At 42.6% G+C, this 108,223-nt stretch overlaps 4 protein-coding genes and 1 pseudogene across 6 annotated transcripts; all 5 read right to left on the bottom strand.

Annotated features, from left to right (window-relative positions):
• Window positions 1–15,096: 15,096 nt before the first annotated feature.
• Window positions 15,097–21,505, bottom strand: LOC138651093 (chemerin-like receptor 1). Its single transcript, XM_069741079.1, has 2 exons — window positions 21,451–21,505; window positions 15,097–19,021 (listed from the first exon to the last, which is right to left on the bottom strand). Exon 2 carries the CDS (start codon window positions 18,991–18,993, stop codon window positions 17,932–17,934), a length of 1,062 nt encoding a protein of 353 aa, XP_069597180.1. The 5' UTR covers window positions 18,994–19,021; window positions 21,451–21,505; the 3' UTR covers window positions 15,097–17,931.
• A 16,367-nt stretch (window positions 21,506–37,872) lies between these two features.
• Window positions 37,873–55,067, bottom strand: LOC138651899 (chemerin-like receptor 1). Of its 3 annotated transcripts, none has more exons than XM_069742493.1 (2): window positions 53,534–55,067; window positions 37,873–40,793 (listed from the first exon to the last, which is right to left on the bottom strand). In XM_069742493.1, exon 2 carries the CDS (start codon window positions 40,755–40,757, stop codon window positions 39,702–39,704), a length of 1,056 nt encoding a protein of 351 aa, XP_069598594.1. In that variant the 5' UTR covers window positions 40,758–40,793; window positions 53,534–55,067; the 3' UTR covers window positions 37,873–39,701. The 3 variants fall into 3 exon arrangements, with proteins under 3 accessions (XP_069598594.1, XP_069598593.1, XP_069598595.1); XM_069742492.1 differs by lacking the exon at window positions 53,534–55,067 and adding an exon at window positions 44,566–44,652; XM_069742494.1 differs by lacking the exon at window positions 53,534–55,067 and adding an exon at window positions 44,373–44,422.
• Window positions 54,439–61,009, bottom strand: LOC138651898 (chemerin-like receptor 1). Its single transcript, XM_069742491.1, has 2 exons — window positions 60,819–61,009; window positions 54,439–58,316 (listed from the first exon to the last, which is right to left on the bottom strand). The coding sequence occupies exon 2, from the start codon at window positions 58,303–58,305 to the stop codon at window positions 57,208–57,210; it is 1,098 nt and encodes a 365-aa protein (XP_069598592.1). The 5' UTR covers window positions 58,306–58,316; window positions 60,819–61,009; the 3' UTR covers window positions 54,439–57,207.
• Window positions 61,010–76,799: 15,790 nt separating this feature from the next.
• Window positions 76,800–82,138, bottom strand: LOC138652081 (chemerin-like receptor 1). Its single transcript, XM_069742807.1, has 2 exons — window positions 81,972–82,138; window positions 76,800–78,933 (listed from the first exon to the last, which is right to left on the bottom strand). Exon 2 carries the CDS (start codon window positions 78,893–78,895, stop codon window positions 77,894–77,896), a length of 1,002 nt encoding a protein of 333 aa, XP_069598908.1. The 5' UTR covers window positions 78,896–78,933; window positions 81,972–82,138; the 3' UTR covers window positions 76,800–77,893.
• Window positions 82,139–96,020: 13,882 nt separating this feature from the next.
• Window positions 96,021–97,079, bottom strand: LOC138652167 (chemerin-like receptor 1; annotated as a pseudogene).
• Window positions 97,080–108,223: the final 11,144 nt, after the last annotated feature.

The following is a 108,223-nucleotide window of genomic DNA, read 5'->3' as shown; positions in this document are numbered from 1 at the left end:
GTTCTTCTTCGTGCAGAAGAAGAGTGGGGAATTGCGTCCATGCATAGACTACAGGGGTCTTAACGCCATCACCGTTAAGAATAAATACCCTTTGCCTTTGATATCTGAACTGTTTGATAGGCTTCGGGGAGCAAGGGTATTTACTAAATTAGATCTGCGGGGTGCTTACAACCTGATTCGCATCCGTGAGTGGGACGAATGGAAGACGGCTTTTAATACCAGGGATGGGCACTATGAATATCTGGTGATGCCCTTTGGGCTCTGTAATGCCCCAGCCGTTTTCCAAGACTTTGTGAACGATATCTTCCGGGATATGCTTTCCACCTCGGTCGTAGTCTATCTGGATGATATTCTCATCTACTCTCCAGATATTGACTCCCACCGGAGAGATGTTTGCAAAGTCTTCGACCTCCTACGGGCAAACTCCCTCTATGCCAAGTTGGAGAAGTGTATGTTTGAGCAGGAGTCCTTACCTTTCCTAGGCTACATCATCTCAGCCCAGGGATTGGCTATGGATCCTGCCAAACTACAGGCTGTGATGGACTGGCAGGAACCCCATTCTCTTAAAGCGGTGCAGCGCTTTATGGGGTTCATCAATTATTATCGCCAGTTCATCCCGCATTTCTCAACTTTGGTAGCTCCCTTGGTTGCCCTCACCAAGAAGGGGGCGAATCCCAAATTGTGGTCTGAGGAGGTCTCCAAGGCTTTTATCTCTATAAAGTCACACTTCGCTAGCGCTCCCATTCTTCATCGCCCCGATGTTGATAAGCCATTTATCATGGAGGTGGATGCCTCTTCTGTTGGTGCTGGAGCAGTCCTCTTCCAAAAGGATGCTCAAGGTCGGAAGCATCCTTGCTTCTTTTTCTCCAAGACCTTCGCACCAGCAGAGAGGAATTATTCCATCGGGGACAGGGAGTTGCTAGCCATGAAGTTGGCTTTCTCGGAGTGGAGACATCTCTTGGAGGGAGCACGTTTTCCCTTCCAAGTCTTCACAGATCACAAAAATTTGGTGTATCTGCAGACAGCTCAGCGGTTGAATTCTCGCCAGGCCAGATGGTCCTTGTTCTTCTCCTGGTTTCATTTCACCCTCCATTTCCTTTCTGGGGAGAAGAACATTCGGGCCGACGCTCTCTCTCGCTCCGTTGTGTCATCTGCGGAGGAGGAGGAGGAGCCTCGGCTTATTGTCCCCACCGAGAGTTTGAGAACCGTGGCCCCGGTTTCGCTGGAGTCTGTGCCCCCGGGCAAGACTTTTGTTCCATCTAGTTTGCGACTGGAGGTTCTCTCTTGGGCGCACTCGTCCAGGGTGGGTGGACATTTTGGTACTAAAAGGACATCAGAGTTACTGGCGAGGACATACTGGTGGCCGCATATGGCTCGTGATGTCGCGGAGTACGTTCGGGCGCGTGTCTCTTGCGCCAGGAACAAGACTCCTCGGCAACGGCCAGCTGGTTTGCTATATCCTCTGCCCGTGGCTGACAGGCCCTGGGAGATGGTCGGGATGGACTTTGTGGTTGGCTTACCCAAGTCTCGTAATTGCACCATTATCAGGGTGATCACCGATCATTTTTCCAAAATGGTGCATTTGGTGCCTCTTCCACGGCTACCATCTGCACGGGCGTTGGCTGTCTTGTTTATCAAGCATATCTTTCGCTTACACGGTATGCCAGACAAAATTATTAGTGACCGGGGTCCCCAGTTTGCGTCTCGATTCTGGAGGGAGCTATGTCGTCTACTCAGTATTGAGTTAAATCTCTCATCGGCATATCATCCCGAGACGAATGGGTTGGTAGAAAGGGCCAACCAGACCTTGGTCACATATCTGCGACATTTTGTTTCTGCCAGACAGGATGACTGGGCATCCTTGCTACCGTGGGCAGAGTTTGCACTTAACAATGCCGTAGCCGACTCCACCGGTCAGACTCCATTCCTCTTAAATTACGGCCAGCATCCGCGTGTTCCTGTGCCCATGCCTGTGTCTTCCGCTGATCCCAGGGTGGCAGACTGGGCTGTGGAGGCACGGGACATTTGGGATCGCACGCAGGATGCCATTCGGGCCTCCAAGGAGAGAATGAGGTCCTCCGCCGATGTTCATCGGCGCCCCGCTCCGACTTTTGCCCCTGGTGACTTGGTGTTGGTCTCCGCCCGTAACATCAGGCTGCGAGTTGAGTCCACTAAGTTTGCTCCTCGCTACTTGGGTCCCTTCAAGGTTCTCGAACAGGTTAATCCTGTGGTCTACCGCCTGGCTCTTCCTCCACGCTTGGGTATCACCGACACCTTTCATGTGTCCCTCTTGAAACCCGTATACATGTCCCGGTTTTCCGAGTCATCTGCCGGGACATCGGGTTCGTCTACGGACGATTACGAGGTGAACGCTATTTTGGGGTGCAAGGTGGTACGCGGCAAAAAGTTTTATTTGGTGGATTGGAAGGGTTATGGCCCAGAGGACAGGTCTTGGGAGCCTGCTGAAAACATTCGGGCCCCACAGCTCATTGCTGCCTTCGAGCGTAGCGAGGCCCAAGGAGGGGGGGTAATGTTAGGAGTCGAGTTTCCTCTGCTGCACAGGGGGAATCTCGATCCGTCTCCACTGCGGTCTCCCATTCTCCTCCAGCCGCAGTGGAGTCTGCTCAGCAGGGACGTCGCTCCCAGTGTCTTGCTCGCTCTCGCTCTGTGCAGAGAGTTACTGCTGCTTCTTCAGCTCCTGCCATTAAAATCAGTGCTGGTCAGCGGCGAGCGGACTTCCCTGGGACTAAGTCCTTGTTTGCGCACACTGAGCATGCCCAGAGCAAGATCTCCCATTGGAGATCGAGGGTCATGTGCTCTGGCTCTGCAGCGCATTCCATTGGTCCTCTTGGCAGGCCCTGGAAGGGCAAAGTTTCTGTGGCCACTTCCTGTCCTGCAATTATATAAACTGCGCATGACCGCACGGCCATGCGCTAGTGTACAATTGAATACGTGTGTTTGTTGTGAGTGCAAGTCGTTCATTAAATACCCCTACCCTATTGTATGACTGTTCGCGTATGGAGTATGGCTGCTATCTAGCGCCCGACAAATCACTCAACGTGTCACACACGTATCAGCGTCTATTGCTGTGACCGCCAGTGCGGCGCCACGCGCCAGTAGTGCGCTTCCTGACCCACGTCTGGGTGCTTAGTGGCGCCTGCCAGCACGGCACAGTTCACACTTCGGTGCTCTAATTATAAGAGTTGCCTAACACACCCTGTTGCGGTGTTGTGTCAGCAAGTGGTCTAATCGGACTTCAATCCTAGTTGGGGTTAAGTTCGCTGACTGCTTGCTCGCCTTCTATGTGCGGTACCGCGATCCTGTGACGCAACAGGATCGCTTCCTTCACGTTGGGTGAAGTTTAACCCACGCGAGTATACTTATGAGTACCGCCATATAGTCCGTCATTACTCAGCAGCAGGTTCCATCTCTGCACGGTGGACCCCAGGCTACGAACGCACCGTACACTATCAGTCTTATTATTTGGTGCGTTCCGCTAGCCCTAACACAGGAACTACAATTGACCAGACCCAAAACGTAAATTAGCGTATGGACCATGTTGACCCAAAAGCAACACATTTCCTTCTCGGCTGAAGGTCTTCATCAGGCTCTAATCTTATGTTAAAAAATGTTTAAACAATCTTGTGTTGGGCATGGTACCCCTATGAGTTAGCATTTTTTTTTACCTGCCTTGCCTTTGCACTTTACTCTACCAGAGACCTGTGAGACTTGCCTGTTTCCAGCACTCACATGGACTTATGCTCAGTGCACTTGTCTATGTTCTACTTGTCTTTTTATTTCCAGTAATGCATTCAGTGTGTTTGTGTGTGAGTTATGTTGAGTCATGTTGATGTTGCAGAAGTTTAGGAGTAAAAAGTTTGCTGTCCAGGCGAATGGTAGTGACTGGGCAGATAGTGTGAGTGACAGACAGAGGTTTTTCAGGAGCTTGTTTCCCTCTTTTCTGTGTCATTTGCAGTGATCAAGACCAATGTTACTGGATAGTGGCTAATTTACATAAAAGGAGACATCTTGAACTGTGTACTGCACTAGGTGAGAGAGGTGAAATTGCCTCTGTGACTATTCCAAGGCGTAAGCAACCATCTGCCCGTAAAGGAGAAGAGGAAGAGACCACCCTGGTAGACAGTGTCCTCATGAGAGCAGATAGTACCGTCAGAAGGCAGGCAAACATATGTTGCCAGAAATATCTGTAGAAACCAAAGTCAAGAACAAATATTGCAGTTGTATCTGAAGTAGAAAGTGGGAAAAAGTCAGGTGGAGAAGTCTACTGATCGAAGAGGGTGTTATCTGGTTACGCAAGTGGCACTGTAATGATCAAGGTCTGAAGTGCACGATCAGGAAGGGATCATAAAGTTAAGCAAATTCAGAGGATGGAGGCTGATGTAAGGAAAAGCTTCATGATATAAAAACATATTACAAAAGATAGCCACAAGGTTTTCTGAATGTGTAAAATAGGAAAACCAATATTGACCATTCATGTTGATGACTTGAAACGTAAGCACACCAACCTTCACCTCAGTCCTCAATGCACATTTCCACCCAACTTCAACCAGGGACCATCACTGTTATACTGTTAGTACTCATTCAGATGTCTGTGTTTCACATAATATTCTCTATATGTTTTGTGGAGTTTTGAGATTTAAGGTGGACTGCTTCCCGAATATTGCACCGAGACCTTTTATCCTGGCATCATTTGAAGCTAACATTCAGGAGTTTATGTTTTAGCTACAACAATAATTTAAACTCATGATGTACTATATTATGATGTGTCCTTTTCCACCTTTCCTTTTCCTTGACTTCACACATCCTAACATGTATAACCCCAGGCAAAAATGATGGAATCGCCGGCCTTGGAGGATGTTCATTCAGTTGTTTCATTTTGTAGAAAAAAATCAGATCACAGACATGGCACAAAACTAAAGTCATTTCAAATGACAACTTTCTGGCTTTAAGAAATCAAGAACAAAAAAATGTGGTAGTCAGTAATGGTTACTTTTTTTTAACCAAGCATAGGGAAAAATTATGGAGTCACTCAATTATGTGGGAAAAAATTATGGAATCATGAAAAACAAACAAAAAACCCTCCAATACATCACTAGTATTTTGTTGGACCACATCTGGCTTTTCTTACAGCTTGCAGTCTCTGAGGCCTGGACTTAATGAGAGTCACACAGGACTCTTCATCAATCTGGCTCCAACTTACTCTGATTGCTGTCCCCAGATCAGCTTTGCAGGTTGGAGCCTTGTCATCGACCATTTTCTTCAACTTCCACCAAAGATTATCAATTGGATTGACATCCGGACTATATCAATTTATCTATCTATTATCTATCTATCAATCTATTATCTATCATCCATCTCTTAGGCTAGCTTCATACTAGCGTTTGGCAGGGCTTCGGAATGCTGCAGACTTCCTCCGTGAAGCCCCATCCACTGCCGCCTATGGCTGCATGCGTCCTGCGTACCCTATCTTTAACATTGGGTACGCAGGCCATGTGGATGTATGCGGATGCCTCCGCATTCGTTGTTTTCACACTGCACCAACCGCAACAAAATGTAACATGTTGCTTTCGGCGCAGGTTGGCGCAGCGTGAAAACGATGCATGTGGAGGCATCTGCATACATCCGCATAGCCTGTGCACCCAATGTTAAAGATAGGTACGCAGGACGCATGCAGCCATAGGTGGAGCTGAATGAAGAGGCGCAGCAGTGGGCATGGCTTCACGGAAGACGTCCGCAGCCCTACGCAGCCCTGCTGGACGCTAGTGGGAAACCAGCCTTATAAATCTTTCTATTATTTATCATCTATTTATCTATCAACAAAAAGAAACAAAAACTGACCTGCAAGTGTGAACCAGCACCAGCTGCTGTGACTGTAATATTTAGAAATCAAACCAACCTTGCAACACTGGAGTCCTGGGTTTAAATTCCACCAAGGACAACATCTGCAAGGAGTTTGTATGTTCTCCCCGTGTTTGTGTGGGTTTCCTCCAGGTACTCCGGTTTCCTCCCACATTCCAAAGACATACTGATAGAGAATTTAGATTGTGAGCCCAATCGGGGACAGTGATGATAATGTGTGCAAAACTGTAAAGCGCTGTGGAATATGTTAGCGCTATATAAAAATAAAGATTATTATATATATTTCAGTCACAGCAGCTGGCACCTGTTCACACTTGCAGGTCAGTTTTTGTTTCTCGTTAGTACACAGTTTTAGGAGGTGACTGCCTCCATAGTTGGCTGAGCTTTTCTCTCATCAGTCTATGACAAAACATTAAATCTTCTTGTAACCAAACTATCGATCTTTGTTGTATAATCTGTTAAGAAAAAAACACCAAAATATCTACTATTCTGTGACGGCATCAAATCAATTTATCTGCTCCACATACCAGGAACTTTCTCTTGTGAATGTCTTGATGTCTCCTGTGTCTTCTTCAATCCTCTGGCCAGCTTCTTCTATGTATAGAGATGGGGGACTTTAGTGGGTGTCTAGGAGTCCAGATTCCACCAGTTACTGGAATTAGAGGGATTACATCACGTTACAGAGTGCCATATGTATAGTCATCTACTATATAATTGTCTAAGGGTCACTTCTGTCTTTCTGTCTTTCTATAGACACAGATATTCATTGGTCGCGGCCTCTGTCTGTCATGGAATCCAAGTCGCTGATTGGTCTTGCCAGCTGCCTGTCATGGCTGCCGCGACCAATCAGTGATGGCCACAGTCCGATTAGTCCCTCCCTACTCCCCTGCAGTCAGTGCCCGCTCCATACTCCCCGCAGTCACCACTCATACAGGGTTAATGCAAGTGGTAACGGACCGCGTTATGCCGCGGGTAACTCACTCCGTTATCTTTTGCTGTATACTATGTGGCTGGGCAATATACTACATCGCTGGGCAATATACTACGTAACTGGGCAATATACTACGCCACTGGGCAATATACTACGTAACTGGGCAATATACTACGTGGCTGGGCAATATACTACGTGGCTGGGCAATATACTATGTGGCTGGGCAATATGCTCTGTGCTGTATACTACGTCGCTGAGCAATATACTACATGACTGGGCAATATACTACGTCGCTGGGCAATATACTACGTGACTGGGCAATATACTACATGACTGGGCAATATACTACGTCGCTGGGCAATATACTACGTGACTGGGCAATATACTACGTCGCTGGTCAATATACTACGTGGCTGGGCAATATACTACGTGGCTGGGCAATATACTACGTCGCTGGGCAATATACTACGTGACTGGGCAATATACTACGTGACTGGGCAATGTACTACGTGACTGGGCAATATGCTCTGTGCTGTATACTACGTCGCTGGGCAATATACTACGTGGCTGGGCAATATACTACGTGGCTGGGCAATATACTACGTCGCTGGGCAATATACTACGTGACTGGGCAATATACTACGTGACTGGGCAATGTACTACGTGACTGGGCAATATACTACGTAGCTGGGCAATATACTACGTGGCTGGGCAATATACTACGTGGCTGGGCAATATACTACGTGGCTGGGCAATATACTACGTCGCTGGGCAATATACTACGTGACTGGGCAATATACTACGTGACTGGGCAATATACTACGTCGCTGGGCAATATACTACGTGGCTGGGCAATATACTACGTGGCTGGGCAATATACTACGTCGCTGGGCAATATACTACGTGACTGGGCAATATACTACGTGACTGGGCAATGTACTACGTGACTGGGCAATATGCTCTGTGCTGTATACTACGTCGCTGGGCAATATACTACGTGGCTGGGCAATATACTACGTGGCTGGGCAATATACTACGTCGCTGGGCAATATACTACGTGACTGGGCAATATACTACGTGACTGGGCAATGTACTACGTGACTGGGCAATATACTACGTAGCTGGGAAATATACTACGTAGCTGGGCAATATGCTCTGTGCTGTATACTACGTCGCTGGGCAATATATTACGTGGCTGGGCAATATACTACGTGACTGGGCAATATACTACGTGACTGGGCAATATACTACGTGACTGGGCAATATACTACGTGACTGGGCAATATACTACGTAGCTGGGCAATATAGTACGTGGCTGTGCAATATACTACGTAGCTGGGCAATATACTACGTGACTGGGCAATATACTACGTGGCTGGGCAATATGCTCTGTGCTGTATACTACGTCGCCGGGCAATATACTACGTGGCTGGGCAATATACTACGTGACTGGGCAATATACTACGTGACTGGGCAATATACTACGTGACTGGGCAATATACTACGTAGCTGGGCAATATAGTACGTGGCTGTGCAATATACTACGTAGCTGGGCAATATACTACGTGACTGGGCAATATACTACGTGGCTGGGCAATATGCTCTGTGCTGTATACTACGTCGCCGGGCAATATACTACATGGCTGGGCAATATACTACGTGACTGGGCAATATACTACGTGACTGGGCAATATACTACGTGACTGGGCAATATACTACGTAGCTGGGCAATATAGTACGTGGCTGTGCAATATACTACGTAGCTGGGCAATATACTACGTGACTGGGCAATATACTACGTGGCTGGGCAATATGCTCTGTGCTGTATACTACGTCGCCGGGCAATATACTACGTGGCTGGGCAATATACTACGTGACTGGGCAATATACTACGTGGCTGGGCAATATACTACGTGACTGGGCAATATACTACATGGCTGGGCAATATACTACGAGGACATGCATATTCTAGAATACCCGATGCGTTAGAATCGGGACACCATCTAGTAGCCCAATAAACCTGTATATCATGGCTCTGTGAAGCCTCTCTTACCTGATTGTCTTCTCGCTCTAGATGTTTCTCGCTGAATATATGATTACTTTTAACTCTTTCTCTTCCTCACCTGCTTATCTAGTTATCTGAGGCTTCTATCAGTCCTTACTAAAAACCACTGATTTCTTGGACAAGTTCTGATGACATCTTGGTCTGCAAAGTTTCTCTTCACACGACATCTTTTTTCTAAAATGTAAGCTGCTATAAAAAAAATACACGTTTATATAAACATAATGTGACCATTACATGTCCAATTAAACTATGCTAATAAATATCATGCTCCAGTCACCTGAGAATGTCCATACCTTGTGTTCTGCTCTATTCTGCTGCCAACAGCATTGAAGCTTCTGGGACCAAAGTCCTGCTGTCCTCCACCATGCTCCCATCCGGAGTATCCAGGCCTGCCTGATGAAGTCTCTGAAGTGCATGTTAGTTGACCCACAGGTTTCTAAAGGTCTAGCGTCCACCAAAGCATTGTCCAAAGGTCCATTAGGTTCTTTTCACTACTAGAGTTTTGTTCTGGTCTGTACTTTAGCATTTGACATGCCTTGTCTACGAATCAAGTCTACCTGTCTGCAGCCCACCCTGACCTTCCACTTGTCTTTCACTTCTTCAGAACTTGCCTTGGGGTATTTCAAGCAACAAAATTCAGATTCATATTTAAAGGTTAACAAGTGAAAAACTAGAAATCACTTATACATCGGTCTTGAGTTTAACCCAAAGTCAAAACCAAAGCAAGTAGAGATGAGTAGATAGATCCACAGAGGATTGAGCTAGAGTCGAATTTCCTGAAATTTGCAGTTTCATGTGTATTCAAACATTTTGAGATTCAATTTGTGGTTTACAAAACAAAAACTTGCCCAACACCATTTTCCACATTTCTGAAACATCAGATATCAGATGAATGTCTTTTTGCATGGCCAAGAAGGGCCTTCCCTAGCCCTACAGCTAAGAAATCTAGTGAATTCATCATAACTTGTACAGTGGTGGTAAGTACCGGGAAAATCACAGATCAGCAGTTCCCATTGGAGCACAGTTTGTACGTGTGAGTCATTTTCCATTTCCAGAGTCACTGAGTAAGTCTCTCTTTCCTGTTGAGTGTAAGTGCAGCGTTCCCTGTTATGAATAGGTAATTCAGAACCACAATGGACCTTGAAGTTCAGAGTACACAAGTAACCTGACAAAAACCACAAAACATAGGACGAGCTCTGAGACGTGGAAACTCTGCTGACCGCAATCCCTAAACCTATCAAACCACACTAGAGGTAGCCGTGGATTGCGCCTAACGCTCCCTATGCAACTTGGCACAGCCTGAGAAACTAGCTAGACCTGAAGATAGAAAAATAAGCCTACCTTGCCTCAGAGAAATTCCCCAAAGGAAAAGGCAGCCCCCCACATATAATGACTGTGAGTAAGATGAAAATACAAACACAGAGATGAAATAGATTTAGCAAAGTGAGGCCCGACTTACTGAATAGACCGAGGATAGGAAAGATAGCTTTGCGGTCAACACAAAAACCTACAAACAACCACGCAGAGGGGCAAAAAGACCCTCCGCACCGACTAACGGTACGGAGGTGCTCCCTCTGCGTCTCAGAGCTTCCAGCAAGCAAGAAAAACCAAAAAAGCAAGCTGGACCGAAAATATAGCAAAAAGTAACACAAGCAGAACTTAGCTTATGCTGAGCAGACAGGCCACAGGAACGATCCAGGAGGAAACAAGACCAATACTAGAACATTGACTGGAGGCCAGGATCAAAGCACTAGGTGGAGTTAAATAGAGCAGCACCTAACGACTTAACCTCATCACCTGAGGAAGGAAACTCAGAAGCCGCAGTACCACTCGTGACCACAGGAGGGAGCTTGATCACAGAATTCACAACAGTTCCCCCAGGGAAGGGCAATGGGGCACTCGGTACCGGGTCCTTCAGTTCCCTCAGCTGGGATGTCACGGTGGCCCGACCCGGACCGTGGCCCTATGAGGGGCGCCCAATAAAAGGGGGTAGAGTTTGTAGAAAACGGTAGTGTTCGTGATGCCACCTGTGGTATTCGGTCAGGATGACCTACGCTGCTTAGGGGTCCGCTGGGGTGATGGAATGGAAGCTAGATGGTATACCTTCCCACAGGTGAAGTATATCCCCAGGGCTTCTCAGAAGTGTAGATGGTGATGGTGGATGGTGCAAGGTGCGGTGAATAACGAGGACACAATGGGTGCAGTCTCTTTACCTTTACTGAAGGCTTCAGCATCCACAGTCCAGGGTGCCGGATGACAGGGTAGGCAGAGTCCGGCCGGTCTGATGGCAATTCCAGAGTCCCCTTATCCAGGTGGAAATTAGTAGCCTTCCCCTGCGCACAGTAACGTAGTAGGTCCCTACATGCATTAGCTCCCATAGGGTCCTCACTCTTGTTACTCTTCTCTCTGTTCCCCAGATGGATAGGACAAACCCGTATGATGGTGGTGGCCTGAGGCTATTTTACAGGGACCCTAGCGTCGCCCCTCCTCCACGTTGCCACCTTGTCTGCTTAGGTTCTTAGGTCGGGCAGCCAACTTGGAATCGACTGTCCTGCCAATCTCTGAAGTAAAGCGTAGAGTCTATTACTCCCTCGGTGTTCCGGCTACCGGATCTGCGCTCAGTGGGAGGCAGTCTGCTTCTAGCTGGTCTCCCACTGGTGTTTTACTCCAGTTGCTACGACTTCGGTGCTCACTCACTACGGCACACTTCCTTTCTTGTCCTTTCTTAGGAGACTGCCGCATGGGTTGCAGGCGCAGCTCCATGTCCTTCTTTCCTTCCCTGGGCCGAGCCCAGTCTGCTCCTCACCTCTCCTCCTGACTATCTCCTTCTCCCACCAGTCAGCTTTTCTCCTCTTCCTATCCAAACACCCAGTTTTACCCAAGTGTGAGGAGTGGCCTAATAGATAGAACCTTTTGCTCCCCCAAGTGGCCAGCGTGTGAAGTGTGTGTGTGGCTGTGATACCTGGCAGGGTGAATTGCTTTGGTGCCATCAGACGTAACATCGCTCTCCCTGGTGGAAGGAGGACATCACTGCAGTTTCTTGGGCGCTGCATAAGCTCTTATGGTCAGTGGGGTCCTCTCCCTCTCCTGTAGAGTGTAAGCTCTTATGGTCAGTGGGGTCCTCTCCCTCTCCTGTAGAGTGTAAGCTCTTATGGTCAGTGGGGTCCTCTCCCTACTGTAGAGTGTAAGCTCTTATGGTCAGTGGGGTCCTCTCCCTACTGTAGAGTGTAAGCTCTTATGGTCAGTGGAGTCCTCTCTCTCCTGTAGAGTGTAAACTCTTATGGTCGGTGGGGACCTCTCTCTTACTCCTGTAGAGTGTAAACTCTTATGGTTATTGGGGACCTGTAGAGTGTAAGCTCTTATGGTCAGTTGGGTCCTCTCTCTCCTGTAGAGTGTAAGATCTTATGGTCAGTGGGGTCCTCTCTCCTGTAGAGTGTAAGCTCTTATGGTCAGTGGGATCCTCTCTCCTGTAGAGTGTAAGCTCTTATGGTCAGTGGGGTCCTCTCTCTCCTGTAGAGTGTAAGCTCTTATGGTCGGTGGGGTCCTCTCTCTCCTGTAGAGTGTAAGCTCTTATGGTCAGTGGGGTCCTCTCTCTCCAGTATAGTGTAAGCTCTTATGGTCAGTGGAGTCCTCTCTCTCCTGTAGAGTGTAAGCTCTTATGGTCAGTGGGGTCCTCTCTCTCTCCTGTAGAGTGTAAGCTCTTATGGTCTGTGGGGTCCTCTCTCTCTCCTGTAGAGTGTAAGCTCTTATGGTCAGCGGGGTCCTCTCTCTCCTGTAGAGTGTAAGCTCTTATGGTCAGTGGGGTCCTCTCCCTACTGTAGAGTGTAAGCTCTTATGGTCAGTGGGGTCCTCTCCCTACTGTAGAGTGTAAGCTCTTATGGTCAGTGGAGTCCTCTCTCTCCTGTAGAGTGTAAACTCTTATGGTCGGTGGGGACCTCTCTCTTACTCCTGTAGAGTGTAAACTCTTATGGTTATTGGGGACCTGTAGCGTGTAAGCTCTGGTGGTCAATGGCGTCCTCTCTCTCTCTACGTCACTCCTGTAGAGTGCAAACTCTTATGGTCAGCATAATCCTATCACTCTCTGCATCTTCTGCAGAGTGTTAGCTCCTATGGTCAGTGGCATTCTGTCTCCTGTCTCCCACATGTATTTTCAGAGAAATTACAAGCTTTCCAGTATGGAGATTCACGTATATGTATTTGCCGTGAATAAAATTTTGGGGGAAAATTCAGCAAAGCCAGGAAATTTAAATTTCATTTGAATTTCAAAAGTTCCGCTCATCTCTTGTAGAATCCCAAAAGATCTGCGTCATCATAATTAGGGGTGTGACAATATTTTCAAATTCCTGTAGATTTTTAGGTTACATCCACACTGGACAAAATCGCAGTATATTTTGCCAGGCAGCAGTAGATTCCAATATGGGGCCGATGAAGGAGATCACAAATCTTTTCTATGCATCAGACATTTTCCTTGCAGAAATTAACATGTGCATATTTCAAAATCAAAGGAATTTCCACTTTTGTCGATAGTCAATGTTTTTTTGCCTTAGATGAAGTATAATAAAAAAGGGGATTGACCTAATGGGGCACCGTTGACGTAGACGTAGCCTAGACAAGGGCGCAGGGTTTCAGGGCTTCATCCTCAGCCTTGTTGCAGAGAGAATTTCCCCCAGGCAGAAAATAAGATTTTGAAGGGCGGTATTCATTATAAATAGGCACAGGGCAAGGTAGGGATATAGCAAAGACAAAGTGTAGCGAGGATTAATCGGCAACAAGTAAACAGGAAATGATTTAGAGTACAAATATGAGGTCAACATCCTAAACCTAGAATGAATGGGGGAAGTGGAGAGGTCCCTTGTCAACACGAGACTTCAGTCTACTATCTTTTTAAGATTTGCGGATAACCCATGCGTACCTTCACCTAGAGTAGCATAAAGAAAGTCATAAGGCTAATATAGTGAATAAACTCCGGAGCAGATGATGACCATTGTGCAAGGACAGGTTGTATTACCAATTGTAAGAGATGAGGGTATTTTTTCAGTTGATCTTCAATTTGCGAAACATCAGCAAATATGAGAACTTTCTGGGCTATGGATAGGTTTGTCATAGCTGAACCATCAAGAAGAGTTATAGTATTGATGTTGGTAAAGACATTTGACTAGTCACCAAATCCAGATCCAAAGCAGGATCTTGGCATGGCAAACATTCAAATGTGAGTTAACGGAGCATTTTAGCCAAAATAAATGTGAAGACACGAGGGTGAGTGGGTGCTCACGTAAGCTTGCCTGACTGTCTTTAGAAACACCGCATGGACAAGGGCTCATCCCGCACTCCTTCTCCATGGGCAGAATGCTACTCAGAAGACACAGGGTGAGAGTAACAAACTATGGTGGTAATGTATTGGATCACCAACAGTCAGCACCCAAAGCTTTGTTAAAGAATGAAGACAACAGCAGGAGTTAATGGAATGAGACTCTGAGGACAGATGACAGAGACAAGGTGTTTTTCAACCACTTTTGGACCAATATTTTATTATGAGTTGGATTCAGAAGACATCAGAGCATAATAAAAATCGTTTATTATTTTCAATTAAAGGGAACCGCCCCCCTCCCCCCCCCCCCCCTGGGCGTTTTTAAGTAAAAGAGCCACCTTCAGCAGCACTAAGGCTGCATTCACACTGCGGGGCTGAAAATCTGGCACCTACGCAGTGGAGCGTGTCACCGTGCTCCATTGAAGTAAGTGCTCATGTCTCGTGAGATTTGTGAGGTCTCGCGAGAGTTCGGCACTCTCTTCAATGGAGCACAATGACCCGCTCCACTGCGCAGGCGCCAGATTCCCAGCCCCGCAGTGTGAATACATCATAACACACTGCGGGGCGGGATCTGTGGCCTACGCTCTACGCAGGCGCTGGGCATGTAACAGGATCAGGAGGCGGCGCACAGAAGCAAGAGGAGGATGATTGACGTCTCGAAGGCGGTTGACACCGGGGGAGAAGACATACCTCTGGGACACAATAGAGATATGGAGGGCAATTTATAACAATGATTATTTCTGCGTTCCTAGGGATTCTAAGCATAAGAGCCGCCTTCACAAAATGCAGCCTTAGTGCTGCTGAAGGTGGCTCTTTTACTTAAAAACGCCCTGGGGGGGGTGACAGGTTCCCTTTAAGGCAAATTCAATTTGCATGAAGTAAATTAGACGCAAATCAAATAACGTTAGCCACAATTTGAGCAAATCTGCTAAAGTCTAATTTCAGCAGATTTGCACATCTCTAGTTTCCGGATACAGACCGTTCATTTTCTGTCTTAGTATCCCAATCAGATCAGCCTTGACCGGAGGTGTGATGGTGTAAAACTGTTTTGTTTTATTCTGATCTCTGTTTCCTTTTTATCATTGCGTTCAGGATAAAAAAACAAAAATCAAATTAAAAAGTTTATTACCTAAGTTAGTAACAATATCTCATAACAAATTTTACTATATTAGTTTGAAGTAATGACCCTTCCATGAACGCTTTTTGTTTTTTTTTCTAAAATATCACCAAACTTCTATGCTGGTAAAAAAAAACGTATTTTCGATAAATTTCTACCTGCCTGAAGCCACCACTAGAGGGAGCTAAGGAGCTTCCCGTTCACTTCCTATTTACAAGTTAAAAACAATAATAACAAAGTATACACTAGGCTCTTGGGCTCCTCCTAGTGGTGGCAGCTGGCACCCAGAATTTTTTTTTTTCCACTTGAATCTATGTCTTAAATATTGATTTACAGGCATATTTCCAAAATATAGATCTTTAGTTACTATTAAAATATATAATGAATTTAACTGGCTTGAAAGTTTAGACTGAAAAGTGAGTTGATTTAAAAGGTGTCAAAATTTAGGACACAATAAGTGAATTTTCACATGTAATATTTGAATAAACATTTCTTCCAAAGAAGAAAGTGATCTAAAAAAGAAAACATTCTGTGTAATAAAAAAAATAAATAAAAAATCACTCCCAGGATCCTTTAAATGACTACTTATAATTCTTGATAATATTAATGCAGGGAATTCACAAGGTAATTTGCATAACTCTTGGTGCTGTAAAATATCGCAATATTTGGCTAGACCCATATTTTACATAAAAATGTACAATTTTTCTTCCTTATTGGCACTTTTGAGAAGTTGCAAAAAAGTTTATGGGCATAAACGAGAGCAGAAGAGTCACATACCGTAAAACCAAAAATAAACCTCCCTTTGTTTTCTCGATCATGACATCAAGTAAGCACTTCATAATAGTTGTACAAACAGGGGGAGTGTGACTGATATTAATTCATCCTTAAGTTCTTATTTGGAACCTTTATCGAATAGTCAGAGCAAAGAAGATCACTAACTCGGGAGGAGCCAGGACATCCATCCATGCATTGATTTTTAATGGACATTGTGTAATACTTAATTTGTCCTGCGGTGGCGCTATAGGGGAATTGAACATTTGATGCAAGGTTCTTTTACCAATTACAGCTGTTTAATTGAAATTTTTGCAGCAGGTTTCCCTTTTATGAGCTTACCATCAGACGAATATATGGTCGAAAATGCAGACTTTTTCATCCCTTTCCGACATTAGGAGCAATAGTAGTAGTATTAATAATAGATGCTGGACTCCCCCTGTTTGGTGCGGGCTCCGGCACTGAACTCACACCATTCCGGGTGCATGACAGCTGATCTATACAGCTGACACATGCCCAACAACAGCCCTGGGGGGAATCGCAATCCACCCGCGGCTGTTAATTAGTTAAATGCCGCTGTCAATCTCTGACAGCGACAATTAACTCGCGCTGACCGGAAGCACGTCACTAATCCCACCCATCGGTGACCCCGTCACATGATCGCTGGTCACTGATGGGTCGGCATGACTACCAGGGGACTCCAGCAGACCTCTATGGTTGTCACCGCCAAATTGCTATGAGCGCCACCCCAAGGTCGGCGCTCAAAGCAAGTGAGCATTTCTGCTACACATAGTAGATCTGATCATCACTTGTGTATAGCAGAAGTGATCAAAGTACTGCAGCTTCTAGCCTCCCATGTAGACTGTTGAAGCATGCAAAAAGTAAAAAAATATCCAAAAGTTCAAATCACCCCCTTTCGCCCCATTCAAAATAAAAGAATAATTAAAAATAATCAAACATACACATATTTGGTATTTCCGCATTCATAATCGCCCGATCTATCAATATAAAAAATGAATTAACCTGATGGCTAAACGGCATAACGAGAAAAAAATTAAAAACATCCCAAATGTGTTTTTTTGGTCGCTGCTATATTGCAATAAAATGCAATAAAGGGGAATCAAAAGAATGTATCTGCACCAAAATTGTATAAGTAAAAACATCAGCTCGGTGCGCAAGAAATAAGACCTCATCCAACCCCAGATCATGAAAAATGGAGATACTACAGGTCTCGGAAAATGAAGCCATTTTTTTTTACCAAATTGGGGAATTTGTTTTTCACCACTTAAATAAAAAAGAACCTAGACATTTTTGGTGTCTATGAAAATCATAATAGAAGGTCAGTTTTAGCATTTAGTGAACATGGTGAAAAAAAAACAACAACTGTGGAATTACACTGTTTTTTGCAATTTAACCACACTTGGAATTTTTTCCCGTTTTCCAGTACGTGATATGTTAAAACCAATGGCGTCGTTCAAAAGTACAACTTGTTCCACAAAAAAATATCCATCACATGGCCATATTGACTAAAAAATAAAAATGCTATGGCTTTGGGAAAAAGGGGAGCAAAAAATAAAATGTAAAAACGGAAATACCTCTGGTCGCGAGTGGGTTAAAACTAGCCAATTATTGGGACAGCTTGTTTGATCTATTGAGTTAGGACATGAAAGAGGCATACGTTATCATTGGAGTTGAGCTTGAAAGTCAAACTCTTCAATTTAGTAGGATAAAACATCAAAGTTTCAGTACTTTAAATAAAAGACCTCTAATGATCCTTGTTACCGATCATTCGGTCTATTACATGTACGGGAACATTTATAGCCAAACAAAAAGTTCAAATGTGAAGGTGTCTCTATGAATCAGAGGATTTGGGATGCAGATGTAGACTTGGTCTTGCTTTTCAGGTCTTTATGCACTGAGTCTTCATTGAAAGCTTTTTCAAATATGGATTGGATGGACTTCCCAAATTTATCTTTGAAGTCCCGACCAATAAAAACATAGAGGAAAGGATTGACGCAGCTGTTCATGAACGCAAGGCTAGTGGTTAGAGGAAACCCAATATGAACTTCTTCAGATAGATAATCATCATCCCGATAAGCTGAATGGAATTCCAGTATTGAGAAAATATGGTAAGGAAGCCAACAAAGAAAGAAGGTAATTATCACCGCAATGATTACTTTGAAGGGCTTGGAAGAGGTGGTCATGTGATTTCTTTGGATGCGGAAGGCAATCACAGAGTAAGACGTGACAATGATCGAAAAAGGAATAATAAATGCTGCAAAAAATCGAAATATGACTGTTGCCTTGTGCCGGGATATACCAATGTCTTCAGACTCTCCACGTTTAAAGTTGTTATAGCAAAGAAGGATTTCATAATGCTTGGGCTTTAAGGTGTCTCGAAAAATAAAGTATGGTAAGCTTAATATAAAAGCCAGGATCCAAACAGCCATGACAACACGTAAAGCCATCCTCGGAGTTCGGTGGTTTTGGCACCAAACCGGGAAGATGACAGAGGCACAACGGTCAACACTGATGGCGGTAAGCAGGAAGACGCTTGCATACAGGTTGAGGAAAGCCACCATGCTGTTCAACTTGCACATGAAGTTTCCAAAGATCCAGTAGAAATTGTTTGCCAGGTAGATTATGCTCAAGGGGAGAAATAATGTGAACACAAAATCAGCAATTGCCAAATTAAGGAACCAAATAACGTTGACCGTTTTCTTCATCCTGAAGATTGTGAACCAGATGACCAGTCCATTCCCGATGGTCCCCATTAGAAAAGCCAAAGAGTAGATCACCAAAGAGAAATAATCCACAATGTGCAATACGATCTCTTCGTCGTAGGAATCGGTGGTATTGACGGTAGTATCATCCAGTAGTGTAATATCGAAGAATGGAAATGCTGTTGTGATGTTCTCCATAGCTTTGCTGGAGGACAGTAGAACAGTTCTTAAAGATGCACATGTAAAAATTAAAAATTATTGCAAACGGTAATTAAAAATCCCATTTTTAAAATTCATTTTAACGTAAATTTTCCCTTTTATCTTTCCAGTATTTATAAAGAAGGACACACAGACATTAAAGGGGCTGTCCAATGAAAACAAATTATCATGTATCTCCAAGAGAGGATCTAGTGATCTACAGGCTCTGACCTCTGGGACATGCACCAATCATTGTAATGGGAATTTTCATTCTTTACAGGGCACATTTTTCACCATGAGAACATGGATACGAAGGATTGATGTCCGACTGGTGCTCTATTCCTTCCCTATAGGACACCCTGGAAAAAACCACAGCCCCATAGGTAATCAATGCAGTGTCGGTTGAGTATCAGCACTGACCTTCCAACCTAAGGTTGGTGAAAGTGCACCACCCTGATGATCTTTGCGGGTCACAGCTATCAGACCCCACCGACTACTGTATTAAGTTATCATCTGTCGTTTGGATAACCGATAGCTTGCTTTCAGAGGACAACCCTTCAACAAAACCTTATTGTGCCAGCCATCGTTTTTTTGTGAAAGTTGCATCCAGAATCTCATTCTACCAACCAAAGAACAATTCCCGCAAACTGAAGAATGATCGCTCAGGAAATGTAATGGAGCAAGGTGTCTTCTACTGAAATATTTTCTTCACCATGTTACCCAACACCTCCATGGCGACATTATCAGACAAGGCGGAAATTGAGGTGATGGTTTTAGTAGAGGTTAAGGCAACATGCTTAAATGATAAACCTCAGATAATAAAATATCATAAAATGGTTTTTTTTTCGTTACATCTTAGATCTATAAAAATAACAGAATATAGAATATGAATATAGAATATAGAATATGCACTTAAAAAAAAGACAAATTCTGGCATCACAAATTTTACAAAAAAAAATTATGGCCAGCAAATTGAGCTGCAGTATTTAATGTCAGGTCAACTATGATCATGTCATGCAGCAAAATATAAAAATCACTAGTCAGACCGATCATGGAGGAACATTATGTATAATTTTAGGCTCCAGTCTAAAGAAAAAGTAAAGCAGAAAAAAACAGAAAAAGAAAATCAGTTTTGAAATAATAAATCAAAGAAGTTCCAGGCTAGAGTGCAAGAGACAGCAAAGAAATGTTTCAGATTCTTCATATGCCCATGACTGCAATCACAGGTAGATCTAAAGGAAGAAAGCATTTACCATCTTCATATACGTAGATGTTGTGCAGATTACTTTTAATTTTTACAGATTTTTATATTATTTTTTTAAATGTTTCTATAAGCTACTAGTCTGCAGTCACCGTATGTGACTGCAGACTTTGGCCCCCATTAAATACCGTATTTTACGGCATATAAGACGACTTTTTGACCCCTAAAAATTGTACCAAAACTCGGAAGGTCGTCTTATATGCCGGGTACGGTGTGTGCAGGAAGCGATCCTGGATGTCGGCGTGTGGTTCCCAGGGTCTGGAGGAGAGGAGACTCTCCTTCAGGCCCTGGGATCCATATTCATGTAAAAAATAAAGAATAAAAATAAAAAATATGGATATACTCACCCCTCCGACGGACCCTGGCTCTCAGCGCTGCTAGCGTCTCCCTTCGTTCCTGACAATGCAGAGAGTGAAGGACCTTCGATGACATCGCGGTCACATGACCGGTCACTGAAGGTCCTTCACTCACCGCATTCTAAGGAACGGAAGGAGACGCTAGCAGCGCTGTGAGCCAGGGCCCGTCCGAGGGTGAGTATATCCATGTTTTTTATTTTTATTCTTTATTTTTTACATGAATATGGATCCCAGGGCCTGAAAGAGAGTCTCCTCTCCTCCAGACCCTGGGAACCACACGCCGTATAAGATGACTGGGCGTATAAGATGACCCCCGTCTTATACGGCGGGTATATCCCAAATTCCATATTTTATATGGAAAAGTTGGGGGTCGTCTTATACGCCAGAAAATACGGTAAATCTCATTATGTGTGATGGCTGTGTGGCCCATAATGAGTTTTTGACAATAAAAACACAGGTATTAAAAAACACTCACAAAAGCGATGAAGAAACACGAGTCACCTAATTGACTTGATCCATGAAGAAATGGTGCAGAAAATTTGCAACATCAAGAACTCACGAAAAACTAAATTTGGGAACGTAACTGCCGGACTGGTATGGGACTGAGTGATTGTGATCGCACGTAACACACTCTGTACCGAATCGATACATTAGTCATCATCATACGGACCCATGATGATCTGTTAACAATAAAACTTATCATTAACAATTTATTGAAGGACAGTATGCTACAAGAAAAATCAAAAGTCATCTGCAGGTTCTTAGCCATAAACTATTTGTGGACTGAAGAATTTTTAAAGTCCCAACAATCAATACATGGTTGACACGCTGGTTACTTACTTATCTCCAGGATCGACTTCTTCCTTTTACTTTTGAGCTTCTTAACTATCAAAACGTATTCTCCAGTTAGGTGTGAAATTTATAGGAGTTCTACGGTGACATCAGTTATTACATCAGATTCAGAGTCAGCGAAAAACTTACTGTCAAGAGGAAATCCTCTTTTCCCCTTAACCCTTTAAGCACTAAGACAGTGTTAGCCTGCAGGAATTATTTTTTGGGTTTCGGCTTGATTTTAGCAATTATAGCTGTTGTTTTATTTGTTTGTTTTTTTTTAAACCGATGACCTGAAAATGTTTTCGAAACTATTTGGGGGTACATGTAAGGTAGCGTTTTAATTCGGTGAATCTTTTCTAATTGCGGAATATGTAAAAATTCAACTCCATCATATTTTTTGTTTCGTTTTCTCCTACGCTTGATTTTCTATTTTAACAATTATAGCTGTTGTATTTTTTGTTCTTGTTTTTTTTTTTTTTTTAACCAGTTTTATGTTTGCCGTAATTGACAATATAACTTTACCGTGTGTGTCACAACTAAAAAGGTTAAAATCCCTACATGATTGGAATTTGTCAAATTCGCCTAAATTCAGGGCGGAATATTGATTTGCATCGTGACATGTCAAATCAGCTACATTCCAACGATGAGTTTTTGGTGAGGTTTTTACGTTACATATTTTTCGTAAAACTGCAAGTAATCTCTTTTGCTTATTGGGTGCAAAAATTGTTCAGAAAATCTGCGACACTGAAAATTCACCAAAAGCTCAAAGTAGCCTAAAAAAACAATGTGAAGACAAAAGAGAACCAGAGGGTCCTAGAAGAGGACCAGGGGAGGAGGAAATATATCTAAGGCTATGTGCACACATTCAGGATTTCTCGCAGAAAATTCCTGAGGAAAAACGGACATCTTCTGCAAGAAATCCGCAAGAAATCTGTATGCGGTTTTGCCACGTTTTTGCCGCGGTTTTGATGCGTTTTTGCCGTGCTTTTTTCCGGACACTTCCCAATGCATTTTGTAGTGGGAAATCCGCAAAAAAAAACCCGCAAAATTAATGAACATGCTGCGGTTTTTACCGCGATGCATTTTTTTCACGGAAAAAAAACGCATCATGTGCACAAAACATGCAGAATTCATTCTAAATGATGGGATGCTTATCGTATGCTTTTTTTTGTGGTTTTATAGCGTTTTTATCGGGAAAACCACGAAAAAAAACGCAACGTGTGCACACAGCCTTAGCTATGTTCCCACTATGAGTTTCAGTGGGCTTTTTAATCTGTGTATTTTCAGAAAAAATCAAGTAACCTATTTTACTTAATGGATGCTGAAATGTTGTAAAAAATCTGCAACATCGAAAACTCACCAAAAGCTCATTGTGGGAAAGTAGTGTTAAAAAACCAATGTGAAGACAAAAGAGGACCAGAGGAACCTAGAAGAGAACCAGAGGACTAGGTGTGGAAAGACATCTAAGGTTATGTTCCCACTGTAAGTTTTTGGTGAGTTTCTTACACTGCATATTTTCAAAAAACTGCAAGTAACCTATTTTCCTTAACAGGTGCAGAAAATCCGCAACATCAAAAACTCACTAAAAGCTAATCATGGGAATATAGCCTAAAAAAACAATGTGAAGACAAAAGAGGACATGAGGAACCTAGAAGAGAACCAGAGAACTAGGTGTGGAAAGACATCTAAGGTTATGTTCCTACAGTTTTTGGTGACTTTTTACGCTGTGTATTTTTTTTAAAAAAGGCAAGCAACCTATTTTACTTAACGGGTGCAGAAATGGTGCAGAAAATCTGCAATATCAAAAAATCACCTAAAGTTCAATGTGGGAATATAGCTTTAAAAACCAATGAGAAAACAAAAGAGGACCAGAGGCACCTACAGCAAAAGAGGACCAGAGGATTAGGTGTGGAAAGACATGTAAAGGCCAGGGAGAGGTTATCGTTATATTTTTAATATTTTTATTAGTCCCTTCTCAGCCCTTTATTGATCACAAGATCACATCTGGGTGATTCCGGACTTTTTTTTGTAAAATTCTAACCAAATTCAATTCACCTAGATTTGATTTGCACATTTCTTGTCATGACCAATTTGAGGATACATTTAATGTGTATATTTTTTTTACTATAAAAAAATTTTTAATCAAACTATATTTATTTTGGACTCACATTTATTATACTTTTTTCTTTACTATTTTATATTTGAAGTAATTTTTATATTTAAAGGGAACCTGTCACCCCGAAAATCGCGGGTGAGGTAATCCCACCGGCATCAGGGGCTTATCTGCAGCATTCTGTAATGCTGTAGATAAGCCCCCGATGTTACCGAAAAAAGGAGAAAAAGACGTTATATTATACTCACCCAGGGGCGGTCCCGCTGTTGGTCAGGTCGGATGGGCGTCTCCGGTCCGCTGCGGCGCCTCCTATCTTCTTTCCATGACGTCCTCTTCTGATCTTCAGCCACGGCTCCGGCGCAGGCGTACTTTGCTCTGCCCTGTTGAGGGCAGACAAAGTACTGCAGTGCGCAGGCGCCGGGCCTCTGACCTTTCTGGCGCACTGCAGTACTATCTACTACCATTTTCCTGAAGCCCCGGGCAGCAGAGGAGTCCATATGCGCACGCGCGGCCTCAGGAAGATGGCCGCCCCCACAGATCACCAGGGAAATAGCGCCGATCGTGCGTTTTTTCTTCTCCTGCCCAGTGGATTCAGAAGATGGGCATGCACAAACCACTACGCCACCAACGGAAATATATGCAAGATCTGGGGGAAGAACCAGCGATGTCGCCATGGCCATCTGACCTGACCAGCCTGATTGACAGGCGAAAACGGCGACTTTGGTAACTTATTTCGGCAGCTTAGGGGTGGAATCAGGGTACACAAAATACACTATAGTAACGCACAGCTCAGGCCCTATTTAACAGTATTTTTATCTCGTACTGAAAAACTGGGGTGACAGGTTCCCTTTAACTTATTTTTTTCTAGTTCCATTAGCAGCCAAGTTTTTTTTTTAATGATGTATGGTCAGAGGTCTAATGACATTACACGTCAACTTGTGAATGAAAAAGATGCAGTATCTCTTAATTATATAGTAACATAGTAACATAGTTATTAAAGTTGAAGGAAGACTTTAAGTCCATCTAGTTCACCCCATAGCCTAACCTAACATGCCCTAACATGTTGATCCAGAGGAAGGCAAAAAAAAAAAAACGTGGCAAAGAGTAAGCTCCACATTGGGGAAAAATATTCCTTCCTGACTCCACATACGGCAATCAGACTAGTTCCCTGGATCAACGCCCTATCAAGGAATCTAGTGTATATACCCTGTAACATTATACTTTTCCAGAAATGTATCCAGTCCCCTCTTAAATATAAGTAATGAATCACTCATTACATCATACGGCAGAGAGTTCCATAGTCTCACTGCTCTTACAGTAAAGAATCTGCGTCTGTTATTATGCTTAAACCTTTTTTCCTCCAAACGCAGAGGATGCCCCCTTGTCCCTGTCTCAGGTCTATGATTAAAAAGATCATCAGAAAGGTCTTTGTACTGTCCCCTCATATATTTATACATTAAAATAAGATCACCCCTTAGTCTTCGTTTTTCCAAACTAAATAGCCCCAAGTGTAATAACCTATCTTGGTATTGCAGACCCCCCAGTCCTCTAATAACCTTGGTCGCTCTTCTCTGCACCCGCTCCAGTTCAGCTATGTCTTTCTTATACACCGGAGACCAGAACTGTGCACAGTATTCTAAGTGTGGTCGAACTAGTGACTTGTATAGAGGTAAAATTATGTTCTCCTCATGAGCATCTATGCCTCTTTTAATGCATCCCATTATTTTATTTGCCTTTGTAGCAGCTGCCTGACACTGGCCACTGAATATGAGTTTGTCATCCACCCATACACCCAGGTCTTTTTCATTGACGGTTTTGCCCAGAGATTTAGAATTAAGCACATAATTATACATCTTATTACTTCTACCCAAGTGCATGACCGTACATTTATCCCCATTAAAGCTCATTTGCCATTTATCAGCCCAAGCTTCTAGTTTACATAAATCATCCTGTAATATAAAATTGTCCTCCTCTGTATTGATTACCCTGCAGAGTTTAGTGTCATCTGCAAATATTGAAATTCTACTCTGAATGCCCCCTACAAGGTCATTAATAAATATGTTAAAAAGAAGAGAGCCCAATACTGACCCCTGTGGTACCCCACTTCTAACCGCGACCCAGTCGAGTGTTCTCCATTAATAACCACCCTTTGTTTCCTATCCCTGAGCCAGCTCTTAACCCACTTACATATATTTTCCCCTATCCCCATTATTCTCATTTTATGTATCAACCTTTTGTGTGGCACCGTATCAAAAGCTTTTGAAAAGTCCATATACACTACGTCCACTGGGTTCCCTTGGTCCAGTCCGGAACTTACCTCTTCATAGCAGCTGATCAGATTAGTCTGACATGAACGGTCCCTAGTAAACCCGTGCTGATACTGGGTCATGAGGTTATTCCTCTTCAGATACTCCAGTATAGCGTCCCTTAGAATGCCCTCCAGGATTTTACCCACAGTAGAGGTTAAGCTTACTGGCCTATAATTTCCGAGTTCAGTTTTTGTCCCCTTTTTGAATTTTGGCACCACATTTGCTATACGCCAGTCCTGTGGTACAGACCCTGTTATTATGGAGTCTTTAAAGATTAAAAATAATGGTCTATCAATGACTGTACTTAATTCCTGCAGTACTTGGGGGTGAATCCCATACGGGCCCGGAGATTTGGCAATTTTGGCAATTTTTAGACGCCGCCGCACTTCCTGCTGGGTTAAGCAGGTGACATTTAATGGGTAGTTTTAGTTATCACTGATCATATTGTCTGCCATATTGTTATTTGGGTATCATTTTCATTTTTTTACCTAAATGCATATACTTGGGGCTAAAAATCACGAGTTTCCTGAAAAAAAGTTTCACCGTTTATCCATATTTTGCCTTCTGACACTCTGATGGTGACTTTTTAACTCGTTTTTTTAGCTCCTCTCATCTGATTTATGACAACAGGACTCATTAATGCTGAATATGGGGTGAAACAAAGAATCCGTAAAAGCCAAACAGTGGAACATTTTTAATGGAACCCAATTGCAAAATGATTTTTAGCCTCAAACACATGACTAAGATAAAATAATGGTCAGCCCCTACCTAAGATGTGCCTTAATATTGGGTTTATTCGGAACAGTTCTGTAAACCTCTTGTAGACCTCTGATGGTGACATTACGAAGGGTGTTTGCTACCATTGTCAAGCCGCAACCTGCACTAATCATGGGCCAAAAAGAGCCCTTTATCAGGATCGTTACTGCTGGAGGATGACTATATTCTATCAATTCTGTATTGGTTTTACTTAACAATGGATTATCGATGACAACTTCACAGTCCAGTCTTCTATCTACATTTATTAAGCCATGGGACTGGAGTGGACCAAGATTGGACTTCATCTGTTGAGTGCTGAGACTGTTGCCCAAGAAAACTTAGTTTCCTACACTCAGGAAATGTTCTAACAGCTTGTTGACAGTTCAACAATTGTTGTGTCCCAATCTGATTTCTTCACTTGTTGAGAAATAGCGCGCACAGTGAGACATTGGTACATTTCCTGATGTGACAGTGATATAAGATTTGTCAAAAACCTTAACTGAGACTCTTCTGCCCAATAATTATACCGTTTGCTGAGGGAATGCTGATTATATCCCCAGTTTTGGCACATTGTAATATTGCAAAGAACTTGGTGGGACTTGCATCCCTCTCAGGAATTGTTAGAGACATGGGTGCTCATGAGCTCTGAAAATTGGTGACTTGTCATGTATTTTCATAAAACTGACCATAACATTGGTAGCCACTATAGGGTGGTATTATTTTGGCAAAGCAATGCAATATTTTTTAGGGAAAATCATGCGAAGAAAATGCAAGAGGGGGTACCACATGTGTTTTGCAACACAGGGTCAGCAGCTTGATGGATGGTACTGTACCTTCTGTGGAATTCAGCATTGGACTTAGTCGTCGGGACATCGGAGGATTTTCCGATGGGCCTCAGGTCTCAGTGGGTCCCCGAGTAACTCAACTTGTGTTCTTGGACACATTCAATTCAAACATATTACGTGTCAGAAAGCCTGCAACTGGCGTCAGCATGCCCGTCGCGTTTTGCGCATGTCAATGACGCTAACTATACATGCTGACATCAGCCCCTAGCCTCTGATAGTACAGTGGCCATTTTACTGACGCACATTCAGTTGGATGGTATCAGAGGCCAGCAGCTGACGTCAGTGTGCAATGACGTAATTCGCCCCCCCCATGATGTGCAGTCACTGGCTTTTAATATGGAAGGAGCAATTTTATCAACTAAGTGGGATGTGAAGCAGCAACAGGATGGGGGAACATAAGGGCCGTAGACGAAGAACAAAGAACATAACATAGTAACATAGTTAGTAAGGCCGAAAAAAGACATTTGTCCATCCAGTTCAGCCTATATTCCATCATAATAAATCCCCAGATCTACGTCCTTCTACAGAACCTAATTGTATGATACAATATTGTTCTGCTCCAGGAAGACATCCAGGCCTCTCTTGAACCCCTCGACTGAGTTCGCCATCACCACCTCCTCAGGCAAGCAATTCCAGATTCTCACTGCCCTAACAGTAAAGAATCCTCTTCTATGTTGGTGGAAAAACCTTCTCTCCTCCAGACGCAAAGAATGCCCCCTTGTGCCCGTCACCTTCCTTGGTATAAACAGATCCTCAGCGAGATATTTGTATTGTCCCCTTATATACTTATACATGGTTATTAGATCGCCCCTCAGTCGTCTTTTTTCTAGACTAAATAATCCTAATTTCGCTAATCTATCTGGGTATTGTAGTTCTCCCATCCCCTTTATTAATTTTGTTGCCCTCCTTTGTACTCTCTCTAGTTCCATTATATCCTTCCTGAGCACCGGTGCCCAAAACTGGACACAGTACTCTATGTGCGGTCTAACTAGGGATTTGTACAGAGGCAGTATAATGCTCTCATCATGTGTATCCAGACCTCTTTTAATGCACCCCATGATCCTGTTTGCCTTGGCAGCTGCTGCCTGGCACTGGCTGCTCCAGGTAAGTTTATCATTAACTAGGATCCCCAAGTCCTTCTCCCTGTCAGATTTACCCAGTGGTTTCCCATTCAGTGTGTAATGGTGACATTGATTCCTTCTTCCCATGTGTATAACCTTACATTTATCATTGTTAAACCTCATCTGTCACCTTTCAGCCCAAGTTTCCAACTTATCCAGATCCATCTGTAGCAGAATACTATCTTCTCTTGTATTAACTGCTTTACATAGTTTTGTATCATCTGCAAATATCGATATTTTACTGTGTAAACCTTCTACCAGATCATTAATGAATATGTTGAAGAGAACAGGTCCCAATACTGACCCCTGCGGTACCCCACTGGTCACAGCGACCCAGTTAGAGACTATACCATTTATAACCACCCTCTGCTTTCTATCACTTAGCCAGTTACTAACCCATTTACACACAATTTCCCCCAGACCAAGCATTCTCATTTTGTGCACCAACCTCTTGTGCGGCACGGTATCAAACGCTTTGGAAAAATCGAGATATACCACGTCCAATGACTCACCGTGGTCCAGCCTATAGCTTACCTCTTCATAAAAACTGATTAGATTGGTTTGACAGGAGCGATTTCTCATAAACCCATGCTGATATGGAGTTAAACAGTTATTCTCATTGAAAGAAGACCAGAGCAAAGGAAAATTGGGGCCCATAATGAAGGAATATAAGGGCCCAGGACAAGGAACATAGGGGCTCGGGACAGCAGAACATAGTGGCTCAGGATGGGGGAACATAGGGGCCCAAGATGGGGGAACATAGGAGCCCAAGAAGGGGGAACATGGTTGCCCAGGATGAGGGAACATAGGAGCCAAGGACAAAGAAACATAGGTAGAAAAAAGATCGGGCTGACAGCACTCACACAAACGGGCGCTCGTTCCTTGTCCAGGGAACCAACCTGGATATGTACAATAGTCCAAAGGAAGATGAACAGCGCTCCAGCCGGGTGTCGTGGTATCAAAAAAGGAAACTTTATTGGTCCATGTAAAAGCAACGTTTCGACCAGTATCCTGGTCTTTTTCAAGCATGTAGCACAGTACAAAGTGTCGGCTTAAATGGTGTGGATACCACACAGGGCACCAATCACCAACCAGCCACTAATTACATATACAAATACAAAAAGTAACATCAATCAAACTATATATAATACATTAAAATAGATACATACAATATCTGCAGCGTTAGAAACAAAGAAAATCAAATCTCAAAAGCATATAACATAATATTGCTGCAATGTTTATATTCCGTCCAGCCAATTAGGTTCCGGCATATCCGTAGTCACGGCTACAAATTTCCAATGAAACAGTCCTTGCAGCGATCCTCCTGTCCAATCCGGATCAATTCTGCGGTGGGCGCCAAAATTCAACCAGCCTATCAAACCCCATCATGCTTCCAAGCCAGTCCCAGGTAACCAATCAGGCAAACACTTATATCATATACCATGACTACATCACAACCCTGCGACTCACTACGGCAAGCCACCTGGCCGCAGAGGACTCAGAAGCACCCTGATAGGTGTAGCTGTGCGTCATGACAACAGCCCGCCCACCTCACGTGATCACACAACCGGGTCCGCCCCACAGTGACGCAACCAACCATCCCCCATGCACAGGGGAAGCCGCGGATGCGCGCAGACTCAGTACCGCTGGAAACCGCCGCATCGTAAACCACGATACAGGCAGATCCAGCGGCACAGTGAGATGCCACGCCCCCCGCCAACCCACATGCAAAGAGGACGCCGGCGCGTCACAAACAGGACGTCCCAGATGCGACGTCACAGAGTCAGCTAGCCAGATGCCAATACACAGGCGCCTATAACCATTGGATCTGTGCAGCCACGGCCACAACGGGTTGCCAAGGGAACCTAAATAAATATAAATAGATATAATTAGCCATCTATAAGGTGTAACTCAAGATAAAACATGGAAAAAGCCATTTTGATCAAATAGATCAATAGAGTGACACTACCTAGGGACGGAAAAGGACATTGTATAATCAATCGCTAAAAACAATAAAAAACGACAAAAACACTATAAAAACAATATACCGATGAATAATGCCATAACCAAGAGGAGAGAGAACAATGAACCAGGGGAGAGAAAATATTACCTAGGAATGCAGACCTGTAAATTAAAGTCTAAATTAAGGCCTCCAGGTTGTAAGGTCCCTAATGAGTAAATCCATCTCATTTCTTTCTTCCTAAGCAACGATAATCTATCCCCACCTCTCCTCAAAACCGGAACACTATCTATTACCCTAAAGCGTAATTGGTTGACAGAATGTTTATTGTCCAGAAAATGTTTGAGGATTGGCAAATCTGTAAGTCCTGTACGTATCGTGCTTTTATGCTTACTGATTCGCGCCCGCACCTCCATCGTGGTCTCCCCCACATAAGCTAACCCGCACGGGCACGTAATCATGTAAACAACAAAGCTCGAAGAACAAGTGTAACGTTCCTTCAGATAAATCTTCTTCCCCGTATGAGGGTGATAGAAAAATTCCCCTTTAAGCATGTTGTTACAGCTGGCACACCCCAGACATGGAAAATTTCCAAGTCTGGGTGTGCTTAGAGTCGATTGGACTAGGGAGCTCTTAAATGATCCAATATCCGATCTCACCAAACTATCACCCAGATTGCGACCCCTTCTGTATGACATCATTGGATAGTTTTTAAACGCTGGTATAGATGGTAAACCGCGCTGCAAACCCATCCAATGTTTTTTCAAAATCCTGTCAATTTGACCACTAGCTGAAGTGTATGTAGATACAAAAGGGATACGTTCCCCGGGCTGCTTCAAGGACCCTGATTTACGAGTGGACTCCCGTGATACATTCCGAGCCTTATGACTAAATCTGCAAAGCTCCTTCTTGGGATAACCCCTGTTGGAGAACTTCAGACACATTTCATCCAGCCTCCGATCAACCACAGTGTCATCCGACACTATTCTCCGCACCCTCAAGAGTTGGCTCCATGGTAAGGAGTTAACCATTCTCCGAGGATGGTTGCTATCAAATAGCAACAGGCCATTTCTATCGGTCTCCTTCACAAAAATGTCTGTCTTCAATTTATCTCCTTCTTTATAAACAAGGGTATCCAAAAACTGGAGCTGAGAAGTAGAAGAGGTCAAAGTAAACTGTAATTCCACGTATACTCCATTAAGATAATGGTGAAACTCATTAAGTTCTGTCACATTACCATCCCAAATCAAAAAAATATCATCAATGTAACGCCACCAGGCTCTGACGTGGCGCCAGAGGCTGGAACAGTACACAAACCTGTCCTCGAATACCGCCATATAGATGTTTGCATAAGTGGGGGCCACATTGGACCCCATGGCGGTACCCCTCAACTGTAAAAAGAACTCATCCCCAAAGAGAAAATAATTCCTCCTGAGGATGAGCTCTAACAGTGTGAGGACAAGTCGTGCACTCTCCGGGGCCACGTCAGAGCCTGATAGCGCACAAGAAACTGCGTCGAGCCCCTTGTCATGCTCGATCGACGTGTATAAAGATACAACGTCAAACGATGCAAGCAAGGTGGTCTCAGACACAGTGATGCCTTCAAGTTTGTCAAGGAAATCATTCGTGTCACGAATGTAAGATCTAGCTGATATAGCATAGGTACGCAATACTTTATCTAAGAAAATCGCTGTCTTATTAAATAGAGAGCCCCTCCCCGACACGATAGGCCTTCCGGGGGGGTTTTCCAAATCCTTATGAATTTTCGGTAGTATATATATCACCGGTATCACTGGTGCATCAACGATCAAAAATTCTGACAACTTGTGGTCAATGAGTCCCATGGCTAGGGAGTCACTGACCACAAGTTGTAATTCCTTCTGAAAACGAGTAGTAGGATTACTTGGTAGTTTCTCATAGACACATCGATCTCCCAGTTGCCGTAAGATTTCTGCTTTGTATTTTACGCTGTCCATAACGACAACCGCCCCGCCTTTATCGGCCTGTTTAATGGTCAACAAAGAATTATCTGCCAAGGCCCTCAAAACTTTCAATAGGGATCATTTTGTAGAATCCTATATTGTATTGGTTCAGAGGGATATCGATAGATTAAAAAAGACATTTAAACCTCCGAGCAATTGTAATATGACAGTGGCTGATAAGAAAGTTTTGAGGGCCTTGGCAGATAATTCTTTGTTGACCATTAAACAGGCCGATAAAGGCGGGGCGGTTGTCGTTATGGACAGCGTAAAATACAAAGCAGAAATCTTACGGCAACTGGGAGATCGATGTGTCTATGAGAAACTACCAAGTAATCCTACTACTCGTTTTCAGAAGGAATTACAACTTGTGGTCAGTGACTCCCTAGCCATGGGACTCATTGACCACAAGTTGTCAGAATTTTTGATCGTTGATGCACCAGTGATACCGGTGATATATATACTACCGAAAATTCATAAGGATTTGGAAAAACCCCCCGGAAGGCCTATCGTGTCGGGGAGGGGCTCTCTATTTAATAAGACAGCGATTTTCTTAGATAAAGTATTGCGTACCTATGCTATATCAGCTAGATCTTACATTCGTGACACGAATGATTTCCTTGACAAACTTGAAGGCATCACTGTGTCTGAGACCACCTTGCTTGCATCGTTTGACGTTGTATCTTTATACACGTCGATCGAGCATGACAAGGGGCTCGACGCAGTTTCTTGTGCGCTATCAGGCTCTGACGTGGCCCCGGAGAGTGCACGACTTGTCCTCACACTGTTAGAGCTCATCCTCAGGAGGAATTATTTTCTCTTTGGGGATGAGTTCTTTTTACAGTTGAGGGGTACCGCCATGGGGTCCAATGTGGCCCCCACTTATGCAAACATCTATATGGCGGTATTCGAGGACAGGTTTGTGTACTGTTCCAGCCTCTGGCGCCACGTCAGAGCCTGGTGGCGTTACATTGATGATATTTTTTTGATTTGGGATGGTAATGTGACAGAACTTAATGAGTTTCACCATTATCTTAATGGAGTATACGTGGAATTACAGTTTACTTTGACCTCTTCTACTTCTCAGCTCCAGTTTTTGGATACCCTTGTTTATAAAGAAGGAGATAAATTGAAGACAGACATTTTTGTGAAGGAGACCGATAGAAATGGCCTGTTGCTATTTGATAGCAACCATCCTCGGAGAATGGTTAACTCCTTACCATGGAGCCAACTCTTGAGGGTGCGGAGAATAGTGTCGGATGACACTGTGGTTGATCGGAGGCTGGATGAAATGTGTCTGAAGTTCTCCAACAGGGGTTATCCCAAGAAGGAGCTTTGCAGATTTAGTCATAAGGCTCGGAATGTATCACGGGAGTCCACTCGTAAATCAGGGTCCTTGAAGCAGCCCGGGGAACGTATCCCTTTTGTATCTACATACACTTCAGCTAGTGGTCAAATTGACAGGATTTTGAAAAAACATTGGATGGGTTTGCAGCGCGGTTTACCATCTATACCAGCGTTTAAAAACTATCCAATGATGTCATACAGAAGGGGTCGCAATCTGGGTGATAGTTTGGTGAGATCGGATATTGGATCATTTAAGAGCTCCCTAGTCCAATCGACTCTAAGCACACCCAGACTTGGAAATTTTCCATGTCTGGGGTGTGCCAGCTGTAACAACATGCTTAAAGGGGAATTTTTCTATCACCCTCATACGGGGAAGAAGATTTATCTGAAGGAACGTTACACTTGTTCTTCGAGCTTTGTTGTTTACATGATTACGTGCCCGTGCGGGTTAGCTTATGTGGGGGAGACCACGATGGAGGTGCGGGCGCGAATCAGTAAGCATAAAAGCACGATACGTACAGGACTTACAGATTTGCCAATCCCCAAACATTTTCTGGACAATAAACATTCTGTCAACCAATTACGCTTTAGGGTAATAGATAGTGTTCCGGTTTTGAGGAGAGGTGGGGATAGATTATCGTTGCTTAGGAAGAAAGAAATTAGATGGATTTACTCATTAGGGACCTTACAACCTGGAGGCCTTAATTTAGACTTTAATTTACAGGTCTGCATTCCTAGGTAATATTTTCTCTCCCCTGGTTCATTGTTCTCTCTCCTCTTGGTTATGGCATTATTCATCGGTATATTGTTTTTATAGTGTTTTTGTCGTTTTTTATTGTTTTTAGCGATTGATTATACAATGTCCTTTTCCGTCCCTAGGTAGTGTCACTCTATTGATCTATTTGATCAAAATGGCTTTTTCCATGTTTTATCTTGAGTTACACCTTATAGATGGCTAATTATATCTATTTATATTTATTTAGGTTCCCTTGGCAACCCGTTGTGGCCGTGGCTGCACAGATCCAATGGTTATAGGCGCCTGTGTATTGGCATCTGGCTAGCTGACTCTGTGACGTCGCATCTGGGACGTCCTGTTTGTGACGCGCCGGCGTCCTCTTTGCATGTGGGTTGGCGGGGGGCGTGGCATCTCACTGTGCCGCTGGATCTGCCTGTATCGTGGTTTACGATGCGGCGGTTTCCAGCGGTACTGAGTCTGCGCGCATCCGCGGCTTCCCCTGTGCATGGGGGATGGTTGGTTGCGTCACTGTGGGGCGGACCCGGTTGTGTGATCACGTGAGGTGGGCGGGCTGTTGTCATGACGCACAGCTACACCTATCAGGGTGCTTCTGAGTCCTCTGCGGCCAGGTGGCTTGCCGTAGTGAGTCGCAGGGTTGTGATGTAGTCATGGTATATGATATAAGTGTTTGCCTGATTGGTTACCTGGGACTGGCTTGGAAGCATGATGGGGTTTGATAGGCTGGTTGAATTTTGGCGCCCACCGCAGAATTGATCCGGATTGGACAGGAGGATCGCTGCAAGGACTGTTTCATTGGAAATTTGTAGCCGTGACTACGGATATACCGGAACCTAATTGGCTGGACGGAATATAAACATTGCAGCAATATTATGTTATATGCTTTTGAGATTTGATTTTCTTTGTTTCTAACGCTGCAGATATTGTATGTATCTATTTTAATTTATTATATATAGTTTGATTGATGTTACTTTTTGTATTTGTATATGTAATTAGTGGCTGGTTGGTGATTGGTGCCCTGTGTGGTATCCACACCATTTAAGCCGACACTTTGTACTGTGCTACATGCTTGAAAAAGACCAGGATACTGGTCGAAACGTTGCTTTTACATGGACCAATAAAGTTTCCTTTTTTGATACCACGACACCCGGCTGGAGCGCTGTTCATCTTCCTTTGGACTAAAGAAACATAGGTGTCAAAGATGGGGGATCATAGGGAAACAGTATAAGGTACATAGGGGCCATGGATGGAGGAGCATAGCGAACCAGAATGGAGGATCATAGGGGCCCTAGATAAAGGAACATAGGGGCCCAGAATGGAGGAACATAGTGGCCCTAGATGGCGGAGCATAGTGGCCCAGAATGGCGGAATAAAGGAAATAGTTGTAATCAGTTACTATGAGGTGATAATATGTTGTCTGGTCATGCAGGCTTGTATGTAGGTGAACCCCTTTAATGCAAACTAACCTATTTATATATCCCAGTTATATTGTTCACACAGTAGATACACAGGAGCCACCTTTATTTTGCAGTCGACGCTCCACTATAATGTTGATTACGGCTAACAGCTGATTGCATGTAGTTGTAGTGTGGGCCCCTAAAGTCAATTCCTCCTGCGTACCTCAGACACCCTAGTCCAACCCTGGTGGTATCTTCTGTTGGTGGTGATCCTTTCATTTGATGCATTGTGATATGATGTCAAAGTAGCAAGATGACTTAGGAATATGCCTAAATCTAGATCACATTATGGGGGTAATTGGTATATAAGACCACCTCATCAGGAGTGGATCCAAACAGGATAGGGACCCTCTGCAAAAACAATATATGGGCTCAATAATGTGTCTGTACCATAATCTGCTTAGGCTAGATTCACATTGCGTTAGGGCAGTCCATCTAGCGCATAGCGCTACGGACTGCGCTAACGCAATGTCCCAAAAGGGATCGCGTTAGCCGATCCTGCTAGCGTAAATGCCCGATCTGCACTAGCGAGGAACGGACCGGCGAATGCTGCAAGCAGCATTCGAGGTCCGTCACTCAAATGACAGCACATCGCTAGTGCACGCCCATTGTGGGCGTGCGCTAGCGATGCGTTCGCCATTACAAGCAATGGCGGCGTTAACGGACTACGTTACACCACGTTATGCCGTGGTGTAACGTAGTCCATTTAACGGGTTCACATAACGTAATGTGAACCTAGCCTAATCTATTTAGAGGCGGAAATTGGCCCCCTTACACCTTGGACCCCTGTGCGCCTGCTCGTCTTTCTCTAATGGTATGTTTGACCGTGGCAATTTGCAGTCCAGGCGCTCACCAAAATGCACAATTCCAACTGCTTTGGAGGTGTAATTATCTCCTTTAAAATTTTGGCCGCTTTGTGGCTGCACGGGTTCAACCATAAACCAAAACACGTGTATAGCCAGCTCTTTCTAGGAAACAGGTGCACAGATATGATGCGGCATCACTGACAGTAGGAAAAAACTGGAGAAATCCAGCACTCTTACAAATTCAGTAGATGGTTAAAATCGCGTCTTCATTTTCACAGATTTGCTTTTTTAAATCCAGCAAATGGACCAGGGAAGATAATTTTGCTCTTTTTGAGCACACAGTGTGCTCTCACTAAGTTACTGAGATGGTTTTTTGTCAAATGGATTTTGGGTCCAGGATTTAGGAGCGACCAAAAGAGCTTGGGTGGGAAAGGTCGCTCCCATACTCCAGCCCGGGTATTACAGGCCTAACAACAGGCAGCTGGGGGGAAAGACCATTAATTGTTGACAATCTATGCTAGAGGCTGAGAATATCAAATTGGTGAGGAAAATGGGGATATGTTTCATACTCCGAATGTAGCTTACCGAGGGGGGGAGTGACAGTGGTCGAGCAAAGTCATAGAAGGCAGGGTCACGGCTGCAGGAAGTCAGCGGCAGGAGGAATAGGGGATGGGAGGTGGGGCTGTCCTGGCGGTGCGAAGGAGGAGTCATTGATCTCTTGGCTGCCCACTTCAGGAAAATGGCTCTGGCGCAAGCAAGAATTAAGAACATCAATCGACAGGTGAGACCTTGCTCATGCTTCCTGTGACCCCACTCCATCATCATCGTACCCCCTGGTAAGCTAAATTTGGACTACATGGAGGACCCCATTTTCATGTTAAAAATTTTTTTCCTATATTCCTCCTCTAATTTTGGGGTGCATCTTATAGTCCGAATAATACGGCACTTTTTATCATTGCATTCATTATTAAAAAGAAAAAGTACAATAAAAATAAGTTTATTTACTTTTAGAAGCTGATAACAATATCATAACAACACATTTCACAATATTTCCTTGAAGTTATGATCCTTCCACGAACGTTTTTTCTTTTTTTTATTCTATGCTTATAAAAAATTCATAATATTTCCAATTAGGGCATAAGAATAAAGTTCTAGCTACCTTTAGCCACCACTAGAGGGAGCTCAGGAGCTTCCCGCACAATGTTGACAAATCGAAAACAATAATAACACAGTCTACACTAAGCTCTTAGGCTCCCCCTAGTGGTGGCAGCAGGCAGCCAGAATTGTATTATTTGAATATATGTTTATTAGAGGGATTTACAGCAATGTATCAGAAATATAGAACCTCAATTACTGCTAAGCTACAGTATATCATGAAAATAATCATTGTAAGCTTAACAGTGAATTGATGTTGAAAGGTGTAAAAATTTAGGACACAATAAATTAATTTTCATATGTAATATTTGAATAAACAATTATTTAAATGAAGACGCCATCATTGTCATTATGGTCTAACGAAGAAAATTGTTTCTTCAGAGAGGAAGAGGACTAGAACTCTAGTGCCACCTATTGGAAGTAGCAATCCTAACAGTCAATGTCGACTCTTTAACGAGCCTTGTCGCATGTCTTGGATCCCGGTCAGACACCTCTCACCCAGCCAAACCAGATCTCACACTTTGCACTGACGAGGGGCAGTACCCCAAAACACAGTGTCTGCAAATTGAGATTCTGGTTTGGCTTTTATCCTAAGTCATGTCACAAGGCTCGTTAAAGGGTCGACATTGACTGTTAGGATTGCTACCACCAATAGGAGGCACTAGAGTTCTAGTCCTCTTCCTCTCTGAAGAGACAATTTGCATATTTCCCAGAGGAGCATTGCGGCTTTAAGTCTCCTCATCTCGACATGCTTAACATGTCACTTTCCGCAAGGAGAAACGGTACTTCTTGGATCCTGGTCTAAAGAAGAAAACATTCTATATAATCATTTACAAAACAAACAAACATTCATTTAGATGACATATTATAATTCAAGCATGATAATATTTATGCAGGGAATTCACAAAGTGAATGTCACAACATTTGACTTGACCAATATTTATGTTAAAGTTTGCAACTTCCCTCTCCTATTGGCACTTGAGAAGTTCCAAGAAAGTTTATGGGTTTAAAACGAGAGGGGAAAAGTCACATACTGGAAAACAAAAATAATGCTCACTTTGTTTTCTCGATCATGATATCTTGCAAGAGTTTAATAATTGTTCTACAAACAGGGAAGTGTAACTGGTATGAATTCATTCTTAGGTTCTTATTTGGGACCTTTATCAATTAGCCAGCACTAAAAGGCACAACCAGGAGGACCCAGCACATCCACACATGCACTGACTTTTTTCAAGACACTGTGTAATACTTCAATTGTCCTGCGGGGGCGCTGTAGGTGAAATGAGCAGTTGATGCTAGGTTCTTTCAAAAATAACAGCTCATTACTCTGGTTTTTAGCAGTGGGATACCCTTTTCGAAGAATGGATGATCCACTTTTTGAAAATAACCAACTATTTGGACAGCTTGCCTTGATCCATTGACTATGGTTTTTAAATGGGTGTACTGAACAAGATGTCCTTGAGGTTGAGTTCAATTTTTCCTTTGAAAAGTCTCTCCAACTCTTTTGTCCTCAAAGCGTTAGGACCAAACAACAAAGTTTTAATACTTTGAACATTAGTTCTACAACACTCCACGTTACTGTTCGTTCAGTCAAGAACATGTACAGGAACCTTTAGCCAAACCCAAAAGTTCAAATGTGAAGGTTTCTGTATGGATCAGAGGATTTGGGATTCAGATGTAGACTTGGTTTTGCTCTTCAGGTCTTTATGCATTGAGTCTTCATTGAAAGCTTTTTCAAATATGGAATGGATGGACTTACCAAATTTATTTTTAAAGTCCCGACCAATAAAAACATAGAGGAAAGGATTGACGCAGCTGTTCAGGAACGCGAGGCTGGTGGTTAGAGGAGTCCCAACACGAACTTCGTTCTGCAGATAGCCATCTTTCCGATATGTTGAGTGCAATTCCAGGAACGAGAAAATATGGTAAGGAAGCCAACAAAGAAAGAAGGTAATGATCACCGCGATGATTACTTTGAAGGGCTTGGAAGAGGTGGTCATGTGGTTTCTTTGGATCCGGAGGGCAATCACAGAGTAACATGTAACAACGATGGTGAAAGGAATAATAAATCCTACAACAAATCGCAATATGACTGTCGCTTTGTGTCGAGATATGCCAATGTCTTTAGATGCTCCAAGTTCAAAGTTGTTATAACAAAATATGAAGCCATCATCCTCGAAGGTGTCTCGAATTATAAAGTATGGCAAGCTTAATATAAAAGCCAGTAACCAAACAGCCATGACAACAAATAAAGCCAGCCTTGGAGTTCGGTGGTTTTGACACCAAACCGGGAAGATGACAGAGGCACAACGGTCTATACTGATGGAGGTAAGAAGGAAGACGCTTGCATACAGGTTGATGAAAGCCACCATGCTGTTCAACTTGCACATGAAGCTTCCGAAGAGCCAGTTGAAATTGTTTGCCAGGTAGATTATGCTCAAAGGGAGAAATAGTGTGAACACAAAGTCAGCAATCGCCAAATTAAGGAACCAAATAACGTTGACCGTTTTCTTCATCTTGAAGACTGTGAACCAGATGACCAGCCCATTCCCGAAGGTCCCCAGTAGAAAAGCCAAAGAGTAGACCACCAAAGAGAAATAATGCACAATATGCAATCCAGGCTCTTCGTCGGAGGAATCGGTGGCATCGACAGAAGTTTCATCCAGTGCTGTAATATCGAAGAATGGAAATGCTGTTGTGTTGCTTTCCATTATTTCATTGGTGAAGAGTGGAACAGTTCAAAGAACCTGCAAATGTAAAAAAAAATATTACCAATGGTAAAAATTACAATTTGTTCATTCATTTTAATGTAATTACAAGGAAGTGATTTGCTTTGTTTTCCATTTTAACTTTCCAATGTTTATAGAGGCGGAATTAGAAACATTCACATTGGAATGTGAATTTTCATTCTTAACAGGGCACATGGAGTGGCAAGTCAGAGGCTCAACAAGTATCATAGCTGGAGTAAGGCAAGTGACCAGATGCCACCGCACGCGACGCGCGTTTCCCCGGAAATACTTTTCCAAGTGTGAAAATGTGTGTCTGGTGTTGGATCTAGTCACTTGCCTTAATTCTGCTTTGACATTTGTTATATTGAGTATCCATTATTCTATTGCTTATATTTTTTTATGTCTCATTGCTCATTTGCACATATGGGCGCCTGGGTGTCCCCTTAGGTGGCTTAATTATTCAAGTTTTCTATTTGTTTATGCCTTACTTCCTGATTGAGTCATTTACTCTTCTATATATGATAATCATGTAATTGTTGTTATTGCTGAATTTGAATATATTTTATATTCCACTCTTTTTTTCGGTGTTACATATTAATTATTTGTGAATTATTGAGTAAGAAACCACTTAGATTTTTTATTAAATAGATATCAGGTTCTACTGCTTCTTCCTAACTTACCTCTCAAGTCTCATTCTACTGTGCGTTACTTTTTGTCTGCTGTTACTCACTTAATAAAATTATCTTGTTTTATTGTATATTGACTTGCATTTCTATCATTGGTGTTTCTTATGAGAAATGTCAACAAAAAAAAAGCCGAGGTAAAAACAGGAAAACACAAATGCTAAACAGGAGCAGAAAACACAGTCCTAAACCGGGAAGCACAAAGCTATACCTGGCAGCTTCCAGCAGAAGCTGGAAGGTTAAGTAGGGTGTGGTGCTTTCCAATTAGCTGAAGCAAGGAGCTGATAACATCAGCTGGAGAGCACACACCAATGCTGTCAGACAGGACAGCACTGCAGGTCTAACCTCAGTGTTGGACAGAGCCTGTGCCATCCATAGCTTCTTATCCCGGTATGTCTTCCATCACCAGCACCGCCTATGTAGTGAATATAGCAACTCCGGGAAATAGACGGAGAAGTCGCAGGAGCAGGTTCTTGTGGAGATACGACATGTGTCTCCTATTGAAATATTTTGCTAATCATGATCTTACCCAACAACAGCAAGGTGACATTATCAGATAAGGCGGAAGTTGGGCTAATGGTTTTAGTAGAGGTTAAGGCAACATGCTTATTTCATAAACCTCAGATAACAAAATGTTTTTTTTTCTTTACATCTCAGCTCTATGAAAACTACAGATGAACGTCAGATTCAGAAAAAGGTATTTATCCTCTTCAAAGAAAAGGATTCTTTACTGTAAAAGCATTGAGACTATTTGGAAGTTCTAAAGGTTACTTTTAATTGTTGATACTTTAAATATTTTATTTTAACAGTGGCTTAGATGTCTTTCTCAGTACGTTGAACTCGGACAGAAACATTACGTGCTCTCTTTTCAGGCTACTTATGATACACTGTTACACGATTTTTTTTGCGGTACAATGGAGCAGCCACTAGGTGGCAGTGTTTAATACGCTTTTCCTAACCGAGATCAATATTTATCAAAGTCTTAAATGGAAATAAAATGTTGACATTAAAAAAAAAAACTGTTTTTCTGGGTTCGGAGGAAATGTGTCAGTTTCCTTTTTTGAGAACCTGTTGTAACAAATCAGCAATTCATTTGTTTTTGTGTTCTGTAGGAATATTTTCTTCCGAGATCAGTCACTGCCCTGCAATGTGTTGTAATATTGTTACACAATGTTGGCTTTGCTCTGGTGCATGAGGCTGAGTCCCTGCTTAAAAGTGGACTTTTTATATGTAAATCCAAGAAACTGGACTTTTACAGTCCGACCGATGCTCAGTAGATAATGAAGTAGAAGTAAAGTAGTCATCTATTTAATTGTAACTTCTTCCTGACATGAACCTGCCCTATATACAATGAGTATCGGCTGCGTTATACAGCTGTTATTGGACTGAAACTGTCAGAATCAGAGAAACCAGCAGTTTACCCCATAGATGCCACGGTCAATAGTCACAGTAGCATCTAAGCGGATGGAAAGAGGTGCAGAAAGAACAGTCACAACTTCCACTAAATACAATTGTAGGTTTTTATATAGATAAGATGCTGGGAAAGATATATAGTACAGATCATTGGATGTCTTGAATATCTCCAATTTTTTCACCCCAAACACTTAATTTTGTCCAAATCTACTCAGTACGAATAGAAAGTGCTCCAAAGCTTCCAATTGAATTGTAAAGATGTGTGCAACACTCGGAGGTCTACTAGGACTGCATCCAGCACTTTTCAGGATTTTTAGAGCAAAATCAGCCTTAGCAATGTCACAGTGATCTCAATCGATGCAGATTGAAGAAAACACAAGATTGGAGTTGGCGCAATTCGATTTGGTTGTCCCGATAGATAGATAAATAGATAGATAGATAGATAGATAGATAGATAGATAGATAGATAATAGATAGATAGATAGATAGATAGATAATAGATAGATAGATAGATAGATAATAGATAGATAGATAGACAGACAGACAGACAGATAGATAGATAGATAGATAGATAGATAATAGATGGATAGATGATAGATAGATAGATAGATAGATAGATAGATAATATATAATAGATAGATAATAGATAATAGATAGATAGATAATATATAATAGATAGATAGATAATAGATAGATAATAGATAGGTAGATAGATAGATAGATGATAGATAGATAATAGATAGATAATAGATAGATAATAGATAGATAGATAATAGATAGATAGATAGATAGATAATAGATAGGTAGATAGATAGATAGATAATATATAATAGATAGATAATAGATAGATAGATAGATAATAGATAGATAATAGATATATGATAGATAGATAGATAGATAGATAGATAGATAATATATAATAGATATATAGATAGATAATAGATAATAGATAGATAGATAGATAGATAATAGATAGATAGATAGATAATAGATAGATAGATAGATAATAGATATATAGATAATAGATAGATAGATAGATAGATAGATAATAGATAAATAGATAGATAGATAGATAATAGATAGATAATAGATAGATAATAGATAGATACATAATAGTTAGATAATATATAGATCATAGATAATAGATAGATAGATAGATAGAAAATAGATAGAAAATAGATATTAGATAATACATAAATCATAGATAGATACTAAATAGATTTTTTTGTTACAAGCCATAATGCCATAACGTGTTTTCAGTTTATAATTATTATTCTGGACACTTCCGAAAAAGTTTCTACAACTTTCCGAAACTTTGTTCTTCAATTCCTCTCCATTTTCAAGATCTACGTTTGCTGTCAATGAACGAAGCACTGCTTTATATAAAGTTTCAGAACTTTTACCACCATTATACTTCATGATAACATCAAACCATTGGTCACAAATAATAAATTGCGTAGGAGATCCCTGGGTCTGTCCTTATCACAGCTCTACGTGTTACCTGCTAGCGGCGACGTTGTGTTATTCGTAAACAGTTTAGTGACAGATTCCATAATTAGCACTAAACCTGCTCCGGGATCTCGGGTCACAACGTCGCCCTCTGTTTTGCTGGTGAGGCTGTAATAATCGTACATTATAAAGCTTCTTCTCCCCACTCTACAGCCTGATACATGGCTTCCACGCTGGTTACTTACTTGCTTATCTCCAGGATCGACTCCTTCCTTTTTACTTTTGAGGTTCTTCGCTGTCTAAAAATATTCTCCAGTTAGGTGTGAAATTTATAGACCTTCGTCCCGTGACATCAGTTATTACATCAGATCCACAGTCAGCGAAAAACTTACCGTCAGGAGGAAATCCTCTTTTCCCCTTAACCCTTTCAGCGCTGAGACAGAGTCAGCCTGCAGGAACGTTTCTTTTGCTTGATGTTAGCAATCGTACCTGCTGTTTGCTTGTTTTTAAAGAGATGAACTGGAAACATTTAAAAAATTTATTTGGGGGTAAATGTAAGATAACGTTTTCATTACATACATTTTCCAGAATAGTGGAATATATCAAAACTAGATGCTATCGCATCGGGAGGGCGGTAATGTCACGATGGGGGCAGGCTTTGAAGCATTGAGAATCTCCCCGCATGTGCTCCCCACCTATCCACTCTGTCTTTCCCCATGTGCTGACTTCTCCCGTCTGTGCTCTCTTCTTTCACCTGTCTGCCCCATGTGCTATCCCCCTTGTCTGCTGTCTCTCTCCCTCCTGTCCTTTGTTCTTTTGCATCAGGGGACTCATGTGCTTGACACCTGCGCTTATATGCCTTGTTTCTGTCCCATCGATGCTGTTGCTCTTCAAGAGTCTCATTTGCCCGTTGTTGTCTTCGACGTTGTGCCTTTGCTGCTTACCTTTCATCGTCATTGGCGCACTTTTTAGGAGGAGCCATGTTGGCGCTGATATTTGCTTTTTAAAGGGGTTTTCCCAAGAACGAAAGTTAATTTTAAAAATTGTCTGTGTCTGACCGTGTACAGAACATATCACAGCTCCTGGGCAGGGGAGGAAGCAAAAGACAATACTGACATTACAGCAGGAGATCGCAGAGGATACATTTTATGAGGTAAAATATTGTTTAACAACAGTCAGTGAAATATTTTACCTCACAAAATGAATCCTCTGTGCTCCCCTGCTGTAATGTCAGTATTGACTTTTGCTCCCTCCCCTGCCCAGGAGCTGTGTTATGCTCCGTACTCGGTCAGACACAGACAATTTTTAAAATGAACTTTCGTTTGTGGGAAAACCCCTTTAATGTGACCGGTTTCCTCTGCGTGTAGACACGTCGCGCATCTGCCGCCAGGATCAGCCGAATAATTCACTGCAACTGCATGGAATTCGTGCAGGTGCAGTAAATCAGACCGATAGCGGCGGTCACATTAAAACTTTGCATGCGCTCCTCCTGTACAAAGATGGCGGCAGTCAGTGAATCATTTGGCTGATCCCGGTGGCAGCGTGTTCTCGATGGTGTTCCGCTGGTGGTACTGCGCAATAGGCTGCATACAGCGTATACAGTGTGTGTGTGTGGTGCGTAGGGTGTATACAGTGTGCATGTGTGGTGTGTCCAGCGAATACAGTGTGTATGTGTGGTGCATACGGTGTATACAGTGTGTGTGTGGTGCGTACAGCGAATACAGTGTGTGTGTGTGGTGCGTAGAGTGTATACAGTGTGTGTGTGGTGTGTACAGCGAATACAGTGTGTATGTGTGGTGCATACGGTGTATACAGTGTGTGTGTGGTGCGTACTGCGAATACAGTGTGTGTGTGGTGCGTAGGGTGTATACAGTGTGCATGTGTGGTGTGTACAGCGAATACAGTGTGTATGTGTGGTGCATACGGTGTATACAGTGTGTGTGTGGTGCGTACTGCGAATACAGTGTGTGTGTGTGGTGCGTAGGGTGTATACAGTGTGCATGTGTGGTGTGTACAGCGAATACAGTGTGTATGTGTGGTGCATACGGTGTATACAGTGTGTGTGTGTGGTGCATACGGCGTATACAGTGTGTGTGTGTGGTGCGTACTGTAAATACAGTGTGTGTGTGGTGCGTACGGCATATACAGTGTGTGTGTGTGTGGTGTGTACAGCATTTACAGTGTGTGTGGATTCCTAGGGTGTATACAGTGTGCGTGTGTGGTGTGTACAGCGAATACAGTGTGTGTGTGGTGCATACGGCGTATACAGTGTGTGTGTGTGGTGCGTACGGTGTATACAGTGTTTGTGTGTGTGGTGCGTACGGTGTATACAGTGTGTGTGTGTGGTGTGTACAGCGAATACAGTGTGTGTGTGGTGCGTACGGCGTATACAGTGTGTGTGTGGTGCGTATGGTGTATACAGTGTGTGTGTGGTGTGTACAGCGAATACAGTGTGTGTGTGGTGCATATGGCGTATACAGTGTGTGTGTGGTGCGTACAGCTTATACAGTGTGTGTGTGTTTGATGCATACAGCGTATACAGTGTGTGTGTGGTGCGTATGGCATATACAGTGTGTGTTTGTGTGTGTGGTGCATACGGCATATACAGTGTGTGTGTGTGTGTGTGTGTGGTGCGTACGGCGTATAGAGTGTGTGTGTGTGGTGCAAAAGTGTTCTGCTGGTGGTACCATGCAAGAGGCTGGCACCACCAGCAGTTTCCATATTGAGACACCCATCACTTGGGTGTCCCAATATGGAGGTCGGTGAACTTCCGCCGCTTGGAATTCTGGGATCCGGACACATCTGGACGGAACAGGATGTGAAGACATTACAGGGTAAATATATATTAAGATGCTACTACTTTTTAATTTTTAAAATTTTTTATTAGTTTTATGTTTATCATCAGTCGCAGAGGGAGTGACCGCAACACTTCCCATGTACGAGTGGAATCCACTGATGACAACGCTTACTCAGCTGGATGTGCGTCCCGCATTTTCATATGAAATGTATTGTAGTGCAGAGACCCTCTGGGAGGGGCAGCTGACATCGGCGTGACAGTCACAGGCGGCACATAGCAGTATGTCGTGTATGGCCCATAAAAAACACGCTAAAGTCAATTGCTGGCCTCTGCACCGGCTCTCGAAGAAGAGAATGCCATGTGTCATGGGAGCAGATGAAGGAGAGTAGAATTTTTTTTTTTTTTAATGTGTTTGAAAATAGCAGTAAAACACAGAGTATTATTACAGGATGGGCTGAAGAGGTGGGACATTATATCAGGAAGGGGCCAAGGATGGCGTACATATATTACTGAAATGGGTACAGATGTGGACATCACATGAGGATGGGGGATATTATTACTAGAAGGGGCCAAGGATGAGGGACACAAATTTCTGAAAGGGTCAAATCTCAGATATTATACCAAGAAGAGGATCAGGATGGGTGACGTTAACACAGGGCAGGGGACATTATTACAGTATGAGGGGGCAGGCTTAAATTTTGCATCGGAGCCCATCAGAGTCTAGATATGCCACTGTTTGCCATAATTGGCAACATGACTTTATTGTAGATGTTACAACTAAAGATGAGAAAATATATATATACATATATATATATATAAAGCTGAGTGCATGTATGTGTGTGTATGTATCAAGCCACTTTGCATAGCCCCGCCCACAGGGGGTAGAGAGCGGGGTTGCAGAGGGAAAGTGCAGGACGTGAGTGGAGAGTGGAGCTGCGAGAGAGAGAGCGGGGATGTAGAGGGATAGAGTGGGAAGGCGTGTAGAGAGCTGTGGAGAAGAGAGCACGGCTGTGGAGGGAGAGAGTGGGGCTGTGGAGGGAGAGCGGGACATGGATGAGAGCGGGGCTGTGGAGGGATAGAAACGGATGGTGCAGGGAGAGCAGGGCTGCAGAGGGAGAGAGCGGGACGGCGGGTGGAGAGCGGGGCTGCGGAAGGAGAGAGCCTGATGACCGGTGGAGAGCAGGACTGTTAAGGGAGATATGGGGATGCGGGTGGAGAGCTCGGCTCCTGAGGGAGAGAGCGGGATGGCCAGCGGAGACAGGGGCTGTGGAGGGAGAGAGCAGGATGGCGAGTGGAGAGCAGGACGGCAAGTGGAGAGCGGAGCTGCGGAGGGAGAGTGGGACGGCCAGTGGAGACATGGGCTGTGGAGCGAGAATGCAGGATGGCGATTACAGAGTGGGGCTGAGGAAGGAGACAGCGGGATAATGGACGGAGGGCGGGGCTGCTGAGGGAGAATACGGGACGGCGGGTGGAGAGCTGGGTTTCGGAGGGAGAGAGCGGGATGGCGAGTGGAGAGCGGGGCTGTGGAGGGAGAGTGGGACAGCCAGTGGAGACATGGGCTGCTCAGGGAGAGAGCGGGGCTGTGGAGCGAGAATGCAGGAAGGCGATTAGAGACTGAGGCTGAGGAAGGAGACAGCGGGATGGTGGACGGAGGGCGGGGCTGCTGAGGGAGAATACGGGACGTCAGTTAGTTTCTACGCCCGGGCAACGTCGGTCTCTTCAGCTAGTCCTATATAAATTGGCATATTCACTTTGAATTCTGTCAGGTAATTTAATTCGCATCATGACATCACGCGGGACATGGAAGACCACTGTGATGAAGGAAGGGGACCGGAGGTACCTAGAAGAGGACTGGAGAACCAGGTCTGACGACCGAAAAATAATTTTTATTTTTAACTGTGACATTTTTTTATTCTAGTCCCATTAGGAACCATGTATGGGTTTCATGAAAACAATTTTGCACCATTTGCCTCTGTTTAGTCTTCTGACACCGCCGATGACTTTTTAAATCTTTTTTTTTAGCTCCTCTCAGCAGATGTATGACCACAGACCACATGAAAGTTGAATGTGGGCGAAACAAAAGACCCTGTGAAATCCAAATGGTGCAATATTTTTAGTGAAACCCAATTGCAAACATGATTTTTAGCCTCAAATGCCTGCATTTAAAGGGACTCTGTCACCTGAATTTGGAGGGAACAATTTTCAGCCATAGGGGCGGGGTTTTCGGGTGTTTGATTCACCCTTTCCTTACCCGTTGGCTGCATGCTGGCTGCAATATTGGAATGAAGGTCTTTCTCTGTCCTCCGTAGTGCACGCCTGCGCAAGGCAATCTTGCCTTGCACAGGCGTGTACTATGGAGGACAGAGAATGTTTTCCAATCCAATCGCTCATAGCGAGACGTTGGCACATTTTATAGTGGAACAGAGATATAGTATTTGTAAAAATACCTGAACGGGCACCATTCTGTCCAATAATTATATTCTTTGCCAAATGAATGCCATTTATATCCCCATGTTTTCTACCCAAAACACTTAAGCATTATTTTTTTTTTATTTATATGTGGACATTCTGACTTTTTTTATCCTGTATGATTAAAAGAAAACCTACAGAATTTTGTTGAAGCTACTGAGCCAAGGGTAAACCAAGTATATTGGTTGTGGTCAAATTTACAATAATTAAACCTATAAAGAAAACATAAATACATTAAAGACGTAATTTTATTAGCATTTAAAACATGTATATGGAGACAGTCTTGTAAACATCAGTAAACATTCGCCATCGCTTCATCAAGGGGCAAATCACTCCTGATGAAGCTATGGCGAAACGTGCATCAGATGCAAACATCTGAGATAATGTGGTTTGTTTGATACAGTGACGTTTACTGTATTTTAAGTTTTGTCCCTGTGGTCTCTTATGTGGATGCATCAAGAAGAGCTCAACATTTATTAAATGCTTATAAGGAGACATAGTGGAAGCAATTTGGCGTGCACACATTAGTGGAAGGAGGTTATGAGCCCCTGAGACGTGTAGGAAGGTAAATTCACTGCACAATCTTGTGATGAATGCAATTTCTCTTAATTTGAAAATTCTAGTGCAGGTAGACATAAGCTCAGAGTGTAGAGAAAATTATAGATGCGGATAATATTTTGACCCGGTCCAGGGTCTTGCACATAAAGTTGCTTTGGAGGGGAATGGAAGAAATGAGCATACTGTTAGTGAACACATGTAGACAATATATTCATACTGTATATGCAATATATACAATAAATAGAGAGACCCAAATTGATGTATCTGGCGCATATAAAATCTTATATTTTTCCTATTTTCCTTCCCAAAATTTGGGGTCTGTCCTAGGGTATGGTGAAATTGCAAAAAAAAAGTGCAACTCCACAATGTTTTGGGGGGTTTTTATTTACTGTTTTTTTGCAGACTATAAGACACACCAGACCCTAGAACAGATCCCAAATTTTGGGAAGGAAAATAGGAAAAATATAAGATTTTTAATAAGATTTTTAATAAAATGGGGGTCCGTTTTATAGTCCGAATTATGGTAGCATACTGAGCAGGGTCACCAGATGCACATTTCCTGGTGCAGGAAGCCAGTGGCGCTGGCAGAAGTAGGGCAATGCTGCAGAAGGAGGGTTGTCGACGGTGAGGCAGAGCAGAGTTTAATGATTTTCTGGCGGTGGGCTTCAGAAAAGAGAAGCTGGCAGCCGGATGTGGCACATGTGCAGGTTGAGATCTCGAATGTGTTGAGATCTCAATCTGTGCAAGCATAGCAAGAGGTGGCCACTTTTTGAAGCAATGTGCTTCAGGAAAATGGCCACCTGAAGCAGCACATGAGCAGACTGGGATCTTCACCGAGCCAAGATCCCAATCTGTGCATGCATCGCTTCCGGCAGCCATTTTCCTGAAGCCCACTTCCAGGAAATCAATGCACATGATGGAACTTCACTCCTGCTTCACCGCCAACACCCTCTTTTTCCTGCCCAGAGCTGGCAGCATAGCCCAATTTCTGCTGCCGCCCACCAGCTTCCTGCAGCAGGGACCCTGCTTCCTGTGATACCTCTCCATAACTAACCACTGTGCTTGATGTCACCAGACATTATAAAGCTGATATCAACCCTAATTTAATAGCCTACTTGCCACCGCATCAGGGCAAATGGGAAGAGTGGATGCTAATCTAATGGATGCACCATTTCTGGGGATGCTGAGGGCTAATGTTGTTAGTCTGGGAGGGGACCAATGTCCATGGCCCCTTCCTAGGCTATTAATATCAGCCTGCAGCTGTCTGCCTAGCCTTTGCTAGTTATTAATTATAGGGGGACCCCACATAATTTTTGGGGGGTCACCCCTTGTTAATAATCAGTAAAGGCTAAGTATACAGCTTTGAGCTGGCATTAATAGCCTGGGAAGCTCCATGGGTATTGCCCCTTCCCTGGCTATAAACATCTGCCTCCAGTTGTCTGCTTTCCCTCAGCTGGTTAAAGAAAATTATCGGACCCCATGCCTTTTTTTCTTTTAGTTATCTATTTTTTTAACTAAATACATGTACATTAAACTATGACGTCACTGACATCTTCCTGTTATCTATTCTGTGTATATAACTATTCTATCTATTCTATTCTGACAATTCATGCTGTGAATTTACTGATGAAATATTGGAGTTCCTATGAGATGGGTGCATAAAATTCATACGGCACACGCATGGTCCATGTGTTGATTTTTTTCTTGCACCCATTGACTTGCACTGGTGAGTCTCGTCCGATATACACAGTCACTCGCAGCATGCTGCAATTTTTTTGTTAGTAAGAGCTGAGAAAAAAAAATTGCAGATGAACACATAATCATTGACTAACATTAGAACTTACAGTGTATATAGTTACGCCAGGTTAACAGATATCGACGGATTATCAAGAGGCAGCGTCTTCTGGACACCATAGATAAAACACTGAGGAGCTTCAGTGTTACTTCCTAGATATGTTCAAACCAAATTCCCAGAACCTTGATTAGTAATGATAAGGGTTAGATGTTTCTTTTTCACAAATATTAATGCTAGAGATGACTGAGTCTTTTGTAATTCTAATTCTCCATCTTTGCCAAATTTTTCCAAAACATTGGATTGGCAGCGAATCACAAATACTGCAGAGCATCCAATCACTGTAGTCTACGGCAAACTTGCTTGACTGTGAATATTATACATGATGCACACAAGGGCCAGGACTGGATGACGGCCATCCATTCTTGTGTCCCTGTCAGTCCTATCGACTTTTCTTTCTGTGCACAACATGGTGTCCAGACCATGGGAACTCTCGAATCAGGGTTTGATTTCTGGGTCAATGATCCTTTCCCTTCATGTGAGATGGAAACACAACAGCCTGTTGTGTTCTCAGTCTTGTGCAGAGGTCCAATACTGTGCAGTGGCACACCAAACCTGTGCAAAGGGCCAATCCTGTGCAGATGCCCAATCATGTGCAGCAGTAGACCAATCCTGTGTAGAAGCTTAACCCTGTGCAGTGGCAGACCAATCCTGTGCAGAGCCCAATCCTGCGCAGTGGCGGACCAATCCTGTGTAGAAGCCCAACCCTGTGCAGCAACAGACCAATCTTGTGCAGAGGCCCAACCCGGTGCAGTGGCAGACCAATCCTGTGTAGAAGCCCAACCCTGTGCAGCGACAGACCAATCCTGTGTAGAAGCACAACCCTGTGCAGCGACAGACCAATCCTGTGCAGAGGCCCAACCCTGTGCAGCGGCACACCAATCCTGTGCAGAGCCCAATCCTGTGCAGAGGCCCAATCATGTGCAGCAGTAGACCAATCCTGTGTAGAAGCTTAACCCTGTGCAGTGGCAGACCGATCATGTGCAGAGGCCCAACCCTGTGCAGTGGTGGACCAATCCTGTGTAGAAGCCCAACCCTCTGTAGCAACAGACCAATCCTGTGCAGAGGCCGAACCCTGTGCAGCGGCACACCAACCCTGTGCAGAGGCCCAACCATGTGCAGTGGTGGACCAATCCTGTGTAGAAGCCCAACCCTCTGCAGTGGCACACCAATCATGTGCAGAGGCCAAACCCTGTGCAGCGGCACACCAATCCTGTGCAGAGGCCCAACCCTGTGCAGTGGCACACCAATCCTGTGCAGAGGCCCAACCCTGTGCAGCGGCACACCAATCCTGTGCAGATGCCCAACCCTGTGCAGTGGCACACCAATCATGTGCAGAAGCCTATAATGCCAAGATTTTAGCAAAGCTTGGATATGGTTTCAAAGAAGGCCACTATTTGTGATATAACACAATTTTATTTCAAAGTACTAAATTCAAGGAATAGTATGATTGCATAGACTTTTGTATATTTTAACATACAAAGGTTAAGTACATATAAAGATTAAATACATATAATGATTAAGCACATATACTTACATCGTCACCAAGGAGCTTTTAAATATCATCCATCTGGAATATCAGAGAAGCAAGCACCAAAACAGAGAACCCCTGGAAAATTCAAAACACTGCATGGGCGTCAGCACTTATGCAGGTATCACAACACTGGTACACGTACAAGTACAGTTACCCAACTTTCTACTTCCATCTTAGTCATGTTTCTCTGGCCTTATATAGTGATTTGCACTATGTGTAACTCTGGTTCAGTCTTTGCCCTCAAGTGGGATAAGATGATTCAGAGATACAAGGCAAGCCTCAGACAATGGGCAATAAACCCACACAACATAAAAGCTCCCAAGGAGTACATAAGTCCACAGCAGACAGAGGTTAAATGAACCTCAATGTTTTAGAATAAAAAAAAACAACAAACATAGAACTATTTGTGAGGTATAAACCTTCAGAAAACAGTCCTCAAGATTTTGTCACTATGAACATTGCCTGTCTGTAAATGTATGACCAGCAATGCTGCTCTGTCATGGTCTGAATGCATTCTGTATATTTCAATATGAACTCAAAATATAAACACCAATCATGCGCAGAGGCCCAACCCTGAGAGGCGAGACACATAAATCCTAATTTTTTGCAAGCGATGAGGATAATGACAAAAATATAGCTATAAAGTTATATAAATTTTTTTCTTTTTAAATCTTTTTGTTCCCAATTCTATAGGGAGAATTCGCGCCCAATCAATGAACAAATATCATAATATTAAAAAGATGATGATAGTAAAAAAATGAACGTAATGATGGCTGCACGTGAATTTCTTTTGAAAGGTGAACCTTTTGTCCTCCGTACTGGAAAGGGTCCTACCAGGTAAGATGGAATGTTAGACAGGTCAATCCCCAAAAGGTACATATAATCACAAAAATTATGAAGACACTTAATTATTTTTATGGAAGCAATAGTTTATTTTTTAAGTCAAAACAAAACAATTTTTTTAGCAGTAAAATTGCTCAAAATGTAAATTGTTCTTGTCTATCACACCTTGAAAAAAGCACCAAGGAGATATTAACGACATTTATAAGGCAATATGAAACAGCGGGGGTAGGGCAATACATTACAGCCCCTGAAAAAGCAATGGGGCTACTTCAGACCCTGGACAAAGGAAAAGGTTTGTAGGTCGCTATTCTTCCTCCATCACTTGTTAAATCCTTGTAAGCATTATTTCCAATACAATAAAAAGGGGAATTATATCTCTGATGCCACAAATGTCCCTACTGATGAATATTGTAGACACTTTGTAGGGTCTCAATCAGCGAAACACTTTCCTCATTACCTGCCAGTGGTGGATTCTAAACTAACACTAACTCGTTACAAAATCAAATAGTCCTCAGTCATACCGATCTGTCTCTGCAAATTCAGGTGACCATTGTTCAATTACAGGATGTAACTCAGGATCAGTAATGTAATGTATGTACACAGTGACTGCACCAGCAGAATAGTGAGTGCAGCTCTGGGGTATAATACAGGAGGTAACTCAGGATCAGTAATGTAATGTATGTACACGGTGACTGCACCAGCAGAATAGTGAGTGCAGCTCTGGAGTATAATACATGATGTAACTCAGGATCAGTAATGTAATGTATGTACACAGTGACTGCACCAGCAGAATAGCGAGTGCAGCTCTGGAGTATAATACAGGATGTGACTCAGGATCAGTAATGTAATGTATGTACACAGTGAATGCACCAGCAGAATAGTGAGTGCAGCTCTGGGGTATAATACAGGAGGTAACTCAGGATCAGTAATGTAATGTATGTACACAGTGACTGCACCAGCAGAATAGTGAGTGCAGCTCTGGAGTATAATACAGGATGTAACTCAGGATCAGTAATGTAATGTATGTACACAGTGACTGCACCAGCAGAATAGTGAGTGCAGCTATGGGGTATAATACAGGATATAACGCAGAATCAGTAATGTAATGTATGTACACAGTGATTGTAACAGCAGAATAGTGAGTGCAGCTCTGGTGTATAATACAGGAGGTAACTCGGGATCAGTAATGTATGTACACAGTGACTGCACCAGCAGAATAGCAAGTGCAGCTCTGGAGTATAATACAGGATGTGACTCAGGATCAGTAATGTAATGTATGTACACAGTGACTGCACCAGCAGAATAGTAAGTGCAGCTCTGGGGTATAATACAGGAGGTAACTCAGGATCAGTAATGTAATGTATGTACACAGTGACTGCACCAGCAGAATAGTGAGTGCAGCTATGGGGTATAATACAGGATATAACTCAGAATCAGTAATGTAATGTATGTACACAGTGATTGTAACAGCAGAATAGTGAGTGCAGCTCTGGAGTATAATACAGGATGTAACTCGGGATCAGTAATGTATGTACACAGTGACTGCACCAGCAGAATAGTGAGTGCAGCTCTGGGGTATAATACAGGATGTAACTCAGGATCAGTAATGCAATGTATGAACACAGTGACTGCACCAGCAGAATAGTGAGTGCAGCTCTGGGGTATAATACAGGATGTAACTCAGGATCAGTAATGTAATGTATGTACACAGTGACTGCACCAGCAGAATAGTGAGTGCAGCTCTGGGGTATAATACAGGATGTAACTCAGGATCAGTAATGTAATGTATGTACACAGTGACTGCACCAGCAGAATAGTGAGTGCAGCTCTGGGGTATAATACAGGATGTAACTCAGGATCAGTAATGTAATGTATGTTCCCAGTGATTGCACCAGCAGAATAGTGAGTGCAGCTCTGGAGTATAGTACAGGATGTAACTGTATTAGTATAGTATGGTTAAGCTTTAATAGCACAATATTGAACAACCCCTTTATGTATTATATGTATGTCCATTATATTGTCAAGAAATGCATATTAAAATGTAATGTGAATGATTGTGGATATACACATTTATAGCAAAGTGGGACTAGCAGATATAAAATATTTGTGGTTTGACCTCAGCAGAGGACGTTAGTAGTAATACCACAGTGCAGTTTCCATTAATAGAAAAATTAGAAACTCTTAGGACACAAAAAAAATACAAACACTAAAGTCTAAATTATTTCCATTATGCAGTCTATTGCTCCCAGTTATCAGCCAGTGGTGGTTGTGGAGAGGCTCATTGTAATATTCTGCAGTAGGATGTTGCCTGTCCCCATAATAATAGCCTCCATGGCACATGTACAAGAACTGGACAAACACATTTGCATAAGCTAAAATATGACTGATTCTGCCTTGATACAAACCCAATGTATCACTTTATGCTACCTGTGGTTTTACATAGGACTGCAATTGCAGAACGCACAACGCAATGCTAAGAATTAACTTGAGCTCTGCTAAAGTCTCATCTTACATAACACATAATGTATATTTGGTTATGTGGGGTTGTCTACAAGCGATCGTAGGGCAAAACAGTCAACTTTTTGATGCCCTCTGGATCAAGTAACCTTTGGATTGAGTAGTCCAGACAATCCAAAATTCCAGAAAAACCCAATAATGCAACATCACATTAGAAAGAAAGATATTTAGCAAATGTTCCATAGCCCATTAAGATATTGCACGAGTGCAGCTGCAGTCTAAGATCCTTAGATCTGGAGCAGAAATGTGGAGATGGTCAACATAAAGACACACAAATCCTTCCAACCAAAGATTCATTGTAGAGAGACCAGGCTCAGTCAGGTAAGCCGAGACTCTTGGTCAGAGACTGATCTTGACTTCCCATGGCTATAATTATTTTTACCATGTTCTTCACTAAATGCACTTTCGAAGGCCATAAGTATGGACCTTCGCAAAGATTCCTTGAAATCCCTCCCCAAGAAGACATATAGGAAAGGGTTCAAGCAGCTGTTGAAGAAAGCCAAGCTTGTAGCCAGAGGACTTCCTATAAGAACTGCAGTTTTTAATGTGTTGTTGTCCCAGTGGTGCATGACGACTTCTAAAACGGACAGGATGTGATAGGGAAACCAGCAAAGAAAAAAAGCCACCACCACAGTGGCCATGACCTTGAATGGTCTACTGGACCAAGAAAGTTGACTCCTCCTCAACTTGAGAGCCATCAAAGAATAAAAAACTAAAATAAGCCCAAAAGGGAGTAGGAAACCAAAAAGAAACCGTACAGAGATCATCACCTGGTGCCTCATTGACCTGAGAGCCACCACCTCCAAATCATCAAAGTCACTGGAAAAAGCATAATTATTATAGCAATGGGTCACATTGGTTTCATTGTCTCTTATAGTGTCCCTAAAGGCCAGATAGGGTGAACAAAGGCATAAGGCAACTAACCAAATGGCTAATGCTATGACGTTGGCCAGCTTGATGGTCCTATTGTTTTGCGCCCATACCGGCCTTACCACGGAGACACAACGGTCTGCACTGATGACAGTAAGGAGGAAGACACTGGCAAATAAATTCAAGAAAGCCACAGTACTGTTGAGTTTACATAGTAAGGTGCCAAAGGGCCAGTCAAATCGAAGGGCTGTGTAGGCAATACTCAACGGTAAGAAGAACGTGAAGATGAAATCAGCAATGGCGAGGTTCAAAAACCACACGGTGTTTACAGTCCTCTTCATCCGAAATCCTGCAATCCAGATAACCAAACCATTGCCAATGGTTCCAAGCAGGAAGGATATGCTGTAAATGATAATGGACATGTACCGGAGTGTGGTCTCCAGCTCTAATGGAAGATCTTCTGTGGGGACATACTCTTCTTCTTCATCCTCCAGTTGCAGTGCCAAAGGATTGGGTGAGGATGGGAAAAATGTAGACTGCTCCATGGTGGGGTGGTCTGAAACAGAGCAAGTCAGAGCTTAGTACAAACCATCACGTAACGAAGGAATAACAATGTATGACGCAGCAGAGAGGAGGCTGCATGGCGGATCTCAGGTAAAGTCCGGCACTGAGTTATGACAATGAAAGAGGTGGGTTCCTATTCACGTCTACAGTTTAGAATAATGTCTCAGCTTCCTGATTTTATATATATATAGTAGTAACTCAATATTCTTTACAGGATTATACAAGTATAAGTACATAACCCTCAGTGACTACAGTCGTAACCATGGCTGATCCCAATCTACATACTAAAAGGTGGTGAGAACCTGCATTGACTCGCCTCTCCTGAAACAATGCATTTAAAGATATTTTTATTTTTGCTTTAAGCCCCCTCTTTTCTATTTATGCCACAAGTGATTGGCAATATTCATATTATCCCAATTAGATTACCAATGAACTAAGCAAAACCATGCTACCTAACAGGTAGGTAGGACCTTAGTACCTTGAGATGTATCAAGTAAGCAGAACTTAAGTACCATGCCACCTACCAAGTAAGAAGAACTTAAGTATCATGCCACCTACTAAGTAGGTAGAACGTTAGTACTGTGCTACCTACCAAGAACAAAGAACTTAGTTCAATGCCACCTACCAAGTGGGTAGGCTTAGTATCATGCCACCTACCAAGTAGGTAGAACCTAGTACCATGCCACCTTCCAAGTACATAGAACTTAATACAATGCCACATACCAAAGTAGGTAGAACATAGAAACATGCCACCTTCCAAGTACATAGAACTTAGTACAATGCCACCGACCGAGTAGGTAGAACTTAGTACCATGCCACCGACCAAGTAGGTAGAACTTAGTTACATGCCACCTACCAAGTAGACAGAACTTAGTACCATGCCACCTACCAAGTAGGTAGAACTTAGTACCATGCCATCTACCAAGTAGACAGAACTTAGTACCATGCCACCTACCAAGTAGGTAGAACTTAGTACCATGCCATCTACCAAGTAGATAGAACTTAGTACCATGCCACCTACCAAGTAGGTAGAACTTAGTACCATGCCATCTACCATGTAGATAGAACTTAGTTACATGCCACCTACCAAGTAGGTAGAACTTAGTACCATGCCGCCTACCAAGTAGGTAGAACTTAGTACCATGCCATCTACCAAGTAGGCATAACTTAGTACCATGCCACCTACCAAGTAGGTAGAACTTAGACCATGCCACCTACCAAGTAGGTAGAATTAAGTACCATGCCACCTACCAATTAGGTTGGACCTTAGTACCTTGACATGTGCCAAGTAAGCAGAACTTTAGTACCATTCCACCCACCAAGTAAGAAGAAAATAGGTGCCATGCCACCTACCAATTATGTAGAACTTAGTACCATGACACCTATTAAGTAGGTAGAACCTTAGTACCATGAGATGAACCAAGTAAAAGATATCATGCCACGTACCACATAACCAGAACCATAGTACCATGCCAACTACCAAGTAAGCAGAACCTCAGTATCATGCCATCACCAAGATGTAAAGCTTTAGAACATGTGACCTATCAAATAATTAGAATTTCAGTCTCATAACATCTTGCATGTAAGTTGAAGAATCTTAGTACCATGCCATCTACCAAGTAAGCAGATAATTGGTATCATACCAGCTACTAAATACGAACTCCAGTACTGTGCCACATACTCATGAAGGAAACTTTCCAATTGTGCCACCTTCCAAGTGAGGTAATGTCAGAGCATTTGGAACATTGGTAGGACTCCAATTTAGTAGTACTTAGAACTTCATTAATATGCTACCTATCGAGAAAGCAGACCTTCAGCACCATGCCACCTACCAATTAGGTAGAAGTATTTTAGTACCATGCCATGTATCAAGAAAATAAACCTCAGCACCCTGCTACCTGATTGCTAGGCAGAAGCTTGGAACCATATGCGCTGCAAACTAGTCAGAAATTCAGAAATGTGGTATCGTTCAAAGACGGTATAACTTTATACCAGTCTTCTATGTTCTTCAACACAAAATTCCTGGTTCTTTACATCTACTTTGTTCTTGGCGTAAAGACCGTGGTGATCTGCCTGTCCTGTAACTGTTACCTTGCACACTGGCACAATGCCCACCAGCAGGTAAGAGAGGAGGAAGGTCAATGAGAAAGACATCATCAATAGCATTCATTGCTGGTCAATGTCTAGTGTCTACCTCTTTCCTACATGATCCCCTACAAGACTGAAACATCTGCTGACCATAAATTGAATGTGTGTTGGCACCATAGACTTAGGTCCCATTATTTGGTTGCGCCCAAGTATGACACCCTAAGACAACTCAGCACCTTCAAGACAATGGACCACTGGGGTCTTTTGCGGGGCTACAAGTAAATCTGTTCCATTATAATAACTCAGAGACTTATTATATATTACAAAGACAATGTAGAGAGTGACAACGACCCCCAAAATGTAGCATTAGTTATAGATGAAGGTAGCGTGTGAATAAATACTCTACCTGCTGCTAAGGAATGATCGTATGCTCTTCCCCTGGATACAGACGGAAGGAAAATCAGCTGGAAGATCAAGGCTGGAATAGTTTGTGAGTCACAGACGTCCTGACTATAACCCCCTCTTGCCACAGAAAGGAGCTTAAAGGAGCAGAAGAAGTGTGGTTACTGGCGGCCGCTCTTCTCCGTGATCTACAAAATGTTCTAAACCCATCCCAGAAAAGAGAAAAACTCATTGCTACCAGATGCCATTATATATATGTAGGGGAGGGAAGATGAGGTGTCCATGAAGAAATCAACAAACGTCTTATGCTATAGTGTTCTGCAGCAGCTGGAGTGTATTATGAGATTCTACAGCAGCTGAGATGTATTATGAGGTTCTACAGCAGCTGAGGTGTATTATGAGGTTCTGCAGCAGATGAGGTGTGTACTACAGAGCCTTCTCGAATCCCTTTGTCTTCATATATGTGGTCCATGGTGGGTGCAGACGCCTTTACATCTTTTTCTTTGTCCTCTCCTCTTCCTCTCAGCTCCCTAAAGTAAGAGTTCACAGAAGGTAACCCTTCCCTGGAAACCTTTACTTTGGCAGAGAAGCCTCGGACTCACATTACAAGCAGCTTCAGGACTTGAATCTTTCCGACACATTTTCTTATTCAGCAAAGTCAAAGCAAATACAACCTTCCATGTAGAGATGTAGCAGATCTACATCCGTGAAGCAGATCTGAGTTTGACGGTTGTCGCTATTCATATTGACCTTGCCATGTGCCGCCGGCGCCTGTGGTTCTGCATAGACTATAGGTAAACCTACTACTGGATTGAGATGCCTAAGTAAGGCCTCATTCGCACAACCTGGTGATTCCTCTACAGAAAAAAACAGTAGTGGTGAGGTCCATGGTCCGTATCCGTGTGCCACCCATATGAACCACCTTGCTGTCCATGTCCTTGTGTCCATGCTTCACATCCATGTGGCATCCGTGTGCTGTCCGTGTGACATGCAGCGGCACCTTGGCAAAGTAGTACAGTTCGCACTGCTAACGGCGGGTCTCATTATTATCACTTGGTCTTCCTGAGATCAGTGTCTCAGTTAAAATAAAGAATTAAATTAAAAAGCAACGCGGGCTCTAATTTTCGTAACCAGCAGAGGCAAAACCCACTTCTGAAGGCTGTTTTTAATAATCTGGGAAAAGGGGACAATATCGCAAAAGGTTCCCAGGCTATTAATAACAGCTCACAGCTGTTTGCTTAGCCTTTTCTGGTGAATTTAGAAAAAACAAACAGCAAAGGCTAAACAGACAGCTGTGGGCTGATATTAATAGCCTAGGAAGGCTATCGCCTCCAGACTACCAATATCAGCCCTCTGCCACCTCAGAAATGGGGCATCAATAATATGCACCAAATCTGACACTTAGCCTCGCTCTTCCCACTTGCTCTGTGGTGGTGGCAAGTTGGGACGGAGGACATAGTCCGAAACGCGCGTCGGGGTGTGCACCGCAGCGGAGCCTTCCTCCATCCAGGTAACATACTTACATCTTTTTATTGTGCCAGTGTACCCTCAGTTTTACTGAAGTCACAGTTCCAAAGGAACTGTGTTGACCCCTTCCCCTTTCCTTTTTTACCATTATGGTTCCATCTGCACTTTTATCTATTTACTTTTTGGGTCTCACAAAAAAAGATGTTTGCTGTTATCCAACTCAGCCCTGGTGTTAATAAGTATTATCTGGCATTATCAAGCTAACTCCATCATTCTGAGCTGACATTCCTTATATAAACATCTACTTGTTGCACAGTGTTGGGCTATAAGCAGAACACCCACTTGTGGACTTTGGGCCCTCGTACCACTCTCATGGTGTTTAATTCTGACAGTTTCAGCAGACACATGGATGTTAGTGCCCTGCTGAAAGTTATTTTGCAGGGCTGTGGCACTGCTTCTCCTGTTCCTCCTTGCACAAAGGTGGAGGAGGCGGTCCTGCTGCTGAATTGTTGCCCTCCTACAGCCGCCTCCATGTCTCCTACTGTACCGGCCTTTTTCCTGGTATCTGCTCCATGCTCTGGATACTGTGCTGACAAACACATCTACCCTTCTTGCCACAGCTCGCATTGATGTGCCATCCTGGATGAGCTGCACTACCTGAGCAACTTCTGCCTAATGTTACAGTACCACTAGGGTTTAGATCAATGACAAAATGCAAAAGTTACCAAAACAACAGGCAAAAAGGATGAGAACAGAGAAATGGTCTGTGGTCACCCCCTGCCAAGCACCATACATTGCCAAATAATAAACCGACACCAAACTAGATTAAAAATGATACTCCCAAAACTAATACTGTCATACTGATTCTACGTAATACTGCCAAATATTAAACTGATTCCAAATGATACCCCCAAGATAATATGACTGTGTATATACTACATAATCTCACTATATAGTGCCAAATAGTATAAAGATTCCATATAGATATCATATATTACCACCATATAGCACCATAGAATAGACGGCCTCTTCCCGGCAGCTAGAGGGTTATTTCTGAATGATTCATTTCTTTTAGCAAATATCGAAAAAGCAAAATATAAAAGTTGGTATGAGGCAGAAAGAGGGCCCCTGGGACAGAACGGTCAGCGGCAGGACAATGAGAGACCCTGAAGCCACAAGGCGCAGCTGTGACCACAAAATCTCTGTGGATAGAAGAGCTCTGCAGCTTTACCAACCATCCCATCAATGAATGCTGGAAAGGTGACGCAACTCGCGACAGCCTTAAAGGAACACTCCTAGTGCTGGGACAGGGCGTGACACAAGCACTTCCTTTTCTGCAAACTGAGATTCTGGTTTGGCTTTTATTCCAAGTCATGTGGCAAAGCTCATTGAGGGGGCCCATATTGACATTTAGAATTGCTACTTCCTATAGGTGGCGATAGAGATCAAGTCCTCTTCCTTTCTGAAGAGGCAATTTGAATATTTAGGTTCCATCTTTAAAAAAAAACTTCCCCTTCTCAGTTCTTTGTAACAGTAGAGCGTTCAGTGAGACATTTCGGTGTTTCTCGGCATTTTTAGAAAAAAAATTGCCCTTAAAAAACAAAAAACATCAACCCCAATGACACAACTTTAAAGAGGTTGTCCACTACTTTTACATTGATGGCCTACACTTAGGATAGGTCATCAATTTCTGATCGGTACCCGGCACCCCCCATCGATCAGCTGTTATCGGTGTCGGTCGGCCGGCCGGAAGTACTTACTTATGGAGCTGGCCGTCTACTTATAGTGGCCGCCGCAGGGTGCTACACATCGTCTCAAGTTCCAGCAGATCCACAGTCAGAAGAAGTCCCCAAATATGTAGAATTAAAAAAATATATATTTTATGTATAATTTTTGCATTATTTTTTCATATACAGTTTTAAGACGTCATACATATAGTCAACATATTTCACTTTTATGTACAACAATTGGCTCTTTTGCTACAAATTTTACATATGTAACGTGTATAAATTGTTGGTTTTAATTATTTAGAGCTTTAAGTTCTGCAGAAGTTTCTTCCCGCCCCTATATAAGGGAGGAGGCTCTGTATAACATACTCCTGATGAAGGAGTCAACTCAACTTCGAAATGCGTTGTATTAATTAACAAAGATCAAGAGAAGACGCACCTTGTCTTCACTCTGCCCGGGAAGCATTCTACTTTTTCCTTTAGTTTGGTTTAAATACAACTTTAAAAGACTTTTCACGAAATCAGCTAAAAGAGGACCTGAAAAAAAAAACAGCAAACAACTTGTGGGCAGATGTCAAGATTTGGTCTTTCCTGTCGATTTACTGAAAATGGAAAGAGGTCTATAGATACAAATCAAAAAAATATATATTCCAGGAACAGTCTGCAATCTAAGAAATCGGCAGAATAATTATGTGGTTACAAAAATGAAAAATAGTATCCGGAACACAATATCATACAGTGCGAGGATCCTGTTGTCCAACCACCCATATCTCTGCAGGACTCTTGAGTGATGGTCCAGACTTTCTGGGCAAGGTCTCGGGTTACTTTGGCTGGTTGTGATGTTGGCAAAGATTTCAATATTTCACTTAAAGAGGACCTGTCACCAGATGAAACTTTGCCCTTGTTTTTGCTCTTGTTTTTCACTTAAAGAGGACCTGTCACCAACTAAAATATAATGTTGTTCTTGTTTTTGCTCTTGTTTTATTCCCATTTATATATTTTTTTTATTTTGTGCTAATTTTATGGTCTTCACCTAGGGGAACGTCACTCACAGGATAATAATGCAAATCAGCCTGATGACACGCCCCCGAGGATCCTTGAAGCCACTCCTCCTTAGTAAGAAAAAACATAAAAATGAACACTAAATAAAGCCCCATATCCCTATAACCATATGGTGGACTTACAAAAACCAGAATTCTTAGGGGAGCAGTGGAAGTAAAAAAAGAGCAAAAAAACTGCCCATTTTTCACCTTCTAAAGGGTTTTATTTAAAGGCATTCAGGTGAATACATAAATCAAGAGGAGCCACTAGGGGAGTAACTGGAGAGGGTGCTGTGGTTGAATTCATTCCTCGACTTTGGCTGCCAAGCATGATGCATAATGAGACAAGTTTTATATTCGACCATCATAGTTGAGGGTCCTGTTTTACATTTGGGACTCAAAGATTTTAACGTACCCCTTTAGGAGTCCGATATTAAAACAGGACTCTGCTGCTTCTCCAGAACTGCCATCCCTCATCTCTTTCATCCTAATTCCAAAAGTCTACTCATCTACCGGTGCTTCTCGCTAAATGAGAATATCATCACAAAGTTAATTAGTTTCAGTTCTTCAATACAAAAAGTGAACCTCATATATTATATAGAGTCATTACAGACAGAGTGATCTATTTCATGAGTGTATTTCTGTTAATGTTGATGATTATGGCTTACAGGCAGCCAATGAAAACCCAAAAGTCACTATCTCAGTAAATTAGAATACTTTATAACACCAGCTTGAAAAATGATTATAAAATGAGAAATGTTGGCCTACTGAAATGTCTGTTCAGTAAATGCCCTCAATACTTGGTTGCGGCTCCTTTTGCATCAAGTACTGCATCAATGTGGCGTGACATAGAAGTGATCAGTCTGTGACGCTGCTGAGAGGTTATGGAAGCCCAGGTTGCTTTGATAGAAGGCTTGACAAATTGGGAATTTTTTTACTTGGCATACAAACCTATTGAAAAGTGAATGGGATTCCGTTAAATGTAATCCTCTTATTGACATTTACGTTGAAAACAATATAAACGCTTTTTTTTTAATGGCAGGTCTTCCCTCACACAAGAGACATCTTGTTAATATTATATTGAATTTAAATTCATGAATTATGATTTGTTGCTTTTTTTAAAAAAAAAAAATTTTAATTAAACATTGTAAATTTTTTAATGAACACATTTGCCTAAGAGGTTATCTTTGAATGTCCTGGACAGTGGAGCGTTCTTAGGTCATACGCTTTGATTTATGGATATTGGGACTATCAAATTTTAACACTTTCACTGGCTAATCCAATAGGAGTAAGAAAAAAATGAAAATTAAAACACTGCACCAAACTTTTCTTTCTTTTAACTAAATTGGGGGTTAAACATGCGCCTTTTTCAGTGTGTTCTGCGGAAACAGCATCACTATACTCTTTGAGGTTCTTCTTGACTCTGTAATTAGTGAGTCAGACCAGAAAAAAATAAAAAAAAAACGCTTTCTTTTCTTCTGGAAGATGACAAGTTCTGAGAAAATGTGAATATTGTCCGCCTCATGGCAAGTAACACATACGTCCGCGCTATAACTTATTATCGAGGGGAACAATCACACCTATTGTCTTATTCATCAGGATTTACTTCTACTCAGCCTGGTCCAGAGCGATGAGCGCATGACGATGACGAGCAGAACACTCAGATCTCCAGACACAAGACACCAGAAAAAAAATATTTTTAGATTTGGAGTATTTAAAAAAATATACATTTTTTTATATTGGTGCATTATTGTCCAACTGAATTGTTCCCTGCAAAAAAAATCTATAACTTTATACATCATTCCTTATAAGGGTATGTGCACACGCTGCGGATTTTGCTGCGGGTCTGCAGCGGTTTCCCATGAGTTTACAGTACCATGTTAACCAATGGGAAACGAAATCCGCAATGCACATGCTGCAGAAGGAAACGCAGCGGTTTACATTTCGCAGCATGTCAATTCTTTGTGCGGATTCCGCTGCGGTTTTACACCTGCTCCAATAGAAAATTGCGGGTGTAAAGCCGCAGCGGAATCCGCAGTAAAAACCGCGATAAATCCGCAGGAAAAACTGCAGCCGTTTTGCACTGCGGTTTTTCCAAATCTGCTGCGGAAAAAAACGCAGTCCTCCAGAACACGTGTGCGCATACCTAAAACCCTCAAAAGAAATGACATTCACTGTTGTTAACCTTGTCAGTATAAGTATAATATGAATGCTCACAATTCTGCAGAAAAAGTCACTATGTGCATAAATTACATTACGGATACTGCACTTATACTGAGTTACATCCTGTATTATACCCCAGAGCTGCACTCACTATTCTGCTGGTGCAGTCACTGTGTACATACATTACATTACTGATCCTGAGTTTCATCCTGTATTATACTCCAGAGCTGCACTCACTATTCTGCTGGTGCAGTCACTGTGTACATACATTACATTACTGATCCTGAGTTATATCCTGTATTATACCCCAGAGCTGCACTCACTATTCTGCTGGTGCAGTCACTGTGTTTATACATTACATTACTGATCCTGAGTTACATCCTGTATTATACTCCAGAGCTGCACTCACTATTCTGCTGGTGCAGTCACTGTGTACATACATTACATTACTGATCCTGAGTTACATCCTGTATTATACTCCAGAACTGCACTCACTATTCTGCTGGTGCAGTCACTGTGCACATACATTACTGATCCTGAGTTACATCCAGTATTATTCTCCAGAGCTGCACTCACTATTGTGCTGGTGCAGTCACTGTGTACATACATTACATTACTGATACTGAGTTACATCCTGTATTATACTCCAGAGCTGCACTCACTATTCTGCTGGTGCAGTCACTGTGTACATACATTACATTACTGATCCTGAGTTACATCCTGTATTATACTCCAGAGCTGCACTCACTATTCTGCTGGTGCAGTCACTGTGTTTATACATTACATTACTGATCCTGAGTTACATCCTGTATTATACCCCAGAGCTGCACTCACTATTCTGCTGGTGCAGTCAGTGTGTACATACATTACATTACTGATCCTGAGTTACATCCTGTATTATACTCCAGAGCTGCACTCACTATTCTGCTGGTGCAGTCACTGTGTACATACATTACATTACTGATCCTGAGTTACATCCTGTATTATACCCCAGAGCTGCACTCACTATTCTGCTGGTGCAGTCACTGTGTACATACATTACATTACTGATCCTGAGTTACATCCTGTATTATACTCCAGAGCTGCACTCACTATTCTGCTGGTGTACTCACTGTGTACATACATTACATTACTGATCCTGAGTTACATCCTGTATTATACTCCAGAGCTGCACTCACTATTCTGCTGGTGCAGTCACTGTGTACATACATTACATTACTGATCCTGAGTTACCTCCTGTATTATACCCCAGAGCTGCACTCACTATTCTGCTGGTGCAGTCACTGTGCACATACATTACTGATCCTGAGTTACATCCTGTATTATACTCCAGAGCTGCACTCACTATTCTGCTGGTGTAGTCATTGTGTACATATATTACATTACTGATCCTGAGTTACATCCTGTATTATACTCCAGAACTGCACTCACTATTCTGCTGGTGCGGTCACTGTGTACATACATTACATTACTGATCCTGAGTTACATCCTGTTTTATACTCCAGAGCTGCACTCACTATTCTGCTGGTGCAGTCACTGTGTACATACATTACATTACTGATCCTGAGTTACATCCTGTATTATACTCCAGAGCTGCACTCACTATTCTGCTGGTGCAATCACTGTGTACATACATTACATTACTGATCCTGAGTTAAATCCTGTATTATACTCCAGAGCTGCACTCACTATTCTGCTGGTGCAGTCACTGTGTACATACATTACATTACTGATCCTGAGTTACCTCCTGTATTATACCCCAGAGCTGCACTCACTATTCTGCTGGTGCAGTCACTGTGCACATACATTACTGATCTTGAGTTACATCCTGTATTATACTCCAGAGCTGCACTCACTATTCTACTGGTGCAGTCACTGTGTACATACATTACATTACTGATCCTGAGTTATATCCTGTATTATACCCCAGAGCTGCACTCACTATTCTACTGGTGCAGTCACTGTGTACATACATTACATTACTGATCCTGAGTTATATCCTGTATTATACCCCAGAGCTGCACTCACTATTCTACTGGTGCAGTCACTGTGTACATACATTACATTACTGATCCTGAGTTACATCCTGTATTATACTCCAGAGCTGCACTCACTATTCTGCTGGTGCAGTCACTGTGTACATACATTATATTACTGATCCTGAGTTACATCCTGTATTATACCCCAGAGCTGCACTCACTATTCTGCTGGTGCAGTCACTGTGTACATACATTATATTACTGATCCTGAGTTACATCCTGTATTATACCCCAGAGCTGCACTTACTATTCTGCTGGTGCAGTCACTGTGTACATACATTACATTACTGATCCTGAGTTACATCCTGTATTATACCCCAGAGCTGCACTCACTATTCTGCTGGTGCAGTCACTGTGTACATACATTACATTACTTATCCTGAGTTATATCCTGTATTATACTCCAGAGCTGCACTCACTATTCTACTGGTGCAGTCACTGTGTACATACATTACATTACTGATCCTGTATATCCTGTATTATACCCCAGAGCTGCACTCACTATTCTACTGGTGCAGTCACTGTGTACATACATTATATTACTGATCCTGAGTTACATCCTGTATTATACCCCAGAGCTGCACTCGCTATTCTGCTGGTGCAGTCACTGTGTACATACATTATATTACTGATCCTGAGTTACATCCTGTATTATACCCCAGAGCTGCACTCACTATTCTGCTGGTACAGTCACTGTGTACATACATTACATTACTGATCCTGAGTTATATCCTGTATTATACTCCAGAGCTGCACTCACTATTCTGCTGGTGCAGTCACTGTGTACATACATTATATTACTGATCCTGAGTTACATCCTGTATTATACCCCAGAGCTGCACTCACTATTCTGCTGGTGCAGTCACTGTGTACATACATTACATTACTGATCCTGAGTTACATCCTGTATTATACCCCAGAGCTGCACTCACTATTCTGCTGGTACAGTCACTGTGTACATACATTACATTACTGATCCTGAGTTATATCCTGTATTATACTCCAGAGCTGCACTCACTATTCTGCTGGTGCAGTCACTGTGTACATACATTATATTACTGATCCTGAGTTACATCCTGTATTATACCCCAGAGCTGCACTCACTATTCTGCTGGTGCAGTCACTGTGTACATACATTACATTACTGATCCTGAGTTACATCCTGTATTATACCCCAGAGCTGCACTCACTATTCTGCTGGTACAGTCACTGTGTACATACATTACATTACTGATCCTGAGTTATATCCTGTATTATACTCCAGAGCAGCATTTCCAGCTCTGTAAACCTCGGAACAGGAAACTAACCAAACACCCTAGTTACACATGTCATTTCTTTATTCCAACATTACTTGATTTATTTTGTATTAATGATCCTGGAAAAGTTGAGTGGCTCCCATTTTTACTATTTTGGATGTCATTAAACTTTCTCAGAAACAAAAATATTGTACAAATTGACTTAACAACTGATTAAAAAGGACTAATATTCACTGTTAATTTTTATTTTAACTGAAAGGAAAGCTGACGTCAGGATTTACTCCTGGAAAGTATTAGAAGCTCTTCATCAGCCTCCTAATTCCTTGTATTACACCCAGTCACTAAACTTATGTGATTAAAAGCAAAATTTAAAGATATTACGAGGCTAATTGTGGACAGTTTTTCTTGTTCTTCCCGTTGCTCCTTTCAGTGTTTGTTACCTTTTTTTATTTGAAGATTCTATGTATGGTACCAGTGAAAATACTTTTTTTTCAGTGCTGATTTGTATGGTCTTTACTAAAGAGACAGTGCTTACTGGATCCTCTGGGGCGTGTCATGAGACTCATCTGTATACATGAAAAGTCTGAAACTGGAGGGGTTTTTAGAAAGAAAAATTGGAATACTGAAGGAAGCAGTGGAAATAAAACAAATTCAGAAAACCGATCATCTTTCACCTTCTGATAGGTCCTCTTTTATCATCCTTTGTCCTACTGCGCAGTGTTAGCACTCAATCAGCAGTGTGACTGATAATCTCAGTATGTGCAAGAAGCACACGGAAGCTGGGAGGAGGGTTTAACCAGAAAAAATTGTGAAATTCAGATCTTCCGAGTCTTAGCCCGAAACCTGAGATAAGAGATTCTAAGAACTAAACGAGAAAACTAAAGTCTGTGAAGGAGGAAGTAGGAGGAATCAGTATCATTATCTCGTTCTCTCAACCCCACAACGCATCAAGAGTTAAGGTTTTTCCACCTTCATTATTCCCGTCCCTCTACTAGTTAGTTTGGCTTCCTTCCCTATATATGGCTCATTATAGATTGTCCACATGGCTGACAATTTAATTTTTATATTATGTTTTTACATTTTTTAAGTCCTGAAAGGTGAAGGAAAACCCCAAATGTTATGGAAGCTATTTCTCCTGGCACGTAAAGGAAGCCAGGTTCCCCGTTATTGCCCAGTATGTGTGTTAGGAGGGTGAGCCTGATCTAGCCCTCATGTTCCCTTCACAAAGAAATGTTTAGTGATACTCTAGTGTATTGTGAGATACATTGCTATCTGGTGCCAGTCGAAAGTCCTGAGCGTTGGGTAAGAGTTGGTCTAATCGGTAAAGCCACCATCTCCTCTCAGTTTGATGAAGTCGTTAATGAGTTTCTCAGATTCCATCCTGCAGAAAGAGGAGGTATCTCAGTCAACAAGGTCAATACATTCCTACCTACTACTGATGTAAAGGTCAACGTTATAGGGCTAACTGGGTTGGTGGGGTTTAGGTGTGTCGAAAATTGGAGTTGAGAAAAGAAATTCAAAGCACCCAGTCTGGACTTCCATGACGGACTAGGACAGGCTTTACTACTGCGACAAGCATCCTTAGCATCCTGGATGCTCCAGAATCCATGACACTCCAGAATCTAGTAATCTCCTGAGGTGCTTACGACGCCGGCAGAAGACTCGAAGACTGCCCTGGTTTGGCTGGCTCGAAGGACTATGCTGGCAACCCGTGTAGGGCAGAGTGGTTCTTCATGCTCAACATTATCTGTAACGAAGTCAGCATGTGAGATTGTGCACAATAAGGGTGAAAGCTGCTAACAAAGAGTACAGACGTCTAAAGGCCCCGTCACACATAGCGACGCTTAAGCAATCCCGACAACGATCCGACCTGTCAGGGATCGTTGCTGCGTCGCTATGTGGTCACTGGTGAGATGTCAAACAGTGAGATCTCCCCAACGACGCAGCAGCGATGCGGCGACCTGTAGCGACCTGTACAACGATGCTATTTCATGACGATTCAATGGGACGTCCTGTCAACGAGGTCGTTGGTAAGGTGTCAAACATAGCGATGTGTGCTACTCAGCGGGACCTCAACGATCAAAAAACGATCCAGGCCATTCCGACATGACCAGCGATCTCACAGCAGGGGCCTGGTCGCTGCTACGTGTCACACATAGCGAGATCGCTACTGAGGTCGCTGTTGCGTCACAAAACTTGTGACTCAGCAGCGATCTCGCTAGCGATCTCGCTATGTGTGACGGGGGCTTAAGTCTGAGGGAGTTAACAACGAGCGTGCAGATGAAGTTGGCTAGGAAATTGTGATGAACAGCTGCAGAATAGAATAGCAGCCATGTTAAGCATCAATTTAAACTATCATGGTCACCCATGGATTCAGACCGTGAGTACCAGGGAGTTCTCGGAGATGTCATGAAAAGCCTAAGAGATTGCAAATCTGAAGGTAATACTGTCGAATTTTTGGGAGTCTGAATTTACTAGGACTGTCTTTATTTTTCATATACAAACTGACACTATATTGGGGGCTGTATCGGAATAAAAAGCAGCAGAGTTTATGTGCTAGGTGGGGATTGCATTCTTTGTTCATGTTTGTTGGTATGTGTGGTCACGAGGAATCCCTTAGGAGAGAATGTCCAAGAGCTTGTGAGAATCTTCCAAGGCGTCGCCTAGAGACCTTTAGCTGCACCGTTGGTTTGTGCAAGAGTTGTCAAGTTCCATGGATGCCGCTAGACCTCCTTTAGGACTTGTGATGTGCCGTACAGTTCTCCTGGCTTTGTGAAGAGAATATTTAGGTAAATCCCAATCATAGACAAAGTTCTCCATTTATTATCTAACATGTACAAGTTACTGTAGTATTATTATTATTATTTATTATTATAGCGCCATTTATTCCATGGCACTTTACATGTGAGGAGGGGTATACATAATAAAACAAGTACAATAATCTTGAACAATACAAGTCACAACTGGTACAGGAGGAGAGAGGACCCTGCCCGCGAGGGCTCACAATCTACAAGGGATGGGTGAGGATACAGGAGGAGAGAGGACCCTGGCCGCGAGGGCTCACAATCTACAAGGGATGGGTGAGGATACAGGAGGAGAGAGGACCCTGCCCGCGAGGGCTAACAATCTACAAGGGATGGGTGAGGATACAGGAGGAGAGAGGACCCTGCCCGCGAGGGCTCACAATCTACAAGGGATGGGTGAGGATACAGTAGGTGAGGGTAGAGCTGGTTGTGCAGCGGTTTGGTCAATCAGTGGTTACTGCAGGCTGTAGGCTTGTCGGAAGAGGTGGGTCTTCAGGTTCTTTTTGAAGGTTTCGATGGTAGGTGAGAGAATGATATGTTGTGGTAGAGAGTTACAGAGTAGGGGGGATGCACGAGAGAAATCTTGTATGCGATTGTGGGAAGAGGAGATAAGAGGGGAGTAGAGAAGGAGATCTTGTGAGGATCGGAGGTTGCATGCAGGAAAGTACCGGGAGACGAGGTCACAGATGTATGGAGGAGACAGGTTGTGGATGGCTTTGTATGTCATGGTTAGGCTTGAGCAACCACTAAGCCTATTGTGCCTCTGCAAGGACAATAACTACTGATTAGTTTTCCAGCAGTAAGGTACCACCATCATTCTGTGAATGGGCCTTTCATAAGATGCTAGCTGCTTCTTGCACATTTTAATTTGGTTCGCTAATAGAGAACAGACTGTGAAGAAAAGATAAAGTCTGCAATAATCAGGTGTTAAGCAAAATATTAATTCGATAGGTTTATTGGATTGATCTGACATACTGTACATGTTCAGTTCAGTGGATTTTTTGTTTCCTAGCATTGACTTCTACATTGCAGCTCCTGACCTTTCATCTACAAAAAAAGGGAAGAACATGAAGAGATGACTGATGGAGAGCCCATGAATCACTGGTAGAAGAGGAAATGGAATGATAGCACGATCATATTTTGATGCTAGATGATGACAGATTACATTGGATGGACCGAATTAGAGTAAATTGAGTGTGAATGGATCCGTTCAATTTAAATTAGCTTGAATTGTGTTAGATTGGACTAGATTAGTATTGCCTCAGTGAGGTATTAGATTTATTGTTATGAAATTGTATAAAGTCGGGTTACACTATGCTGGTGTATTGTGCGCGAGAGTGGTAGTCTTGACCGAGCTACTGTCCGGTTGCATTCTGGCACTTCACAGGCAAATATTGTTTGTGTTTTCAGGGGTGGGGTGCAACACACTCACTTGTAGGCCACAGACCTCCATTGTCTCCAGGCCTCCATCTTCAGAATCCCCACACACAATTCGGGGGCACCAACTCTATTACAGCAAGCAAAGTTTAGCAGTCAATGCAAGTTCAAGTGTCAAGTGGTAACACGTTGGATAGGGCACAGTGATTCATATTCCTTACTTTCTTAGCACAGCACATCTTCAATCCTACCAATCGTTCCTCCTTGAGCATTCCTTTGCCCGCTGGCTCTGTTATCCTTTGGGATCTCTCTTCCTGTTCGGCAGTGCACCTGGGATCCATGACCTTTTATCTTGGCTGGCCCCTGCCCATCATCCCTTGCTCGCCAAAGAACACAATGTGCCTGGCAGCCCCTATGTCAGATCTTGGGCGCGGGAGGGTCAGGAGAGTCTGCTCGGGATTACAGTATTGCGTTGCATTCCATTATCTCAAATGGTAGACACATGCTGACCCTAGCAGCCCACTGGACTTAAGCTTGAACTTGTCATAGCACAATGTGCCAGGCAGCCCCTATGTCAGATCTTGGGCTCGGGAGGGTCAGGAGAGTCCGCTCGGGATTACAGTATTGCGTTGCATTCCACTATCTCAAATGGTAGACACATGCTGACCCTAGCAGCCCACTGGACTTAAGCTTGAACTTGTCATAGCACCTATCTCCCCCACTACCAGGAAGTGCCCACCTTTTATTAACACTAGTCCCCACCCACTGGGCTAGTTCTATTATTAACTATGTCCTATCCTACAGACTAAACCTACTGTTCTCATCCTATGCCCTACACCGTTGCTAAACCACTTACTGTATAAACAGTACTTATCCTATCCCTAATCTAATCCTGTGCTTACCCTGCCCTCTGCCCTACCCACACTATACATTAACACTTTACATTACTTTCATGCTGTACATTTCCATTATATAAAATGCACATCACCATTCACACTACATGTAATACTGCATGACACTTTACACATAGCACGACTGTTGTCTTTAGGGGTCGGAACTCAGCAGAGCAGTCCATCATTATTACATTGGACTGGATTTGGTGTGACTGAATTGGGTTCCGTTGGGTTGGATTAAATTGCACATATTGGATTTGATATTAATCAAATAGCCTTTATTTGTGGTGACAAGTGGCACAATATAAACAATTAATAAGTACGCGAACTATAACAGGACATAAAAAATATATATTTAAAATCAATAAGATATAAATAGGTGACCCCAAAAATATCTCTTGCAGTTTTTTGCCAAAAATAAAATGGTCGGTATAAATAATTAATAAATAAAAACAGCCAAAAATAAATAAATAAATATAATAATAAAGTGCACAAGCAAAAAAAATCCACTAGTTTGAAAGAAAATTAATTATTGCTTAAAAATTAGTGCAAAATCCAATCAGAATATGTGCAACACCACAGGGCACATGAAAAAACCTGCGGGATAATAATTAATACAAATAAAGTGCAAAGTGCAGAAAAACGCAGCTATATAGAAACACCCGCAGGGCATGCTACGTACACAAGCGGGTCAGTGAACAAACACCCATAAAATGCGGTGTGCAACAAAATCCGACCATAAGATCAAAAGAGGCAGTTCTATCTGCGGTATACCTTTTGAGGGGGTCACCTGGTCCCGCTATCGCACACCCCGACGCGCGTTTCAGAATCTCTTCCTTCGTCATGTTCTAGTTGTGGTTGGTTCTCTATCTCTAAATGTTCAGTCACTATTTTCTCACAATACACCATTAGTGCTTCAATAATTATTATTTGCACATATATTAATATAATTTATTTTAAATTTTTGGTGTATTTGTGTTCTTAGACAAATTATCTCACATGTAGAGAAGAAGTAGGAGATAAGCATTCTGGTAAACCGCCACGCTTAAGAGGAATAATTACTTGTGTGATAAGATTTTATTAACTCGTTTCAGGTTCGTATCGAACCTTTCATCAAAACTGAACATGAGATACATGATATATATGTGGTCCAGTTTTGAGAAACCTGAAACGCGTTGTTAGAGGCTGCTTGAAACACCTATAAAGATGAAGCTTTGTAGAAGGCTAAAAGTATCTTTATTACGACAATTTATTAAAACATTATGATGCAAAAGCATATGCAGTATAATGAACAGGGTGGGTTAAATACAGGAAAAAAGGTGGGTTTACCTGGATAAAAAGCTTGTGCTGCTCTACTATATCTTTTAACGATCAACTTGAATATAAAGAGAAGTAATTTATTCCTACCACATGGTCGTGTGCTATAGATAGTTATACAAGAAGCTTGATTAAAGGAAATATTAACAAATTCAACCAAAAATATGAGTAATATACAGTTCCTGCATCAATGTATATAACTATCACTATAAAGAAGGGGGTAGTGATGGACACATGCCGTGATGTCTTACATCCTTATAGGAACATTGTATCCACATAAGACTGAAAGGAACAACCCAAACATGAAAACAAACATGAATAAAGAAGACCTTTGATACGTGTAAAATTACCGGCAGTGCAGGAAACCAGGGACCCAACACACCCGACGCGCGTTTCGCTATTAAAAGCTTCACCCAGGGGTGACACATGGTGACACTTAAGGTCATGCAATGCCTTTACATTAGGAAAGAGACATTGCGAATCAGAAAGACTACATTTCTAATTGGAGGTTTTTGCCTTTATTATTATTATTACACCTACTACATATTGGGATAGGATCTTGGAGATGGAAATACCCTTTTAATTCATCCAGTATATATGGAAAAGACCCAAAAATTATTTACAGCATCTATGTGTGGTATTCCATTTTACTGCTGCTGAGGAAAACAGTTGTCGTGTAGCAGGAGATCTGTTCCCGTGTGCCACAATCACTTTGGTTGAGTTAGGAAATGTATAATATAATACTTTTTTTAATTTTTGATATTTTTTATAGTACTGGTTGTAAAATCGACTTTTTGACATACAATTAGAATTGAAAAAAAAAGCAAAGTTGAATCTCTAAAATAGACAATCGTTGGGACAACTGTCCTCTCTGGTCATTTAATATGCATGCATTACAAGATATCTTCAACGATAAGTTTTTCCACTTGGAAAGTCCCACAAACTCTTTAAAAACTCGACGGCCCTTTATCTTGCTCTTTCAAGTCTTTTAGAGTCCTAACTGAAAGATTTCTCCAATATGGACGGAAAAGAGCTCCAGAATTTGTCCCTAAAGTCCCGACCAATAAATACATAAAGAAAAGGATTGACGCAGCTGTTGATGAAGGCCGGCAGGGTGGTTGCGATAGGAAACCCAAAGCGAAGTTCTTTCAATAGATAATCATCAGTCTGCTGAATTGTACGCAATTCCAAAATGGAGAAAATATGATAAGGAGCCCAACAGACAAAAAAGGCAATTATCACGGCGATTATGACTTTGAAGGGCTTGGAAGAGGTGGAAGTGGGGTTTCTTCGGATACGTATGGCAATCACAGAGTAACACGTGACAATGATGGTGAAAGGAATACAAAATCCCATAATGAATCTTATTATCACTGTCGTTTTACGGCGGTAAATACCAATCTCTTCTGACTCTCCAAGTTCAAAGTTGACATAGCAAAAAGAGTAGTGATAATCCTGGTAGGTTTTTCTAAAAATAAAGTATAGTAAGCTAAATAAAATGGCCAGGATCCAAACAGAAGTGACAACGATTTTAGCCAGTTTCGCAGTCCGATGGTTTCGACACCAAACCGGGAAGATGACAGAGGCACAACGGTCCATACTGATGATGGTGAGCAGGAACACGCTAGCGTACAGATTGATGAAAGCCACCATGCTGCTCAACTTGCACATGAAGTTTCCGAAGAGCCAGTTGAAACCATTAGCCAGGTGGATGATGCGCAAGGGGAGAAATAATATGAAGATAAAGTCGACAATTGACAAATTAAGGAACCAAATGACGTTGACTGTCTTCTTCATCTTGAAGACTGCGATCCAGATAACTAGGCCGTTTCCTATAGTTCCTAGTAATAAAGTCAAAGAGTACATCACCAAAACAAAATAATCTACAGAGGATTTTGTGTATTCCATAAAGTCATCATAATCATAATCGGTGGGAACAGCAGTGCCATCAAGGAGTGGAATATTGAAGGTCGAATACGCTGTTGTATGGTTCTCCATGGCTTTAGTTGTGGACAGTTGGACAGTTCTTCAAAAGGCTACAAAATGTAAAGAAAAACACTAATAACAACAATTATAAATTACTATATATCATTTTGTATTAAAGACATGACACCTTAGTGCTTTGGTATTTTATCACTAGATCAGCGTTATAGTCTCATTAAAGAATTTAGGAAATCCTAATGAATAAACTTCATTCTTCTTCTTTTGGCGAGATCTCATAATTATTTTTTAAAACAAGTAAAATCTACAGATAACTCCACTGGTAATATTACATATCTGGGAAATCAATGTAATCATCACAGTCGAGAAAGTTATATGGCAAAGGATTTGGGGATATCTCCAAGGATCTGGCTATTTATTGCTTGCGTTGAGAAACACGTGATGGTGTCTCTGCAGCGTACTTTACATGCATTTGCATATTTCCCATAAGGGATGGGAGCAGTGTTCTGGATCACTGCGTTGAGAAACACGTGAAGGTGTCTCCGCAGTGTTGGATGTTTTGATCTCCCCAAGATCATTCATCCTTATGTTTATAGTCCTTTTACTAGGCACTGCTCCTAATAGCCAGTTTCCTACTCCACACTGATGAGGGGAAAATAGCCCGAAACAGCTGTCTGTGGATGGATACAATGTTTTGGCATAGGTGGTTTTCCTTTTTGGATGCTGCCCTTCCCGTGGTTGTTCCTTCCCGGTGAAAGACCTGGCTATTTATTGCTTGCGTTGAGAAACACGTGATGGTGTCTCCGCAGCTTTTCTACATGCATTTGCATATTTCCCATAAGGGATGGGGGAAGTGTTCTGGATCACTGCGTTGAGAAACACGTGATGATGTCTCCACGGTGTTGGATGTTTTGATCTCCCCGAGATCATTCATCCTTATGTTTATAGTCTATAGCACACACAGACATGAGGGACTCCTGCTCTCCTGTCTCTATAGCACACACAGACATGAAGGACTCCTGCTCTCCTGTCTCTTATAGCACACACAGATATAAGGGACTCCTGCTCTTCTGTCTCTATAGCACACACAGACATGAGGGACTCCTGCTCTCCTGTCTCTATAGCACACACAGACATGAAGGACTCCTGCTCTTCTGTCTCTATAGCACACACAGACATGAAGGACTCCTGCTCTCCTGTCTCTATAGCACATACAGACATGAAGGACTCCTGCTCTCCTGTCTCTTATAGCACACACAGATATAAGGGACTCCTGCTCTTCTGTCTCTATAGCACACACAGACATGAAGGACTCCTGCTCTCCTGTCTCTATAGCACATACAGACATGAAGGACTCCTGCTCTCCTGTCTCTATAGCACACAGACATGAAGGACTCCTGCTCTCCTGTCTCTATAGCACACACAGACATGAGGGACTCCTGCTCTCCTGTCTCTATAGCACATACAGACATGAAGGACTCCTGCTCTCCAGTCTCTATAGCACACACAGACATGAAGGACTCCTGCTCTCCTGTCTCTATAGCACACACATACATGAGGGACTCCTGCTCTCCTGTCTCTATAGCACACACAGACATGAAGGACTCCTGCTCTCCTGTCTCTATAGCACATACAGACATGAAGGACTCCTGCTCTTCTGTCTCTATAGCACACACAGACATGAAGGACTCCTGCTCTCCTGTCTCTATAGCACACACAGACATGAAGGACTCCTGCTCTCCTGTCTCTATAGCACACAGACATGAAGGACTCCTGCTCTCCCGTCTCTATAGCACACACAGACATGAAGGACTCCTGCTCTCCTGTCTCTATAGCACACAGACATGAGGGACTCCTGCTCTCCTGTCTCTATAGCACACACAGACATGAAGGACTCCTGCTCTCCTGTCTCTATAGCACACACAGACATGAAGGACTCCTGCTCTCCTGTCTCTATATCACACACAGACATGAAGGACTCCTGCTCTCCTGTCTCTATAGCACACACAGACATGAAGGACTCCTGCTCTCCAGTCTCTATAGCACACAGACATGAAGGATTCCTGCTCTCCTGTCTCTACAGCACACACAGACATGAAGGACTCCTGCTCTCCTGTCTCTATAGCACACACAGACATGAAGGACTCCTGCTCTCCTGTCTCTATAGCACACACAGACATGAAGGACTCCTGCTCTCCTGTCTCTATAGCACACAGACATGAAGGACTCCTGCTCTCCCGTCTCTATAGCACACACAGACATGAAGGACTCCTGCTCTCCTGTCTCTATAGCACACAGACATGAGGGACTCCTGCTCTCCTGTCTCTATATCACACACAGACATGAAGGACTCCTGCTCTCCTGTCTCTATAGCACACAGACATGAGGGACTCCTGCTCTCCTGTCTCTATAGCACACACAGACATGAAGGACTCCTGCTCTCCTGTCTCCATAGCACATACATTTCAAAGCGAGGTAAGGCAAGTTTAGGACCTGGTATAAGAGAGATGCCGTAAAGGGGCTACCAGGTACACATAAAATTGGCCATTTTTATGCGCTAAACGCTCTCATTTTTCATATTTCTAGTGCAGTAATGCAGTTCAAATTTCGTATTTCAAGTTTACATGTTTTAGCGCTGCAGTGTGCTGCCTTATTTACTTATCCTCAGCACATACAGACATGAAGGACTCCTGCTCTCCTGTCTCTATAATATATAGTATGTATAGTTACCATTTAAATGTATTAAATTAGTGATGAGGGAATATGCTTGGATATTGTCTTACCTGATCATGCTCGCGTGTTGCCAGAGTATCTTGTGGTGGGCATATATTAAGTTCGAGTTCTTGTAGTTGCATTATTTGCAGTTGTTGGGTTGTTAGACAGCAGGAACACATGGCACACCACAAGATACTCTGACAACACTTGAGAATGCTCAGATAAGACATTATTTCATCATTAATATAGATATTTTCATTAGGGTTAGGGCAGCAAAAATCACTCTTTGCAGTAACTATGTAATATAATGCATAACATTTACCTGTACTAAATGTAACAACTCCGAGTCTTCTTCTCACTCACATCCAGTCCTTATTTATCGTCTACCCGATACATGGTTCAAACTTTGGTTACTTACTTGTCTATCTCCAGGATCGATTTCTTGATTTAATTTTTGAGGTTCTTCGCTCTAAACGAATGTTCTCCAGAAATACATCAAGTATAAAGAAGTTCAGCTGTGATATTGGTTATTACATGAGATGCCGAGTCAGCGAAAACTTATTGTTAATAGAAGATCCTCTTTTGCCTTAACACTTGTAGGACTGAGCCAATTGCAGTTATTTTATTTTTTTTAATTAAACAAGATTTTATCAGTCGGAACATTTGTGCTTCCGCTTTTTCAGAGCTGTGCTTTGGTGATATAAGTTGTAGATTAGATATTTTGAGTCACCCCCTTTCTGTTACAGATAATTTTCATGTTTTTTTGTGCTTTCCTCTTTTCCTCCCCTTTTTTTCCAGGCTCCTTGACATTTAATTAGTGGTAAAACAAAATTCTGACATTTTGGTAAACAAACGGATTTGTGTCGCCATTTTTGAAAGCTATAACTTTTTTATTTTCCTGCTAATGGAGCTGAGACAGGTCTTGTTTTTCCTGTTGTGAGCTGAATTATTTTGGGGTACATGTAACATTTTGATCACTTTTATTGCAAGTGTGGCAGATGCAATAATATATACTGCTATACTGTGTATGGTAGTATTTAGTAAAATTATTGCTCTATGAAGCTCAGCCTGTGGATGAGCTTCACAGGAGGACCAAGATGGCAGGTAAGAGGAGATAATAATAATAATAATCTTTATTTATATAGCGCCAACATATTCCGCAGCGCTTTACAGTTTAACAGTATCAAACACAACAGTCATAAGTAACAATGTTAACAATACAATAATTAAAGCAAAATAAGACGACCCTGCTCGTGAGAGCTTACAATCTACAATGAGGTGGGGAGATACAAAGCACAGGTGTGCATTTACAATGATGTATTTACAATGATGGTCCAGCCATCTTCAGGGGGTGGGGAATAGATGGAGATAGTGAATGGGCTACACACACACAAACATAAAATGACTTTGATTAGTGAACATGGTAGGCCGCTCTGAACAAATGTGTTTTGAGCGAGCGCCTAAAACTATGCAAATTATGGATGGTCCTAATATCTTGGGGTAGAGCATTCCAGAGGATTGGCGCAGCACGGGAGAAGTCTTGGAGTCGGGAGTGGGAGGTACAGATTAGTGCAGAGGTTAGCCGAAAGTCATTTGCAGAGTGCAGCGGTCGGTTAGGCAGATAGACAGAAATGAGGGAGGAGATGTAAGGGGGTGCCGCACTGTGGAGAGCTTTGTGGGTGAGAACAAGTACTTTGAATTGTATCCTGTAATGAATGGGCAGCCAGTGTAACGACTGGCGAAGAGCGGACGCGTCCGAGTAACGATTAGCCAGATGGACGACCCTGGCTACTGCATTAAGGATGGACTGGGGAGGGGAAAGTCGAATAAGGGGGAGGCCAATTAGTAGAGCGTTACAGTAGTCCAGGCGGGAGTGGATCAGGGCGACCGTGAGGGTTTTTATTGTTTCCATGGTGAGAAAAGGGCAGATTCTAGAGATGTTCTTTAGGAGTAAGCGGCACGAGCGGGCAAGAGATTGTATATGGGATATGAAGGAGAGATCGAAGTCAAACATAACACCCAGAAAGTGCACCTGCTGCCGGGGTGTTATTATGGTGCCACCCACGGAGAGGGAAATGTCAGATTTAGGGAGGTTAGTAGATGGCGAGAGCAGAAGAAGTTCAGTTTTGGAGAAGTTGAGTTTCAAATAGAGAGCGGACATGATGTTGGAGACTGCAGACAGACAGTCAGTGGCGTTCTGTAGTACAGCGGGAGTAAGGTCAGGGGATGACGTGTATAGTTGTGTATCATCGGCATAAAGATGGTACTGAAAGCCAAATCTGCTGATGGTCTGTCCAATTGGAGCTGTGTAGAGGGAGAAGAGAAGGGGGCCAAGGACTGAGCCCTGAGGTACCCCGACAGTGAGAGGAAGAGGAGATGAAGTGGAGCCAGAGAACAGAACACTGAAGGAGCGGTCAGAAAGGAAGGAGGAGAACCAGGAGAGAGCAGTGTCCGTAATGCCAAGTGACTGGCGCCTAGAGAGTAGGAGATGGTGGTCAACAGTGTCGAACGCTGCAGAAAGGTCAAGAAGAATGAGCAGAGAGTGGTCACCGTTACATTTTGCTGTCAGAAGGTCGTTGGTCACTTTGATGAGTGCAGTTTCAGTCGAATGTAGGGGGCGGAAGCTGGACGGTGAAGGGTCTAGGAAGGTGTGAGTGGAGAGGTAGCGGGTAAGGCGGGAGTAGACCAAGCGCTCCAAGAGTTTAGAGATGAAGAGGAGATTGGAGACTGGTCTGTAGTTATTTGGGTAGGATGGGTCGAGAGCGGGTTTCTTTAGTAATGGAGTAAAGATAGAGTGTTTGAAGGAGGAGGGGAAAATGCCAGAGGAGAGGGAGAGATTAAAGATTGTAGTTAGGTGATTCAGTAGGACTCTAATTGCCATAATAAACTATTGCATTGAGAGTTTACTTGTTCTCTGGCAGTCTCATCTGATAGCAGCTTATCTGCCCAGAGAACAAAGTGATCTGACATTTTAATTCATCCTTATCTCTCCCGATATCATCTTTGGTAGGAGAATCGGGAGGTCACAAGACACATTAGATGATCAGTAGATTCCACCAAAAATTGACTTTCATGTGTATGGAGAGTTTTCATTGGTGTTTCGTAGTAGTTTTCATAACAATTTTTATGAGCTGCAGCTGGAGCCAAGTTCGGGTAATTTTATAGAGTGGACTTCACCCACCTTTCCATTGACAACCTGTATAAAGAGGAAAGCTTTCACGAGGAGAGGGTGGATCTTGCTGACTGAGGAGTGGGAGCACATTATGGTGAGAACCTCCATGATAGGTTCCCACTATGGATGACAGGGTCATGACTAGAGATGAGTAAATAAGACCCTGGTCCAACGGTCAAGTCATCATCCTCCACAACCTCCCAATACCTGCCAAGATCAAGACCTACAATTTTGATTACCCGACTTGTCACGACTTTGTCTCTGTGTCATGCCCCAATGAAGATGTTGCACAAGGTCGGATAATCAAAACTGGAGCTGGAGAAGCTGGCAGGTTTGCAGGGCTTCCGGCCAGCAGCTCATCTCTGTCACTTTCTTTTTAGATGGGCAGAATCTTTTTACATGATCTACTTTTTTTGTTTGAGCATACCTACCATTCAAAATAAGGTGTGGTGCGTGTACATGAGGAATGACACAATTTATAGTCATTCCATAAATTGCATTTTGCATTTTTCAGCAGGTTTTCTCCTCTGCAGTCTATTTCTAATTTTCAGTTGTCTCACAACTAGTGGATGGAGACCAGCTGCTTTGATGTCTCCCATTCACAACACACATACATTTTGGATTACTACTCTTCTGTCTCTATGTAGAACGTGTTGCGATCGGCGGTAAATATTGTTTTTGCAATGTTCGCCGAACACAGCCAAACGTCATTGAAGTCAATGGGTGTAGAAATGATCGAATATGTTCGGAACCGATCGTCAAACATAAATTTGGCACAAATAGGATACCAATATGGCACGAATATGGCAAATTCTGATTCGGAGACGGATTCTGAACATATTCGCTCAACTCTACACATAAGTCAACCCTTTCCCACCACAACAATTTTTTATTTTTGCGCTATTGTTTTTTTCCCCATCTTTCTTCCAAGAGCCAAGACTTTTTCATTTTTCCATTGACATAGCCATGTAAGCGTTTAATTATTGCAGGAGGAGATGTCGTTTAGAAATATTCATTTTATTTTACCATCTAATGTACTGGAAACCAAAATAAATTAAAGTGTAGTGAAATGTTAAAACTAAAAGAAAACACAATTCCTCAGTTCATTTTTTGGATTTATTTTTTATAGAACACATTGTGTATTAATATTGAGCCGACGACAAGATTCTTCAGATCAGTATGAATATTCCGACACCAAACTTGTACATTAATTGCTTTTATTTTACTGAAAATAAAATCAAATGTTTGTAAAAAAAAAAAAGGTTCTAGGGTTCATGTTGTCATGGTATTGCGCTGGGACCCTGAAATCTCATTGCATCCTTAGTGCTGCAATTAATTTGCAGCAAGTAAACAAATAACAGCAGCAATCAGAACATAGCTTTTACAAGCAGATGTCAGATGTCTAACACAGCTGGCACCTGCTGCTTCTCAACTCCCTGCTTTCATTCTCATTTATAATCTTTCGGGAGGAGGAATAGAGTCCTGCTCGGAGATCTTTCCTAAAATGTAAAAGGTTGATCACTGTAAAAAAAAATACTAAAAAATAAAAGGTAAAAGGTTGATCACTGTAAAAAAAATACTAAAAAATATTCTAACATTGCAATAAATTTTACATACTATCTCAAAAACTAGGAATAGGGTTACTGGTAATAATAGAGTTGGAGCTAGGGTTAGTTTTAGGGCCAGGGTTATAAAATAGTTATGTTAAAAAAAGACACAAAAAATATAAAAAACATATATAACTTTTCTTATATATCTATATATACACACATATATATATATATACAGTACATATATATATATCTACTCAAAAAGAGGGAATAAAGCAAAAGAAAACAATATATATATATATATATGTATATATATATATATATATATATATATATATAAATATAGTTTTTATTAGATTATAATGATTAAAATATAAGAACAATAAAAACACATGAAGGGAGAGGGAACCACTGTACAAAATATTGGTAATGGGAATAGGGAGTCAATATCATAAGAACTTCCATACATATATAGCCTATGGCATTTGTAAACAGGTACATATATTTCTGTGAAGAGACATTATAGATATTTGCATAATAAAGTAGGCATAAAAAACAAAGAAGTGTAAAAGAAGTTGTGTTTAACAGTAGTCAGCACGACCGTGGCTCCTGTGACTCCAACGTACGTTTCGCCTAGTGGCTTTCTCAAGGAGTATTATGTTGGAATTTAGTGAAAATGGGGGGAAAAAAAAGGACAAACGATAGTAAAATCAGAAATTTCTTTTAAATAAAATACATGCAGGATAAGGAAATCTATACTGGACAACTGGAAGGAACTCAGTGAGAGAGTGCCCAGAGTCTAAACCTTTTGAGAACTGCACAGGAAGGTTAGCAAACAGCTTCTGTAGCAAGGAATAGTGGTGGTGGTGAAGCCTTCTCCGAGATCTCTTTGGTTCTGCTCTTGCTTGGCTGATTCCTCCTCTACTCTGTAACCTTCGACAGAATCCTCTCTGCTTTCACCAACTCTGTTCACGACTTTGTGGACGTGAAATAGCTGCAAAGTCCCGTCTACTCACTAGAGGAGTGGGCAACAACTGACCACTGTCCTCCTCCGGGAAACCCGCTATGGTTCTCAGTTACCGCCTTCTCGTTATACAAATTGCTTAACAGCATTGATAGAAGCGAGTTCCAGTTATTACAGTGTGACGCCCAGGAGACCGGGATACCCAGCACCGGACCAATGGAGTCTGTCTCTTGAGGGGGATGTCACGGGTGGCTTGACCCGGTGCTGTGGCCTCAGGCAATGCACAGTGTAAGGGGTATCATGAGGGGACAGGCACTTACTTGATCAGCAGCAGATTCTCCCAGCGGTGACGATCCCGATCCTGGATAGATGGCTATTGTCCAAATGAAAGACTGAGGCACTGAAACGTTTAACCAGTTTACTTTAACATAAAAGGATTTACAACCAGTCCTGTCACCGGAGTCTGTATGGGAACTCTGAGTTACTTTGACCCTGCCGGGGTCTTCGCCTCTTATTGTGCGCAATTTCTGTGTGGCCCTGCTGCTGTATGTGAACTGGCTGCCGGCCCAATCTGTCCCCTCCGGGTCCTGGTTCGACGGGCAACCCGAGTCCTTTTATCGGTTTACCCCCTCTGGGAGTACCGCTGAACTCTGTGTCTGTTGCTGCGTCTGGCCCTAGTGAAGCTGATATCACCTCACGTTTTTCCGGTTGCTGTATTATATATAATGAATACAGCCACGGATCCGGTATCCGTCTTTGCGCCTGTTCTGGGTAGTGATTAATGCTACCCGGTTCTCACAATGTCCTTTTTCTCTATCCCTCTTCTCCTCAGGCCGGTGATTTAGGCCTGGTAACAGTCACAGGGCTGTTAGAGATTCAACTGTATGACCTCTCACTATCAGCTCCTTAGCCCAACTGCCATTTCTTCTCTCAGACCAGAATGGATCAAGGGGAGTCTCTGGAGCTCCCCCTTCTGGCCGGAGGTGGTAGTGCAGTCTTGCTATTTTAATATTTGTACTTACTGTCAGTAACTATTTTTGTGGCAAATACCCCTAAGGGTGCCACATTCCCCCTTAGTTAAGAACAGTACTCCGGGACTGTGGGACAATAACATTTTGAAATAACAATTAATATGTACAGAGTCTTAAAAATGAAAAGTTACAAAAACCACTCAAGGAAACAAAAATAGAGTTCTGTAAAAAGTCACTTCAAATAGCGTCCATTAATACAGTCCTATCCTTGAAGGTATTAGGAAAGGCACTGTACTTAGTGTCCAGGAATTTAGTTCCATTTTTCCAACGGAGTTATCAATATAAAGTCTAAAGAAAGTTCAAAAAGAGCAAAAAGCAAAGTTCAAAAAGCAGTCTTTCCGGAGCTTTGATTTAGTGCCTCCGGGCTGATAAAAAGTTCAAGAATATGCAATAAGTTCATACAGACAAGTCTCTGTAGGCACTGGGCTTAAACGTTGCAGACTGATAACAATGACTATACTACATTTTCTGTTTAACTATATACGGCATAACATATATACAATTCACATTATGAGCTTTATAGTTGGTAATCTGCATACCTGGCCGGTAATTGACCCTGGGTACTACGCTGTGATCTACGTAATAGCGGTGTCTCTTCATGTGGTGTACTACTGTCTACTGCGGATGTAGTATCTGCCCGCTCTGCTAAAGATAATTCCACGACTATGGAGTTGGCAAGTCCACCGTGAATGGGATTACTCTGACCAGGAATCTGTTCTTCCTGGCCTGGAACCTCCTGTAGTACGGGGTCAGCCTCTTCCTGTCTTGGGACTTCTGGTATTGGGTTCGGTGTTGGGTAAAAGGCCACCATGGGAACCACTACTGCACCATGGTATGTTAGTAGGGTTTTGGGAAAGTCTCCTATACAGGTGTGATACACTTCCTCTTCTTTTTCTTTTACTGGTTGAACCTGTATGGGTTGAATAACTTCTGGTTCTGGCTGGACAACGTCTGGCTCTTTCAATGCTTCCGGACACAATTTAAGATTGTCTCTTGGCACTAGTACAGATGTTAAGCCTCCGTTTTTGCTAATGAGACACATTTTAGGATTATCCACTCTTGTTGGTAAAACTGTGTAGGGTACGGCTTCCCACTGATTGTCCAGTTTATTGGTTCGACGATTTCTCTTGAGCACTTGGTCACCCGGTCTTAATGGGGTCGCTAGAGCATTCTGGTTGAAAGTTCGCTTTTGTCTTTCTCTAGTTTGCTGAAGGCTTCTTTCCACACTCTCTTGCACTTGGCGATACTGCTTTTGCCGTATGATATCCCAATTGGAGTCTTGAACTTCTGCGTCTGGTTTCAGAATTCCCATTTCTAGATCGATTGGTAATTGGCCGGGTCTTGCACGCATAAGGTAAGCTGGGGTGCAATTGGTGGAGCTCACCGGGACATGATTATACAGATCCACCAAGTCAGGCAATTTCTCTGGCCATTGATTCCTTTCTGTCTCAGGTAAAGTCTTTAGTAGTTCTATTACAATATGGTTCATCTTCTCGCATAAGCCGTTTTTTTGTGGATGATAGGCCGTCGTCCGGATCTTTTTGCAACCATACATATTACAGTATTCTCTGAAGATCTCTGATTCAAAGGCTGTACCTTGGTCGGTGAGAACCTGTTCCGGATATCCATGGGGTCTACAAAAGTATGTTTGGAACGCTTTGGCTGCTATTTTTGCTGTCAGATCTTTTACGGGTACTACTACCAAGAAGCGTGAATAATGGTCCACGATGGTCAAGGCATAGACATAGCCGGACTGGCTTGGTGTCAACTTCACGTGGTCTATGGCTACAAGTTCAAGTGGTTGTTTGGTGATTATGGGCTGCAGTGGTGCTCTTTGGTTCTTTTGATCGTTTCTTCTGAGGTTGCACGGGCCACAATTTCTGCACCACTGTTCGATTGATTTTCTCATCCCGACCCAATAAAATCTTTCTCTTAGAAGTACTTCTAACTTTTTCCAACCGAAGTGACCAGCACCATTATGGTAAGCTTCGAGGACCATCTTCACATCTTGTTTAGGCACAATAATCTGCCAAACCAATTCATGTGTTTTCGGATTGGTGTATCTTCTACAGAGCTTCCCTTGATACAGGAACATTTTGCCTCTCTCTTTCCAGAGTTGATGCGTCTCTTCTGGGGCATCCTCATCGGGATATGCACTTTGCTCAGTCAACAGTTCCTTCACCAACTTCACAGCCGGATTGCTGTCTTGGGTGTCAGCCCATCTATGGTGTGCTAACGGATTAAAATTCACCTCTTGTTGTTTCTGATAGGTACTTGACTGATGATGTTTTGCCTTGGGACGATGGAAGGCTGGTAGTTCAATTTCTTCAAGCTCCCCCGTTTCCTCTTCTACATCTCTCAAGTGTGGCATCCGGGACAGGGCATTGGCATTTCCATTCTTGCGACCTGCTCGATACTTGATTATGAAGTTGTAATTAGATAACCGGGCTATCCATCGCTGTTTTAACGCACCTAATTTGGCTGTGTCCAGGTGGGTCAACGGATTGTTGTCAGTATAGACAATAAATTCTGCAGCGGCCAGATAGTGTTTGAAACGCTCCGTCACAGCCCAAACTACTGCCAGTAGTTCCAATTTGAAGGAGCTGTAATTTTCTGAATTTCTTTCAATAGGCCGGAGCTTTCTACTTGCAAAGGCGATGACTTTCTCCCGACCTTCTTGCTTTTGTGACAGCACCGCTCCTAGTCCCACATTACTGGCATCGGTGTAGAGGATGAAAGGTTGATGGTAATCTGGGTATGCCAGAACCTCTTCTCCAGTTAGTGCCTTCTTTAGTTGTTCAAAGGAGTCTTCCCTTTCGTCGTTCCACTGAAAAGGAGGGTTTCGGTTTGAAGGTTTCTTCGTCTGCCCTACCAAGGTGTCTTGCAAGGGTGCTGCCAACTTGGTAAATCCTTTTATAAATCTGCGATAGTAACCCACCAATCCCAGGAATTGTCTCACTTCTTTTGCGCTGGTAGGTCTTGGCCAATCCCTTATGGCGCTTATTTTCTCGGGATCTGGTGCTACTCCCTCCGAACTCACGATGTGTCCCAGGTACTGTACCTTTGGCTTGAGAAGGTGACATTTGGATGGCTTGACTTTCATGCCATACCTGGATAAGGCTTCGAACACTTCTGCCAGGTCTATTAAGTGTTGTTCGTAAGTCTTTGAGTAGACGATCACATCATCTAGGTACAGGAGGACGGTCTCGAAGTTCTTGTGTCCGAGGCAGCATTCCATCAGCCGCTGGAAGGTACCGGATGCGTTGCAGAGTCCGAACGGCATGCGATTAAATTCACATAGACCCATTGGTGTGGTGAATGCCGTCTTTTCCTTATCTCTCTCAGCCACAGGGACTTGCCAATACCCGCTTGTTAAGTCTAAGGTGGAAAAATAATTAGCAGATTTCAAAGCAGTTAAGGACTCTTCTATCCTAGGCAAGGGGTAGGCGTCTTTATGGGTGATGTTATTAATCTTCCGGTAGTCTACGCACATTCTCATGGTTCCGTCCTTTTTTTTGACAATCACTAGAGGGGCCGCCCAGGGGCTACAGCTGTCTCTTATTACCCCGGCCTGTTTCATTTCCCTCAGCATATCTTTTGCACATTGATAGTGAGCGGGCGGTATGGGTCTATATCTTTCTTTTATTGGGGGATGGTCACCTGTGGGGATTGTGTGTTCTACCCCTTCTATCCGTCCGAAGTCCAATGGGTGTTTACTGAAGACTTGTTCATATTCCGTCACTAGCCTATACACCCCTTGTTTTTGATGGGTAGGTGTTGAATTTATGCCCACGTGTAGCTGTTGGCACCAATCCTCCATTTCTCAATCTGAGCCATTGCCTTCCACCTGACAGGTTGGTTCTAAGGGCTCAATGGTTGTGATGGCATTGTTGTCAACAGTATATAGCTTTGCCATTGTAGCATACCTTGGCAAAGTGACCTCTTCCTCTCCACAGTTCAAAAGTCGTACCGGCACTCGTCCCCGGTGTACCTCGACTACCCCTCGTGCTGTGAGTATAGTGGGCCTGCTGTCGGTGTACACTGGTTCTATTAAGGCTTGATAATCTCGTCCCTTAGTACCAATGGCTGCTCTACACCATACCAGCATTTCTGTTTTTGGTGGGATTACAATAGATGTTGGATCACTTACCCTCACACTGCCGATTTCTCCACCTGCAACTTCTACCTGTTGCCTTAACATCAATACTTTTATTTCCCTCCGGAGAACTCTCTGCTGGCAGGATTGGGCAGTTTCAGCAATTTGCTGTAAGACAGAAATAACTTCGGAAAAGCAGTTCTCTAACACATTCATTCCTATCAATACAGTTGGTTCACAGTTCCGCCGGTCAACATCAACAACAATTATACCCTGTTTCTTCAGTTCTACTTTACCAATCTTTATGGTCATCTCCCTGAATCCTAGTTTCGGTACCAACTTACCATTACTGGCCCATATATCTAGTTCAACATCAGAGGGCCCTTTATCAATATCTGCATCAGCCCAGTACCTCTTATAAAGGATATACGGTATAGATGAAATCTGGGAACCTGTGTCCAGCAAAGCGTTGAGGGGAATTCCGTCCAGCACGATAGGGATAATGGGTCGTCCTCCGATGTACCTGTCGTGCCAGGGTGTTGGGCCTTGAAAGTTCATTCCTGCGAAGCGGCCCGCATTCCCAGGGGATTCCCGTTTAAATCACAATCTCGTGCAAAGTGGCCCGGCTGCTGGCAACGGCGGCAAATGGGCTGTCCATCCGGTTGGTAGCGGTCGCGGGGTCGTCCTCTCCATGTCGGGTATCTCCGGGGTCTCATCCATGGAACATCCTCTCTACAGTTTGCCAACTCCATCTTGTGTCCTCTCATCTCCTGCATGGTTTTAGCCATTGAAGCAACAACATCAGCTAAAGAGTCAAGCTTTTGTTGAAGAGCCTCATTAGTACTGGGCCCCAGGGGCTTAGCAATGGCCCCGGACATAGCTGATGTCACTGGCACTCCCTGTTGTTGAGGAGCCTCTGCCATGGGTTGTGCAGGATCCTGATCCCGAGGTGCCTCTGCCAGCTGGAGACGTATAGCGCTCTCCTTTAATTGGGCAAATGTCAATTCAGGGTTCTTAAAAACAAGCATGCTCACATGCCCCCGGTGAGAAGGGGTGTAGAGTCCCTCAATAAATTGATCTCTTAGCAGTTTATCCGCTCCGGTGTTAAAAATGGGTTCAGCCAGTGTAAGTGATTTAAGGGCTTCCTGCAGGTTTAAGGCAAAGTCTCTCACGCCCTCATTAGCTTTTTGTTTGCAACTAAAGAATCGTATTTTAGCTTTGCTGCTGGCCGTGGTTTCAAATGTAGCTTTTAATCCAGCAAATATGCGTTCAACAGTGCCTTTTAGATCAGCTGCCCATGCTGTGACTTCTCGCTTAGCATGGCCACTTAACTGCATCATCAGGAGACTAACACGCTGAACTTCACCCACAGGGAACATGTCAAAATGGGCCAGCATCTTTTCTCTGAAATCGCCAAGGGTATTAGGCTCACCTTCATACATTAGAAGCCATGGGCCACCCGGGGTATATGGCATCAGCACCGGCATGATGGGCGCCACTCCTTGCACCGCTGCGCTGCCGGACTCTCTATTGACACTCTGTCTTTTAGCTGCATTAGCGTTGCCGGGCGCTGCGGCGTCTCCGTGCTGCGACATACTGTGCCCCCTTAGTTAATCCGGACCCTTCCGGTCCTCCGCTTCCGTCGGGATAGTGTAGATTCGTTCCGCTGTGCAGCAGGATCGATTTTCCCCTTGCTCTGATGTCAGAGCGCTCAGCTTGGTGCCGCCCACAATGACACGCCCCCTGCTGCTCCCACCCACCGTGCTCTGTAATGGCGGATTCTGAAGTTTTTCAGTTAGACTGGGGCTCAGGTGATGGCGTAGCTCAATTAACAGTCTCGTGCCTAACGGTTATGAAGTGATTACCTCAGGGGATGGCGGCCATCTTTACTCCATTATAACCAATGGGGAAAAGTCACTTTCAATAGTTTTCAATGGGGAATGGATTTTTCTTTAATAAAGTCAATTTTCAAGATTTTTCATCCCAGTTTTCACAGTTTTGGGCTCCAATCACGGCACACAATACCCGGTATACGGGCTGGCTAGATCCTGTTCGTGACGCCAATTGTGACGCCCAGGAGACCGGGATACCCAGCACCGGACCAATGGAGTCTGTCTCTTGAGGGGGATGTCACGGGTGGCTTGACCCAGTGCTGTGGCCTCAGGCAATGCACAGTGTAAAGGGTATCGTGAGGGAACAGGCACTTACTTGATCAGCAGCAGATTCTCCCAGCGGTGACGATCCCGATCCTGGATAGATGGCTATTGTCCAAATGAAAGACTGAGGCACTGAAACGTTTAACCAGTTTACTTTAACATAAAAGGATTTACAACCAGTCCTGTCACCGGAGTCTGTATGGGAACTCTGAGTTACTTTGACCCTGCCGGGGTCTTCGCCTCTTATTGTGCGCAATTTCTGTGTGGCCCTGCTGCTGTATGTGAACTGGCTGCCGGCCCAATCTGTCCCCTCCGGGTCCTGGTTCGACAGGCAACCCGAGTCCTTTTATCGGTTTACCCCCTCTGGGAGTACCGCTGAACTCTGTGTCTGTTGCTGCGTCTGGCCCTAGTGAAGCTGATATCACCTCACGTTTTTCCGGTTGCTGTATTATATATAATGAATACAGCCACGGATCCGGTATCCGTCTTTGCGCCTGTTCTGGGTAGTGATTAATGCTACCCGGTTCTCACAATGTCCTTTTTCTCTGTCCCTCTTCTCCTCAGGCCGGTGATTTAGGCCTGGTAACAGTCACAGGGCTGTTAGAGATTCAACTGTATGACCTCTCACTATCAGCTCCTTAGCCCAACTGCCATTTCTTCTCTCAGACCAGAATGGATCAAGGGGAGTCTCTGGAGCTCCCCCTTCTGGCCGGAGGTGGTAGTGCAGTCTTGCTATTTTAATATTTGTACTTACTGTCAGTAACTATTTTTGTGGCAAATACCCCTAGGGGTGCCACAACAGTAACAGGCAAAAAATGCAATAGCTGACATCCATCACGTCAAGCATGAAACCGGCCTGTCTCTTGAAGTTGCTTCATACTTTCCTGTATGTTACAGGAATTTAAAGAGTTAAATGGTAGAGTTTAAAAGTAAAACGAGTCCCCGAGAAACAAAGATCTGTTATACGATATTATCAACAGAAAGTATCTAAAAGTGATGGCTCTCGGGAAAAAGTAAAGTAAAAAAACAAAAAAAAAGAAAACACAACGTAGGTCCAGATGGTCGGTCAAAACTTGTAGGCTGGAGGAGCCTTGCAGCTGGGCAGATGTGATGTATTCTACATTGCTGAAATATGTTTTTTTGCCATCGCTTTTCTTTGGGGCAATAATCCGCTTAAATTCCAATAAAGAACAGAACAAACAGGTCAATCTCCAGATCATCCTTATATTGATTTTATTTTTTGTTGCAAGCAATCTTCTAAATTTTCACCGTCATTCTGGTTATAAACTAATTTGTTGTTCATATTAATAGCTAAGATTGTACCAATGTAATCATTGCTTTCTTTTGATGTCCATGATGGTTTCAATACTGGTTCCACAAATGTCTTTTCAACAAATAATTGAATTAAAATAAAAAGTAAAGGTAAATCTCTAAAAGAAACCCAACCATTGGAACACCCGGCTTCTATCACTATGGTTTGAAAAGTTGTGCAAACTCTTTAAGGATTAGATGGTCCTTGGACTTGGTCTTCAGGACATTTAGAGTTTTAAGAAAAAGCTTTTTCCAAAATGGACTGGAAAGAGCCACAGAATTTATCTCTAAAATCCCGACCAATAAATACGTAGAGAAAAGGATTGACGCAGCTGTTCATGAAGGCCGGCAGGCTGGTGACGATAGGAATCCCAAAGCGAATTCTATTATTTAAATAATAATTTTCGTGATAATATGAATGAAATTCCAAGATGGAGAAAATATGATAAGGAGCCCAACATATGAAGAAGGCAATTATCACGGCGATTATGACTTTGAAGGGCTTCGAAGAGGTGGCTAAGTGTTTTTTTCGGATATGTATGGCAATCACAGAGTATCATGTGACAATGATGGTGAAAGGAATGCAAAATCCCACAATTAATCTTATCATCACCGTCATTTTTTGGCGGTAAATACCATCTTCTGAGGACTCATCAAGTTCAAAGTTGTTATAACAAACGATATGATCATTTTGCTTGATGGTATCTCGAAAAATAAAATGGGGTAAGCTTAACAAAATAGCCATTATCCAGATAGCTATGACAAAGGTTAAAGCCAGTCTCGGAGTTCGGTAGTTCCGACACCATACTGGGAAGATGACAGAGGCACAACGGTCCATACTGATGGCGGTGAGCAGGAAGACGCTTACATATAGATTGATGAAAGCCACCATGCTGCTAAACTTACACATGAAGTTTCCGAAGAGCCAGTTGAAACCATTAGCCATGTAGATGATGCGCAAGGGGAGGAATAATACGAAGAATAAGTCAACAATTGATAAGTTAAGGAACCAAATGACGTTGACTGTCTTCTTCATCCTGAAGATTGCGATCCAGATAACCAGGCCGTTTCCGAGAGTTCCCAATAGAAGCGTCAAAGAGTACATCACCAAAACTAAGTAATTTATAGAAGATATTGCATGCTCTTCATCACTTATGTCATAATAATAATAATCGGTGGGATTAGAAGTGCCCATCAGGAGTGGAATACCGGAGGTTGGATACGCCGCTGTTGTGCTGTTCTCCATGACTTTATGTTTGGATAGTTGGACAGTTCGTCAAACAAATCTGCAAATTTAAATGTAAAGAGAGTATTAAAAATAATTGAAAACTACTATATCTCCAATGGTCTTAATATAGAGGCTTTGGTATTTTATCATTGGCTTTACCGTCTCTAGAGAGCATCTAGAAAAACCAAAGAATGAGCAAAACTTTTCATGCCAACCATTCACAACATTGTCTAAAGAAAATAAATAACACATTTACAGTTTCGATTAGCTGGCTTGTCGCGACTTTGTGTGTGCGCCGTGCCCCAACACTGAAGCCAGGCTGACGAATCAAAAAAGGAACCATAAAAGCAGGGCTCCCGGCCAACAGCTGATCTTTGTCGCTATCCCTCTAATAGGAAGGATTTACTTTTTTATTAGACGATACCTGCCTTTCAAAATAAACTTTTGTGAGACATGAGTTATTCCTACTCCCCTGTCTTTGATGAAGCATGTCTTCATAATCAGCAGAAACATAGGGAAATCTTCAATTGGCGGCTGTAATCTGATCTCTCAGTAAGCTCAAGTCTGATTTTAGCAGTTTCTCTAAGCAAAAAATTAGGTCAAGAGGCAGATGAGTGGAGAAGTGGCTTATAAGAGGGGAAAAAAACAGATTTATCTGATGAGGTTATAACAGCTCCGGGTCTTCTCACCGACAGCGCCACTACACGTCCTCCGGTGGTTACATGACATCTACATCGGCTACTTACTTGCTTTTCTCCAGAATCGGCTTCTTAATTTCACTTTTCTGGTTCATTACAAAATGAAAATCATCTCCAGTTAGGTGTCAAATATATAAAAAATAAATTGTGAAATCAGCTATTTCACCAGATAAAGGAGGCAGAGAAAGTTTCTTACCAGTCTGAAATCCTCTTGTGCCTTAACCCTTTGAGGACTGAGTCAACCGTGGCGTTGATTGTTCGATGCATTTTTTATCCACCATAACTCTTTTTTTTACATCTACATGGCTGTTTTTTTTGCAAAATGAGTTGTAGATTATTTTTCAGAGGTTTTTTTTGGAGCTGCATGTAAATTAACCCCTTCCGACCTCAGTGAATTTTTATTTTTGCCCTTTTGGTTTTTTTTCCTACATTTTTTTCAAAAGCCATGGATTGTACATGGAATTTTGAAAGACACATTTCATTTTGTCATATACTTTACTAGAAAATGAAAAAAACAAAAATGTACTGCAGCAAAATGGTGAAAACATCATCAGCATTTGTTTTGGGGATATTTCTCGTGCATTTCAGCTACGTACAGAGCTCAGTATAAATGAGTACACCCCTTTTGAAAAGTATAATTTGAACCGATATCTCACTCATCGTAAGAACCATCTCCACAATTTCGACAAGAGTTTCATAGAACATTTTTTAATCCATAACATGAAAGTAAGGTTAATAATACAACTTTCATTACAAAATCTTCAGTTGTACTTCAATTGGTTGAATCGAAAATGAGTACACACCTTATCAAAATCTACTACATTGAGTATGTTGAAGACACAAAAGTGCACAATGAGGCCAAAAATAATAGTAATAAGCAAGTGCTAGTCAAAAGATGGAGAAAAAACAGGGTCTTTAGTTGATACTTTTTTTGCAAAAAAATGTATACTAAGCTGCTCCACCAATCGTCAAGGTATACCCATATAGAGCAGTCCTAACTAATGTATATAATCCCTATCACTCAGCATGTCCACATGGATATTCCTTCTCTGAACCCTGCTTATACAGGTACTATACAGATGATCAGGTTTTTAAATACATCAGATAGGGATAATATAGATTGGTTAGGACTGCTCTATATGGGTATACCTTGCGCATGCACAGTATGCTTTGACCAACTGCGGGCAAAGCCAAAAAGCATTAGTGCGCATGCGCCGGCGCACCATGTCCTGGAAGTTCCGCGCACCTGTGGTTGTCGGTGAGCTGCCTGAGGCTAAGCCTCCTTTTTTTCCTTTTGTAATAAATTGTCATTGTTATTTGTTGTACATTAGCATCACAAGAACAGCAGACACCGTTAAGCTCAATTAAGCTGTCTGAATGCAAAAATGTGGCTTATTACTAAAATTCCAATGTAAAAAGATAAAATTCTGCTTTCAACGACATTTATGACACAACAATCATAGATGTGTACAGGACAGGAGAACAAAAGGGGGAAGATAAACTCCTTATATTTTGTAATCATTGGAGCTCAAATATATAAAGGTGGAGAATATGAAAATCTTTTCACACTGTCATCCAAAAATAAATGCATCATTTAGAATGAAAGTTTTATTGCTTTCATAAAACTCCAAGGGATTCATTACCAAAGCAGCCTCTTATGGGCATAAATGTATAACAGCAAATAAACAGTTCATTCAGTAGCACATATACAGTGGGGCAAAAAAGTATTTAGTCAGTCAGCAATAGTGCAAGTTCCACCACTTAAAAAGATGAGAGGCGTCTGTAATTTACATCATAGGTAGACCTCAACTATGGGAGACAAACTGAGAAAAAAAAATCCAGAAAATCACATTGTCTGTTTTTTTTAACATTTTTTTTGCATATTATGGTGGAAAATAAGTATTTGGTCAGAAACAAACAATCAAGATTTCTGGCTCTCACAGACCTGTAACTTCTTCTTTAAGAGGCTCCTCTTTCCTCCACTCATTACCTGTAGTAATGGCACCTGTTTAAACTTGTCTGACTCCAAACTCCACTATGGTGAAGACCAAAGAGCTGTCAAAGGACACCAGAAACAAAATTGTAGCCCTGCACCAGGCTGGGAAGACTGAATCTGCAATAGCCAACCAGCTTGGAGTGAAGAAATCAACAGTGAGAGCAATAATTAGAAAATGGAAGACATACAAGACCACTGATAATCTCCCTCGATCTGGGGCTCCACGCAAAATCCCTCCCCGTGGGGTCAGAATGATCACAAGAACGGTGAGCAAAAATCCCAGAACCACGCGGGGGGACCTAGTGAATGAACTGCAGAGAGCTGGGACCAATGTAACAAGGCCTACCATAAGTAACACACTACGCCACCATGGACTCAGATCCTGCAGTGCCAGACGTGTCCCACTGCTTAAGCCAGTACATGTCCGGGCCCGTCTGAAGTTTGCTAGAGAGCATTTGGATGATCCAGAGGAGTTTTGGGAGAATGTCCTATGGTCTGATGAAACCAAACTGGAACTGTTTGGTAGAAACACAACTTGTCGTGTTTGGAGGGAAAAGAATACTGAGTTTCATCCATCAAACACCATACCTACTGTAAAGCATGGTGGTGGAAACATCATGCTTTGGGGCTGTTTCTCTGCAAAGGGGCCAGGACGACTGATCCGGGTACATGAAAGAATAAATGGGGCCATGTATCGTGAGATTTTGAGTGCAAACCTCCTTCCATCAGCAAGGGCATTGAAGATGAAACATGGCTGGGTCTTTCAACATGACAATGATCCAAAGCACACCGCCAGGGCAATGAAGGAGTGGCTTCGTAAGAAGCATTTCAAGGTCCTGGAGTGGCCTAGCCAGTCTCCAGATCTCAACCCTGTAGAAAACCTTTGGAGGGAGTTGAAAGTCCGTGTTGCCAAGCGAAAAGCCAAAAACATCACTGCTCTAGAGGAGATCTGCATGGAGGAATGGGCCAACATACCAACAACAGTGTGCGGCAACCTTGTGAAGACTTACAGAAAACGTTTGACCTCTGTCATTGCCAACAAAGGATATATTACAAAGTATTGAGATGAAATTTTGTTTCTGACCAAATACTTATTTTCCACCATAATATGCAAATAAAATGTTAAAAAAACAGACAATGTGATTTTCTGGATTTTTTTTTCTCAGTTTGTCTCCCATAGTTGAGGTCTACCTATGATGTAAATTACAGACGCCTCTCATCTTTTTAAGTGATGGAACTTGCACTATTGCTGACTGACTAAATACTTTTTTGCCCCACTGTATGTCAGTGCCGGTCGCCCAAACAGATTACACTCCCTTCTCCTGGAGCAAACTTATGCACAGAAGAGATAAGGTCCTGCCAGTCTTGGTATCACTTTCAACTTGAGTTCCAGCTCCAAATAGAAATGTTCAACTTTGGGCGCAATTCACACGGAAAAGGCTACAGATTCCACACGTTACTCTGCAGCTTCAACACACAGACTGCTCAGCTTTCCTAGCTGACCCGTGCAGTCTCCATTCAGAGAGAGAGACCCTGGCTTGTCTCTCTCCCAGCTACGGCTCACATTTTGGCTGGTCACTCACCAGCATTAGCACACTCCACTCTGCACAACACCCAGCAGACTGACACAGGGTGAAATCATTTCCTGGTTCTTAATTAAATCTAGCCAGGTGCATCTAATTAAGACCTGCATTGGTATAATTAATAATTTAAAAAATAGTAATATTGTATTATTAACAGTGGCCTCTTGGGTTATCATCTTTCAATATGAAAAGATAAAATTCTTCTTTACACAAAGCTTACAATAGAACAAACATAGTCATTCACAATACAAGAGAACAAAAGGGGGAAGTAGGACACCTTATACTTGGTAATGATCAGAACTTAATGCTATATATATATATATATATATATATATGAAACCAGAACACATGAGCTGCGCGCACAGTGAACAAGTCCGTAGAGACATGTTCACACCACCAACAGACTTGAAAACACAAAAAAGCACAGTAAAACCAAAAAGACTCTGTTGCAAAAAAAATCACAGTGGACAGCAAGTGCTAGTAAAAAGATGGAAAAAACAGGGTATTTGGTTGATACTAGGGTTGAGCGACTTTTGTTTTTATAGAATCGGGTCGGGTTTCACGAAACCCGACTTTTTCAAAAGTTGGGTCGAGTGAAATCGGCCGATCCTATAGAAAAGTCGGGGTCGGCCGAAACACGAAACCCAATGCAGTGCATTGGGTTTCTAATGGTTCCCAGGGTCTGAAGGAGAGGAAACTCTCCTTCAGGCCCTGCGATCCATATTAATGTGTAAAATAAAGAATAAAAATAAAAAATATTGCTATACTCACCCTCGGACGCGCCCTGGTTGTAACCGGAAGCCTTCCTTCCTAAGAATGAGCGCCTGAAGGACCTTTCGATGACGTTGCGGCTTGTGATTGGTCGCGTGAGCGGTCACATGGGCGTCACGCGACCAATCACAAGCCGCGACGTCATCGAAAGGTCCTTCAGGCGCTCATTCTTAGGAAGGAAGGCTCCCAGTTACAACCAGGGCGCGTCCAAGGGTGAGTATAGCAATATTTTTTATTTTTATTCTTTATTTTACACTTAAATCTGAATTCCGATACCGATTCCCGATATCTTAAACATATCAGGAATCAGTATCGGAATTCCGATTCCAGTTCAGAAGATCGCCGACCTCATGGCCGACCCCACACAGGGGTCGGGTCGGGTTTCATGAAACGTGACTTTGCCAAAAGTCGGCGACTTCTGAATCTGGCCGACCCGTTTCGCTCAACCCTAGTTGATACGTTTTTTGCAAAAAATGTATATTAAGCCGCTCTACCAAACGTCAAGGTATACCCATATCAGAGCAGTCCTAACTAATGTCTGTAATCCCTATCTGATGTATTTAAAACCTGGTCATATGTACAATACCTGTATATGCACTTTTAGTACTTTTACTTATTTACTTACAGCAGGGTATTCATTCATTTTCTTTTTATCTTGTGTTCGTTTGTTTGATGGCCAGTGTGAACATGCTCCAAATCATTTTTTTTTTCAGTTTCATTTTAGTTTTCAGCATTTAGTGCAAGTAAGGTTGTGGTTTCCCTTCCTTTGAGCTGGACATTCAAAAAGCTCTCCACTTGCTGCGTGTCCAGGTTTGGGACCGGCTCTTGCTCAGCCTTTATCCACACTAACGTCACTATGAAGCACGATAAGGCTTTAATAATAGAAGATAGGACCAGGCCGAATTTGAGTACGCCTTGACATTGGTAGGATGGGTTTTACTTTTTTACTTTATTTTTTTTTACCAATAACCGTGTTTACTAAATACCTAATGTTATCTATATGCACTATTGCTTTTTCTTATCTTTTTACAGCAGGGTACTTGTTCAATTTGTAACTGTCATGGATTTTGTCTGTCTAATAGCCAGTGTGAGCATGCTCCTATTTTGCATGCATACCAACTTGTACTCCAGTTCACTTTTTTCTGTATATACCACGGTCTTTATTAAGAAATAATTAAGAAATAAAATTAGTAATATTGCAATGTTCACAATGGCCGCTAGGATTAGTTTAGATTCCTACTTCCTATCTTTTCAGGATTAGCTTTCAGCAGTTTCTTTATCATCAGAGGCAGGATTACAACGAGAGACGATCTAAGAGGAACTTTTCTCCTTGTGGAGTGCTAGGCCAGTGTTAGGAGACTTATGGGCCATGCAATGCTCCTTTGGGAATTTAAGTATGCAAATAGACTTTTCAGAGAGGAAGACTTGAAGGCTAGCACCACCTATTAGAGCTATCACCACCACCCACATGACTTAGGAATCTAAATCACCCCACAAAATCCATTTTCGTACACAGATGATATCACAGCTGATATCCACCAATCACAATATGTCATGACCCTGCTCATTTTCTCTTTAAATTTATCGTTGGACATGCTCAATAGATGCTTCAATACAAAACTAGGTTTTTATTGGGAGTTTTTCATGTAAAAAAAAAGGCAACAGAATTATGCAAACAGGACCCTATAGAAATTTGGGGCGAAAAAAGAAGAGTTATAAAATGCATTAATTTATTAGTTTATATTTATTATGGCCTTGAGGTGGTGTGAGCAAGAGACGTGTTTAAGGCTGGGTTCACATTCATCTTTGGTACACGGCGGTGGCTTTGTCGGAGCTTTTATCCGAAGCTCTGAAAAATGTGATTCGAGTGCATCCACAGATGGGACCCTTGATTTCAATTGTTACACACCTGTCCCGGGTCTAGGCTCAGTTCCCTACTGGATGCAGCGAATCTGACCCAATCAGAGTTTTTAGATTTAGCAATGGAGCAGAGCTGAGAAAGCTAGCCTCGCCCACACCTGCCTCTGCATATACAATGGTTATAGACTCTGAGCTGCTTGTCACAGGAGGCCTACACTGCTGTGTGCAAGCAATGAAATGCTCCTGGGGCTAAAACAAACATTGCAAATAAACAAAAGCACAGAGCTTGATAAGAGAGGCCTTGCTGAAATCTGTGTTTTAAACCCTACAGCATGCTGTTTTCAGATTTCATAGCAAAAACCTGCTGACAGATTCCCTTTAAGACTTTCTAGTAAGACTTTCAGTTTTTTGATGCACAATTCCTGTCCACAGTCTGCAGGATTTTTCTTGCCAGCCTGTGGTTTCTAGTCCCCGAGTTACCTGTCTAAGGCTTTCAGTACCATTAATAACTCCAGGACATCTCCTGTCTGCCTGCAACTTTCAATAAAAACTGCTGGCTCTCTTCGGTCTCCATGACATCTCCGATCTGCCTGCATATTCCAGGAACTTTGCTACCTGTCTCAATTCTCCCAGACATCTCATGTCTTTTTGCAGCTTCTGTTAACCCTGCCTCCTGTTTGTGGTCTCCAGGATTTCTCCTGTCTGCCTGCGGCTTCCAGCAATTGTAGTACTGGTCTGTGATCTCCAGTACATCTCCTGTCTGAATGTGGCTCCCAGTAAACCTGCTGCCTGTCTGAGGTCTCAAGGATGTCTCCTATCTGCCTGCGGCTTCCAGCAATTCTGGTTCTGGTCTGTGGTTTCCAGGACATCTCCTGTCTGCTTTCGATCTTCAGGAAGTCTCCTGTCTGCCTGCAGCTTCCAATAACTCTGCTACCTGTTTTCCAGTTGCAGCACATACATGGAGCACCAACAGCCATGGCCCACGTGTCCACCCAGATCTTGAACTGTGAGGATTCGCACCTTATACAATGAAGTAAATGTAGTCACTTTGTGCCCAGTTATATATCCTCTAATGCTGTATCATTTACATTTTGAAGGGGGGCACTGGCGAATTCCACTAAATGTATTTTGCAGTCTGCTTTGTTGATGAATGTGTTGCAATGTGAACCATTTTATGGATTAGTACATGTCTGCATCCTAGGGCATTTCGTCAATACATATACTGCAATCTGGGAAAGAATAAAAACTGCGGAAAACAAGTGCCACCAAAACCCACTGCCCTGTAATTAAGAAGAAATAATAAAGACTCAAAAGAGATTTCTAATCCTTGGAATTTCACATGTTTTTCCATTTTAACATCTGTTCTTAGCAAACAACAGTGAGATTTATAAAACTCCTCCACTTGCATTTCTATTCTTGGTTCGGTTTACATTGGCACATCATAGTGATATTATTCATTACTGAAGTTCCAGGGGGGCCCCCGGGTGGCAGTTGTTCGGCTTCCTAATGATGTTCACAATTTTTATTGGATTAATAGATTTCCATTTATTTCATTTTTATGTGTTCTCTAAGAATTCTTTGTTCTCACATTTAAACTGCATTCCAGAACTGCAGTGATGTCTGACACTAAAGGAGCCAAAGGGCTAAAATAAGAAACCAAAGGATCAATGAAATTACAATGTAGATATACGTGGCATTCGGGATCTGTATAACGCTCTTAGGGACTGTCTCCTCTAAAGACGTAACTGGTCCCCTTTTTCTGCCCTTCCCTGGCCCCCTGGAACACAAGTATCTTCTAACATAGCAGGACTCAGTTGCAACTGCTGCCTCCTTTTTAACCCCTTAGTGACAAGGCCAAATTTTTCAAATCTTGCGTGTCACTTTATGTGGAAATAACTCCAAAATGTTTACACGTATCCCAGTGATTTTGAGATTCTTTTATCTGGAAATTTTATATGTTATGATGACGGTAAATATAGGTCGATATGATTTCCAAGGTCTAGTGTGAAGTCTCCACAATCAGTGATGGTTTGGGGACCCGTGTCATCTGCTGGTGGAGGTCCATTGTGTTTTATCAAGACCAAAGTCAGCTCAGCCATCTACCAGGACATTATAGAGCACTTCATGCTTCCCTCTGCCGACAAGCTTTTTGGAGATGGAAATTTCATTCTCCAGCAGGAGTTGGCCCCTGTCCACACTGACAAAAGTACCAATACCTGGTGTAAAAACAAGAGTATCACTGAGCTTTATTGGCCAGGAAACTCGCGTCACCTTACCCCCATGGAGAATCAAGAGGAACATGAATGACACCAGATCCAACAATGCAGACGAGCTGAAGGCTGCTAACAAAGCAACCTGGGCTTCCATAACCTCTCAGGAGTGCCACAAACTGATCACCTCCATGCCACGCCGCATTGATGCAGTAATTGATGCAAAAGGAGCCGCGACCAAGTATTGAGTGCATTTATTGAACATGCATTTCAGTAGGTGAACATTTCGAATTTTAAAATACTTTTTTCAGCTGGTGTTATAAAGTATTCTAATTTACTGAGATAATGATGTTTGGGTTTTCATTGGCTGTAAGCCATAATCATCAACATTAACAGAAATAAACACGTGAAATACATCACTCTGTTTGTAATGACTCTACACTGTGCGCAGAATTATTTTATTATTGATCAACAACTATGTTCTCAATCAACCCAAAAGACTCAAATATCAAAGCTTAATATTTTTGGAAGTTGGAGTGGTTTTTTTTAGATTTGGCTCTTAGGAGGACATCTGTTTGTGCAGGTAACTATTACTGTGCAGAATTATTAGGCAACTTAATAAAAACCAAATATATTCCCATCTCACTTGTTTATTTTCACCAGGTAAACCAATATAACTGCACAAAATTTAGAAATAAACATTTCTGACATTCAAAAACAAAACCCCCCAAAATGAGTGACCAATGTATCCCCCTTTATTTATGATGACACTCAGCAGCCTCCATCCATAGATTCTGTCAGTTGCTTGATCTGTTTACGACCAACATTGCGCGCAGCGGCCACCACAGCCTCCAGACACTGCTCCGAGAGGTGGACTGTTCTCCCTCCCTGTAGATCTCACATTTTATGAGGGACCACAGGTTCTCTGTGGGGTCCAGATCAGGTGAACAAGGGGCCATGTCATTATTTTTTCTTCTTTGAGACCATTACTGGCCGGCCACGCTGTGGAGTAGTTGGAGGCATGTGATGGAACATTGTCCTGCATGAAAATCATGTTTTTCTTGAACGATACCGACTTATTCCTGTACCACTGCTTGAAGAAGTCGTCTTCCAGAAACTGGTAGTAGGTCTGGGAGTTGAGCTTCACTCCATCCTCAACCCGAAAAGGTCCCACAAGTCCATCTTTGATGATACCAGCACATACCAGTCCCCCACCTCCACCTTGCTGGCGTCTGAGTCGGAGTGGAGCTCTCTGTCCTTTACTGATCCAGCCTCTGGCCCGTCCATCTGGCCCATCAAGAGTCGCTCTCATTTCATCAGTCCATAAAACCTTTGAATAGTCAGTGTTAAGATGTTTCTTGGCCCAGTCTTGACGTTTCATCTTATGTTTCTTGTTCAGAGGTGGTCGTTTTTCAGCCTTCCTTACCTTGGCCATGTCCCCGAGTATCACACACCTTGTGCTTTTTGTTACTCCAGTAACGTTGCAGCTTTGAAATATGGCGAAACTGGTGGCAAATGGCATCTTGGCAGCTTCACGCTTGATGTTCCTCAATTCATGGGCAGTTATTTTGCGCCTTTTTTGCCCAACACGCTTCTTGCGACCCTGTTGGCTCTTTGCCATGAAACGCTTGATTGTTCGTTGATCACGCTTCCAAAGTTTGGCAATTTCAAGACTGCTGCCTCCCTCTGCAAGACATCTCACAATTTTGGACTTTTCAGAGCCGTCAAATATCTCTTCTGACCCATTTTGCCAAATGAAAGGAAGTTGCCTAATAATTACGCACACCTTATATAGGGTTCTGATGTCATTAGACAACACAGCTCCTCATTACAGAGATGCAATCACCTGATTTACTTCATTGGTAGTTGGCTCTCGAGCCTGAACAGCTTGGAGTAGGACAACATGTATAAAAAGGATCATGTGATCAAAATACAACTTGCCTAATAATTCTGCACGCAGTGTATATAATATATGAGTTTCACTTTTTGTATTGAAGAACTGAAATAAATTAACTTTTTGATTCTATTCTAACTTTGTGACGTG

Source organism: Ranitomeya imitator, chromosome 10 (genome assembly GCF_032444005.1).
Source record: "Ranitomeya imitator isolate aRanImi1 chromosome 10, aRanImi1.pri, whole genome shotgun sequence".
NCBI classification, from domain to species: Eukaryota; Metazoa; Chordata; class Amphibia; order Anura; family Dendrobatidae; genus Ranitomeya; species Ranitomeya imitator.
The sequence above is the reverse complement of the archived record's forward strand: the minus strand, read 5'-3'. Positions and strand labels throughout refer to the sequence as shown.

Coding starts and splice junctions, on each gene's coding strand:
- LOC138652081 (XM_069742807.1), bottom strand. CDS start 78,895: ATGGAGAACCATACAACAGCGTATTCGACCTTCAATATTCCACTCCTT.
- LOC138651899 (XM_069742493.1), bottom strand. CDS start 40,757: ATGGAAAGCAACACAACAGCATTTCCATTCTTCGATATTACAGCACTG.
- LOC138651093 (XM_069741079.1), bottom strand. CDS start 18,993: ATGGAGAACATCACAACAGCATTTCCATTCTTCGATATTACACTACTG.
- LOC138651898 (XM_069742491.1), bottom strand. CDS start 58,305: ATGGAGCAGTCTACATTTTTCCCATCCTCACCCAATCCTTTGGCACTG.